Here is a 144179-nt window from a genome sequence, read left to right on the forward strand (position 1 = left end):
CAGCTGTCTTTAATGTAGGCACCAAGTTGATTTGGAGCGTGTAACTGGTCTGGAGGAGGCTGAACTCTTAATGGTTGGTAGGGGATCAAATACTTATTTCTCTGTGCACAATGCAAATAAATATATATAATTTTGACAATGTGATTTTCTTTTTTTTTTTTTTTATATAATCTATCTCTCACTGGTAAAATTAACATAGCCTAAAAATTCTAGACTGTTCATGTCTTTGACAGTGGGCAAACTTACAAAATCAGCAAGGGATCAAATACTTATTTCCTTCACTGTATATACATATACAGTTATTAAATCATACCACTATACCAGATGAAATATTATCTGAATACTGTTACTGCAACACAACTCACTATTATAAGACCTATATTACCAATAATAATACAATTTAAAGTGCACATAATACCGCCACACCATAAGCACATAATGAATAATATCCCCATACTGTTACTGAATAATACCTCCACTCCATGACCATATAGTGACTGAATAATACCCCCATACTGTTACTGAATAATACTGCCTCACCATAACCACATAGTGACTGAATAATTCCCTCATAATGTTACTGAATAATATCTCCACACATAACCACATAGTGACTGAATAATACCCTCCTACTGTTACTGAATAATACCGCCTCTCTATAACCACATAGTGACTGAATAATACCCTCCTACTGTTACTTAATAATACCGCCACACCATAACCACATAGTGACTGAATAATACCCTCCTACTGTTACTGAATAATACAGCCACACCATAACCACAGAGTGACTGAATAATATCCCAATACTGTCACTGAATAATACCACCACACCATAACCACATAGTGACTGAATAATATCCCCATACTGTTACTAAAAAAAAAAACACTATACAAAGACCAATATTACCAGCATATAGTGACTATATAGTGGTATATGCCAGCTCTGCAGACCATATAATATTACCACCATGTAGTGATAGATGCCAGTAAAACACTGGAGCTCTGTAGACCATATAAGCGATTACAGCACATTTATGTCCACTGACGTACAGTTGATGTTTTCTCTGATCGTTCACTTTACCTTTTTTTCTCCATCCGGCCAAGACCACTGTGACGACTTATAGCAGCCACGACTTATTTCTGCAGAATTTGACACACCGACATGTTGGTTTCTCGCTTCTCCAGCACCCTCCCCCCCTATACCCCATCCTCTAAACAATCTCCTAATCCACAGTGCCCCAGAAGGTAAGAATGATCCCTCGACACAATAATAGTGCCCCCTCAGTACCCGTGCCCCATTTGTACCCCCACACAGTAATAATGCCCCCTTTGCGTGACTGTATGACCTGTAGATAGCACCACACACACAGCCCCCTGTAGATAGCGCCAAACACAGCCCCCTGTAGATATCACCACACACAGCCCCCTGTAGATATCACCACACAAACAGCCCCCTGTAGATAGCGCCACACAGTGTCCCCCTGTTGTAGATAGTTTCACACAGCCCTCCCCCTGTGTAGTGCCACACAGCTCCCCCTTTAGTGGATAGTGCCACACAGCCACCCCTTGTAGATAGTGCCACAAGCACCCCCTAGTAGATAGTGCCAAAGAGCCCTCCCTCCCTGTATAGTGGCACATAGCCTCCCCTAGTAGATAGTGGCACACATACCTCCCCCTCTAGATAGTGCCACATAACCCTCCCCGTATAGTGCCACACAGCCCTCCCCTGAATAGTGGCATACCGCCCTTCCACTGTATAGTGCCACAGAGCCCTCCCCTGTATAGTGCCATATAGCCCTCCCTCCCCGTATAGTGTCACACAGCCTCCCCTAGTAGATAGTGCCACACAGTCTTCCCCCCTGTATAGTGCCACACAACCCCCATGTATATTGCCACACAGTCCTCCCCCTGTATAGTGCCAGTATAGTGCCACACAGCACTCCTTCCTGTATTGTGCCACACAGCCCCCCTTGTGGATAGTGCCACACAGCAACCCCCCCATATTAGATACACAGCCCCCCTTGTAGATAGGGCCACACAGCAATCCCCCTTCTGTTTTAGATACACAGCCCCACCCCCAAAAAAATAACCTCGACGGAGTTGGATCAACATGTAGCCCCCCCCCAGGTCCAGTTTAGAGAAGATCCTGGCTACTTGTATACGGTCAAATAATTTGGATATCAGTGATACCACGACCTGCAGCGTCTCTGGACTTGTCTCCCATCGAGTACATCTGGAACATCATTAGTCGTCCATTGCAAAGGGAGCTGCCTGCAGCTTGATAATTTGCGTCCCCAAGTGCATTCAGCGTGGCATAACATCCCTCAGACAACCATTAATAACCCCTTTGATAGCGTGCTAAGGCGTGTAAGTTTGTGTATTTCTGTGCGTGGCGCTCATACTCGATACTGAATAAACCAGAATGTTTGGAATATTTTGTTTCCATTTTTTTATCATTTCCATTTCATAACATGTCTATCGATCCTGTGATTTCCACAGTTCCAAATCTTTTCCTTCTTGGTGTTGCAATTTCAATTTTGAAGTGTGTATTTACCTATGTGTATGTGTGTACAGTTAGGTCCGGAATTATTTGGACAGTGACACAAGTTTTGGCATTTAAGCTGTTTACCAAATCATATTGAATATACAGCTATATAATCAATATGGACTTAAAGTGCAGACTCTCAGCTTTAATTTGAGGGTATTCACATCCTAATTTGAGGAAAGGTTTAGGAATTACAGCTCTTTAATATGTAGCTGCCTCTTTTTCAGGGGACCAAAGGTAATTGGACAATTATCTCAAAAGCTATTTACTGGGCTGCATGGGCTATTATCTCGTTAATCCATCATCAATTAAGCAGATAAAAGGATCTGGAGTTGATTCCAGGTGTGGCATTTGCATTTGGAAGTTGTTGCTGTAAACCCACAACATGAGGTCAAAGGAGCTCTCAATGCAAGTGAAACAGACCATCGTTGGGCTGAAAAAAAATTAAGAAATCCATCAGAGAGAGAGCCCAAATATTAGGAGTGGCCAAACAAACAGTTTCGTACATTCTTGAAAAAAAAGAGCGCACTGGTGATCTCGTGAACTCCAAAAGGCCTGGACATCCACGGAAGACTACAGTGATGGATGATCGCAGAATCCTTTCCATGGTGAAGAAAAACCCCTTCACAACATTTACCCAAGTAAAGAACACTCTCCTGGAAGTCGGTGTATCAGTATCTAAGTCTACCATAAAGAAAAGACTTCATGAGAACAAATACAGAGGGTTCACCACAAGGTGCAAACCATTAATCAGTCTCAAGAATAGAAAGGCCAGATTAGACTTTGCCAAACAACATCTAAAGAAGCCAGCCCAGTTCTGGAACAGCATTCTTTGGAAAGATGAAACTAAGATCAACCTGTACCAGAATGATGGGAGGAAGAAAGTATGGAGAAGGCTTGGAACGGCTCATGATCCAAAGCACACCACATCCTCTGTAAAACATGGTGGAGGCAGTGTGATGGCATGGGCATGCATGGCTACCAAAGGCACTGGGTCACTAGTGTTTATTGATGATGTGACTGAAGACAGAAGCAGCAGATGAATTCTGAAGTGTTAAGGAATATACTTTCTGCTCAGATTCAACCAGGTGCAGCAAGGTTGATTGGACGTCGTTTCACAGTACAGATGGACAATGACCCAAAACCTACTGCGAAAGCAACCCAGGAGTTTTTTTTAAGGCAAAGAAGTATAATATTCTGAAATGGCCAAGTCAATCACCAGATCTCAACCCGATCGAGCATGCATTTTACTTGCTTAAAGAGAACCTTTCACCTCCCCATACATGTGCAGCTGTGTGCAGCATGTAATGGGGAGGGCTGCACAAACCCTGGGGCACTTTACATTTTTTTTCTACCTCCCATCGTTATTTAGATATCGGTGCCATTATATTTGGCGCCCGATATTTAAATAACCCCCTGAACAGTCAACGGGGCGTGTACTGTGAAGGGAGCGTGTTACTATGGCTGTGACACTGTCCAAACAGATATGGACAGTGCCACAGCATGAGAGAGTGTGCGATTGCAGTCTTTTCATCCGAACAGGCAAGGGGGCGTGTTGGTGCTACGGACCGAGCTCATCTCTTCGGCTCTTGTGAGAGATCAGTCCTGTACTTTGTCTGATGAACTGGCAAGGGGGCGTGTCACTGCTACGGACAGTGTAAGCGCTCCCTAGCTCTTACACTGTCCGTAGCAGTGACACGCCCCCTTGGCTGTTCGGATGAAAAGACTGCAATCACACACTCTCTCATGCTGTGACACTACATATCTGATTGGACAGTGTCACAGCCATAGTAACACGCCCCCTTGACAGTACAACGAGGTTGACTGTTCAGGTGGTTATTTAAATATCGGGCGCCAAATATAACAGCACCGATATCTAAATAACGGTGGGAGGTAGAAAATATATGTAAAGTGCTCCAGGGTTTGTGCAGCCCTCCCCATTACATGCTGCACTCAGCTGCACATGTATGGGGAGTTGAAAGGTTCTCTTTAAGACAAAACTTAAGGCAGAAAGACCCACAAACAAGCAACAACTGAAGACAGCTGCAGTAAAGACCTGGCAAAGCATCACAAAGGACGAAACCCAGCGTTTGGTGATATCCATGGCTTCCAGACTTCAGGCAGTCATTGGCTGCAAAGAATTCTCTACAAAGTATTAAAAAAAACAATTTTATTTATAGTAATATTAATTTGTCCAATTACTTTTGAGCCCCTGAAATGAGGAAGCTGTGTAGAAAAATGGTTACATTTCCTAAACATTTCACAGGATACTTTTGTTAAACCCCTTGTCTTAAACCTGAAAGTCTACACTTCAATTGCGTCTCAGTTGTTTCATTTCAAATCCAATGTGGTGGCATGCAGAGTCCAAATCATGAAGATTGTGCCACTGTCCAAATAATTCTGGACCTATCTGTAGATATATTTGCCTGTATGTCTAAATATGTCTTTATGTATGTACAGTATATATGTTCCAGTACGTGTGTGTCTATATATGTGGTTCATTTTTTATTTGTAGAGGGCAGCAATAGAGCGTAAAAAATATACAAGAAAAATTGGTCTGCTCAGCACTCATTCGAAGTAAAGACGCCACATTCCATGATTATTCAGTGCACGGGCAAGAGAGCTACGTCGGGAGTAGGTAGAAATCTAAGGGAAATAGTTTTTTAGAGGTCCAGCACACGATATGATGTGAAAAAATGCAAAACTGTTTATTTAAGTCAAAATTAAAACAAGAAATTAAAAAATCCTGGGAGAGAACTCCTACGCGTTTCGAAATTTTCAGTTCTTAATCATAGCTATGATTAAGAACAGAGAATTTCAAAACGCGTAGGCGTTCTCACTAGGGATTTTTTAATTTCGAGCAATAGAGAGTCACACACAGGGCGCCATCCAACCTAAGGCTGGCCCTGAGTATAGGTAACCACACATGTAGCGGATATGTTGTGGATTTTCCACTGCGTTTGTGCAGGAAGATCCACATGTGTTACATTGAAAAGGTTGAAGTCTGCAGTAAATATCCAGAACTTAGTCAGCAAGAGCATTTTTAAAATCTCATCCACTTGCCTGTAACAGTCTTCGATTGTGGATTTTCCGCCCACAAATTCTGACGGAAAATCTGCAACAAATCCGCCTCGTGTGCAGGGGGTTTAATATGGATAACATCCTTGTGCACGATGCCTTTAAGGCCATCAAAAGTTACCCTAATAACCACAGGGGCTCTCTCTGTAACACCTTGGTCTAATTGGTTGATTTTTTGCTGTGAAATGCCCTGGTAAATAAACATGCTTTGACACAACTATATCTCATAATGTGTATCTCATGATTTTCTCTTTAGCACAGTATTGTGTAATATGTACTGTCTGGGTTGGATGATTATATTGTGTTTCCTGCATTGCAAGTCATGTGCTGCACCATTGTATTTACCTGGGAGTTTTCCATGGTCACACCTCTCTTTGTAAAACATCGGATTACAGTTAACATATTCCAGATCTGGTAGTATTAGTTTTCCTGGTGTAGAGGAGAGAATGTCGCCTCAGGTCACTTTAACTGACATTGAAACGTTTCTTATGCTGTGCAGAACATACTGAGCTCTCAGGCTGGCTGTGCACGTTACAATTTTGTAAAGATGCGATGTTTGATGCGATTTTTGTGTATAATAGAATCATATTTACATATAAGGGCCTGTTCATATCAGCGTCACCCTTCTGCTCATTGGTTCTGCTAGACCTTTCCATCGGAGGAACCCATGAACACTATGTCCTCATGCACACGTCCGTAGCCATGTGCACGGCCGTGATTTTTGGGTTGGCCGGCAGCGGAGTGTCACCCGCGAGCCGCCCGCAAATCGCAGGCTGTCCATTATTTCCTATGAGCCTGGACCACAGAACACGGCCGTAATAAGACATGCCCGTCCGGGCTCCTGGGCCATGCACAGACTGTGGAAACCACGGTCGTGTGCATGGCCCCATAGGAATGAATGGGGCCGCAATTCTCCCGTGGATTTTCGGGGGAATTTGCGGCCGCAAAAGCAAGTTCGTGTGCATGCGGCCTTAGGCAAACAGAAACCCTTTCTCTGCAAGGGCAGAAAAATTCAACATGACTTCCACTGACCATCAACTACCCTTCATGCCCTGCACTGTTCACATTTAAAGCAAATGCAGGGAATGCATTCTGCTTACTCTTAGGCTGAATTCAGACGAATGTACAGTACGTCGGTGTGACGGCCGTTAAAACAATGGCCGTCACACGGACACATGTATTTCAATGGGGCCACTCACACGGCCGTTGTTTCAACGAACCGTGTGAAGGGTCCGTTGAAAAATAGAACATGTACAATTTTCTTCCGTTTTCACGGACCCCTCCATAGACTCAAGACAACAATTTCCTATGCAGTATGCGCCGTATTCATAAACATGAATGTGGATGAATATGGTGCAGCTACTGAGCTGCGACAGGTTTCTGTACCTTACAGTTTTCTTGTAAATATGTCACACTGCACGCAACAATGAAGCCATTTGAATAGACCTTTAGCCAGTTTTTACACGACAGTAATATGGCTACATTTCAGTGTCCATGTTATGCCTGCAACATTTAGATCTATAGTGACCTAAGTCCAGTAGAACGGCAGCGTCCAGATCTTGTGGACATAATACAGATACTTAAATGTGGCTACATTGAAGACTGTGGAACTGGACTTATTGTAATTATTTTCATTGTTTTGTTTTTTTGTTTCAGTGTTTTATATAGCTATATATATATGCAGAGGCGTAGCTAGGTTCTCCTGCATCTGGGGCAAAGATTCAGATTGACGCCCCATCAACTTATTTCCCGACATCTCCTTCCCCCTCGCCATTTTTGCTTTCTCTACCAATCAATGAGGTGTCATTTTTTTTCACAATTTTTTTTTATGTAACCCGAGCATAAAAGCATTTCTACATTTTACAAGCGATATAGTCATATAACGTAGTTAACATAAAAATAAATTAAAAGAAAATAAATTAAAGAGACAACACACAGCCCCCTTGTAGTTAATGCCACACAGCCCCCCTGTTGTAGATAGCGCCACACAGCACGCCTTGTAGATAGTGCCACACACAGCCCCCCTTGTAGAGAGTGCCACACACAGCCCTCCTTGTAAATAGCGCCACACACAGCCCTCCATGTAGATAGCGCCACACACACTCCTCCTTGTAGATAGCGCCACACACAGCCCCCCTTGTAGATAGCGCCACACACAGCCCTCCTTGTAGATAGCACCACACACAGCCCCCTTGTAGATAGAGCCACACATAGCCCTCCTTGTAGATAGCACCACACACAGACCTCCTTGTAGATAGCACCACACACAGCTCTCGTTGTAGATAGTGCCACACACAGCCCTCCTTGTAGATAGCGCCACACACAGCCCTCCTTGTAGATAGCGCCACACACAGCCCTCATTGTAAATAGCGCCACACACAGCCCTCCTTGTAGATAGTGCCACACACAGCCCCCCTTGTAAATAGCACCACACAGGCCCCCTTGTAAATAGCACCACACAGCCCCTCCTTGTAAATAGCACCACACAGTCCTGCATGTAAACCGCTCCACACAGCCCCCCTTGTAAATAGCGCCACATACAGCCCCCTTGTAAATAGCGCCACACTCCATCCCTTGTAATTAGCGGCACACTGTCCCCCTTGTAAATAGCGCCACACTCCACCCCTTGTAAATAGCGGCACACTCCCCCCTTGTAGATAGTGTAACACACAGCCCAATGTCCCTTGTAAATAGCACCACAGACCACACATAGCCCGCTTCCTCTTGTATATAGCGCCACACTCCCCCCCTTGTAAATGGCGCCACATTCCCCCCTTTTAAATAGCACCACACTGTAAACAGAGCAGCGAGCCTACCGCTACTACTCTCCGCTCTGCCTGACGTGACTTACCGGAGAAGCCGAGGCAGTCATGCGGCGCAGGCAGCGGTGGAGTTCCTTCTGACTAGGGTCGGTGACAGCCAGGGAGTGGACCTGGGTCATCTGACCTCATGTCGCTGACGTGAGGTCAGGTGACAGGTCAGGTGACTGGACAGGTCCACTCCCTGGCCGTCACAGACCCCAGTCAGAACGCCGCTGCATTAACTCCTGGCTCTTCCTAAAGCTGATCGCTGCTGCAGGTGTCCGACATATCAGCAGTGATCAGCTGCTCTGCGGCGGCCCCTACTTCCCTACCACATAGTTGCGCCCTGGGCACATGCCCCACCTGACCCTCCCTAGCTACGCCCCTGATATATGTATTTCCTTTTAGTTTCTATATGGAACATTACATGATAGCAGTCATCCAGAGCAAAGAGTCATACATTGTACTGACTAATACCGTGGGTCCCGAGCATTGATGTGCGAATGGAAGAATCACTTATGGACTCATATGACCTCTACAGTTTTGAACAATTTTTAAAGTAAATTCACAGGTACTGTGGCAGCTTTATGCTCTAGGTGTAGCATTTTTAGGCCGGATTCACACGAGTGTGTGCGTTTTGCACGCACAAAAAACGCTGCGTTTTGCATGCGCAAAAGGCACTTGACAGCTCCGTGTGCCAGCCCCGTATGATGCGCGGCTGCGTGCTTTTCACGCAGCCGCCATCATTATGACACTCCATTAGGATGTTTGTAAACAGAAAAGCACGTGGTGCTTTTCTGTTTTCATTCATCCTTTTCACAGCTGTTGCGCAAATCAAGCTTGTCCCACGGAAGTGCTTCCGTGGGGCATGCGTGATTTTCACGCACCCATTGACTTCAATGGGTGCGTGATGCGCGAAATATGCCCAAAGAACGGACATGTCGTGACTTTTTCGCAGCGGAAAAATCACGCAACTGTCTGCACTGCCCCATAGACTAATATAGGACTGTGCGACGCGCGTGATTTTCACGCGCGTTGCACGGACGTATATCCCGTTCGTCTGAATAAGCCCTTAAGGCGTTTTCCACAAAGATCTTAAATTCAACAAAAAACTGCACTAGAGATGGCAACTGTTTTTGAAGCCGTTTTTATGTACGGTGTATGGCATTTTCTTTTTGTAACCATTTGTGATAATTCTAACAGTGTTATTTTTCTACATTTCAAAACGCCAGCGTTTTTTTGTTTTGCATTACCTGTTTTTCTATTGAGAAGCCAATTCAGGAAAACGCCTGAAAAACACTCCATACCTAGAGCATGCTGACCCCCAAAATGCTGAAAGAAGCCACAAACCAAAAATGCTGTGTATGCAGAAATTTCATATTTCACTATAGATTTTAAATAAAAATCTGGCCACAGCATTTTAGCTAAAAAAAAGTGCAAAAAAGAGAGTGAAAAGAAGCAAAATCTCGATGCGAAGCAACACACCATCCATAGGCTGGAGATACACGCAAACTTTAAGCTTCAATAGCAGGTTCCACCGAAACCTCAGACATATGTACATGTTGCCTATAGACCATCATTGCAATGAAAATGTATATTGCGTGGTATATTTTTTATGTGTTGCCTGACTGTATAGGAAAGCTGCGATTTTTTTCTCATATACAGGAAAACATAAACACTATATCAACGTATACCAGCCCGGAAGATTCCAAGAGGGCATCCCTCTGACCCATAGTGAGCCTTTGGAAATGGACAGCGCTTTTATTTTAGATCTCCTATTTAAGCATTTCCTGGCACATACACTGTGTGAATAAACTTTTGGACTGGATTCACAGACAGTAGCGGACTATCACATGGGCGGCTTGGGCATCCGCCCGGGACCCAAGGCTCCCAGGGGGCCCATGGCCGCCTGAACCGCACATAGTTTTAAAAATCACTTTAGAGTATCATGCAGCTATGCAGCGGCTTAGCGCCGATAATGGCCGCTGCTGATAGGGAGGGAGGACGGAATAGAGCCACCGGCGCTGTTGATGGGGAGGAGGGGGAAAAACAGCAATAGCAGGGATAGGATAGGACTAGCAGACGTGCGTCGTGGTAGAACACGCCCCTCTTTGACCCTGCATGTACTGCCAGTGAGGAACAGAAGTGCAGGGCGGTGGTCGAGCGATGAGGAAGGTTAGGCTGTTGTTTGCCCAAAGCAACAATTGACTGACGGTAGACGCTAAGGGCGATTAATTATAGAGCGGGGGGAGGGGGATTGGGCATCTAACTCACTGCAGAGGGCTCTGTGGGGGGATAATAATTTCTGTATAAATGCTGTATAATAAATACTGAGGGCTATATGGGGGATGAGGGTGATTATTCTCCCCTTCATAAAGTCCTCTGCAGTCACTTAGATAGTTAGACACCCCATTCAGTATAATCCCCCCCTTCTCATAGAGCCCTCAGTAGTTACTAATATATTTCAAGAGGAGGTCAAATTGTCTGACTGACTGCTGGGGGCTCTATAGGGGGGCTATCTCCCCCCCCCCAGAGACGTCAGAATCAGACACTCAGACCCCCCTATAGAGCCCCCAGCAATCAGTCAGACAACCTGACTTCCCCTTGCAATATAATCTCCCCCATACAGCCCTCAGTTTTCACATGGGAGAAATTTATAACATAGCCACAGGATCCACAGGATTTGTCATAAATGTCAGCTAGATGTAGGTTCCACCTCTGGGACCCACACCTATCTTTACAAAGTGGCCCCCTAATTCCCTTACTACCTGTTTCTGCTTTCGCTGCCTCCCGGCCCCATCCTGATTACATGGTCGGAACTCGGCAGGTACGGAAACAGAGTAGCTTGCTTCCGTAAGTCCCATAGAACTGAATGAAAGTTACGGAAAATCCATGAAGCCAGGAAGTGGCCGGGAGGCAGCAAGAGCAGAAAGAGGTAGAACAGGGTTTACGGGGCCCGGTTCTAGAGATAGGTGCGGGTCCCAGAGGTGGCACTCACATCTATCTGACAGGAATATTAGAGATGAGCGAACTTATGAAAAGTTCGGTTCGGCTGGTTCGCCGAATTTCATGAAAAAGTTAGATTCGGACAGAACCTGTAATACAAGAAAGCCCCTAAAAATCGTGTATAACACTGTTTAAAAGCCCTAGAAGCCCTGTATAACACTCTTAGGTCACCCATGAGTGTATGCAAGTACTTTTGAGCTGTCTTTAAGGCAAAGTTAGTGTCAAAGTTACGCCAACATGTATGGCTATAGGAAAACGGATGGGACACGGTGATAACAAACAGAAACCACTGCACTTGTGCATGTTGTATGCTTAATGCATTGTTAAAAAAGGTACAAAAATTAACTATTTTTGGCGGCAGATGCCTGCCAGGGTTCATACATATAAGGTGGTAAAAGAAGAAGCAATGGCTTTTGACAAGCCCTCAAAAAATGTACCCTTTATGGTGGCAGATGCCTGCCGGGGTTCATCCATACATGGATGTAAAAGAAACAAGCAATGGCTTTTGACAAGCCCTCAAATAATTTACCCTTTATGGTGGCAGATGCCTGCCGGGGTTCATCCATACATGGATGTAAAAGCAACAAGCAATGGCTTTTGACAAGCCCTCCAAAAATGTACCCTTTTTATTGGCAGATGCCTGCCGGGGTTCATCCATACATGGATGTAATGTAAAAGCAACAAGCAATGGCTTTTGACAAGCCCTCCAAAAATTTACCCTTTTTATTGGCAGATGCCTGCCGGGGTTCATCCATACATGGATGTAAAAGCAACAAGCAATGGCTTTTCACAAGCCCTCCAAAAATTTACCCTTTTAATTGGCAGATGCCTGCCGGGGTTCTTCCATACATGGATGTAAAAGCAACAAGCAATGGCTTTTCACAAGCCCTCCAAAAATTTACCCTGTTTATTGGCAGATGCGGCTTGCTCTCTGAGGAGAGAGGAGGTGTTTTGTTTTTGGTTGTGGTGCTTTTTGTGCATACCTTCCCGGGGACTCTGCCTTACTACCTGCCCAGGTTTATTACACCTGCCTGGGCTAGCAGAGTGCCCCGAGGGGGGCTCCATCTGGAGATGGAGTCCCGGTCCTCCACCCTCCGGAGCAGGCCGGTGGGGGGTGGAGGGACATCCCAGCCGGCTGGGAAAGCTCAGCCAGCCCCAGGGGAGAGGAGGACATTGCGGGGCTGCAGCAATGTGGCCTCATCCCCCCAAGCGGCTGGGGCATCGCAGCATGCCGCCAGGAGAGCAGAGGTAACGGAGCATGGAGAAGCAGGACCGGAACACCATGGCTGCAGGGACCTCGTGGAGTGGGGGTCACTGAGGCCGGGAGAGGAGGCCACTACTTTTGGCTCCCGCCTGGTGGCCCACCTCGAGGAATATAAAGACCTGGGGAGGTCCCTGCATCGGCTCCGAGGAGACCTAACGGTGGCCCGGCAGAGAGCGGCAAAATCCTCCGGCAGCAGGAGGGCCAAATACTCGGCACAGGTCCGTTCCCTGCTGCGGGAGGTAAAGGAGGTGGAGGAGAGGAGAGCCACAATCCTGGAAGGTGGAGGAGCCTTTTCCGAGAAATTAAGGAACGATGACCGGTTCCTGCAAATGTCTGGGTCAAGCCAAACAGAGGAAAAAAACGAAAAAAAAAAACTGACAGCAAGCAGAGGAAAAGACATGACAGCAAGCAGAGGTACTTCAGAGGAGGAAACGCCCGACATGTCAATGCCGGTCCCTGTACGAGATGGATCAGGTACAGAGGCGCCCAGCCAGTCGGGGGATGCCTCCATCAGCAGGATTGTGCCAAACGCTGTGCGGCTGCCAGATTCGGGGAACAGCTCCGGGTCCGAGGGGGATCACCCCCCTGGTCTGATGACCCAAATCTGCGACCAGGAGTCCCCCATGTCGCTGGAGGGGTTTAGCTTCGGATCGGAGCTGCCCCCGGAAGAGGAACAGAGGAGTGCGGCATCTGAGCGGAGATGGAAAAAAAAACTGAAACAGAAGCAGATGGAAGAGCGGAGAAAAGAGGTGAGGCTGGTATATGTGCACGAGTCTCCCCTGCACTCCGGGCCAGAAGAGATTCTGGTCTGACGTGCAGGACCCGCAAACCCCCCAGCCCCTGCTTCTGCAGTGGAGTCGGGGCGGGAAAGCGGGGAGATAGCATAGAGGGCGGGCAAGATGGCGCCGGACGCCGCTCACTGTGAAGTGGGCGGCGCTGGTTGTCAGAGCGCTGCAGGGGGCGTGGCCCCAGTACCGGCTGATGGCGAGCCCCGGAGACCGGTGTGCGGTGTGAGCCGCATATCGGTGGGGGGGGCGGACCGGAAGTCAGGGGCACCGCTGTCCCGCGGGTCGGGTGCCTGCAACGTGGCCGGTCCGGTCGTACCGGGACCGGCCAGCGTGATAGGTCAGCGGGCACCCGACGCCTCGGACAAGGGCGTAGCCAAAGCCTCGGCTGGAGGCGGAGCTGGACACTACAGTATGGAGGGCGGAGCCGGCCACTCCGATATGGAGGAGGGGAGTGGCCTGGCTGATGGATACATAGAGGGGCCGCTGCTAAGCAGCTCAGCAGGCATAGTGGAGATGGAAATAGCCTGCAACGTTTCAAATGAGGAAGTTAATAAAGATGTTAATAATAGCAAAGTAAATACAAAAGTAAACACAAAAGTTAATAATAATAAAGTTAATAATAATAAAGTGTATAAAAATTTAAATAAAGATGCAAACGAAAATGTGCCTTTCCCTGCCCTGGCAAGTGACATGGACACCAATGATGCGGAGGGTTGCGTGGAGGTGCCACTTATGTCATCTGGCGGCCCCTCCATAGTTGTGCCTGGTGATGCAGAGGCGGGGGTTGGGGTCAGGGCAGGGAAGGCAAAAGAAAAACGTAATAATGTGGAACCTGGCTTGGTCAAAAGGGTGTTAGGACCACGGGAGGATGTTTCAGCCGGAAATGTGGAGGGGCCTGGCGCTCCCCTTCCCAGTGCCCCGAGCAGGACTTATGCCGGGGTAGTGGGGGGGGGGACCGCCGGCCCACCAACCCTCGTCCTCGGGCCCTGGGGAGGGTAACTTGCAACAGCGCCCCCTGCAGGCCTTAAGGGAGGGGAAGCAGTCCCTAACCATAGAGGGTGTGCAGAGGGATCTATCCTTCTGGATAGATAGGTACGGGTTAGAGGCCTTCCGAGAGAAAAGAGGAGATCAGTGGTCACTCCCGACAACCGGGCAGGCTGTGGTCAGGAGGAATGTGGTCCGTCTCCGGTGGCGTGGAAATGAAATCTGTCCCCCCAGAAAAACGGTGGTGGAGCTGCTGCTGGGGATGGGCTTCAGGGCGCGTGACATCTTCGCCCTGATACATCCTCATGGCTCAGCTGAGTTCGACATCAGCTTTGTTCAACCGGGAGGCCTAGAGGTCTTCTGGGAGAATTATGAGCTGGTGAAGGACGAGCCCGGCTGGCGGGATTTTGCTGCACAAGCAATATCCCGTCAGAATGGTCTCAAGAAGGTGACCGTTCTCACCCGTAACGAGTCACTTTCTTGTGTTGACATCATGACCTGGCTAAGTCGGTATGGGGAAGTAGCGGAGATGCCCAAGAAGAACCTGGACGAGTTTGGCATCTGGTCAGGGGCCTGGACGTTTATGGTGAAACTTAAACGTCTGGGGCAAACTGTGTCCCACATCCCATCTTCTGCTTTCCTTGGGAGGGATCGTATCCTGGTCTTCTACCAGGGGCAACCGAGGCTGTGTCACCGGTGTGGCGACCCCTCGCATTTGAGTGCAGCCTGCACAGTGCAGAAGTGCGCTCATTGTGGGGGGATAGGTCATCTAGCCGCATTGTGTGACCAGATTAGGTGTCACCTGTGTGGTGACTTAGGTCACCCATTCAGTAGGTGTCCCCGCTCCGTGGTCAATGCCATCGCCGGGCCTGCAGGAGGAGAGAGTGGGGTGGCTCCTGTGGGCGAGGAGGCGTGCAGAGATAGCGGAGCAAAAGGGCAAGTGAAGACATCAAGGAAAGGGCTCCAGCCTTCCTACCATCGAAGGCTGGAGAAGAGGCAAAAGGAGAGGGAGCTGAGGGAAACCCAGACAACTGGGCGGACCTCTGGCCTGAACCCGGAGCCTGCCCTGGAGACGGATGCCCTTGGGGACGCTGAATTGGATGAGGAGGTCAGGAGGATCCAGAGGGAGCAAGCGGCTGAAGACTCTCAATCCTCCCAATATGAAAGTGTTGGTGAGGAAGAGAGGGTACAGCCTAAAAAAACACCTGGGACACAGGGCAAGATCTTGAGCGGGCCAAAGTCATCTGGCCATGCCCCGGCCATGGAAGGCAACATATGCACCCCTCTGGTGCTCTCCCCCAACCGCTACCAAGCCCTCATGGATTTTCCAGCTCTTCAGCAAAGTGAAGAGGAGGGTGAGATAGGGGTCTCAGAGGGCGCTGGACCCCCTCCCTCGAGAGGTACAAAGGCCTCTGGGGCAGGGGTCAACCTGGGGCAGGGGGACGAGGATGGGAGTGTGAGTGAGGGGGGGAGGTCCGCCAGGAGGGAATGGACTCCACCACCTCCAAAAAGCGTGCAAAAAAAGGAAGAGAGTCTGGGGGGTCCTCCTCAGACCATGACAGGGGTGGGAAGAAGACAGCCATCTAATTTTATCATCCAGGATGGCGGTACCCACACCGTTGACGCTGGCTTCCATTAATGTCGCCAGCATTAAGTCAGATATGGCTACATTTATGGCCTTTGATTTTCTCAGCCGAGTTGAAGCTGACATTTTGTTTTTGCAAGAGACCAGGCTGTCACTTTTGGCAGACGTCGTAAAAGCCAGGAGGGATTGGCGACGCGGGCCCTCCTACTGGTCTCTTGCGGCCGAGCCATATAGCGGTGTGGCGGTTCTTTTTACTGCACCGGTAAAATGCCGACGGATGATAGAATTAGAAATGGGGAGGTGCCTGATTTTAGATGTTCTCATAAAGGGACAAGAATTGCGATTAATCAACATCTATGGTCCCCATTATAAACAAATGTCTCACAGGGACGGATAGCTGGTTAGGTGCAGCCAACATCGGTATAAAGCACCCCCAAAATGTCACAGAATAGCAGACTCGCTGATTCATAGCAAAACTTGAGAAAAAAGAGTCCTTAACGCCATATGTAAAGTACAAAAGATAAATTTTATTACATATAATTTATATATCGAACACTTGATAAAAAACATGGCGAGGTTTCTAAAACAGAAGAAGAAGTTGCATGTGGGTCACTCACAAGTGATATATAATACCAAGTAATATTATATAACCATGGGGACATAAACATAAAAATGGATAGCACAGAAGGATACAGGTATGCAATATGACAATAAATAGTAGGTAATTGTAACAGCAGCTGCCAGCTACTCAGTTTAAATCTCACACTGCTATACCTGCATCCTTCCAGGGGGAGGAAGAGGATCCAAGTCAAAAAAGCCCCCTTACTCAAATATACATCCTACAGTTAAAGCAGCATCAAACAGATCAATAAAATGCTCAGGAGGAGAAGACATAAATTCTCAGTATTGTCTAACTGTACTGTACACAAGTCCCCAAGAGCAGAAAGGAGTACCATCCAGTATAACTGCGATACATAAGCAGGATGTGCAGAGCGTGCAAGGCTATTCATCTGGGATCACCAGATACAGCCAGGAAAGAGTCCACTCACCCATGGTTGAAAAAGTGAAGTTCGTGGTCCACGTACAAGCAAATTAACCACCCCAACGCGCGTTTCGCTGTATCAGCTTCCTCAGGGGGTATAATTTAGGCTCTATCCTGTCCACCTTTTTATATTGTCCCACGTCCCGGGTCGCAAAGAGGAAACGGAAATGAAAAACCGGATATCAGACCACATCAGTGGTCCATGGCGCATGCGCGAGATTGCGTCGGAAATCACGGAATCTCGGTCACCGGTCGTCACGCCCATACTGCGCTCGTGCGCCCCCAGAGACGCATCTCCATGGAGATCGCGCAGGCGCACAGCGGGCGTATAGACGAGAAGAGGCCGAGACCCGCGTCCGACATCTCTGCTCATGCGCAACCCCAAAGATGCGGTCTGTATGTCATCACAACATTTTATCTTTAATTGGATGGTGCTCCTCTCAGAGAGAACCCCCAGGTACTCCTAAACAGCACATTCAGAGGATAATTCCTATATACACACACTCTTATCTGTCTCAAATGTTACTCTTAAAGGTCCTAAACAAAAAATAAATAAGTACAAGTACATGTTCCCATAAATGTATGTGAGACATAATAATATGTGAAGAATATAATATATATATATATATAAAGTAGTGATAGGGTAATAAATTCGTTAGGACCGGGACCAAACATAAGAGTGAAAGGGGGGGTGAAGGGGGGGGGGGCTGGAGGGAATTGGGGAAAGGTACAAGGTGCACACCAATAGATGAAATTTACAGAAATAGTGATAATAATAAGTATGACAGTATAATAAAAATACTGATAAGTGCAATAAGAAAATTACATACAAAACACTATAAGAAAAAGTACGGAGTGTACACCACTAGATGAAATTAACATATTAATATACATTAACTAAAAATTATAATACTTAATATGACAGTATACTGAAAATACTGATGAGTGCAGTGAGAAAAATATATAAAAAACACTATAAAAAACATATGATTACAGGTATGAGTATAGGTATAGAGAGGCAGTTTTTCGGAGCCTCAACTACAGAGTAAGAAAGGGACATCATCCCACCATCTTATTTTATATCATAATGAGTAATGTAAGTATACACTATTCATATCACATTCGGGTGTCTGCTGTTAGTCAGTCGGATAATCATGTTGCCGTTTGTCCTTAGTACAGTCACGGTCGTCCAACACGGAACAATCCTCATACACAGAGTACGACCAGATCTAAACGTAGATGTGGGAACAAAAAATGAATGACATTTTACAGGTAGGACAGATGGGTATTAAAACATAATATAAAATCGCCTAAAAACCGCAAGAGATTATAGTGGAAGGATATAATCTATAGGAAGGGAGAAAAGCTCAAATTTTCATTTAGATCAAAAGGGGTCAGAGTACCAAGGGTGATAATCCATCGGCACTCTTTTTGTGCTAGAATTTTACTCGCATTGCCCCCTCTGGCACCACAATGTACCTTGTCTATGCCTCGCACTAAGAAAGTTTTAGGATCACATCTATGATGTAATTTGAAGTGCTTGGGTATCGTTTTTAATAATGACAAATCGTTAATTTTTTCTGCAGCCCGAATGTCCCTCACATGCTCGCGGACGCGGATCCTAAGTTGTCTGGAGGTAAGGCCAACATATACTTTTGAACATCCACATGTTGCGTAATACACAACATGAGTCGTACTGCATGATATGTAGTGTAAGATATTAAACTTACGTCCATTTTTTACAGAGGTAAAAAAGGTTGTCCTTATTATGTTGGCGCATGCCACACACTCACCGCAGGGGTAGCACCCCTGGATTGGACCTCGTGAAGAGAAAGGGTTGAGTTGTAGAGGTACATAATGGCTTTTAACTAGTATATCCTTCAAATTTTTATTTCTCCTGGCCGTCATCTGAGGATTAGTTTGTAGGGCCTTAGAAAAGACAGGATCTGTATGTAAGATCGGCCAATGTTTCTCTAAAATTGATCTCATTGTTTGCCACTGGTTGTTAAAAGTGGAAATAAATCTAATGTTGTTGTCCGTCTGATCTTTCTTTTTTCTACCTATCGGGTGTAAAAGGTTCTTTCGTTCTGTTTTTTTGGCCCGGTTGTATCCCTGTTTTATACTCCTTTGACTATATCCCCTGGCTTGGAATCTTTCTCTGAGGTCTTGTGATTGTTTCTCAAATTTTTCCTCAGAGGAGCAGATCCGCTTCATTCTCAAGAACTGACCAACTGGGACAGCCATTGTAGTAGAGTATGGATGCGCTGAAGTGGCGTGTAGGAGAGAGTTGACTGATGTCTCCTTCCTATATACATCTGTTTGCAAAGATCCCCCCATAGCTGTCTCAATGGTCACATCCAGAAAGTCTACCCTATTTCTATCCAGGGTATATGTTAATTTAATGTTGAATGTATTAACATTCAGTATTTGCATAAAGTTGGTCAATGCTTTCTCTGTCCCCTGCCAGATGATAAGTACATCATCTATGTAACGTAGCCAGCACTGCACATGGTCAGCGGCATGGGCGCCGCCACCCTGCAGAACCTGTCTCTCCCAGAATCCGAGGAACAGGTTCGCATATGACGGAGCGCATGCCGCGCCCATCGCAGTGCCTTGCTTTTGCACATAGAAGGCATCCTTAAAAACAAACAGATTGTGAGTAAGGATGTACTCCAACAATTCAATGATCAAATTTTGTGTCTCGCTGTCCCAGTTGCTCATCCTCAAGAAGAAGCGGATCGCATTCACCCCATCATGGTGTCTGATACTTGTGTATAATGACTCCACATCAGCCGTTACCAACAACATATCTGACTCCAGGGCAATCCCATCAATTCTCGTGAGCATATCAGTTGTATCTTTTATGTACGAGGGTAAAGTTTCAACCAGAGGTTTCAAGTAAAAGTCAATAAATTTACAGGTTGGGTCACATAGACCTCCAATCCCTGAGACAATGGGCCTCCCCGGTGGTTCCAATGGGTTTTTATGCACCTTTGGCAATAGGTAGAATGTCGGAATTTTAGGGTATTGAACCATAAGGCCATCAAATACTTTTTTGGGGATTATCCCCTTTTCCAAGGCTCTATCCAGAATGCTTCTCAGTTCACAGGAGAAAGTGGCGATAGGATTATATGTAAGTTTCTCATATGTCTTTCGGTCTTTTAGTTGGCGAAACGCCTCTCTTTCATAGAGGTTCGTGGGCCAAATAACAATGTTCCCCCCCTTGTCCGCTGGTTTATAAACCACGTCTTTATACGATTGTAATTGTTTAAGTGCGGATCTTTGAGTCGCAGTTAAATTGTCATATCGTTTATTGATCGATATTTGTTGGAAATCTTCCATCACTAATTTTGTGAAAATTTCCACTTGAGGACAAAGGGACATGGGGGGGAACTTCGTTGACCTAGGAACTATGGACGTTGGAAACCCACCTTGCTGCGGGGAAGTTTGTTCTTGTAATAATTCCTCAAGGGCTAGCAAGGTTTCCTTCTCCAACGTGGTGTTCAGACCCATATCTATATCTCCCCTGCTATGTAGTTTTCTTAGGACCAGCTTCCGCGAGAATAAGTGAAGGTCCTTCAGAGCTGTGAAATAATCAAACGAATTACTTGGTGAAAAAGATAGTCCTTTATTAAGGACATCACATTGTGTGTCAGAGAGGGTATACTTAGATAGATTAATTACCTCCAGGTACAGCCTAAAAAAACACCTGGGACACAGGGCAAGATCTTGAGCGGGCCAAAGTCATCTGGCCATGCCCCGGCCATGGAAGGCAACATCTGCACCCCTCTGGTGCTCTCCCCCAACCGCTACCAAGCCCTCATGGATTTTCCAGCTCTTCAGCAAAGTGAAGAGGAGGGTGAGATAGGGGTCTCAGAGGGCGCTGGACCCCCTCCCTCGAGAGGTACAAAGGCCTCTGGGGCAGGGGTCAACCTGGGGCAGGGGGACGAGGATGGGAGTGTGAGTGAGGGGGGGAGGTCCGCCAGGAGGGAATGGACTCCACCACCTCCAAAAAGCGTGCAAAAAAAGGAAGAGAGTCTGGGGGGTCCTCCTCAGACCATGACAGGGGTGGGAAGAAGACAGCCATCTAATTTTATCATCCAGGATGGCGGTACCCACACCGTTGACGCTGGCTTCCATTAATGTCGCCAGCATTAAGTCAGATATGGCTAAATTTATGGCCTTTGATTTTCTCAGCCGAGTTGAAGCTGACATTTTGTTTTTGCAAGAGACCAGGCTGTCACTTTTGGCAGACGTCGTAAAAGCCAGGAGGGATTGGCGACGCGGGCCCTCCTACTGGTCTCTTGCGGCCGAGCCATATAGCGGTGTGGCGGTTCTTTTTACCGCACCGGTAAAATGCCGACGGATGATAGAATTAGAAATGGGGAGGTGCCTGATTTTAGATGTTCTCATAAAGGGACAAGAATTGCGATTAATCAACATCTATGGTCCCCAAACTAAGTGGGACCGGAAAAGTCTCTTTATGAGGATTAAGCCTTTCCTTTTTTCTAGGCGACAGGTCATCTTTGGAGGGGATTTTAACACTGTCGTTAGACCCCGCGATAGAGGAGGTTCCATAGACAGACTGGCCTACGATAGTATAGCCTTAAATAGCATAGCTAGCGAGGCTCGCCTCGTGGATATCCACATCAGGCATACCCCAGGTCACCCCGGGTTCACCTATCAAAGAGGAAGCTGTAGGTCTAGGATAGATAGGTTTTTTTGAAGGAGGAAGCCATCTCTTCACCAGTGTCCGTTGTTGAGGTGGAATTCTCCGACCACTGTATAATTTTGTTTTCTCTGAACATTGCAGAATCCCTTCGGATGGGTCGAGGTATATGGAGGCTGAATTCTACTCTCCTGGAAGAAGCGGAAATAAGACAGGCCTTTGAAGATTTTCTCCAGGACCAGGTACCTTTGTTGGATCTAGGTGGCACTAAGTCTGAGTGGTGGGAGTTGTTTAAATATCGGGTGGCAGGATTTTTCCGCCGGCTTTCAGGCCTCAGGTCCATGAGCAGGTACCGCCTGTATCAGGAGCTGAGGAGGAAACTCGAACGTCTGGTCTCGGACGGAGGTAGCCAGGAGGAGATCTCCGGGGTGAAAGCGTTGCTCAAGAGGTGTCAGTATGATAGGCACGCATCTTTGGTTCTTGAGAGGGATTTCGGGAGGTACCGCTCGCCCGACCCCTACAGGAACTGTAAGATGTCAGTGAGTCGTAAAATAGTGACAGGACTAATAGACAGTACAGGGTCCCTGAGGAGATCCAAGTCAGGGATTCTGGAGGTCGTTAGATCCTTCTACTCTCACCTTTTGGGTAGGCAGGATCCAGACCGGGAGGAGATGTCGGCTTTCCTGGCTGAAACTATCCCTGAGCCGGGAGAGGACTCCTCCCTTAATGTTTTGATGGATCCAATCAAAGAAGAGGAAGTAATGCTGGCGATTGACGGACTAGGTCTGAAAAAATCGCCAGGGCCGGATGGCTTAACATCCGAGTTCTATAAGACCTTTAAAGGAACCCTAGTTCCTCTCTTGACAGCGGTATTTAATGAGTGTCTATCCTCGGGCACTCTGCCAAAGTCAATGAGGAGGTCAGCTTTGATTGTTCTATCAAAGGGTAAGGATTCGACCCGTATTGAGAATTGGCGTCCCATAGCGCTCCTCAATACGGACAGAAAGGTTCTCGTAAAGGTGCTGTTTAATCGGTTGGTGAAATTTGCACCCCGGCTTCTTTCGCCGGTCCAGCATTGTTCCGTTCCAGGCCGCAGCACTTTTAGTGCTGTCCTCAGTGTCAGAGAGGCAGTGGAGCGGGGAAATTCTGGCCAGTGGAAGGGGTACGTCCTGTCCTTGGACCAGGCCAAAGCGTTTGACCGAGTGAATCATGAGTATCTATGGTCGGTCCTTCTGAGGTATGGTCTGCCGGGAGGGTTTGTCAATTGGCTCCAGACCTTATACACTGGGGCAGAGACTTTCGCGCTGGTTAACGGTTGGGTTGGATGGACCCCCTTTGAGGTTGGGTCTGGTGTCCGCCAGGGCTGTCCTCTGAGTCCCCTGCTATATGTGTTTGCGATTGACCCTTTTTTAAGAAGGGTTGACCGTGGACTATTGGCGGGGGTCGGCTTGAAAGGGCCGGAAGCCACTCAGAGGATGGTTGCATACGCGGATGACGTCTCCATTTTCGTCTCCTCTCAAGGGGAGGCGGAGTGGGTGATGTCAGAAGTGGAATGTTACTCACGGGCATCTGGGTCCAAGGTTAACCGCGACAAGTGCGTGAGTCTCTGGCTGGGAGGAGGAGATCCTAGTTTTGGTCTCCTGGACACCCTTCCAGAGCCTCAGGGGTCTGCAAAGATCTTAGGAGTGGAATTTGGCCCGGGTGATTATCCCAAGAAAAACTGGGATGACAGGCTAAAGTTAGTTGCCCAGAAGGTCGGCCAATGGAAGGGTTGGTCCTTAACCCTTAGAGAAAGGGTTCACTTGGCCAAAGCTTACCTGGTGCCCATGTTGCTCTACCTCGGCAGTGTGTGCATCTTGCCAGAACCTCTCTGGGCTCGGGTCTATAGCCTGTTCTTCCAACTGTTATGGGGGAACAGGCTCAACCTAATTAAGAGAGAAGTTACGTATCTACCAAGGAAACTAGGAGGGTTAGGTATGGTTAACCCAGTGGTGTTCCTAGTGAACACCTTTGTTAAGATCAATATGGCAAACCTCTGGCAAGAGAGGGCTCCTTGGTGGATTCTCTCCTACAGGGAGTGGTTTCAGCCCTTCTTCCAGGAATGGGAGAGAGGAGGCCAAGTGAAAGACCTGTGTACACCCCATGGACATCTCCCAGCTTATGCCGCCCTGGTCTTGAAGATGGTACGCCGATGGGGTCTGGAGGTGTGGGAGATCAGGATCATGCCGAGGAAATTCCTCGACAGAAGGGTTCTGATGACCCACTTCCAGAAGCCCCTGGCTCTCAAAGACTGCCCAAGTAGTGACCTCAGGGAGGGATTAAAACTTTTAAATTCAGTGAGGATTCCCCAGAAGTTTTGGGATCTGGCTTGGTGCTGCTTCCACGGGAGACTGTACGTAAGGGGCAATTTGAAGTACAGAAACACTGATGACAGAGGATGTCCTCGGGAGGAGTGTAGCGATACACTAGAGAGTATGGAGCATTTCCTGCTTCATTGCTCCTTTAATGCAGAGGTGTACAAAAGGGTGGGTGCCTCCATCGGCTGGCTCGGCTTAGCCAACCTCTCCTACGCCGGGTGGGCTTATGGGATGTTCGGAGACCTAGGTGGTAGGGACCGTAACACTTCTTTTTTAGTTAGCATAGTGGTTAGGCACTTTACCTGGAACGCACGGTGTTTAGTATCTACGCAGAGCAAAATCCTTCTGGTGGAAGAAGTTGTAGGGAACATCATCGGTGGCCTGGTGAAGGTACGTTCTTTGGAGGTTGATAGACTGGGAGCATCCAAAGCCTCTCGCCTATGGAGGGGCTTTTCTTTTGGGGTGCCTTAGGGTATTGACCTTCAGGGGGAGGGGGGGCTCATCTGGCTCGTCTGGGGGGGTCCGCCCTCGCTTAGGCACTAAAAAATTAAGCGATAGGGAAAACAATAGGGAAAGGAGGGCGAGTTTAGGGCTAGATCAAACAAAGGGTAAGAGAAGGGACAGCTTTAGGGGAAAGCGATAGGGGAAGCGATAGGGAGGTGTCGGCGTGGGTGGATCCTATCCCCGAGGGGGTCGGGTGGGTCTCTTTCTCCTCTTTCTGGTGGTAGGCTGGGATTGTGCACGGCAGAGTTTTTTGTTTTCTGTACATAAAGGCAGTTTAAAGGCTTACAGGAACCGAACTTGGTGCTTTCGGGTTGTGTTTTTGTTGTTATGTATATGCGAGGGAGAGTGACAGGGGTTTAGATAGGTTGGGTGGGGGAATGGGGGGGTGTAGGGAGGATTATATTGTTTTCTTTTTTTCTCCCGCTCGGGCCCTGACTATGCAGAACATGAGAGGACATGGGGCGAGGGTCTGAGTGGGAGGTCTACGGTGTGGTGGCGGAGGCCAGCATCAGGACTAAGCAGACATGAGGGGACATGAGGCAGGGTGTTGGTCTGGTGTGGTGAAGGGTTAGGTTAGTTAGAGTTAGGGTTAGTATATATATTGAGGAACAAAAATAAATAATAATAATAAAAAAAAAAAAAAATAAAAAAAAAATTAAAAAAATGTATAATAATAAAAAATAATAATAAAAAAAAAAATAAAAAAAAAATATATATAGGTATATAGGTGGAGGTGTAAAAAAAGTATAGGTGTATATATATTCTTATGTATATGTGGGTGTAAAGATTAAAGTATGTTGTATATAAATATGGGTATGAACGTTGGGGGGTTTGACACATTCCGGCTGATTGTTTCAAATGAGTACGGAAGGGAGTGAGTGGGGGCAAATGGATACTGAGAGGTGGCGGGGGATACGATAAAAGTTGAATGTGGATGAGTGTAGCTGGTTGAGGAATTGGCCAAGTCCGGGAACATGGAGGAATACAGTGATGTATTTAAAAATATGTATATAATGTCTTATGTTTATGTTTGTATATGTTGTATTTTGGTTATGGTTTACATCGGCTGATGTTGTTGTTATGTTTTTTACTTTTATAATAAAAGAGTTCCATACATGGATGTAATGTAAAAGCAACAAGCGATGGCTTTTGACAAGCCCTCCAAAAATGTACCCTTTTTATTGGCAGATGCCTGCCGGGGTTCATCCATACATGGATGTAAAAGCAACAAGCAATGGCTTTTCACAAGCCCTCCAAGCCTGCTTGTAGCAGACGGCAGTGGAGGTGCATTGGTGGTAGTAGAGGTAGCCAACGGACAGCAAGGGTGGTAGTAGTAGTAGCAGCACATTAAAAGACACTGGACAGTCACAGACAAAGCCCTGTGGTGGGGCAGGCCTGCTTGTAGCAGACAGCAGTGGAGGTGTATTGGTGGTAGTAGAGGTAGCCAACGGACAGCAAGGGTGGTGGTAGTAGTAGTAGCAGCACATTAAAAGAGACTGGACAGTCACAGGACAAAGCCCTGTGGTGGGGCTGTGGTGGGGCTGGCCTCAGGCCTGCTTGTAGCAGACGGCAGTGGAGGTGTATTGGTGGTAGTAGAGGTAGCCAACGGACAGCAAGGGTGGTGGTAGTAGTAGTAGCAGCACATTAAAAGACACTGGACAGTCACAGGACAAAGCCCTGTGGTGGGGCAGGCCTGCTTGTAGCAGACGGCACTGGGGGTGGATTGGTGGTGGTTGACTGGTAGTAGTGGTGGTGGTGGACTACTGACAGCACGGGTGGTGGTGGTAGTAGTAGCTGCATCAACAGCACAGCAGTACATTAAAAAAGAGTGGACAGGACAAAGCCCTGTGGTTGTTTTTCTGAGACTTGTCAGAGGTACTGCGGATGGTGCTGTGCTGTGCTGTGTATGAGGACCAGCGTCGGTTACTAGGCAGACACAGACAACATGGAAGATCAAGCCAAGGCTTCTTTTGGAACAAAACATGTGGAAAATAAACTGTGGCAGAATTTTACAATCCCCAAGATAAAAAGAGGACATTAAAAAAAGACTGTGGTGGGGCAGGCCTGCTTGTAGCAGACGGCAGTGGAGGTGTATTGGTGGTAGTAGAGGTAGCCAACGGACAGCAAGGGTGGTAGTAGTATTAGTAGTAGCAGCACATTAAAACAGACTGGACAGTCACAGGACAAAGCCCTGTGGTGGGGCTGGCCTCAGGCCTGCTTGTAGCAGACGGCAGTGGATGTGTATTGGTGGTAGTAGAGGTAGCCAACGAACAGCAAGGGTGGTAGTAGTAGTAGCAGCACATTAAAAGACACTGGACAGTCACAGGACAAAGCCCTGTGGTGGGGCAGGCCTCAGGCCTGCTTGTAGCAGATGGCAGTGGAGGTGTATTGGTGGTAGTAGAGGTAGCCAACGGACAGCAAGGGTGGTGGTAGTAGTAGTAGTAGCAGCACATTAAAAGAGACTGGACAGTCACAGGACAAAGCCCTGTGGTGGGGCAGGCCTGCTTGTAGCAGACAGCACTGGGGGTGAATTGGTGGTAGAAGTAGTAGCAGCACCAACAGCGGCACATTAAAAAAAGAGTGGACAGGACAGAATCCCGTAGTAGCAGACGGCAGTAGCAGGCGGCAGCGTCAGCAGCACCAGCAATGTCAGATCTAATCAGTGGCATCAGGCACAGGGGTTTTAAAATCCTCACCGATCCACGCTTCATTCATTTTCAGAAACGTGAGATTTTCCAAGCTGTTGGCGGACAATCTTGTTCGCTTAGGGGTGACGAAGCCCCCTGCCGCGCTGAATACCCTCTCTGACGCTACACTGGAGGGTGGACAAGACAGTACACCCATGGCAAACTGGGCCAGTTCTTGCCAATGATCCAATCTGCTGACCCAGAAGTCCATGGGGTCTGGGATCAGGATTTCTGACGGAGAAAGGGCACAGTCCAGGTACGAGTGAACCTGGTTGTTTAGGTGCTGGACCTGGTGATGGTGAACATCCCTTTGGTGACTACGATGTGTGTCAGGTCGGGGTATTGGATGTCAAAATGTTGTCATCATATTTTCCAAACTGAATTGGCTGCTGCTGCTGCCGCTGCTGCCGCTGCTGCCGCCTTTTGCAAAGGTAGCTCTGCCAGAGGCGGTGGAACGATGAGACAATGGGAAGCGGAGAGTGGCCCCCCGGTCAGACATGCTTGCAGCAGGTGTTTGCCGTTTGAAAGCCGTGACAAGCTGGCTGCATAGATTCTCTCGATAATAAGCCAATTTTGCCTCCCTCTCGGAAGGCGCAATAAACTCCCCCATTCTGGCTTTATACCGAGGGTCAAAAAGTGTGGCTATCCAGTACTCATCTCTTTGCTTCATGCTAACAATACGACAGTCAGCGCGCAAGTAACGAAGCATACAGCTCGCCATCCTGGCCAGCGTTTCAGAGGGCCCGGTTGGTTCCATCTCCGTCCCATACTGCCATGGTTGTCCATCATCAAGGTCGTTGTCAGACTCGTCATCACCATCACTGTCATGTTGTGCGGCTGCCTCGTCCCCTATCCCTTCCTGTGATTCCATCTCCAAATCCAGCTCCTCTTCAGGTCCTGTTTCCTCATCCTCCTCCTCAACATCCATAGCCAGATGTGATCCTTCCTCCATCCTTTGCTGAATCATCGCTGTGAGCGTTTGCTCCATAATGAATATCAGCGGCATAACATCGTTCATTCCGCTAGCGTCACGGCTCACAAATCGTGTGGCCTCTACAAAGGGCCTCAAAACGCGACATGCGTCTCTAACCAGCTGCCAGTGCCTGAGCTCGAAAATTACACTGGCTCCAAACGCTGCCCGTCTGCTGCATCAGGAAATCATTCACGGCTTTCCGCTGTTCGTACAGACGGCCCAACATGGAATTCCAGCGTGTTGGAACGTCGCAAATCAGGCTGTGTTCTGGGAGATTGTTTTGACGCTGCAAGTCCAGGAGGGCGTGCTTAAATGCATACGAACGTCTAAAGCGAACGTAAACCCTCCTGGACATGGCCAGCACACCCTTCAAACCAACATATGACTTTAAGAAGCGTGTTATGACCAGATTGATCACATGTGCCATGCAAGGAGCGTGTGTCAGGTGACCTAGACGCAGTGCAGCCACAACGTTCTTCCCGTTATCAGAGACAACATTGCCCTGTGTGGCTTTTCTCGCCCAGGCTCAGCAGGTGTAAGACAGCGTTGTGGCGCTTCACCTTGCACCTATGAAAAGAGGAGGGAGGAGGAGTGGAAGATACGCTGTGTCCTGTCGGGGACGGGAAGACCTCCATTGAGGAGGGCAAGGAGGAGGAGGAGGAGTAGGAGGAGGAGGATGGTAGGTGCCTGGTGTCCAGAGTTGAACCAGAAAGATACAAGCATGGAGGTGGTAATGCCTGGCATTGCTGCGGTGGTGCATCGGACTGCAAAATATTGACCCAGTGGGCCGTGAAAGACATGTACTTTCCCTGCCCATAGTTGCTGCTCCACGTGTCGACGGTGGCATGTACCCTGCTGAACATGGATAATTGCAAGGACTGGCCGACCTTTTCCTCCACGTGCTTGTGCAAGGCAGGGACAGCTGTTTTGGAGAAGTAATGGCGGCTAGGTATTCGCCACCTAGGCTGAGCGCACGCCATCAATTGCTTGAAGCCGGTGGAGTCAACCAGGTGGTACGGCAGCGACTGCACCACCAACAACTTAGCCAGGTGTGAATTAAGTGGATGACTGGGTATATATTGTTGCTTATTGGACAATGATTCCGTAATAGATAACTGACGGGACGTAGGAGGAGCACTAGATGACAGTGATGATGATGATGACAACGACATGGTGGATAAGGCCTGGCTACTACTTAGATGACAGGGACTCGGAGCAGCAGCAGCAGCGGCAGAGGGGTCTTCATTAGATGTACATGATGGTGGGGCATTTCGATTGTCCCACATGGCCTTGTAATGCCGCTCCATGTGTTTACGTAGAGCGGTAGTTCCTACATTGCTGCCCTGCCCACGCCTTACTTTCTGCTTGCAGATACGGCACTGTGCCATGTTTTCGTCCTCCGGGAAGGTACAGAACAATTGCCACACGGCAGTGTACCGTAAAGAGGTAGTACCACGTCCACCACCACCACCACCACCCGAGCTTGCCCCTTGTCTGGCAGGCTTTTTTCGGGAGCCTACACCAGTAGCATCAGTGTCGCCGTCACCGGCTCCTGAGCTGACCCTATCTCTGCAACGTTTTGCAGATTGACTTCTGCCCCTACCTCGGCTTGGCTGTTTATCACTGCCAGTGCCGCCACTACTACCCTCCTCCTCTGACGCCGTCATCACCTCGTCACCTGGTTCCCACGTCCTGTCTAAAACAACATCATCATAGCCCTCCTCATCATCCCCGCCACTTCTGTCACTGTGTTGTGAATGTGATGTGACATCATCGTGGGCTCCATGCCCCCCCTCATTACTGCGTCTGCCGCCACGGCTACCACCAACACCCCCACTACCACAGCTATGCGTCTCGGACACAGCTTCCACCTCCACCACCGCCGCAACTTACTCCGTTGGCTGACCCGCGGAAAACAAATCATCATCACTATGTTGTTCAGTATCTTCCTTCGCACCCGAGGAGATGTCTCTTAGGACTCTCAGGAAAGATGGCTTCCCGCTAGGAAGGGGGAGTGAAGACATAGATGATGGAATGTAAACGCTAGAAATACCCATATTACTACTGTCACTGTGCCAAGGAACTGTAGAGGATCTGGAATCCAACGAAACCTGGCTTGAAGCCAGATCGTCAGAGTCTTCCTGCTGAGATGACCGCGAGCCAGCCAACCAGTCCACAATGGCCGTATTGTCTAAAGTAACCCGCCCACCGGAGGAGATGGACAAGTCTGGCTTGCTGATACTGCTACTACTACTACCGTGTTTCCCCGATAGTAAGACACCCCCGATTGTAAGACGTATCGGGGGTTTCAGGGGGGTCGGCTAATATAAGCCGTACCCCGAAAGTAAGACATATGTCTTACTTTCGGGGAAACACGGGGGTATTGCCGCCTCCTGCCCACTTCCACTTAACGCCGAAGGACGGATATATCCGTCCTCAGCAGCTGCTAGTTCGCGCCGGAGGACGGATATATCCGTCCTGTGATAGCGCGGGTACTGAGACTGTACCCACGCGATCAGCGGCAGGAGCACGGCTGTTATACACAGCCTGGCTCCTGCTGCAACTGCCGGAATCGAAGCGCGCGCCGATTCCGGCAGTTTAACCCATTAAATGCCGCTGTCAATAGTGACAGCGGCATTTAATGTGTTTGACAGAGGGGGGAGCTCCCTCTGTCACCCGATCGGCGCCCCCGCAAACAAATCGCGGGTCGCCGTCGGGTTTCCATGACAGCCGGGGGTCTAACAAAGACCCCCAGGTCTGCCTTCAGCATCTGCCTGTTAGGCGATGCCGGAGGCATGACCTAATAGGTTGCCTGTCAGTTTTACACTGACAGGCAATAATGCTTCGGTATACTAAGTATACCAAAGCATTATATATGCGATCGGCACATCGCATAGTGAAGTCCCCTGGTGGGACTAAAAAAAAAAATGTAAAACAGTTAAATAAAGTTTGTGAAAAAAAAAAATAAAAAAAATAAAAAATTTTTTGCCAATGTAAGACATACCCCGAAAGTAAGACATAGTGGGGCTTTTGGGGATAAAAAGAAAGTAAGACACTGTCTTACTTTCGGGGAAACACGGTAGCAGGCACATGGCTGCTGCTACTAGTAGAACTGGGCACATGTCTTGTGCCACAAATGCTGGTACTGGGTCTGGCACCAACAGATCCAACATTTGGACTGGAAGAGGACATGGCATGGGTGTTTTTTCCTCTACCCCGTCCTTTCACAACCTTTTTTTTACCAGACATTTCACTGCTGTGCTTGAGTGCAGCAAGTTGAATCAAAACCCCTTCCCCTACTAGAGGAATGAGGCCCTTATAAAATATTATTGGACTGGCTGCCTGTATTGCAAGTTGGATTGTTATGTTAACCCATGCAACGGGGATGAGCCCCTTCTAAAATCTTATTCACACACTGGCTTGGCAAATGGCAATGAATGAGAATTTCTATCAGCCACGCCGCTGTGCACTCAGGGAATGCTGGGCGTTGTAGTACTACAAAGGCTGCCTGTATTGCAAGTTGGATTGTTATGTTAACCCATGCAACGGGGATGAGCCCCTTCTAAAAGCTTATTCACACACTGGCTTGGCAAATGGCAATGAATGAGAATTTCTATCAGCCACGGTGCACTCAGGGAATGCTGGGCGTTGTAGTACTACAAAGGCTGCCTGTATTGCAAGTTGGATTGTTATGTTAACCCATACAACGGGGATGAGCCCCTTATAAAAGCTTATTCACACACTGGCTTGGCAAATGGCAATGAATGAGGATTTCTATCAGCCACGCCGCGGTGCACTCAGGGAATACTGGTCGTTGTAGTACTACAAAGGCTGCCTGTATTGCAAGTTGGATTGTTATGTTAACCCATGCAACGGGGATGAGCCCCTTCTAAAAGCTTATTCACACACTGGCTTGGCAAATGGCAATGAATGAGAATTTCTATCAGCCACGGTGCACTCAGGGAATGCTGGGCGTTGTAGTACTACAAAGGCTGCCTGTATTGCAAGTTGGATTGTTATGTTAACCCATGCAATGGGGATGAGCCCCTTATAAAAGCTTATTCACACACTGGCTTGGCAAATGGCAATGAATGAGAATTTCTATCAGCCACGCCGCTGTGCACTCAGGGAATACTGGGCATTGTAGTACTACAAAGGCTGCCTGTATTGCAAGTTGGAATTTTATGTTAACCCATGCAACGGGGATGAGCCCCTTCTAAAAGCTTATTCACACACTGGCTTGGCAAATGGCAATGAATGAGAATTTCTATCAGCCACGGTGCACTCAGGGAATGCTGGGCGTTGTAGTACTACAAAAGCTGCCTGTATTGCAAGTTGGATTGTTATGTTAACCCATGCAACGGGGATGAGCCCCTTCTAAAAGCTTATTCACACACTGGCTTGGCAAATGGCAATGAATGAGAATTTCTATCAGCCACTGTGCACTCAGGGAATGCTGGGCGTTGTAGTACTACAAAGGCTGCCTGTATTGCAAGTTGGATTGTTATGTTAACCCATGCAATGGGGATGAGCCCCTTATAAAAGCTTATTCACACACTGGCTTGGAAAATGGCAATGAATGAGAATTTCTATCAGCCACGCCGCGGTGCACTCAGGGAATACTGGGCGTTGTAGTACTACAAAGGCTGCCTGTATTGCAAGTTGGATTGTTATGTTAACCTATGCAACGGGGATGAGCCCCTTCTAAAAGCTTATTCACACACTGGCTTGGCAAATGGCAATGAATGAGAATTTCTATCAGCCACGGTGCACTCAGGGAATGTTGGGCGTTGTAGTACTACAAAGGCTGCCTGTATTGCAAGTTGGATTGTTATGTTAACCCATGCAACGGGGATGAGCCCCTTCTAAAAGCTTATTCACACACTGGCTTGGCAAATGGCAATGAATGAGAATTTCTACCAGCCACACCGCTGTGCACTCAGGGAATACTGGGCGTTGTAGTACTACAAAGGCTGCCTGTATTGCAAGTTGGATTGTTATGTTAACCCATGCAGCGGGGATGAGCCCCTTCTAAAAGCTTATTCACACACTGGCTTGGCAAATGGCAATGAATGAGAATTTCTATCAGCCACTGTGCACTCAGGGAATGCTGGGCGTTATAGTACTACAAAGGCTGCCTGTATTGCAAGTTGGATTGTTATGTTAACCCATGCAACGGGGATGAGCCCCTTATAAAAGCTTATTCACACACTGGCTTGGAAAATGGCAATGAATGAGAATTTCTATCAGCCACGCCGCGGTGCACTCAGTGAATACTGGGCGTTGTAGTACTACAAAGGCTGCCTGTATTGCAAGTTGGATTGTTATGTTAACCCATGCAACGGGGATGAGCCCCTTCTAAAAGCTTATTCACACACTGGCTTGGCAAATGGCAATGAATGAGAATTTCTATCAGCCACGGTGCACTCAGGGAATGCTGGGCGTTGTAGTACTACAAAGGCTGCCTGTATTGCAAGTTGGATTGTTATGTTAACGGGGATGAGCCCCTTCTAAAAGCTTATTCACACACTGGCTTGGCAAATGGCAATGAATGAGAATTTCTATCAGCCACTGTGCACTCAGGGAATGCTGGGCGTTGTAGTACTACAAAGGCTGCCTGTATTGCAAGTTGGATTGTTATGTTAACCCATGCAATGGGGATGAGCCCCTTATAAAAGCTTATTCACACACTGGATTAGCAAATGGAGAATTTGTATTGCAATTTGGATGTTGATTGTTGAGAGTAAAGTAGACTCCCGCTGTAGTGGATGAGCCCCTTCAATTGCTGCATTCCTGGCTTTTAGATTCCTAAAGCTTTCCCTAACTGCACAGAGATGCTATCCCTACAGCTCCTGTCTCTAAAAATGACCGCTGAGCTCCGTGCATAGACTTTTATTGCAGGCTTGAGCCCGCCCCTATGCTGCCTCCCGATTGGCTGGGAGAGCCGTTTGCAAGGAATTATGGGGTAGCCTGATGTCAGGTGATATTGTGAAATCCTCCATTTTACATCTAACATGTGGCATGCGCCAAAATGTAGCCGGGTTCGGCCGAACCCTGTGAAGTTCGGATTCGCTGCGAACCGAACTTTTCCCGATGTTCGGACCGAAACCGGGTTCGGTTGTCCCGGTTCGCTCATCTCTAGACAGGATCCACAGAACATGGGAAACCCCTTTAAAGTGTAACTAAACTTCTAAAAAACTTCTGTCATGTCATAGTAAAATTTCAGAAGTTTTGATCGGTGGGGGTCTGAGCACTGAGACCCCCATGGATCGCTAAAACAAGGTGGCAGAAGCGTTCAGATGACTGCTGTGCCGCTTCCTTTCTGATCTGCTTTTCTCGTAAAGCAGAGCAAGTGGTGTACGGACGTACACGACTCCGAATAATGCCGATCAGAAATGAAGCAGCGCAGCATTCAATCATGCGCTTCTGCCACTTCAATTTAGCGATCGGTGGGGATCTCAGTGCTCGGACCCCAACCGATTAAAACTTCTGACATATCAGTATGACATGTCAAAATTTTTTAAAAGTTTAGTTACACTTTAAAGAGAGGTGTTACAATTTTTTATTATTATTGTAATTATTTATTACTTTTTCTTTAATAAAACAGTGTATCAGTGTCTGGTGCAACTTTCTAAATACTTTTTATTAAAAATTATTTTTACTTTTTGAGACACAGCTGCTTTATATCCTGAATACAGAGCAGCTGTATCTAGTGCTAAAACCTGTATCCGTCAGGTCAGTGGCACTGAGGCTGGGTTCACACAACCTATTTTCAGACGTAAACGAGGCGTATTATGCCTCGTTTTACGTCTGAAAATAGGGCTACAATACGTCGGCAAACATCTGCCCATTCATTTGAATGGGTTTGCCGACGTACTGTGCAGACGACCTGTCATTTACGCATCGTCGTTTGACAGCTGTCAAACGACGAGGCGTAAAAATACAGCCACGTCAAAAGAAGTGCAGGACACTTCTTTCAGACGTAGTTTGAGACGTTCTTCATTGAACTCAATGAAGAGCAGCTCTAAATTTACGGCTGTCAGAGAAGCCTCGCAAAATGCGAGGAGGAGCATTTACGTCTGAAACGAGGCAGCTGTTTTCTCCTGAAAACAGTCTGTCTTTTCAGACGTAAATGCCTGCTACCGTGTGCACATACCCTGACGGTACAGTGTCAGCAGGTTGGGGGGGATTGGATTGCGTGTGAGGGTATGTTCACACGGCCTATTTACGGACGTAAATCGGGCGTTTTTGCCCCGAATTACGCCCGAAAATAGCGCCTCAATAGCGCTGACAAACATCTGCCCATTGAAAGCAATGGGCAGACGTTTGTCTGTTCACACGAGGCGTATATTTACGCGCCGCTGTCAAAAGACGGCGCGTAAATAGACGCCCGCGTCAAAGAAGTGACCTGTCACTTCTTTGGCCGTAATTGGAGCCGTTATTCATTGACTCCAATGAATAGCAGCGCTAATTACGGCCGTAATGGACGCGGCGTTCAAGCGCCTGCACATGCCGGTACGGCTGAAATTACGGGGATGTTTTCAGGCTGAAACATCCCCGTAATTTCAGCCGTTACGGACGCCCTCGTGTGAACATACCCTGAGGTGGAAGGAGGGGGCCCAAGTTGTGTCAACAGCACAGGGCCCATGGTACACTTAATCTGCCACTGTTCACACACATTCAATTTTTTTGCCATTTTTTTTTTAGCAAATACATAAGGAGGGAAAATTCTTAGGCCAGTATCACACACGCATATTTGATTCCGTTTTTGGCAGTTTTTTTTTTTTTGCCAAACACAGGAGTGGACACAAAAGAAAAAAGGATGCATCAGTCTTTTTTTTTTTTTTAATACCCTTCCTTCCTTTTGGATCCTCTTCTGGCTTTGGATCTAAAAACGTAGCCAAAAACTGCATCAAAACTGTGTGTGTGATCCTAGCCTAAAGGAAAGACAGCTCACGCATGCAGTTTTTGTGGCAGTTTGTATTGCAGTTTTTTTAACCAAACTCAGGGGTGGATCCAAAAAAAGGAAAAAAATAAAGCCTTGTTCAGACAGCAGAATTTTTACGAGGATTATCCCCATTAAATGAATTAGATAAAACTGCAAAACCGCGGCAGAAATCTGAATGTGCGACTGAACAAATCTCATCCACATGCGGAAGAACTTTCTCCGAACAGAAATAAGAGCGAATCTCACTCTTTTCATTGTAGATTGGTGAAATCCACGGTGAATCCGCAGCAAAATCCACATATAACACATTCAGATTTTGCTGCGGAGAAAATTCCCCAACAAATCAGCCACGTGTGTGGGTTCCCTAACACGGCAAATGGTGAAACATTCAAATTCCATATTAATCAGACAGATACAAAATCCATAAGGAGGTACAGTAGGGCTCCATATACGTTTATGGGTGCCATATTACAGCTCCGTGCAACTCGGAGCCTGTATGCCATAATACGGCCATGTGCGTGAGCGCTAAGTAAGTACTGGATCTTTTTCGATTAAATGGTTTGCAACTAATCTTACTTTTACACTCACTTCTTCCTCTACCTCTCTTTACACAATATCCTCCTATGAATGTTACTTATTAACCCTCTGTGTGCTTTGATCATTCCTGTAGTAAAGAATAAAGCATAGCAGCCTCTGAAAGCTGCTTGACAGCTTTCCTTGCATCCCAGTCTCTTGATGGAACAGCCACTCCCTATAGGCATGCGTAATGTGAGCCGGGAGGTGTCTAGCAGTGACTCATTGCCCCATCCTGTGTGCAGCACTTCAGGTCTGTTCTCTCTCCTTGTCCAGCCTGTGGGACAGGTGCTGCTAGTCCTGAGAGGTAAGAAAATGCCGCTACTTTAATTCTGCGCCTTTATTTTAAATCTGATGCCTTAACCTCTATGTGCATATGTAGTAGTAGTGTTTGCAGATGTATACATACTAGTCTCTGCGATCCATCTATGAGTGTATGTAATTGAGCAGTTTATGTTGTTTTTTTCCTGTGATTTTCGTAACTGGGACAAGTCAATAACCGCGCCAAACCGACTGGTGAAAATACACCTAAGCTATAGAACGTTGAAACTTTCAAAGAGACAACACCATGAATGTTTCTTTTGTTACTCCAAACTTGATTATACTGTATATATTGTAACTCGTGGACTGATACATAAGGACACGTATATGATATACTGTATATATTATAACTTGTGCACTGATACATAAGCACATGTATATAATATACTGTGTATATTGTAACTTGTGGACTGATATGTAAGCACATGTATATATTGTAACTTGTGGACTGATACAGAAGCACACGTGTGTGATATACTGTATATATTGTAAGTTGTGGACTGATACGGAAGCACACGTATGTGATATACTGTATATATTGTAAGTTGTGGACTGATACGGAAGCACACGTATGTGATATACTGTATATATTGTAAGTTGTGGACTGATACGGAAGCACACGTATGTGATATACTGTATATATTGTAAGTTGTGGACTGATACGGAAGCACACGTATGTGATCTACTGTATATATTGTAAGTTGTGGATTGATACGGAAGCACACGTATGTGATCTACTGTATATTTTGTAAGTTGTGGACTGATACGGAAGCACACGTATGTGATATACTGTATATATTGTAAGTTGTGGACTGATACGGAAGCACACGTATGTGATATACTGTATATATTGTAAGTTGTGGACTGATACGGAAGCACACGTATGTGATATACTGTATATATTGTAAGTTGTGGACTGATACGGAAGCACACGTATGTGATCTACTGTATATATTGTAAGTTGTGGATTGATACGGAAGCACACGTATGTGATCTACTGTATATATTGTAAGTTGTGGACTGATACGGAAGCACACGTATGTGATCTACTGTATATATTGTAAGTTGTGGACTGATACGGAAGCACACGTATATGATGTACTGTATATATTGTAACTTGTGGACTGATACGGAAGCACACATATGTGATATACTGTATATATTGTAAGTTGTGGACTGATACAGACGCACACGTATGTGATATACTGTATATATTGTAAGTTGTGGACTGATACGGAAGCACACGTATGTGATCTACTGTATATATTGTAAGTTGTGGACTGATACGGAAGCACACATATGTGATATACTGTATATATTGTAAGTTGTGGACTGATACGGAAGCACACGTATGTGATCTACTGTATATATTGTAAGTTGTGGACTGATACGGAAGCACACGTATGTGATCTACTGTATATATTGTAAGTTGTGGACTGATACGGAAGCACACGTATATCATGTACTTTATATATTGCAGATAGTTATTCTTTATTGTCTATCATTAATTTATCAGACGTGTTTTAAAACGTCCATAGTTTATCATGTGAACGCGACGTGTATTTGGGGGTCATTCACATTAAATCGCACATACTAAAGTGTGTTCCCAATCATTTGCATTGATTATCATTATGTTCTTGGGCTAGATAAGCCTTTCTTCTTTGACCTGTTCGGTCATTTTTAGACGATAGAGGCGAAATCTCCTATTTAGCTGTAGCTCAGACCTGTGGCAGTTGTGGCTCTTTCGTCGAGAGGACTGTCAGCCTCTACTGATATCAATGGACGTCCAACAGTACTTGACATATAATGCTGGATTTTGCTAGCGATGGGATTCCCTGGGATGAGCTTGTCTTGGGGGGATCCAAAGTTTGAAAAAGGGATTTTCGATGCTTGTCGACCCTATAATAAAAAGAAAAGAATCGGATGTGTTATATCTAAGGCTGGTTTTACATACAGCAGGTGGACGGGGAATGGTGACCATTCCATTAATTCTTCTCCCCCCGCATAATAATACGGAGTGTATTTTACTCATAATTTAGGTTGTGTGTTTTCATCTTTTGGGAATCCACCCAGAGACGAGTTGATCTGCTTTAGTAAAATGTTGAGAGCGAGATATTTTTTTTTCCTACCAATAGGTTTGAATTTTCTATGGAGTATGGTCCTATTTGAATAAGCTTTTTACTTGAAATTTTTTATTTGCTTATTCGGTCAAAGAATATCTTTACCGGTCAACCTGGCATTGTATAAACTGAGGCCGGTCTAGCATGGCCTGACAAACCGGAAAGCATTGCATGTTACTGTGTTTTTATGTGTTTGGTGTTTTTTATAAAAAAATTTTGGTCCTTTTGGGTCCCTCTTTCAGTTAATTAATCTTACATTTACTTGATCACAGTTAATTAATTTATCTTGTGAAGAATAAAGTAAGTCTGGGAGACATAGGCTTTTTTTAATAGTGAGCGATAAATCGCTGTCCATAGGAATCTCTTGACTGGAGCGATTGTGAAGAGATTTTCAAGCTACTCAATTAGCTTGAAAATCTCTTCACAATCGCTCCAGTCAAGAGATTTGCTAGCAATTGCTTTTTTAATCACTACATGCCAGAGTTTCGGAGCTACTCACTTGCCAGGAGCGGTTTTTGGAGAGATTTTCAAGCTAGTCAAAGCATTCCTATGGACAGCGATTTATCACAGCGATAGCAATGTTTGTTTTTTTTGTAGTGAGATCAATACTCTGTGTGAAGCCCTAGCCTAATGCATTCCTATGGATAGCGATTTATCAACTTTTTTTTATTTTTTTAAGTAAGTTAAATGGCCCTACCCTAATGCATTCCTTTTGGACAGAGATTAAATCACTCACTACAATAAAGAAAACTCTCTCTAGCCCCAGCCTTAGGCCTCATGCACACGACCGTAGCCATGTGCACGGCCGTGATTTTCGGGTCGGCCAGCTGCGGGCAGTCATCCGCAAGCCGCCCGCAAATCGCGGGCCATGCACATGGCCGCGGCCATTATTTTCAATGAGCCCGGAGCAGAACACGGCCGTAATAAGACAGGTCCGTTCTTTCTGCGGTGCGGGCTCCCGGGCCATGCACGGACCGTAAAAACTACGGTCGTGTGCATGGTCCCATAGAAATGAATGGGGCCGCAATTCTCCCCTGGATTTTCGGGGGAATTGCGGCCGCAAAAACACATTCGTGTGCATGGGGCCTAATGCCCTGTTCACACGACGGAATTGTTGCGGCAGGTTGCAACTTTTCTGCATTTTTATTTCCGCAGCGTGGGCATGAGATTTTCTAAATCACTTTGCTGCTACTGTAAATGCTGTGGAATGCTTACAGATTTCCATTGCGGAAATTCCATAGCATTTAAGGGCTTATTCAGACGAACGGGATATACGTCCGTGCAATGCGCGTGATTTTCACGCACGTCGCACAGACCTATATTAGTCTATGGGGCCGTGCAGACATGTGCGTGATTTTTACTCCGCGTGAGTACGCTGAAAAAAAGTCACGACATGTCCGTTCTTTGGGCGTTTTTCGCGCATCACGCACACATTGAAGTCAATGGGTGCGTGAAATCCACGCATGCCACATGGAAGCACTTCCGTGCGACCAGCGTGATTCGCGTAACAGCTGTGAAAAGGATGAATGAAAACAGAAAAGCACCACATGCTTTTCTGTTTACAAACATCCAAACGGAGTGTCATAATGATGGCGGCTGCGCGAAAAGCACGCAGCCGCGCATCATACGAGCCTGTCACACGGAGCTGTCAAGTGCCTTTTGTGCGCGCAAAACGCCGCGTGTTTTGCGCGTGCAAAACGCACACGCTCATGTGAACACGGCCTAACACTACGTGGGAACCTGGCTTAAGGCCGGGTTCACATGTTGCGTAAATACTGCAATTTTACTGCAACATTTTTTGTTGTGGAAAGTTTGCAGCATAATACAGTAGAAGCAAAGTGGATGAGATTGGAACAAATCTCATCCACACGCTATGTAAATGATGCGCTTTTTTAACTTGCAGCATGTCCATATTTGCATAATCGCTGCTTTTGTTTTGCAGGTTTTTTCCATTGAATTCAATGTAGAGGTAAAACCCGCGGAAAGCTGCAAGACTAAAATAAAATCTTATTCTTACCCAGAATTCTGTGCTTTGTCCAGGCCAGCCTCCTGGGATGACGTTTCTTCTCATGTGACCGCTGCAACCAATGTTTTTTGTTTGTTTTGTTTTCCACAGCGGACGTTCCGGCCGAAAAACTGCACAAATAGGAATTCCCTGTGGCCGCAAGGTTAGATACACTGTGTATCTTTTACGCAGAATATCTGCCCTGTGTGAAGGTAGCCTAAGGCCGGGTTCCCACGTAGCGTAAGCTCTACGGAATTCTGTGTGGAAATTATGCCGCATTTACAGTAGCAGCAAAGTGAATCAGATTTAGAAAATCTCATGCCCAAGCTGCGAAAAAGAAACCTCAGAAAAGTCATGCGGAAAACGTTCTGCAATGCGACTTTCAATTTCGCAGCATGTCAATTTATGCTGCCGGTACTGTGCAGAGATTCTACGTGTTTGGCCCATAGACTTCAATGTGGAGTCTAAATTCTGCAATAGATTTGCGTTTCCGCAGCAATATGAGCAAGAAAAACGCACTATTTGGTGCAGATTTTCGTGACCGATTTACCAATATTTTTCTTGAGATTCTGCTGCTGATTTTCGGTTTCAGAAAATCTGCAGCATATCCTGTGTGTGGAAACATACCCGGAAGGTGCTGCGGGTTCCAGGTCAGAAACGCTGCGTAAAACTCATGCAGCGTATCTGACCTGGAACCCGCAGCACCTCCTGTCTGAAAAATCGATGAAAAACGATGTGGTGCGGTTTTTGGACGGAATTTTGGCTGTGTAAAAAGCGCTCATACTTATCCCTCCATTCTTTGACGTCTGCTCTGGCCTCCAACGACGACGTTGCAGGCTATGTGATGCTGCAGCCTGCTGAGAAGTCATCCAAGGAGGCAGGACTCGGAGTTTCGATTTTTGCAGCGTAATCGTTGCAATTACGCCACAAAAAATGCAACACTTGGCTTTCTGTTGCGGGTTTTGCATCCCCATTGAATTCAATGAGGAAAACTTGCAACAGAAAATCAACAAAAACGCAGCATAGCGTGACATGCTGCGGAATTAAATTCCCATCGCTTGTCAATTTACTAACTTTTACACAGTTTTTTTTTTCCGCATGAGATTTACTAAATCTCATCCACCTTGCTGCTACTGTAAATGCTGTGGAATTCCCGCAGACAATTCAGCAGTATTTAGAACCCAGCCATAGGCCGGGTTCCCTCGGGCCAGATACGCTGCATGAGATACACACTGCGTATCCGACCCGGAACCCGCAGCGCATTCCGTCTGAAAAGCCAAACCGTTTTTTTCCGCCGGAATTTCTGCTGCGGTAAGCAGCGTAGAAATAATAATAAAAAAATGCCCGTACTTACCTAGGCCGTTGTCATGGTGATGTGTCCCTCCTTTGCCATCCGGTCCAGCCTCCTGGACGAAGTTGCAGCCCATGTGACGCTGCAGCGGTCACAAGGGAGGAAATGTCACCCCAGGAGGCCGGACTGGAGGAAGAAGCAGGGTGTTCTGGGTAAGTCTGAATTTATTTTTTCAGAGTTGCGGAAAAAAAACCTCTGTGTAAACGTTAATAAATTTACCTGTTGAGCGGAATTTAAAACCGCAGCTTGTCAATTTATGCTTTCTTTTCGTTGATTTTCCTTTGTGGTTGTTTCCATTGAATTGAATGGGGATGCAAAACCTGCAACAGAAAGCCATATGTTGCGACTTTTGCGGCAGAAAGACCGTGGTTACATCGCAAATTACGCGATTACAACATTTTATTCCATGTAACCGCTGCAGCCAATCGTCATCGTAGGAGGCCGGACTATGCGCAGTGAAGAGGGAGGGGGTAAGTATGGATGTTTTTTTTTTTTTATTGCACTGCTCTCCACAGCGCAAATGCCGTTTCGAAAAACCACACCAATGTGGTGCGGTTTTTCGGACTAAATGTACTGTGGGTTCCAGGTCGGATACAATGCGCGGTTTTTACCAACGCATCCGACATGTGGGAACCCATCCTTCGGGTATGTTCCCACAGGCAGAAGATGCTGCAAATATTCTACAAAAGAAAATCTACAGCAGAAAGAAAAAAAAAAAATGCAGGTTACATTGTCTCTAAAATCCGTTTTTTGCTGGGCATATTGTTGTAGAAAAACTGTGGATTTTCCGCAGTGGTTTTACCTGCAGATTTGTGTGAAGCATTGAATGTAGCAAATTTTATATACAACAGCAGGTTTCTTGCTGTTTTTACTGTGTTTCTGCAGTAAAATTATTATTTTCATTATAGTTGAGACTGCGGGATCTCAATGCATCCGGGCTAAACTTATGCCTTAAGGACACCCTTGTGACATATGTTTACCAACTCCATGGGAACATCAGGAGATTTTCTCTGCATATTTGCTAACAAAGCACCACTTGGTGAGAATTTAGCCAAAGTTCTGCCAATAGTGGAAAATATAAGGCTTTCTTCAAACCTGCGTCAGAGGCCTGTTCTGACGTTCCGCCGGAGCTTCCCGTCAGAACGGGACCCTGACTGAGAGAAACGGAAACCATAGGTTTCCGTTTGTCTCACTATTGATTTCAATGGTGACTGATCCGGTGCCAACGGTTTCCGTTTGTCTCCGTTGTGCAAGGCTTCCGTGCTTTTGACAGAATCATTACCGTAGTCGACTTCGCTATTCATTCCGTCAAAACTTCGAAACCCTTGCACAACGGAGACAAACCGAAATCATTGGCATCGGATCCGTCACCATTAAACCTATGGTTTCCGTTTGTCTCAGTCCGGGTCCTGTTCTGACGGGAAGCTCCGACCGAATGTCAGAAAGGAACCCTAATGCAGATGTGAACGAAGCCTAAGTCGGGTTAGTTTTTCTATAGAAATCAATGATGTATACTATTCACTTGCTTGGGTGACATACACATATGGAAACTAGAGGAGTTTTTTTTTTTTTATTATAAATGGCAGATCTGAACAAGCCTGAAATGAGTCGTATCTAGGAAATTGCTTCCTCCTGAGACTATTTCCCACTCCAGCTCCATATTGTAATGTCATTGGTTTCATTTCTGTAGCAGATGACAACACGATTATGGCTGTTGAGATAATATAATGCCTAGGGTATGTGCGCACTAGGCAAATTAGCTACGGATTTCTTTGCGGAAAATCCACAGCAAATTACAGTAGCCGCAAAGTGGATGAGATTTGAACAAATCTCATCCACACGCTGGGGAAAAATATCCACTAAGAAAACAATAATTGACCTGCAATGCGTTTTTTTGTGTAATCGTTGCATTCTTGTTGCGGTTTTCCCTTATTGAGTTCAATGGGAAACAAAAAAATTCAACAAATAGCACAAGTTGCATTTTTTTGCTGCAGAAAAGCACAAAACCACAGCTAAAATGTAAAATCTGAAAAAAAAAAATTATTTGAATTGATTAAAAAAAAGTCCATACTTACCCCCTGGCGTTATCATAGCAGCGACTCCTTGTTTCCTCGGCTGTTCCCCATGCATCTTGGCCTCCTGGGATGACGTTTCATCCCATTTGACTGCTGCAGCGTTCTCACAGGAGGCCTGGCTGCAGGGAGGTAAAACCCGCACCAAATGGCAAATTTTGTGATTTCTGCAGCGGAAAAGCTGCAATTCCATCGCAAACCAAAAGAAAAAAAAATCCCTTTCTTGTTTAAAATGAAAATAAAATTGTTGTCATACCGACGCATCCCCCCATTCTCCTTGTATCCTGGCCTCCTAAGAGGACGTTTCATCCCACGTGACTTCTGCAGCCGATCACAGGATGCAAAGGTCATGTGGGCTGCACCGTCATCACAGGGGGCCGGGCTGCACGGAGAACGGAGGGACACATCGCTATGACAATGCCCAGCGGGGTAAGCATTGGCTTTTTTTTTTCGAAAATCTGCACCACAATTTGGTGCGGTTTTATGGCCGGAATTTCCTGCGGGTTCTAGGACTGATACGCCGTGCACTTTTTGCAGAGTATCCACACTGTGTTAACATACTCTTAGATCAGGAGTGGGGAACCTTTTTTCTGCCAAGGACCATTTGGATATTTATAACATCATTCGCGGGCCATTCAAAATTATCAACTTAAAAATGTGCCTGCTATATCTGGTCAAACATTTAATTAACTCCCCTCTAATGTGATGTCTGGAACTGCTTCTCTTTGGTGAGGCGTGTGATGTTAGCCGGTATTGATGATGTTGCTGCGTCGGTCAGTCTAGAGCGCAGTGGACTCTTTGCAATGGTAAGTTTTGAAAAGAACTCTCAGCTGTAAGTTGTCCCTACTAACTTAAAGGGGTTTGCCCATCAGGGACATTTATGACATCCACTGGAAATGTTAGAAACTGTCAGATTGATGCGGGTCCCTGATGTGGGACCCGCACCTATCTTTAGAAGGGGGCCCCTAAACACCGTTCCACCTCTCTTTTTGTTCCGGCTGATTTCCGACCATGAAGAAGAAAACAGCCTATCTCACTGAGCTGCGCTGTTTCCGTAACTCCCATAGTAGGGAATGGCAGTTACGGAAGCAGCGTAGCATGCGAGTTACGCTGTTTCCATATCTACCATTCAGTTCTATGGGACTTAGAGAAACAACGTAGCTCAGCAAGCTACGCTGTTTTTTTGTCTTCATTGTCGGATATCACACGAGTCAGCCACAACACAAAGAGGTAGAACGGGGTTTAGGGGGCCCCGTTCTAGAGATAGATCTCGGACCCAGAGGTGGGACCCACATCTATCTGACGTTTATAAAGTATCCTGTGGTTATATCATAAAAGCCCTTGATGGACAAAAAAACAACCCTTTAAGTCATATGACCTCACTTTGAGTGAGTAGGGTGGGCGGAGCCAAGGAGGGAATGATGCGGCGGTCAGTGAGGTCGGGGCGTGCTGTGACTGGAGTGGATTTGTCCAGTCACCTGACCTCACATCACTGATGTGAGATCAGGTGACTGGACTGTGCCGGCCCGGGAGTGGACCAGTCGGTCACCTGACCTCACGTCACTGACTCTGGTCAGGTGACCGGACTGGTCCATCCTTGAGCCGGCATGCACCGACCTCAGACCGCCGCCGCCATACTTGGCTCCATCCGCCCTTCTGCTCCTAAATGCGAGTGAGTAGGACGGACAGAGCCAATCAGTGAATGTTGTTGCGGCAGCGCATTCTAAGTGATGTCAGGCTGGACCAAATGATCTCGCAGTACTTATACAGCCCACGGGCCGGACGTTGCCCACCCCTGTCTTAGATAAATCTAACTTATTTTCGTTCGCAGAAATTTTCTGCAACGAATGATCCCATGATGAATCCTCTCTTAGGCCTTGTTCACACAGTGCAGATTTGCTGCAGATTTTGCATGCATTTTTTTTGCCTAAACCAGAATTGGATCCAAGAGAGGAGATACTTTTAGGGTAAGTTCACACGTAGCGTAAGTACTACTGATTTTGTTGCGGAAAATCCGCGGCATGATACAGTAGCAGCAAAGTGGATGAGACGTGAACAAATCTCAGCCACACGCTGCGTAGAAAAAAACGCTCAAATTGACCTGCGGTGCTTTTTTTAAAATCCACAGTATCTCCATTCTATTTGCGTAATCGCTGCTTATTTGTTGTGGGTTTTCCTGAATTAATTCAATGGGGCGGTAAAACCTGCAACAAATAGATGTTGCAATTTTTAATTTTTTTATTTTCAGCGTAACAGCTTCGATTCCGCTGTGAAAATCGCAACTCAGATTTTTTTTTTTTATACTTACCCAGAGTTGTGTGCTTCTTCGTCCAGGCCGGCTTCCTGGGATAACGTTTCCCAGGAGACCGGACTGCAGGACGGCAGGGGAATTTTCTGCAGTGTACATTCCAGGTAAAAAACGGCATAATTTAATGCGTTTTTTTGGCCGAATTGCCTGCGGCCGCCAGGGCAGGTTCGCGGTGTACTTTTACGCAGCGTCCAGCCCGTGTGAACATAGCCTTAAGGCCTTGCTTTTTCTTCTTTTTAGGTCCCGTTCCTGGGTTTTGTTTAAAAAATACATGCAACACCTGCACTGTTTAAAATATGTATGCTGTGTACGTAGACTTTTTTTATTTTATTTCATTAAACTAACATCTAGCCACAGTGTTTTTTCAAAAAAAACAAAACGCAGCGAAAGGCGCTACGGAAGACCCACCAAAACGCTGTATGTGAAACCATTCTAAGGCCGGGTTCCCACAGGACGGATACGCTGCGTAAAAATCATGCAGCATGTCTGACACTGAACCCGCAGGACATTCCGTCCAAAAATTTGCATCACATTGTCGTGCGATTTCTCAGATGGAAATTCCGCTGCGGAAGGAAGCCATTCATACATACTTATCCCCTCTGAAATCTGCTTTTTTTTTTTTTTTTTGCAGCCTGGGTGAGATTTACTAAATCTCAACCACTCTGCTGCTACTGTAAACGCTGCGGAATTGCCGCACGCAATTCCGTTGCGGGAATTCCACAGTGCTTAAGCTATGTGGAATCCGGCCTAAGGCTTCTTACACACACGCTTTTTTCATGGTGTTTTTTCCAAATAATGTGTTTTACTATATGCATTTTTTTTATGTGTCGTTATTTTAACATTGCAAATCATTTAATCATGTGATGCAAATATTCCTCTTTGCAACACATGTTTTTTTTTTCTGAAAAATCAGCACAAAAACACCATAAGGCTGGCTTCACACGACCAATTTTCAGACATAAACAAGGCGTTTAATGCCTCGTTTTACGTCTGAAAATACGGATCCAATACGTCGGCAAACATCTGCCCATTCATTTGAATGGGTTTGCCGACGTACTGTGCTGACTATCTGTCATTTACGCGTCGTCGTTTGACAGCTGTCAAACGACGACGCGTAAAATGACTGCCTCGGCAAAGAAGTGCAGGACACTTCTTTGCAACGTAATTTGAGCCGTTCTTCATTGAAGTCAATGAAGAGCAGCTCAAGATTTACGGGCGTCAAAGACGCCTCGCATAATGCGAGGAGGAGCTTTTACGTCTGAAACGAGGCAGCTGTTTTCTCCTGAAAACAGTCTGTCTTTTCAGACGTAAAAGGCACTTCTCGTGTGCACATACCCTAAGGAAGGCAACACATTTTGACACCTGAGTTTTTTTGAAGAGGGAGAAAACGCCATTTACTGCCTGAAAAAATGCCAAATCAATGCTTGCTGCGATTGTAAAAAAACGGCAATAAGCAAAAAAAAACAACACATAAAAGCCTAAAAAAAGGCAATGTTTTGTAGTGCTTTAAATATTTCTGCATTGACGGATAATATCTGACAAGAAACGCCACAAAAAAATAAGATGCATGTGAAGCTACCCTAAAGGGGTTTTCTAGGTATACATATTGATGGCCACACTGAAAGCACTGTGCCCCCTTTTTTTCTGCTAGTATTCTGACTCCATGACCAGGCTGTAAGTTGTAGGGCCCTTGAGACAATCTCACTGTATATGTCTGTATTGAACCGGTACTCACACCAAGACACTGTCAGATAGCGTCAACTCAGCTGAAGAGGCACGTGGGAAGTTTCCAGAGAAGTTTATTTTCAGGCTGAAATACTTGTAATGTACACAAACCAGCAGGTGAAAAGATGATATTTTGCCAGAGTTGAGCAGGAGATGACTACACAGTATGGGAACCATGAGGAAAGACAACTAGGCACAGAAAGAAGGGAGGAGCTATTACCTCAGAGCCTAGCTACAGGGAGATAGCAGGGACAAACTAAATAAAGCAAAGCAACTTCAATAGGAGCATATAACATAACATGACAGTGAATAGAAACCTAAGTCGAGGGACATGACACTCCCCGTCTGAAATCTTTAGATTTCACAATAAAATCAAACTTGAAAGAATGTCCTTGAATAATGTCCAGTAGTGGATCCTGGAACCTGAAAGACAAAAAGAACATGCAAACAATGACAATAGTTATAGTCCAAGTCTGTTGCCGATAGTCCGCAACAGTAGGTATCCGCTTGTACAAGTTCCAAGTAAAAAACCCATCTTCGGATTGGGGAAGCCGCAACTTGCCAACACTTCCACCAACCCACTGTATATTCCAAATGGTAAGGTGTTCCAAATATAACACAGCTAGCAGCCAGCTGGGGACTGTGTCCTTTATGTGCCTTCTTTCTTTGGAAGAAGAAGCACTAGTTCAGTGATTGGGCGGAAGAAAACTCGCACTGAGCCTCCTTTGGTCACCTTGACCTCTACCTTTCGAGTCTTTCCATCATCACTAGGCATAACCTTGGTAACAAGACCCATTGGCCATTCATTGCGATGGGCTTCCTTATCTTTTAGAAGAACAAGGTCACCTTCCTGGAGGTTAGGTCTCGACGTCTGCCATTTGTGACGGCTTTGAAGTATGTGCAAATACTCTGTCTTCCAGCGGTGCCAGAACACGTTGGACAGGTATTGTACCTGTTTCCATTGGCGTCGGTAAATGTCGCTGTGGTCAAAGATTCCCGCAGGGATTGCAGCAGTCCCGATCTTCTGGGTAAGAAGCGTAGCTGGGGTAAGAATAACTGGGGAATCAGGGTCCGAGGATACTGGGACTAGTGGCCTTGCATTGATTATGGCGGACACCTCTGCAAGAAAGGTGACCAAGATCTCATGAGTAAGCAAAGACTTGTGATCCAGCAACATGGAGTCAAGGATTTTGCGTGCAATTCCAATCATGCGTTCCCATGATCCTCCCATGTGAGACGAATGTGGAGGGTTAAACACCCATGTGCACCCATTGTTAGACAAGAAATTGTCTAACTGCAGTTCTTTGCTGGCTCCCACGAAGTTAGTGCCGCAGTCAGACCTCAGTTGCTTGACGGGTCCTCGGATAGAGAAGAATCTTCGGAGGGCATTGATGAAGCAAGAAGAATCCATAGACTCAATCACTTCAATGTGTACTGCTCGGATGCTGAGACATGTAAACAGCACAGCCCACCGTTTGCTGTTTGCGACTCCACCACGGGTCCTTCGTGTAACAACTGACCATGGGCCAAAGACATCCACCCCAACATGAGTAAAGGGCGGTTCCGTACTTAGCCGGTCTGCTGGGAGATTTGCCATTTGTTGTTGATGGTGTCTTCCTCTTAACTTATGACACTTGACACATTTATGGAGCACGGAGGAGATGCATCTCTTCATCCCTACGATCCACAAGCCGGCTGACCTGATGGCACCTTCCGTAAACTGTCTGCCTTGGTGCTGCACTCTTTCATGATGGTGTCGGACCAATAGTGTAGCAATATGATGCCGACCTGGTATAATGACAGGATTTTGTTCCTTGCTACTTAGATCAGATCTCACTATACGGCCGCCCACTCTCAGCAATTTGTGATGATCAAGCACTGGATTCAGTTCAAAGAGTGCACTGCTCTTGGAAAGATTGATACCCTTTGTAATATTGTCAATCTCCTGACTGTATACTTCTTGTTGCACACAACGGGTAATGACTTCTTCAGCATGTTCGATGTCTGCGACAGTAGGGTGTTCTTTACAGATATGCCAGCCATGACACTCTGATGTGTCCTTAGCAAAGCAGTGAGCGATATGAATTAGGTGAGCAACAGCTCGCACAATAGATGACCAATTTGAGAAGCGTTCAAAGCGATGTGACTTCAGCTTCAATTTTGGAATTACAGAAGTGAAGAGCGTGGTATTTGTAGGCCTGATTTCCTTGTCAGACTCCGGATCCACCATCTCATAGGTGGTGTTGGTAGGAATTAAACAGGGATCCTCATACAAGAATCTTGGAGGTGACAACCACATGTCGCATAGGCCTGCTGCCGGTTCAGGTCTTGTTCCACGATCAGCTGGGTTAAGGTCAGTGGAGATGTACTGCCACTGCCCAGGAGTAGAAAAACTTCTAATGCGTTCTACTCTGTTGCTGACATATACATAGAATTGTTTTGTTTGGTTGTATATATAACCAAGCACAACTTTACTATCTGTGTAGAAAGCAAATGAATCAATTGCAATGTCCATTTCGTTTTTAATAACTTCAGCAATCTCTACTGCTAGCACAGCTGCACAAAGCTCAAGTCTTGGCACAGAGTGTGCGGGTTTTGGGGTTAGTTTGGCCTTACCCAGGACAAATCCACAGTGAGGCTTGTTGGTTCCTGGGATTCTCAGATAGGCTACTGCAGCTATGGCTTCGATAGACGCATCAGAGAAAATGTGTATTTCTCTTCTGCTGGCAGCTGAAAGAGAGCTGGGAACATAACAACGTGAGACTTGGAGTTGTTCTAATATTTTCAGAGACTCCTTCCATATCTTCCACCTTTGTTGTTTCTCAATAGGCAGAGAAGTATCCCAGCCTATGTTCTCAGTGGTAAACTGTCTCAGCAATTTCTTGCCTTGAATGGTGACGGGGGCTATGAAGCCAAGAGGATCATAGATGCTGTTCACAACAGATAAAACGCCTCGCTTGGTAAAAGGTTTGTCACTGGCTGACACTTGGAAGGTGAATGTGTCTTGCTTAATGTCCCACAGCAAACCTAGGCTTCGTTGTATAGGAGGAACATCAGAACCAAGATCGAGGTCTTTCAAGTTGGTTGCATGATCTTCAGAGGGGAACGCTTTCATTACCTTCTGGCTGTTAGAGATAATCTTGTGAAGTCTGAGATTTGCTACAGACAGCATTGCCTGCGTTCTGGTGAGGAGATCGATTGCCTCTTCACTTGTGGGTAAGGATTTAAGTCCATCGTCTACATAGAAGTTCTTCTCAACAAATTGACGAGCATCAGATCCATACCCCTTCTCACCTTCCTGGGCTGTCCTTCTCAATCCATAGATTGCTACAGCAGGAGAGGGGCTGTTGCCGAAGACATGTACCTTCATCCGGTAATCTGTGACCTTGTTGTTGACATCATTGTCTTTGTGCCATAGAAACCTGAGGTAGTTCCTGTTGTCTTCCTTGACAATGAAGCAGTGGAACATTTGCTGGATGTCAGCCATTACTGCAACAGGTTCTTGTCTGAAGCGGATGAGTACTCCTATGAGGTTGTTGTTTAGGTTAGGCCCAGTGAGGAGCAGGTTGTTTAGAGAAACGCCTTCATGCTGAGCGCTGGAATCAAACACCACTCTGATTTGATTAGGCTTGCGAGGGTGATACACGCCAAAGGATGGAAGGTACCAGCATTCTTCTCCTTCCTTTAGTGGTGGTGCAGGTTCTGCATGATCTCTATCAAATATATTTTGCATGAAGTCTACAAAATGTTTTTCCATCTCTGGTTTCCTCTTTAGGGTGCGTTTTAAAGAGGAAAATCTCGAAACTGCTTGCTGTAGATTGTTTGGTAATTTCGGTCTTGGGGAACGGAAAGGCAAAGGTGCTACCCAGCTGTTAGACTCATCCTGAGCAAATTCTTTGTCCATAACCTTGAGAAATTCTTTATCCTCTCTTGCAAGTGCCAACTTATTGTCTTCACTTGTAGAATTGAACACTGTTGCTCCAAGACTGTCATCCCAGGACAGGAATGTGTTCATATTATCTTGGTGGTCAAGCTGCCACTTACTGTTGTTCAGCTTCTCTTTCACCCAGTAATGGTGTGGGCATGGCTGAAAATAAGTGTTGCGACCATTTGGCAAAATGTGAGTTTTAAATGAGGAAATCTTGGTAGGCTTCTTCATCTTGTCTATACAGACGTTGCCTATGATAACCCAACCTAAATCAAGGCGTTGGGCAAACGGAGCATCATGTGGTCCGTTGATTTGCTGGCGTACCTTATGTACCCTGAGAATGTCTCTACCGAGCAGAAGTAGGATCTCTGCACTCTTGTCAAGGGCTGGTATTTCTTTCGCTATAGCCCTTAGATGAGTGTGATGAAGAGCAGCCTCTGACGTAGGAATCTCATCTTTGTTGGATGGTATCTGGTTGCACTCAACAAGTGTGGGTAAGGGTATCTCCTGATTGTTGAGAGAAGCCACTATAAGTCCACTGGCTCTTCTTCCGGAGACCTCTGTAATGCCACTACAAGTACCCAAGGTGTAAGGGTAAGCATCTCCTTTTAAGTTGAACAGGTCAAAGAGTTCTGATCTTGCGAGTGAACGGTTGCTCTGATCGTCCAGGATGGTATACACCTTTACGGCCCTTTCCGGTTGACCCTTGGGGTATACGTTGACTAGACATATCTTTGCGCAGGACTTGTCGCAAAGGTCGTCTCCGCAGACTTCTGTGCATGAAGAAGATACAGTAGTAAGATTTGCTGCTTGCTCTGCATTCTCCCCGCCATGATTTATCGCAGGAGTGGAATGTGCAGGTGGTGCAGGACTGAATTGAGATGGATGGAGCGCTTGCACATGGTCCTCACAGCCGCACTCTATGCATTTAATAGTAGTTTTACAGTCTTTAGCGAAATGTTCAGTAGACGCACAACATCTGTAACATACCCTAAATTTCTTTAGAAGCTCTTTGCGTTCCTGGAGCGGTTTCTTTCTGAAGCCAATGCATTTCTTGAGAGGATGTGGCTTCTTATGAATAGGACATAGGCGATTAGGATTTTCAATCTTTTCACCTTGGTTGTACTTGTCTGGAGCTGATGAGGGTGTGGGAAGGACATCGGTCTTTTTCACTGACACTGGACCTCTGTGGTTTCTATAGTTAGAACGTGGGCTGTCGTACTTAGGATGGGGTGAACCAGGACCACTGGACTCACTGGAGGTAAAGCTTGGGTCATTCTTGGATTCTGCAATGTTCCTGATAAATTCACAGAAGTAAGAAAATGGAGGAAAGGAGACTTGCTTTTCTTTTTTGTATCTCGACCCAAGTGTAGTCCACCTTTCTTGAATATTGTACGGCAGCTTGGAAACTATTGGGTTTACCCCACGAGCTGTGTCAAGGTAACTGAGGCCAGGTAGGTGTGGGTCTGCCTTGGCCAGCTGGAGCTCTAAGAGTAGGTCGCTGAGCTCTTGGAATTTTTCATTGTCTTTGCCAGATATTTTTGGAAAACCTTGCAGCCGTTTAAACAGAGCATTCTCTATGGCTTCAGGACTGCCAAAGCTTTGTTCCAGTCTCTCCCAAGCAGCGATGAGGCCTGCAGTTGGATTCTCGATGTGGACAGATCTCAATCTCTTGACACGTTCTGTAGACTGTGGACCGAGCCACCTGATCAGCAGATCTAGTTCTTCAGCAGCAGTAATGCCAATGTCACTAATAACGGTTCTGAAGGCACATTTCCAGCCCCTGTAGTTCTCAGGCTGGTCGTCAAACCTTGTGAGGCCGGTTTTAGTAAGTTCGCGGCGAACCATGTATCTTGCAAACTCTGTCATGTCAGTTCTCTCTGACTTTGGGCAGAGTATTGCTGGCTGAGTAGTGCTGATCATATTATTTGCGGTGTTCTGGCTAAGAGACATAGGGAAATACGGGTCTGCACGGGCGTTCAATCCAGGAGATAGTTTAAAGTCCATAGGTTTAGCTACACATGGAACTGGAACTATGTGGTTGCCAGGAGTCTGGTGACTTGCTAGCATATTGGATTGCACCTGGGCGTCTGTGTAATGAGCTTGCTGAGGTGCAGGGTTCTGGTGCAATGTGGTACGTGGAGAAAGGTAAGGATGACAAATTGGTAATGCATTGTACTGACCTTGGATGCAGAATGCTGCAGAAGAATCTGTGCCCCGTTGCTCTGGAGAAATATTTGCGCTGTCAGGATCATTCGCAGCAATCACAGGTTCACTGTTTTGGCTTAGTACATAGTCTCTTGTGCGCTTAAGAGGATCTTCTACCTCCACTTCACATACACTGATGCTGTCTCTTTCACTTCCCCTGGCAGCTTCTTCTAAAACCTTTAACCTTGCCATAGCTGTGGCATGCTCGCATTGTTTGTTTAAAGTTTCTATTTCCGCCTTTTGGCGCGCTGCATCGGCTTCCATATCTGCCTTTTGGCGCGCTGAATCGGCTTCCATATCTGCCTTTTGGCGCGCTGCATCGGCTTCCATATCTGCCTTCTGGCGCGCTGCATCGGCTTCCATATCTGCCTTCTGGCGCGCTGCATCGGCTTCCATATCTGCCTTCTGGCGCGCTGCATCGGCTTCCATATCTGCCTTCTTTTGCGCAAAGACGGCCTGTATTTTAGTAGCCTCTGCTTCTGCCCGCGCTCTTATGAGCTGTTCGCTGAGCGTGGAATATTTTGAAGATCTTGACTTAGAAGATAGTTTTGAACGACTGGTAGACTTAGAAATGCGAGACGACGTTTCCTGTAATTGCGCGATTCTTGCCTCTGTGTTAGACTTAATTTTGCATACTAGGCTGTCTCGTTCCAAATTAAGTTTCTGGAAGCTTTCAAATTCTTCTAAAGAATCCTTTGTATTAAGTTTCTTCAAAATGCCAACATATTCCTGGCTTTTCAGTGAATAATGTTCATATGCTGTACAAAGCTGTTCTAGAGCTCCCTCTAGTGGTGAAACATTGTGAGCAGGCTGTGAGATGGTGGAGATGTGACTCAGCAATCTTTGCCAGAAGTTTGAGACAGCAGAAGAAAGTTCATGTTTTGCACCTTCTAGATTCTCTGTAACCTTCCATGTAGGCTTAGCAGAGCGTTTAGCTCTCTCACTGTACTGCAGACTAGGATCCATACTTTCTTCTGACTGTAGGTACTGTTCACCTTGAGAAGACTGTGCAATGTTCTCTTCAGACATGACACCTCACAGACAGGATGTGGATAATACAGAGGTGGGGGTGCTAGCTTGCTAGAAGGGTCTATGCTGTGGGGTCACACACACTGATGATTTCTTCTGCAGGCAGTTGCCTGTCTGTGACTATCTCTGCAGGAGCTGCACACTGACTATACAGCTGGATCTGGCAGATATATAATCATGTTTTCACTATTCTGACTCCATGACCAGGCTGTAAGTTGTAGGGCCCTTGAGACAATCTCACTGTATATGTCTGTATTGAACCGGTACTCACACGAAGACACTGTCAGATAGCGTCAACTCAGCTGAAGAGGCACGTGGGAAGTTTCCAGAGAAGTTTATTTTCAGGCTGAAATACTTGTAATGTACACAAACCAGCAGGTGAAAAGATGATATTTTGCCAGAGTTGAGCAGGAGATGACTACACAGTAAGGGAACCATGAGGAAAGACAACTAGGCACAGAAAGAAGGGAGGAGCGATTACCTCAGAGCCTAGCTACAGGGAGATAGCAGGGACAAACTAAATAAAGCAAAGCAACTGCAATAGGAGCATATAACATAACATGACAGTGAATAGAAACCTAAGTCGAGGGACATGACAGCTAGCATCCAGGGGTCAGATAGAATAGGAATGTCCATCAATGTGTATTCCCAGGAACCCCTTTAATATCACTGTCAATACATTTTAGTAAAAATATTTAGTAACTTTAGTGATTTTATACAACTTTGTAATGAAGTTCTAGACTCTGTTTCTTTTTTCCTGTATTCCCAGTTTGGATAAATATATAGCATCCTGCAACACAATGCTGCCACTAGGGGAATAAAACGGAGGATGCATATTTTACCGTCTCATTGTGGGAGATTTACTTACACTGGCCTTTTTATGCGCCAGTCTCAGCGCAACATGGGTTGGAGTAAGATGCGCCTAATTTATGAAGAGGCGCATTCCTTTTTTTAATAAATTAGGTGCATCTCCATCGGTACATCAGAAAGTGAAGTCTACACCAGCTACGAGCTGGCATAGATTACCACTATAATTTTCTCCAGTTTCTGGTGTAAATTTATCCTGCACTGAAGGTCTTAACTGCTTTTACGAAGCCCTGCCCAATTTCAGCACAGTGGCGTGAGTGCCGTAATAGCCCTAAAAGTCAAATTTTATTGCGCAAAGTTAGGCTTTTGGGTCATTTGCACTTTTTCTATGCCAGTTCCCCCCCATTGAGTTAAAATCTTGCTGCATTAATCTGCTTTCAGTTTGCCCTACCCCCCGCCTTACATACATATATATATATATGTAACAAATTTATGGATTTGTATCAGGGAATCCTATTAATTTGTATAGTAAGACCGCTCCAAGTGTATCCTGGTTGCCACTACAATATCAGTACCCCCTTTAAATACAATATGTCGCTGCCTGTCCTGTCTGACTTTTCAGAATGTAATAATTTGGATATTTCAAGTTTTATTACTTTACGTCTAAGTGAGATCAGTTGTTCCTAGTGCATTAGTAGGATACAACTTATTACACATTCATAAGCTTTGCCTATGTATTCAGACTTCTTTGTTGGCCTTACTACTCACAACATAAAGTGGGTAATGTGCTGGTTACTAAGGAGTGATTAGTCTGGCCATGTGTATAATCATTCTGCCACGTGTATGACCCATGTGTGTAATCATGCTGCCATGTATATGACCATGTTTATGATCATGCTGCCATGTGTATGACCATGTTTATGATCGTGCTGCCATGTGTATGACCAGATGTATGATCATGCTATATAAGCATCATGTGTATGACCAGTAAGTGTATGACCAGGCTGCCATGTGTATATGTGTGTATGTATGTGTGTGTGTGTGTGTGTATATATATATATATATATTATATTCTATATTCTTTTTTTAAATGACTCTATCAGTGATGTCAAGGGCTTTCCCAGGGCCGGAGTCCACGGTCAGAGCGCTTGCAATGCTCTGGACAGTAACGTCCGTACATACCGCGGGGCATGGTTCTTCAAAAAAGTCCAATGTATACCTCCGACAGAAGGCAAAACATTATGTGCACACAGCGGAAGGCCTCCTACACACGGACGTAGCCGTAATCTCGGTCTGTGATTACGGGCACGGCCAGCCGTGGACAGCCACACCCGCATTGGCGGGCTGTGCTCCCATTATAATATACTCCGCAAAAAATTCAAAAAGTAGTGTAGTAGGTATACGTTTTAATATATTGATAAATATTTTACTGCCTGTCTAAACGTTTAAAAATCATTTTATTAATGGTATTTTAAAAGAGAAGGGCACTAATGCCAAAGGATCGGAGTACAGGCATTGGCAGCACAGATCATAGGTCCTTTGTGCAGTGCCTGACATTTGATTGTTCACAGTTCACTGAACTCAAATGCTGATACAACACTGCACAGGAGTAGTAAACCAAACTACTGGTCTGTTTGCCAGAGTGATACACGAATACAAAGTCTTATTTAGGATGTCTCAGATACACTGGTAACAGCATGTATCGCTAGAACACTCCCAAACAAAAAAACCTTCACACTTATAACATTGGTCTGTTTGCCAAAATCACCTTGCACGTAGCTCTAAGGAACTCAAGGAAGGGGTTGACCAAGTCAAGAAATTTAGGTAGTGCGGACTTTGAGAAAAAAGAAAATTTTACAGCACATATTAAGGAATGGAAGCGTTTCCAGTTTGTGCGTGACACTACTGACTTCAAAGAGGGTAGGGTGTTTGTCTTTGGTCCTAAGCCTAGTGGATACCAGGAGGCCGACACTGAATTGTCCTCATCCTTTAAGGACTGCTCGAAGTAATAGGCCTCAGGGTAGAATTCAGTCACGTCCAGTACAAAGGGTTAGGAATAGAGGACGAGCACCCACTATAGAATGTTTTTTTTTAGGCAGGAATCATCCCCTCTCGCATTATCTCCTAAGGGACCAAAGGGAATTCTAACCATCTGTCCCCCTAACTTTGATGATGATATGCAGATTATTAATCTGTCTGCTAGAAACCTCACGATTGATGAAAATAGGTTACTCAGAAAGGGGTTATCTTTTGTTCCAACCACTAAGTTTAACCTTTTTTCATGGGTCAAAGACCTTAACCTGTTCATCAGGAAATTGAAATGGAAGAAGTTTTTTAAGACGCACGACAAGCGGCATTGTGCTGAATTGAGGATTTTGGAGGAAGATCTTCCTCATGTCAGGGTACTTGAGGAGTTATGGGATGAGGGCCAAAGAGACTTGGGCGAGGGGCCCTTTACTGACTTGAGAATGCCCTCAACCAAGAACCCACCCCTCAATGATAACTCCTTGTTGGATGTGTTTTTGGAAATAGTGACTGACCAACTGAGTAGATTGGAGGCTGATAACTACATGAGTCATAACCTATCGTGGGAGGAATTGTTGGCCCTTCAGAGCCCTGAGAATGATTCTGAAATCATAATTAAACCCTCTGACAAGGGGGGGAAACTTGGCTATTATGGACCGCAGTCAATACATAAAAATGTGCATGAACATACTAAAGGACAAAGTTTGCTATCATGTCCTGGCTGAGAATCCAACGCATAATTTTCTGGACGAGCTTAAGGAAATTGTGTTTGAGGCTAAGCGTAAGAAGATAATTGATGGTCGTGAACTGGCTTTTTTGGTGGGGAAATGTCCTCAGGTGGCTACCTTTTTTTTATAGTCTCCCTAAGGTCCACAAGGGACTTCGTCCCCTCAAAGGGAGACCGATTGTCTCGGGCATTGGGAGTGTATCCCAGAATGCCAGCATCTATGTTGATAAGATCCTGAGATCCTTTGTGACGGCACTTCCATCGTATGTCAGAGATACGATGGAGGTGCTGAGGAAACTAGAGGGTATTAGATGTGACCCCAATGTTCTTCTTGCTAGTCTCGATGTGAAGGCACTTTATAGCTCCATCCCCCATTCCTTGGGATGTAGAGCCATTGAATATTTCCTCCAGGATGAGGAACCCACCTTCATGCACATAACCAATTTGTACTTAAGTTACTTAGGTTTGTTTTGGAACACAATTTTTTTCTCTTTGATCAAAAGATCTTACACCAGCTCAGGGGGGTTGCAATGGGGAGTCCATGTGCCCCCACCTATGCTAACCTCTATCTGGGCTGGTGGGAGAGGGAATTTGTGTTCTGTGATAAAATGGATAAATATACCTCCTCCATTATTATGTGGCTTAGGTTTATTGATGGTGTTCATCTTGTGGTCACGAACATCTGATGAGTTTAAGGAGTTTGTATCCGTTCTGAATATCAATAACCTTGGTCTCCTCTTTTGTTACATCTGAGATTCAGGAAAGGAACTTTACATTCCTTGATATCAAGATAGGGAAGACTGATCTTGGTTATATACAGACAGAAATGTTCAGAAAAAGCACCACAACTAATAATAATAATTTGCTCAGGTGGGATAGCAGGCACCCTTTACCCCTTAAAAGAGGTATACCTAAGGGGCAGTATATGAGGGCCAGACAAAACTGTACAACAATATCGGATTTCAAGAATTCAGCAGGAGGCTTGAAAAATAGGTTTGAACAGAAAGGCTATCCTAGTGGTGTACTTAAAACGGCTTACTAACATGCCCTAGGGGCAAATACAGAATCCCTCCTCAATCCCAAAATTCCCCCAGTGAAGGATGAAATTATCAGAGTCATAGGGACTTATGACTCTGCTCATCAGGATGTCAGGAGAATACTTATTTCCTATTGGGATATCCTGAAAGCAGATCCAGATGTGGGCAGTCTTGTTGGTGAGAGGCCCCAGATCACTTTTAAAAGCAGTCGAAACATCAAAGATAGACTAGTACACAGTCATCTTGACATGGGTAAAACTACAACCTGGCTATCATCAAACCTGAAGGGAACTTTTAGTTGTGGCCGATGTAAAGCCTGTAGCTCTATTTGGAACACCAAAACCTTTACGAGCAAAAGCACAGGGGAAACGTTTGATACAAGAACTTTTATAAACTGCTTGACGAAGGGGGTGGTATACCTAGTAACCTGTATATGTGGAACACAATATGTTGGAAAGACCAAGAGTGAATTCAGGCGAAGGGTGAGGGACCATGTCTGTGACATTGCTAGGAAAGAAGATACATCAGTATCTCGACACGTGTGGGAACATCATTCAGGAGATCACACTGTCCACAAATTCCAGGGGATGGAACATGTTCGACCATCCACAAGAGGTGGGGACGGGGATAGGAGGATTCTGCAGAAAGAGGCCCAGTGGATCTTCATTATGCAAACCATCAAACCGCTGGGGCTCAATGAACAGATATCCTTCCTCCCATTTATCTAATTTGGACATCAGTCTATGACTACAAAATGATATAGATACCACTGTTCCCCCTATGTAGCATATCTCATTGATTTATTATATATCATTTATCCTGTATCATCGTCCTCCCTTGCCTATCATTTAGGTCTTTTTCCACCTATTTATTTAGCGTTATTGTCAGGTTTTGGAGCATGTACAAAATTAGTAGCCTTATTCTGTATTGCTGACTTATCCATTTGAGTCAGCTGTAAATCGCACATATGTGTACTAATACGTGCTGTGTGGTGTTACCCTATTTAGTCCATCATCTTGCTCTCACACTTTTATTGGCTCCTTTTGTTTTATGCATCCCTTTCTATTCTATATTTGTGCAGCCGTCTATGATGTAGCTCTCCTGGTTACTACCTGATGCTTTATGCATCCATCTCATTGGACGCGATGTTACTAAGGGGGCTGCTCCAGCTGGTGGGCGTCAGTGTGACGTCTCACACACCGGTTGGTCGAGGTTCCGATGACGCGTATCATGTAGGTGGGGCAAAGCCTTTATAAGGCTCGTGAGTTTCCCCGGCGTGCACTAGACCAGCCATCAGTGTGTAGTGTATGCCGGATAATACAAAAAACAAACAGCATAATATGTGCTGACTAGCAGTGAGAATATACTCCTAGCAATTTATACCCCCTGGCGACGCTCCCCTGTATCACGGGGGCGCAGAAACGTGTAGGAAAATAAGATTTGCACCTTTTTGGCAAACAGACCATTGTTATAAGTGTGAAGGTTTTTTGTTTGGGAGTGTTCTAGCGATACATGCTGTTACCAGTGTATCTGAGACATCCTAAATAAGACCTTGTATTCGTGTATCGCTCTGGCAAACAGACCAGTAGTTTGGTTTACTACTCCTGTGCAGTGTTGTATCGGCATTTGAGTTCAGTGAACTGTGAACAATCATATGTCAGGCACTCCACAAAGGACCTATGATCTGTGCTGCCAATGCCTGTACTCCGATCCTTTGGCATTAGTGCCCTTCTCTTTTAAAATACCATTAATAAAATTATTTTTAAACGTTTAGACAGGCAGTAAAATATTAAACATACTCTACAAAATAAAAAAATAGGACGTCCTATTTTTTGCAGAGCATTTCTACGGCTTGGACACCTTCCCGTAAATATACGGGAAGGTGTGCGTGGGCAATAGAAATGAATTGGTCCGTACTTTGATCTGCAATTACGGTCTGTGTGCATGGGGCCTAACATATAATTTATTTGGTTTAAATTAGGTTTATATAAGGTTGATCAATTTTATTTTTATTTTTTTTTCAAATTCTTCATATAATTCTAATTAAAAAGGAATCTATAAGGTTCCATCATCGTATTTTATGTACCTTCTAATCATACACACAAAAAAAACACATGTAGAATAAAGTCTATTTTCATGTAGGTCACTTAGAAATAATATTTTTTTTTTAGTAGAATGCACAAATAAGAATTGTAGTATAGCAAAAATGTATGAATATGTAGTTGATAGAATCTCTGAAAGAGTATGTTCACACATAGCGTAAACCCTGTGAACTTCCAACCGTATATTTTCTGTTCTGAAATTCCACAGCGTTTTCGCAAGAGAAATGGACATGCTACAGATTTACTGTCGTGTGCATGGGGCCTAAGAAAGCACAATTTTCACATGTCTTTTAGAAAATCCTGTTGAAAATTCTCGCAGTGAATACTGCATGTGAACATCCCCAAAGACTTCCTTGTATTAGTAAAAAAAAATCGGAGGATGTAATGGAATGGGAATCAATGGGAATCTATCTTGAAACACACTGAAAGTATATCACTTAAAGTAAAAATTCTGGTCAGCCATTAAATTTTGTTTTATATGTGTTCCTTACTTTTACATTGTAAAAACTTTAGACTGCAAGGACCCATTATCCACTTTACCTGCCCAGGACCTTAACCATCCTTCTTTGAATTAACACACCAACACCTTCTTTATGCAAATGTGGAAGTGGCCACAGCTTTATTATTATTTACAACCATCGGCATGAAGACATATATATATTTATTTATTTCCTCTCCTCCTGAAATGCCGATGCTCCCTGTCTCCATCAGGCATGTAGGGTGCTACCTCCGTCTTCATCTGCCGTACTTTCCGCCAAGAAGGGGGAACTGAGAAACCTACTCAGTCCCCCGACCACCCCCACCAAGCAACGCCAGCCCTCTCTCGGCACCATCCAAGAGATCCAATAAAAAGATATCGAGCCCGATATCATTCAGATGCACTCCATCCGGTGCCAGCAGATCTGCATTATCCCCCTCCAGGGATTGGTGTCGCAACCCGATCCCCCCTATAGAGCGAATGAACCGCGACACCCGCACATTAATTAACCTGCGCACTCTCTCCAAAGCTGCCATATTCCTCGCTCCTCGCCACACCGTGCGCGCCACTATTTCGGACCAAACTATCACGCAACGGGCGAACAGATCCCGAAAACGCGCCAAATCAGTTCGTATAATTGACAATAACTCAGCCATTTTCACTTGGCCGATATCATTTCCACCCGCATGGATGATTAGGACAACAGGTCCGTACGTGTGCCTTGTAACTGCCACTACTTCTGGCAGTAACTGCACCCACCGTAATCCCCGGACACCTCTCCAATGGACGTCGGCCTGTGCGAGGCCCAAATTCGGACCTAATGGCCTTCGACCCGCTCGAACCGCTGCCCAATGCACATACGAATGCCCCAAGATCCACACTTGGGGGCGCCGCAACCCTAACAAAGAAATTAAGCTACATTCCGGTCAAATGAAAATTACAGGCAGGGTTAACATAACACTCCATATAACAGGAAGGAAAAACAGGGGGGGGAAGGGGAGGAGGGGAGGGGGGGGGGAAGGGGAGGGGGCGACCTTTCTTATGAAAACTTCCAGCTTACACCATCTTTAAAACCAGATCAGGTCGCACATATGACTTATAGCTATTAGAGCGCCATCTACCCAGACTCATGATAGCCGCTGAATCCAAGCCCAAGGCATCCGCCTCAGTTGCCGCACCTATCCTAAATGAATGTGTACCAAACTCGCCCGGCGGCAAACCTAGATACTTCAAGCCGGCCTTAAAAATCGCCTCAAATTGAAAACGCGACATCACGGATCCATCCTGATGGATCAAGAATTGCGTCCCGGGCACTCGGACCAACACGAATTCCTGGACCCATTTTACCGGGCAATACTGCCCCCCAATCCTCCCAATCGACAGCCAAGCCCCCTTTCCTACCACATCAGTCTTTGACCTCCGCACACAGACCCTGAGAGAATCTCCCAACGTTACTACATCCGATCCGAGAAGACCACCGCTCGCACTTACTCTGTGCGGAACCAGCTCACTAACCCGCAAAGCGGCAAAGAAAGCCAACGAAAACGCCGCGCCGAACAAGGACACTTCATATTCATCCCGACACACAAAACATAAAACGGCTAGAAGCCGACCCAAAAGTGAAAAAGATACTGGCCGCCTCGTGTCCCTTGAACACGCCTCTTTTTTCCACCCTTTTAAAGACTGCCGAACTACAAATTCTTTTGTAACATCTCTGCATCCCCACAATTTTAACATAAAGGCCACTCCTGCTAAAAACTTGCTCACCGTGGCCGCACTACCCCCTTCCTGACGTATTTGTACCAAACTTGCTAACGTGACGTCCAGGTGACACCCCTCCTGTGATGGGAAGTCATTCCCCGCAATCTCCAACCACCGATCCCACGCTCTGCAATGACTCTTCCAAGTCGCCGGTACCACCGAACCCCTCAACAGTCTCATAAGTTGTCCTCGACCAGGGCCCATAAGTGAAGGGGGGGGGACACCCCTTCTGCCAAAGCTGCCGGGTGCAATTCCCGAAACCGGGACATCTGTGAACGAGACAAAGCATCAGCCATCACATTACTGACACCCGGAACATGTTTTGCACGAAACCACACATTCAAACGCAAACACTTCAAAACCAACCGTCTTAATAAAGCTAATACCGGCAACGAACTAGACGACAACCCGTTCACCGCATGCACCACCGCCATGTTGTCTGTCCAAAATACAATCCTCTTATTCACCATCACGCTACCCCATAACTCTATTGCAACTATAATAGGAAACAATTCCAATAGCGTTAAATTACGTAAGACTCCCAAATCACTCCAATGCAAGGGCCAAGGGGATCTACACCAACTTCGGCCCAAAATTGCTCCAAAACCATCACTTCCGGCTGCATCCGTAAATAATTCCAAATCTACATTAGACAACTCAGCGTCCTGACACACCGACCTCCCGTTAAACGAACTCAAAAAAGAATGCCAGACAAACAAATTCTTCCTCATACCAGAGGTTACCCTGATAAAATGATTTGGCTTCGAGATACCTCTAGTGGCTAAAGACAAACGCCTAGAAAAACACGACCCATTGGAATTATACGACAAGCAAACACCAGCAATCCCATTAACGACTGTAACTGTTTTAACGTCACTTTTTTCGAACCCATGACCTGGTCAACCTGCGTCACTAGCCTTGCCAATTTATCATCTGGCAACCGAAAAATCATCCGCTCGCTATCTATTTCGATACCCAAAAATGACAAAACCGTTACAGGACCTTCCGTCTTATCCTCGGAAATAGGTACCCCGAAACGCGACATCACCTGTCGAAACACTCTCAGCAACGTGCTGCACAACCCAGAGCCCCCCGGGCCCACAAAAAGAAAATCATCCAGATAATGAATGACCGAGTCACAACCAGACTCCAAACGAACTACCCACTCTAAAAATGACGCAAACATCTCAAAGTAACTGCATGATATTGAACAACCCATAGGAAGGCACATATCCACGTAAAACCCTTTGTCTAAACAACAACCCAGCAGGTGAAAACACTCCGGATGAACCGGCAGCAAACGAAAGGCCGCTTCAATATCAGATTTGGCTAACAACGCCCCTTGTCCAGCCGCCTGTACCAACCTTACTGCAACATCAAAAGACGTATACGAAACCGCCGCCTCCACCCTAGAAATACCGTCATTAACAGAACCACCGCGAGGAAAAGAAAGGTGATGAATCAGCCTAAACTTTCCTCGTTCCTTCTTTGGAACTAAACCAAGGGGGGAAACTCGCAGATTCGTATACGGCGGCTCGCTGAATGGACCTGCCATTCTTCCTAATTCCACTTCTTTAGCTAATTTTAGCCGCGCAATGCCCACATTCTCATTGATCGACTTCAAATTGTCAGCCAATGACAATGTCGCAGAATATTCAAAAGGAATCTCAAAACCAAACGAAAACCCGTTAGTGAGCACCTCTGCTTCCCGCCTCCTGTGGTACCGCTCTAACCATGGGCCCATCTCGAGCACGTTCACCGGCGTTCTCCGCTGCGCCGGAAGGAGGTGCCTTGACCGGCTGCTTACCTCTCCGGAAACACCGGAGCGCCGAATGAGCGCCCCCACAGATGGAGCATTCATGTCGAAATTTGCACGTGGCAAAGAAACGACAGTGGCCCTCATTGTAGAGCCAACAGGCACCTGTGGGCCTAGCGGCCGCAACTCCAGGGGCGGGGCCCGGTGCTGCGGCCGCACTGGGAAAGGGGCGTTGTTGCCTACTCCCTTGCGCTAAAATAAGCTGCAACCACACGTCCGTTGCCTTCGTCGCCCAACTAATATCAGGCGACAAAGCCAAACGTCGCCGAAATTCTTCATCATATCGCCACCAGGCCGCACCACCGTGCAGCCTGTGGGCGCTGAAAATTGTGTCAAAATAGACAAACAACTCGGCCCCTTTCCCAGGATAGCGTTGGCAAATAACATGAGCCAGTGTAGCGTAACACTGTACCCAGTTGCCAAATGTTTTCGCTACTTTTGCTTTCCTATCCGAACCTCTCTCAAAGCCCCGCTCCTTGTCGACAGTCACCTGCTCCACCGAGACCAAGGACCAAATATCCACAAATTCATTCCTCCAAATCTTGTCCTTGACCTCAGCTGACAAATGAGTCCCGAGAGGAGCGACTCCACAAAACAATGAATCTCTAAACGTCAAACTAGCTAAAGCATTCTCTTTTTCAGACGGGGGCATAGCTCCCTCTGGTGGCACAGAGGGACACGACGTTCCCTCATTCACTTTCAACCCAGCCACCACGGCTTTTAAAACAGAAATCAAATCCGCACCCGCTGCATTAGGTTTATTAAGCCATGCGTCACCGCAGGCCGACTCACCGCTCCCAGAGGTCCCACCGACTCCAGAGGGTCCTTCAGCCACTTGCCGCGGCACTGGAACCACGGCCTGCACCTCCTCCACCGGCCCGGCGGGAGGTACAACCTGGGACAGCTGCTCCTGATCCACCGACAAGCGCTGCACCTCCCGGCGTCGACTGCGTCTCTGCGGCCGTGAGGATCTCCTCGACGACCTCCTCCATGATCCGGATGATGCGGACGTCGTCGCAGACGAGGAGGAGAAACCATCGCTGGAAGACGAGGAATACCGTCGACCACGCCTCTTCCCGTCACCTGACCTGCGACGTCCATGATGGCCGTGCCGGCGATGTCCACCAGCCCGGCGTTTCCTCCCTCGCCTGGAACGCTCCCTTCTTGGACCTGCAGGAGAGAAAGATGACAAGGCAGGAGAAGGGCAAATAGCATCCAAAACACCCTCACTCCTATCTTTCCTAGCACACTCCCCCCCTGCCCCTGATCCGTGCTGACAGGGGCCCGGGGGGGACCGGGGTGGAGAAGCGACAGGCACCGCAGAAGCCCCCGCCCCCTGGCTGGGCTGCTTGCTCACCGTCCGCCTCCCCGCACCCGCCGCCATCTTCTTTTTTCGTGCGCCGCCATCTTGTGTCCTGGCTGCACTGCGCCTGCCAGGACGTCCCGCCCCTGTTCCCCCCGCCGCCAATTCTGGCTGCGTAGAGAACAGCACGGGGAAAGATGGCGCCGACCCCGGCTGCACACAGGCCCCAGAAGCAAGTCCCAGCTCCTGTGAACATGCCGCATGGTAAGCGACCATGTCGGACCAGTCGCCTGAGTCCGCCATATTCACCCCACTGTCACGATAGTCGGCCGCTGCCTCCGCGCCCGCATCAGCAGCTCGAGGCGGGTTGTACCGTGCCCGTGCCGGTTTAACAGCCGCCCTCTTACCGCCATGGGGAAGGACGCCAGCGCGACGAGTGGACGGGGGGGAGGGGGGCACTATGTCGACCGACGAAGCACCCGTCGACATAGGCCTAGGGGACCTGCTGGGACCACCGCATGACTGTGCAGCAGTCACAGCACCCCTCATAGCAACAGGGCTAGGGCTTAGTCTAACCGGAGGGCGTGTAACGCGCTGCGGCCTACCTCGGGTAGCCGCTCCCGACTGTTCCATGCCCCGCTCAGCTCCTCGCCTCTCTCCTTCCTCCAACAGGGATTCCAGCCAGGCAGGCCCCTCTGCCGCTACCCGCTGTGCCACCTTCCGCAACAGTTCTTCTGCCATCTTCTTAACGACCACGCTCTGAATCTCCACAGCAGCAGCAAAGGTGTTTCTTCCACTGCAGCTTGAAGGTAAGAGGGCTTCCTGCTCCAAACCTCTGCCTTATATCTTCTTAACCACGCCCCTCTTACCCCTTGTTGACCAATCCTGATCCTGGGCATTATTTTAAACCGTTCCATCCTTTCTTAACCCCTTGCAGTCCCTGACACTCTCCCTAGGCGCTTCAGTGTCTACAAGGCATCCTGTATTTTGATGTTACTACACATTGCAGCATCTAGTGGCTGCTTTCTTCATGACTCAATTTTTTTCAGGAAAGTAATTGCGTCAGCCATATTTTAACTTTCTTTCCGTGAATAGATATCAATGGGCAGGTGCACATAACTAAGCCCTTTCCAGGCAGGGAAAATGTAAAACTGGCGGAAACGATGCATCACGGATGATGGGAAAATTAGGTATTTATGCATCTTAACATTATCCAAGCCCCATCATCACTGGTGTTCGATTAGTGTCCTGCAGGGGAGTAGTCCTTAATATAATACCATATGATCCCATATAGTTTCTATACTGACTCCCAAGCGGCTCAGGGCAGCACTGCTCTGTTGTTATGGCCAGCACAGGCTTCAGCTACGGCCTAGTAGGGGTCACCAGGATGTCTGTAATGGCACCATTCAGGTAAATTAACATTTGGGGGCTTGTAGAGCTCCATGACTCGGTAACTCTTTGATAAGTCTCACAGGTTGATAAAATTTTTCATTATTAATTTATTTCAATATTATCAGGTAGATCATTAAAAGTAGATAAAAAGAGGCTCAAACTGCCCTCGGTGTGGGGAGCAAGAAGCCAAATAATCCGAAATAATCAGAAGCATTAGAAGTATATGCAGTCTGTGTATACAACTTAATCCAATCACTTGTGTACTGGGCGAGTTTAATTCTTGGAAAGGTCATAATGATAGTAAATTAGCAATATTAATGGCAAATACAAATTTATGGATTTCTTCATCACCCCTAGCTTCCAATTTATTAGATGGGTTTATAAAAAAAGGCAAAAAAAGATGAAAAAATGTTTGGTTTAAAAATAGAGGAGTAAGGCTACATTCACACGAGCATATCAGATTCACGCGCGTGAATCTGGTACGTGTGTTGCGTTATTGCATGCGTGCTTTGCGAGTGGCATGCGTTATTCACGCACTCGCAAAGCACATCTTTTTTTTTTATTTATTATTTTCAATTGAATTGATAAGTAAATCACTCACGGAACACCGATGTGCATCCGTGTGCTGTGTGTGATTTTCACGCACCCATTGAATTCAATGGCCGATAGGTGTGTGAAAAATGCACGGATATAGGACATGCAGTGAGTTTTACGCAACGGACACGCTGTGTGAAAACTCCTGCATGTGTGAACGGCCTCACTGAAATCAATGGGTCCGTGTGCTGCGCGTGATTTCCCTGCACAGCACACGTTCGTCTGAATGAGTCCGAAGAAGGTGGAAATCTTTTTATTTTTTTTTCCCCACATGTAGTTTTCTATTTTAGCCCTTTTTTTTCCTCTCCTTCTCTTTTCCTGTGGTGTGGAAGAGATAAGGTTATTGAATATGGATTTTGTTTTTCCCCATTGGTACTGTAGATGGACATTCTTTCTTCAGTGTAGACTCTTTCACACTTTAATAAAGCAATTGGAAAAGAAAAGGACCTTACTGTTAATAGTGGAGTCAGCATATGACCAGATCAAAGTAGTTGTCTGCTTTGAACAATGCTATTTTGTAGGGTACCACAACATTAAGTTAATCACAAGTTGTCTTTGTTGAAGTCCCCAAGTGATCAGCTGTAATCTTTGGGGGAACCTGGTAGTAAGTGTTGAATTCCCAGGCAGCGCCACCACAGGGTAAATTTAGTATTACACAGTTCTCGTTGACATCAATGGTCTGTCCAGGTGATGCATGGTCATGCTACAGTAATTCCTCCAGTGGAAGAGACACTCTTTTTGTAGTCTCTCACTGCTCAAGTTTATATGAGGATCTTTGTGAACCCCTCTATTTGGATATGGGATTGGCAAACCAGACAATCCCTTTGTGTCAGTGGAGGCAATATAAGTATAATCATGGTAAAAATTTTGTAATGATAGTTGTATAAAGTGAATCACTTTGGAGTTCATGTAGTCTTTATAAAAGCAATTATAATATCCATATCTTATTAGTCTATAGCTTTTTCCAGATATGTATAGTAACATAGTTACTACTAGTGTTAGATACTTTATAGTGAGAGTATTTGCAAACCACAACTACTGTTCAAACCATTGTTTATGTGACAGGAGATTGTAGCCTGAAAATGTCCGTGCAGCCAAATCCTGCTCAACTGGATCAACCAGTTCTCTACATATGTGTGGTATTGTTGGCTAACATTGTCGCCCTGCCTCGTTTTACCTGTCGCACGTTTTTTTTTTTTTTATATCTGATCATATTACTTTAGTTTGTAAAGCAAAATGCTTAAAAAATGCTTTTTTGAAACCAAAAATCTATATATGGGTGATGATAGGGTTAGGTGGTGAAAAAACTAGAGATCCCAAAGAAACGCTGCGTTTAACAAATATTACATTTAATTTTTAAGACCTGTATAGCCAACCACATTTGCAGGGACAAAGCTATGAGGGTATGTTCACACTGCTTATTTTCGGACATTTTTCGGGGTTAAAACGGCCGAAAGATCGGAAGCAGAATCCCTCCAAGCATCTGCCCATTGAAATTCAATGGGAAAAACAGAAATCTGTTAGTACAGGCAATTTTTTTACACGGTCGCATAAAAAAAACCCCTAAAAAAAAAAGTGCATGTCCCTTCTTGAGCTGTTTCTGGAGAAGTTTTTCATTGACTCTATATAAAAATAGCTCCAAAAACAGTCATAAAAAACAACTGAAAATCAGGAGCTGTTGTCCTTGAAAACAGGTCTGTATTTTCAGAAATTTTTGGTTAAGCGTGTGAACATACCCTAAGGGTGCATAGGTAGCAGTCACACTCGGGCCCTGGTACCTGAGGCGGCCCAAATGCCCCTTTGTCAAATAAGACACCAGTATTATAAATGGCACATGGTTATGAAAGGCCATGTTACAGATTTTGCATTGGGGCTAGAAACTTTAAGTAACGACTCGTCACAAAGCAAGGTGACCCATATGTAAAAACATTCACTGAAATATTCGATCTGAACTAACATTGCTGCATGTTATTCATTTTTCTTTTTACACACATAGTAGACTGCACGAATACATAAAATAGTCCAGGTAGAAGAAGTATTAAAAATACTTTAATTCAAAAACATTTCCCTTTAACCAGTTCAGGACCGGGCTGTTTTGACCCTTCAGGACCAGACACAGTTTAGCCCTTTTTAGCACATGTTCGTTAAATGGCTATAACTTTTTTATTTGTTGGGGTAACTACGTGATTTTTGCGAAATTTTTTCCGTAGACAACGCAGGTTTCTTTTTTTATTGTTTTTATACACACCTTTTTTGCTATTTTAGAATTTTTATTCATAAAATTTGAAAATAATAGTAAAAAAATAAGCTTTTTTTAAGTTTCAGCTATTTTTTTTTGGTAACCTAGTTTTACCCTAAAATAGACCTTTTATTTGTGATCATCATTGTCTACCGTCAATTTTAATATATTACATGTCTATATTAGGGTAATTGGGTCAGCGCTAGCGTTACAAAAGTGATTGGTGGTGGGGGGGGGGAACGGTTTTTTTGGGGTGCGTATTTTATGTGTATTTATTATTAAAAAAAAATTGCGCTTGACTTTACTATTTTTTTATTACTATGGTCTGTTCCTCAAAAGGTCAAAAAAGACCTTTGGGGAACTTTAAAGATTTTTTTTCTTTCTTTCACACCAGGCTTTTCCCCTGTAACTGGGGCTGCACAGCAGCCCCAGTTACAGGGGAAATCAGCCCTCTCATAGTGACGATTGTCACTAATAGGGCTGTGCTGGGTCTTGTAAGACCCAGCAGCAGTCAGTAACGGCACCCGGCGATCATGTGACCAGTCACATGATCACCGGGAGGAATAGAGACAGCGCCGCTGCTGCTGTCTCTATTCCTATACACCGCGTTCATCGAGCGCTGTGTAAAAAGACATCGGAGAAGACAGAAACAACGAAAGCTGCTTCTCTCCTATCCTCAGGGTCCCCGGCAGTCACTGACAGCCGGAGACCCGACATTCAGCTGCCCGATCGTGCGGGCTGCAAGTTAAAACCAGAGCCGTAAAAAGTCTGTGGCTCGGGTTTTAAGGACACTGACCGCTGGCCGTAAAAACACAGGAACCAGTTAAAATAAAAAATAACCAACAGTCGCCAATATGTCCTTGGTTTGTCCTCATCTGGCAAGCTTTTATGCCCCATGCTCACGACCTTATTTTTTCCCTCCCGTAAATACGGGTCCTTTGTCACACGTTTTGAACCCGTATTTGTTGTGTAGAACTGCAATGGCAGGTCTGTATAGGAATTGATAGGTCATCTATGTGTGATTTGTGGGTGACCACCCCCGATTGACAAAATAAGGGAACCATGGTGCTCCAGTGCGTGGTGCTGCCCCCTTTCAAGTAAACTGGTACTGCAGCCCCATTCTGGTGATCATAGAGGTCCTGAATGTCGGAACCCCAACGATCATTCACTAACCATAAATGTGTTCCTGGAAAATAATTATTTCTTTACATTTTTTTTTTTAAATTTACTGTAAAATGCTTTGTCAAGATTCAAGTATTAATCTTTCTAGTGTCATGTAGTAACTTTGTGTTTAGTAAGCATGTATAACCTTATACCAAGGGGAAGGAATGTGGTGGAATGTAAACTATTTACTTGTGGGAAGATTCCAATATAAAGAATGTGGAGAATATTTCTAGTTCTGGTTTTACAGTAGGGTGTGCTATAAATGAAATGTTTATGGCCTAACTATAAAGGGTCGCAGGGGTTGCGGCACCTTTTTTTTGGATACATTTCTGGCTTTGGCTAAAAAAAACTATGATATTTAAAACGTATTTATAAGCAAGTGATGCCTGAAGGAAGGCAGACAAATTTATATGAATATATAAGGCTTAGCGATTTACGCAATACCTTTTTGTCTTTCAGTACCACCACAGTTCACAGTTGTACTCACTTACGCGTTTGACTATTAGCCCATTTTAAATATTACTCAATAAAATTAGAATTTCTTTATTCTTAATTGTTCTTTCAGGTAGATTTATATTATATAAAATTGAACGTATACTGTTTATCATCAATAAGTGGAATTACTCACTTACGTGTTTCCATGTACAGCTGCCATGTGACAAATAATGGCAGCTTGAAGTCTTAACAGACTGGACCTTAAATGCGGTTTAACTCTTTCCGCACCAGACTAATTTTCATTTTTATGCTTTTTGATTTTTCCTCTCCACCTTCAAAAAGTCAACTTTTTTATTTTTTGTTGACACAGCCATATGAGGGCTTAATTTTTATGAGACAAATTGTACTTCCTAATGGCATTATTTAATATTATGTGTGATGTACTGGGAAGCTGGAAAAAAAAATCTGAATGGGGTGGAATTAGAAAAAAAACAGCAGTTCTGCCATTTTCTCATGGGTTTCGTTTTTACATTGTTCACTGTACGGTGAGAATGACACGTTATCATTTATTCAGCGGGTTAGTACTACCATGGTGATGCAAAATTTATATTGATTTTATGTTTTAGTACCTTTTCAAAAAAATTAAAAGTTTGAAAAATAAACAAATCTTTTGCATCGACATATTGTGACCCCCCCCCCCACCCATAACTTTTTTTTTTTTATATTTCTGTGTACCTTGTAAGACTTCTTTTTGTACAAGGAAAGATGTAGTTTTTATTTATGCCATTTTGGGGAATGACTATTAGTTCGATCATTTTTTTTATTACATTTTTTTGGGGGGTTAGTGGCAAAAATACTGTGATTTGGCCGTTTTTATTTTTTTTTTCGCTCAAACGTTGTCCGTATTGGATAAATATTTTTATAATTTGGGCATTTTTGGACACGGGGATACATATTGTGTTTGTTTGTTTTTTGTTTTTATATGTGATCTAGGGAAAGGGGGGGGGTGAATGAATTTTCTTTTTTTTTTTTTTTATATATCTATTTTTTTTATTACTTTATTTTTTCAGCCTCCTAGGGAGATTGAACCTATGATCATTAAATCGCTTTTTGCCATAGACTGCAATATTACAGTATCGCAGTCTATGGCATAATCAGTGCATTGCTATTGAGACTTGCCACAGGCAGATCTCAATAGCAATATTCCTAGATCAGGCCTGGGAGCATTCCGGCTGCCATAGAAACACACCGGCTCCTGCGTTCTCACCGTGCGGGAGCCAGTGAACGGCCCCAAATAGAAAATAAAAGTAAAAAACCCCTCAGATGCCGGTGGTCACAGCTGACCATGGCATCTGAGGGGTTAAATGCTTGCGATTAGAAGTGTCTCCGATCGCAAGCATTGCCGCTGGGTCCCTGCTGTGTAACACAACAGAGACCCGGCGGCTATGGCGACCGCTCGGCTTCTGCGCAGGCGGCATTTTTAAATAATCCTCTCACAACGTAAATAGCCAGTACATCAACGGGAGGGGGTTAACAGGGTAATACGTTTTGTCAGTGGCTCTTCTTAATTCTATTTTGAGAAGACTAAACTGGCCTTCTCTTCTACTACTCCACCCAACTATTAATTTTGTATGATAAAGAAAACCAAAACAAATTTGATCATCTTCTAATACAGTTGTAAAGGATTTGCCAGACACAGCTTCTGTGTCGACGCCCATGGTTAATCAGTCTGCACCTGCTCCTAAGTCTGATAGAGTGACTCGATCATCTACCACTCGGGCTGGGAGGCTGAGAAGTAGGAGAGCCTATCACAGCCTGGCCAGACGGAGCTAGCTCCCGCCCTCTGTCTATTTATACCTTCATTTCCTGCTCCTCCTTTGCTTGTGATTCTGCCTGTTTCCTGGCTCTGCTACTGCTGCTTGTACTATTGACCTCTGCTTCATATTGACCCTGGCTTTACTGACTACTCTCCTGCTCTGCGTTTGGTACCTCGTACACTCCTGGTTTGACTCGGCTTGTTCACTACTCTTGTTGCTCACGGTGTTGCCGTGGGCAACTGCCCCATTTCCCTTAGCTTCTGTGTACCCTTGTCTGTTTGTCGGTCGTGCACTTACTGAGCGTAGGGACCGTCGCCCAGTTGTACGCCGTCGCCTAGGACGGGCCGTGCAAGTAGGCAGGGACTGAGTGGCGGGTAGATTAGGGCTCACCTGTCTGTCTCCCTACCCCGTCATTACAACAGTAGATTATTTAATGGGATTTGGTGTGTAGTAATGATGGTACCCTATCGTGTATGCCACCCTTTACTCTTTGTATAAACAAGTACAGTTAAGGGGTTGTCTGAGATCTGGACATTTTTCAAAAAGTTGAACCTTAAAGTGAACCGGTCATGTTGTTCTTTTACTGGACAGCAAGGTCTGCTCCAACATCACATGGTCCTATTAATGTGCTCTTTTATTATCCATGTTTTTCCTCCAAAGGAAATGATCAGACGTACCTCCGGTTGATGTCCTGTTTTGAAGGAATTGTCACGTAAAAAAAAGTACCTTGAAGGGCAGTGGCTTATGTAAATGTACCCAAAGTAGGCGTTTATTGGAGGATTTCGTCTCTGATCCAGTGTGTTTTATAAGCTTGCAGCAAAACTGTGTATATAATTTTCCTGCCAATCCGGCAAAGATTTGTCAGATAGACATGTCATGGCTGCTAGTCGAACCCAAAAATTGACCTGCAACTTAGGCAACATGGTTTTTATGACCAGTTCAGAATCTGCTATCTGTCTTGATTTGTTTGTAAGTCTATATTTGTCTAACAGTCTAAGTCAACATACATTATTTGGTTATTTTACAGAACACAAATTAACATGGCCTTCAAGGACTTAACATCAAGAGCAGTGCTGCTTTATGACGAGTGGATTAAAGATGCTGGTGAGTAAATAAATTCCATCTATTACTTGTTCCCATTGCTGAAATTTGTTGACTGTGGGAAATTAATTTATGATGGGGTTTATCTGCTGTAAATAAGTCCCTGAAGCCATGGAACATGAAAGTAGAAGATTATGTGACTTTTCAGGCACATAGGTCTTTGCAGGAAGCCTACTAATGAGAACATCTACTCTACGGTGAAGTTAAATTATTGACTCTCTGGATTACAGTGCTGTGCACCAAGTTATGATTCTACAGTATTAGTTATTTCTCTCAGGAAACTGATTATCAGTATGATATGTGAAAGTACAGAAAATATCCCACTCCTACAACTTCGGAACATCTCTATTTATGTACACCGATCAGCCACAGTGACAGGTGAAGTGAATAACATTGATGATCTCCTAACAGATAGGTATAGATCAGCAGCACAGGATACATTTTTCATGAGGGTGCACGTCTCCTGGGTCACAGTCCGAAGTGACCCCTCAGTCTAGACAAAAAAGAAATGGAGACAGCACTACCGAATTTTCAAAGTGAAGATCCTTTTATTCCACGGTGCAACGTTTCAGCTCAATACGAGCCTTTCTCAAGCATGAGAAAGGCTCGTATTGAGCTGAAACGTTGCACCGTGGAATAAAAGGATCTTCACTTTGATGATCTCCTAACAATGGCACCTGTCAAGGGGTGGGATATATTAGGCAGAAAGTGAACAGTCCGTTCTTGAAATTGATGTGTTGGAAGCCGAAAAATGGGCATGTGTAAGGATCTGAGCGATTTTGACGAGCCAAATTCTGATGGCTAGACGACTGGGTCAGAGTGACTCCAAAATGATAGGTCTTGTGGGATGTTTGAGGTATACAGTGGTTAGTACCTACCAAATGTGGTCCAAGGAAGGACAACCGGTGAATTGGCGACAGGGTCATGGACACCCAAGGCTCATTAATGTCTGATGAAGAGCTACTGTAGAACAAATTGCTGAAAAAGTTAATGCTGGCTATTAAAGGTGTTAGAACACACCGTGCATCATAACTTGCTGGGTAGCTGCAGACTGGTCAGAGAGCTTATGCTGACCGATGTCCACCAATAAGGTGCCTAGAATTAGCCCATGGGCATCTGAACTGGACCATGTAGCAAAGGCAGAAGATAGAATGGTATGATAAATCACGTGCTCTTTTACAATATGTGGACGGCCAGGTGCGTGTGCGTTTCTTACCTGAGGAAAAGATGGCAGCAGGATGCATTAAGGGAAGACGGCAAGCTGGCGGAAGCAGTTTGATGCTCTGGGCAATGTTCTGCTGGGAAACCTTGCTTTCCACACTTCAAAAATTGCTCAGGAATGGTTTGATGAATATGACTACAGGCCCTTTTACACCTGCCAATTATCGGGCAAACGATCATTTACAGAATGCTCGGGCCTGATTGCCCTGTGTGAACAGGGCAACGATCAGCCAATGAACAAGCAAATGCCGGTTCATCAGCTGATTGCATCGTTTTAATTGCCAAAACTATTATCGTTGTCAGCAGCACATCTCCCTGTGTAAACAAGGAGACGTGCTGCTGACATGATAGAAATGTATGGGGACGAGCGATAGGAGTAACGATCGTTTGTCCCCATACTAGCTCCTTGTAAAAGGGGTGCCGATAGACGTCTCGTTGATTTGGCGCTCGTTTACACGGCCCATGTCAGGCTGTGTAATACCACCTAAAGAGTTCAAGGTCATAACTTGGCCTTTAAATTCCAGAGATCTTAATCCGATTGAGCATCTGTGGTATTATCTGGAAAAAGTCTGTTCCATTTAGGCCCCTCCGTGTAAACTTGCAGGACTTAAACGATCTGCTGTTAATGTCTTCATGCCAGATACCACAGAACACAATGAGTGGTCTTGTGGAGTCCATACCGACGGGTGAGAGCTATTTTGGGTAGAGGGATCTACACAATATGAGGAAGGTGATTTTAATGTTATGGTTAATTTATGTACAACAACAAGTTTTTGGTACCCAACATATTCTTTTAGTAGATTCCAGTGTTTAGTACGGTGAAGCAACTCATTATGACTTGCTCACATCTCTTAAAAACATACACTAAATATTTTAGGCTGCGAAAAGGCTGTTTTAGACCACTTTCTGATGACTGTCGCTGCCTTTTAGTGGCACGAATGAGCATTTGCCAAATAAAGGCATATAGCTGCCCCCACACAGTATCATTCCCCCCCATATCTGCCCCCCACACAGTATAATGCTCCCTATAGCTGCCCCACACAGTTTAATGCCCCCTATAGCTGCCCCACATAGTTTAATGCCCCCATAGCTAGCCCACAGTATAATGCCCCTATAGCTGCCCCATACAGTATAATGCCACATACAGTATAATGCCCTCATAGCTGCCCCATACAGTATAATTCCCCCCATACAGTATAATGCCCCCCATACACAATACCCCCCATAGCTGCCCCATACACAATAATGCCCCATACAGTATAACGCCCCCCATAGCTGCCCCATACAGTATAATGCCCCACGCAGTATAATGCCCCCATAGCTGCCCCATACACTATAATGCCCCATACAGTATAATGCCCCCATAGCTGCCCCATACAGTATAATGCCCCCCATAGCTGCCCCATACACTATAATGCCCCCATAGCTGCCCCATACACTATAATGCCCCATGCAGTATAATGCCCCCATAGCTGCCCCATAATATATAATGCCCCCATAGCTGCCCATACAATATAATGACCCCATACAGTATAATGCCCCCATAGCTGCCCCATACAGTATAATGCCCCCATAGCTGCCACATGCACTATAATGCCCCCATACAGTATAATGCCCCCCATAGCTGTCCCATGCACTATAATGCCCCATACAGTATAATGCTCCCCATAGCTGTCCCATGCACTATAATGCCCCCATAAAGTATAATGCCCCCCTTAGCTGTCCCATACCCAGTGTAATGCCCCCATACAGTATAATGCCCCCCCCCCAGCAGCTACCATATGAGCTCCCATACCCAGTATAATGCCCCCATTTGTCTGTACCTGTAAAGGATCTGCCAGGCACAGCTTCGGGGTTAACTCCCATAGGTAATCAGTCTGCACCTGAATCTGCGTCTCTGAGACTGACTCCATCTTCCACCACTCAGGATGGCAGGCTTAGGAGTGGGAGAGCCTATCGCAGCCTGGCCAGACGGAGCTAGCTCCCGCCCTCTGTCTATTTATACCTGCCTTTCCTGTTCCTCCTTTGCTTGTGATTCTTTTCGTGTGGTTTCCTGGCCCAGCTACAGCTCCTAACTATTTGATCCTGCTCCATACTGACCCTGACTTACTGACTACTCTCCTGCTCTGCGTTTGGAACCTCGTGCTCTCCTGGTTTGACTTGGCTCGTTCACCACTCTGGTTGCTCACGGTGTTGCCGTGGGCAACTGCCCCTTTCCCTTTGCTTTGTGTTCCCTTGTCTGTTTGTCTCGTGCACTTACTGAGCGTAGGGACCGCCGCCAAGTTGTACCCCGTCGCCTAGGGTGGGTCGTTGCAAGTAGGCAGGGACAGAGTGGCGGGTAGATTAGGGCTCACTTGTCCGTTTCCCTACCCCGTTCATTACATAATCACAAGCCCATATACCTAGTCTACCCTGGTCCCTGACACCACTATGGACCCCCTTGAGACCCTGGCTCAGCAAATGCAGGGTCTCTCCCTACAGGTCCAGGCCCTGGCTCAGAGGGTCAACCAGCCTGATGCTACCTTGGTAGTTCCCCTCACCTCACCTTCTGAACCCCACCTCAAGTTGCCCGACCGGTTCTCGGGACCGGAGGGCTTTTCTCTCCTTTCGGGAGAGTTGTAGGCTTTACTTTCGCTTAAAGCCTCATTCCTCAGGTTCTGAGAACCAGCGGGTGGGTATAATGTCCCGGCTCCAGGAAGGGCCCCAAGAGTGGGCCTTCTCCTTGGCTTCTGACGCCCCTGAACTTTCCTCCGTTGATCGTTTCTTTTCTGCTCTCGGACTCATTTATGACGAGACTGACAGGACTGCCTTTGCCGAGAGTCAGCTGGTGACCTTACGTCAGGGTAAGAGACCTGTTGAGGAGTATTGTTCTGACTTTAGGAAGTGGTGCGTAGCTTCTCGGTGGAATGACCCTGCCTTAAGGTGCCAGTTTAGATTGGGTCTGTCGAATGCCATGAAAGACCTGCTAGTTAGCTATCCCTCTTCTGACTCCCTAAACCAGGTTATGGCTTTAGCGGTACGACTTGACCGACGTCTCAGGGAACGACAACGTGAACGTTTGTGTTTTCTCCTCCGACTCCTCCATGATGCCTCCCGAGGTTCCGTTGCTTCCTTCCTCCCCGGAAGACTCAGAGGTACCTATGCAACTCGGGGCCTCCGTGTCCCCCCAACAACGTAGAGATTTCCGCAGGAAGAATGGTCTCTGCTTCTACTGTGGGGATGACAAGCATCAAGTGAACAACTGTCCTAAGCATAAGAATGCAGCCGAAGAACTTCCGCGCCTAAGTGATCATCAGGGAGGTCACTTGGGCGCACAGGTATTTCCCGTAAATATGAAATGTAATGAAGGGGGTAGGGAAACGGACAAGTGAGCCCTAATCTACCCGCCACTCTGTCCCTGCCTACTTGCAACGACCCGCCCTAGGCGATGGGGTACAACTTGGCGGCGGTCCCTACGCTCAGTAAGTGCACGAGACAAACAGACAAGGGAACACAAAGCAAAGGGAAAGGGGCAGTTGCCCACGGCAACACCGTGAGCAACCAGAGTGGTGAACGAGCCAAGTCAAACCAGGAGAGCACGAGGTACCAAACACAGAGCAGGAGAGTTGTCAGTAAGCCAGGGTCAGTATGGAGCAGGATCAAATAGTTAGGAGCTGTAGCTGGGCCAGGAAACCACACGAAAAGAATCACAAGCAAAGGAGCAACAGGAAAGGCAGGTATAAATAGACAGAGGGCGGGAGCTAGCTCCGCCTGGCCAGGCTGCGATAGGCTCTCCCACTCCTAAGCCTGCCATCCTGAGTGGTGGAAGATGGAGTCAGTCTCAGAGACGCAGATTCAGGTGAAGACTGATTACCTATGGGACTTAACGCCGAAGCTGTGCCTGGCAGATCCTTTACAGTACCTAATAGAAAAATAACATAATTACTTACCTATCCCCGTTCCCACGATGGGTGGAGGAGATCCTTCACCTCCTCTCCTCTGCACTGTGAGTGACTGTGCTGCGGGCCCCCAAGGTTTCGGGCCCGGTCACAGTTGCGACCCCTATAGCTACTCCACTGGGCGATGTTTCATCTTAGGCCTTATGCGCACGAACGTATTTTTTTCCTCCCGTAAATATGGGTCCTTTGTCACTCGTATTTGACCCGTATTCCACCAGTATTTATGGACCCGTGCCCCTAAATACGGGTCCGGTGTCACCAGTATTCCACCCGTATTTACGGACCCGTTTTCTCTGCACTAATTGGCAGCCCCTTCTCTATCAGTGCTGGGGACAGAGAGAAGGGGCAGCCCTTTAGGGCAGAGTTTCCGCATCGATTGAAAGTTCATACGTACTGTTGTCTTGGTGACGCGTCCCTTTTTTTACATCCAGTCCGACATCCCTGGATGACGCGGCAGTCCATGTGACCACTGCAGCCTGTGATTGGCTGCAGCGGTCACATGGGATGAAACGTCATCCCAGGATGCCAGACTGGAGGAAGAAGCAGGTAAGTTAACTTTTAATACTATTAACTCCAGCGGTAGTCACTGTCCCGGGTGCTGAAAGATTTACTGCCGATCAGTTAACTCTCTCAGCACCCTGGACAGTGACTATCCCCTGATGTTGCCTAGCAACGCTCCCATAATTACGGGTGCGCACACGTAGCCAGCCGTAATTACGGGAGCCCCATAGACTTAATACAGGCCTTCCCGTGCCGTTATTACGGCCTGAAATAGGATATATTCCATATTTTTCAACGGCACGGGCACCTACCCGTAAGCATACGGGAAGGTACCTGTGGCCAATAGAAGTCTATGGGCCCATACTTATGGGACGTAATTACGGGCGTTTTTACGTTCGTGTGCATGAGGCCTTAGCTTGCTAAAAATAATAACCTTCACAGACCAACTGTGAACGACAAGTCATTCAGAAAACCGCCTTCTGTAATCGCTAGTCTATGGCTAGATTTATCCATAAGACAAAAAGTGTCTCCTGCTTCTTTGATATCGATTAGTATTTGCTTAGTTTAACCCCTTCCCGACATTTGACGTATAGTTACGTTATATCTGTGTGGGGGCGGAGTATGGAGTGGACTCCGGCCGGCCTTAGGATAAATGGCGCCCGGTGCGAGATTTTCTTTCGGCGCCCAAGCCCATGATGAAAAAAATGCCCCCCACAGTGTAATGCCCTTTTTAGTGCCCTACACCGTATAATGTATAATGTATATCATGCCCCTTTAATGCCCCACGGCATATAATGCCCCTTTAGTGCCCCATACTGTATAATGCCCTATAGCTGCACCAGATAGTATAATAATATATTCTAACCCCTTTAAGGACACCGCATTTTGTCCTCTAAGTGTGCCCGCACAGTAAAATGCCCCCTACATGTCACACACCGTATAATGCCCCCTACATGCCACACACAGTATAATGCCCCCTACATGCCACACTGTATATTGCCCCCTTAGTAGCCCCCACACAGCATAATGTCCCCTAAATGCCCCCACGCAGTATAATGCCTCCTTTAGTGCCCCCACAGTATAATCCCCCTTTTAGTGCCCCCACACAATATAATGTCCCCCAAGTGCCTCCACACAGTATGTCCGCCTTTAGTGCTCCAACATCGCATAATGCCTTTATGTCCCCCACACCGTGTAATGCCCCCTTGTGACCCACACAAAGTATAAATAATGCCCCCTTATGCCTTATGCCACTCCCTCCCCTCACCTGGGTGCCACAAACAGACCCCCTTGTAGATAGCGCCCACTGTAGATTCTGCCATATAGCCCCTCTGTAGATAGTGTCATACAGCCCCCCACCTCCCCCCTTGTAGACTGTGCCCCCCAAACTAGTAAAACAAAAAAATTATACTCCCCTAGGCCCTGTTCCCACGACAAACGGGGCTGCTCCACAATGCCAACTGGATCCTTGTGTTGGCCGGCGTGATCCAATGACGTCATTACGCTGGCCTGCGCAGGGATCCTGTCCCAGCGCCTGAAATGCTGCAGTCCGAAAGGCCTGTAGCCTAGTAAATGGCAGAGCAGGGATATACTGCCATAGTGTTAAATAGTTTCTGCATCCAAAGGACGCAGATACTATTGAATGTAGCGACGTTGTGCTAACAGCACCACCGGGCATGGGCACGGCACCCCTCATGCCGCGGGCTCCGTATGTCGGTAGTTATGCCGAGAGTAGAAAATGAGCGCCCGGGTGATGGCAGAGCACAAAGGCCAGCCCTGGGCGGACTCCTGGCCTAAGCCCGCTCCATACTACGCGTGTGTTGTATGTATGATACAGCCGACACTTCACTGTAATGAGCAGGATCCCGCACAATTGATCCCTTAGATGCCGTGGTCAAAAGCGACTGCAGGATCTAAGCCTTTAGAAAGAGGGGAGTGGCCCCCTCAGACAGCCCATTGGACCCCCGTGACACGATTGTGGGGTGCTGATGTTGTCTACATCTTTGGACTCCTATTAAGCCCTAAGCCTGTCAGAATCACAATATACTGCAATTGTTTAGTACTGCAGTAGATCATTCAAGCGATCCAACGATTGCTGTTCGAGTCCCCTAGGGGGGACTAATAAAAAATGTAAAGAGAAAAACTAAGGTTTTTTTTAATTTTAATTTTTTTTTGTACTTACAAATATTAAAAGTTTAAAAATACCACCCTTTTTCCCATTTTCCCATCTTCTAAAGCATTGTAAAAAAAAAAAATGCACGGTGAACGCAGTAAAAACATTTTCACAATTATTATTTTCCTTTCAAAAGTAAAAACCACAAGCTATATAAATTTGGTATTGCTGTAATCTGATTGACCCGCAGAACACAGATAACACTTGATTGCTATAAAAGCGAAACCCAAAAAACAAGAGGAATTGCTGATTTTGGAATAAAGCAGCCATGTTTTGTGTCTGGTATTGCAGTCTAGTGCTATTGAAGTGAATCGAACTGATCTGCAATACCGCACACAACCTGTGGACAGTTGTGGCACTGTTTCTGGAAGTAAGCAGCCATGTTTTTCCAATCCTGTACAACCCCTTGTCTACATAAGTTCATGGTTGTCTTTCCCTATTGGATTAAGGGCTCAAACAATATAGTAGCATTGTCCTAAAAAAGCTTGAGACAAAGGACATAGTTTAGGTAGTATGTCCCACCATCGCTCCTAAAATCTCTCCATCCAGGAAAACTGATAAGGTGTAATGCAAGATGAGCGGACTTAGTTATATATGTTAGCAGTTTGTATTCCTCACATGGTTTAAGAACCTAATAAACTTATGGAATATCGAATGTCTAAGTAAAAGGAGATGAAAGTCATGCTGGGCTGGATAATGCGCTCACAAGGAGTGGACTGCTATTTATGAATAACAGAGTGGATTAATAATTATAGCTTATGTCTATATCATGCTGGCTGGAGTCCATGAGCAATGTCAAAACAAATGTCCTTCAAAGAATATGCATTTACAAAAAAATCATACAGGCCATTATATTCCTATTTGTCTGGGGAATATCTATTATTTATGTGGCCACTTATAGGGTGTTTTCCCATTCACCACAGTTGCTTTGATGCTGACTTATTGGGGTACTCAAGGGCAAAACCTTGTCCCTCTTTCTACTATGCCTGGCAAATCTCCACATTGCGTGAATACAACATTTATGAAACGTAAGAGTGGTTACAGCTTGCAATATTGCACTAAGAAGTACAAGTCACTTCTGTCCTTCTCCTGTCATCTCCTTCTCTATAAGGGGGGTGTATTATAGTGCTAAATATGTCTCTTTCAGTCAATGGATACAGTACACTTCTGTACTAAGAATATGAAAGAATGTGTCCATATGTTATGAGATTCTAAACACCTACAATGTTTGGAATTTTAAGCTGGGGCATAATGGGCGATATTTATATAAGAGGGTCTGATATTGTAATATTTGTTGCACTGTAGGAAATAGACTGACACCTACTACAGATGTTGTAGAGCGCAGTCTGGCATTTGGCACAACTCTTCATGATATGAGGTGTTCCCTATTGTTATACGTAGGGCTGCAAGTAACCTTATTGAAAACTTACTTTAAAGTGTACCTGCAACTACAAAGATCATTTTATTTATAGGACTACTTTCCTTTACACAGCTATAGTTAAATGATAAAGGTGAAGCTTAATGCATACAGATTTATACAGCCCTTATTAAACTCAATAATAAATATGTCTACATAATGATCCCCCTAGTGGTGTCTGCAGGCAGACAGAATTTTATCATTTAAAGGGACTCTGTCAACCGGTATATGCTGCCCTATCTGAAGACAGCATAGAGTACTGTGGGAGACCCTGATTCCAACACTGTATCACTTGTCAGTGCTCAGTAGTTTTTATAAAAATCACTTTTTCATGATCTAAGCTTAGCCCCTCCCACTCTCCTCTGATTGGCAGCTTTCACCCTATGAATAATATGTGGAGAAAGCTGCCAATCGGTGGGCCAGGCTGAGAAAGCATTGTATGCCAAACGGCTGTTGCCTGACACTGTATTCGCCCCCCCACACCTTTTTTATAAGCATTAAATTATTTTCTACGTCAAACCGGGTGAGTGCGGCTTTTTTCTCTCTACTTGCATTAGGCTACATATGGTCTTACCTACGAAGTCTAGCACCTCCCTAGATTTATAGCGCAGCCCCTGTTGCGCCTCCGTGGGACTACTGGTCACAACAGTGCCGACTGATTTTCTTGTACCTGAGTATATTTGTGTATATGTGTGTGTGTATGTATATATGTATGTGTGTGTGTGTGTATATATATATATATATATATATATGTGTGTGATTTATAAGAACTGCTAGTGATTGTAATTGGGGTCTCCCACACTACTTTATTCTGCCCTCAAGTAGGGTAGCATAAACCTTGACAGATTCACTTTGACTATATGGCTGTGTCAGAGGAAGCAGGCGATTTATTGAGCTCTGTAGCAGCAGTAGGAAATGGAGCTCCAACCCTATAAAGATATTTATTTTTGTAGAATTAATCGGCACAGAATTGTTGACCTAAAAAATGAAATAATGATCATAGTTGGAAGTTTAGTTCTCCAAAGGGGTTAAATCGCAAATCCTGCTCTGCTTCATCTATATTAAGTGTAGAAAATAATAGTGAATATATTTGCATTGATGTTAAAATGAATCATGACATTTCTCTATTTGTGCTTTGTCTTGATAGATCCACGTGTGGAGGACTGGCCACTTATGTCCTCTCCGATACTTCAAACGCTCATCATTGGGGCATATATTTATTTTGTCACGTCGTTTGGGCCTCGGCTGATGGAGAACAGGAAACCATTAGATCTAAAGGGCATAATGGCCGCTTATAACTTATCCATGGTTTTATTCTCTTTGTACATGTGCTATGAAGTAAGTTCTTTCTAATCTTTTATTGGTAAATATCTGTTTCGTGGTGTCTCTGAACTTTTAAACTGTGAAATGGATTGACTGTCTATCTGTCTGTATCCTTAGTGGGGTTTGCAATGTCATTTTCCTGCTTCCAGACATGTAAAAACACTAGGGTATTGTATAGTAAGTCCGATGTCCTGTCAGCTTGTTTTTAGATTAAAGTGACTCGATCTAGTAGCTGCATCCCCCTCCTGAGATATACGTACGATGCCCAAAGCCACTTCAGCAGAGCTCTCCGGGCATCCTACAGTTGTGTTGTCAAGCAGACCTCACTTTCTGGTACTGCATTTACTGCCACCAATTGCAAATTTTCATGGTAGATATGGCAACTAGCTTGTGACATGTCAGAAGTTTTCATCGGTGTGGGTCCGAGCACTGAGACCCCCACCGATCACTAAAATGAAGCTGCAGAAGCGTTTGGGTGAGCGCTCAGGCGCTTAGTTTCTGGTCCGCTTTTTGCGGAAAGTCGATGTAACTGTGTACGGGCCTATAGTCTTTGTATTGAGTCCGCAAACCTTACATCGGCCGATCGGTCCGTACACCGTTACATCGGCTTTGCAAGAAAAGACGTTGATGCCGCTCAACGCTCACCAGCTCATGGCTGTTTTAGCGATCAGTGGGGGTTTCTGTGCTCGAACACCCCCGCCCCCCCCCCCCATCAAAACTTATGACATGTCAGAAGTTTTCTGAAAGTTTAGTTACCCTTTAAGTGGTTCTCTCACAAAGACCACACCTTTTCAGAATGAAGCTTGATGACTGATCCACTGCTCTGGCTTTGCAGATCCACTGTTCTCACCATATATCTACCCTGCAGGGGAAATGTAGTATTACATGCCAGCCATTCAGATGAGTGGCCAACCATCTAACGGATGGGCCAGACTGCTCTTGTCTAATATAAGGAGCAATTCTAGCGTGGGATGTCTATAAGCTGCAATAGAGTATTTGTAAGGTTTTTTTTCGTGGTGAGATACCCTCTTGAAGAGGCTCTGTCATCCGTTTAATACTTCTCGATCTCCTACCTGATCTAATAAACGCTTTGGTGTAGATAACTACTGTTTTTTTGTTTTTTTTACGTTTTAAACATTTGTTAGTGGCAAAGTTCTGATCCTTTTTACATTTATGCTAATTTTTTCTAAATGCTCAACTGGGCGTTTTTTTTAGTTTCACCAAGTAGGCGTTGTAAAGAAAAGTATATGACGCTGACCAATCCGCGTCATACACTTCTCTTCATTCATGTCCCGTTTTATTCACAGCACAGCGTGACGTCACTTACTCCTGACGTTCCTTCACCGGAGTGACGGAAGACTGAACAGACATCTCCTCCAGCCATGCCAGGACTGCTGCTGAGGAGGATAATAATCCTAGCACAGCTGGAGGCGATGTCTGGTCATTCACCCTTTGCTTCGGTGAAGGAACTGCGAGAGTAAGTGACGTCACAGCGTGATCTTGCGAGATCACGCTGTGCTGTGAATAAAGCTGGACATGAATGAAGAGAAGTGTATGACGCTGATTGGTCAGCGTCATACACTTTTCTTTACAACGCCTACTTTAGTAAAACTTTTAAAAACGCCCAGTTGGGCATTTAGAAAAAGTTTGCATAAATTTAAAAACGATCAGAACTTTGTCACTAATAAACGTTTTTCAATAAAAGCAAAACGGTTATCTACAACACAGCACCTGTTAGATTAGGTCGGATATAGGGAAGTATTAAACTGGGGGCAGAGACTCTTTAAACAGAATGATATGCTCCTGATGAATATTCTTGGTCTAACACTATCATTTGCTCTTTTGTCTTAGTTCCTTATGTCAGGCTGGGCTACAGGTTACTCCTTTCAATGTGACATTGTGGATTACTCTAGGTCACCACAGGCAGTAAGGGTAAGTAATTGATTTATGATAACGGGTGCTGTGATCATTCAGGTACTTTACTGTCTGACTTGGTTACTTTGCAGTTATGACTGAAAGAGTTAATTATTTGGTACATAAAATCCTGATTTAGATTTAAGGACCTTTTACATGGGCCGGAGAATGGGCGCTCGTTCTCGATCACTGTCTTGTGTTTTTGGAGCAGCATTCCCTACAAACAGCAAAGATTATTTCCACTGTCACCTTATTAAAATAAGGTCTGGTCATGAAGGCCACATAACCAGCCATTTTTTAATGAATGGATGAAAGATAAAAATTTAGTGCACATATGCAGAACTACATGCATGGAGCTGGTATGGCGCTACACGCAGTTAAATTGTGCCTTGTATGTATTATGGGCATTATGAAGTTTAATATGGCGCCTGATGGAACATATAAAGGTTTTGGGTTTTTTCTGTCTATGTATCTGTGAAAAAAAGCCTTTGTGAAACTGGAGGCATATGTAGGTACATATTATGCCTCCATAAAACTCAGAGGCAATTTATAAGAATATTTTTGAGAATGGCTGCTTTGAGAAAAAATAAGTGATATAATTAGGTATTTACCGCCATGTATTACTTTCTACAGTAGCTCTTCCCCTTTTGACATTCTAGTTGAGAGGGAAACAATTAGTGGGTACTGCTTTGTCTTCAAGATTTCCACAAGCTGCTTTATTTCTGGAGATTGGGGAAAGTCTTCCAGGCCGATAAATAAGTCATTTTTTTTCTATAAGAATTTCTAGATGTGGAGTCCCACACTACTTTTAGGGGTCGTGCCATGACAGATATTTATGGCACATCCATAGGGTATGCCATAAATGTCCTATAGATGCGGATCCCACCACTGGGACTTGAACCTATCTCGCAAACAGGCGTCACCCAAATTAAGGAAACCGTGCAGCTCGCTTTGCTACTCTGATTCTGTAACACCCATTCACTTCTATGGAAGAATGAAAACAGATTAGCTCAGTGAGCTGGCTGTTTTTGGAAACCTATCCTGCTGTGCACAGATTCCCTGCCTGGATGCCACGGCGGCCTTGCCTGGTGGGACGAGGCTGGAGAAACCCTTGTTCCGGACACAGATGCAGGTCCATGCGTCCATGCGTTAGTCGGCAGGATAAGGCGTTGTATGACTGATATATGTAACCAGTACTTAATGTACATTGTCAGCTGCCATGCAAATAAAGCATTGTCCTCTCTCCGCCTGTGTAATGAAATATGTTTTGTATCACTGACCTATTGCAGTTTCTTGATTGTGGAAAGAACAATGGTGTGTGCGACATTACATGTAACCAACCGCGAATGGGAGATAAATGAAAGGAGAAGTGCAACATTTTAGCTGGTCTTCTCTTTTTTTTCCTTCTGCAGATGGCCTGGACTTGCTGGTTGTACTATTTTTCAAAGTTTATAGAGTTACTTGACACTGTAAGTATGTTTATATCTATGTACATATAAATCTTACACTCCGCAAACATTTTATCCTCCATTCTATCTTCATTAAAGGCTGTCCATTGATTTTCTATGATTTTTTTTTTTTTACTCTGTATTTTAAACAGCCACACACAACATAAAATTGGAAATTTGTTTGTAAATCAAATCATGAAGTTTGGTATATATTGGCATCTTTTTTTGTTTTTATAATGGCGGCCATCTTTGCAAAGCAACTACGGGAAGTGCAGCCTTACTGGTTACCACTTTTGAATTAAATAAGTGAATTCAATAGTGACAACCTATATGGCTGCTCTCCCTGTTGTGGTTTTTGTAGAAGTGGCTACCAAAACTGAATAGACAAATGGCAATATATTTGTTAGTTAAATAAACACACAATCAAATTTTGTCTTCTACTCTAACTTCTAATATATGGACACTTTGATATTCCTTCAGACATCAAATGTAGGGCAGGGGCAAATGCAGGGTTCTTAAAGGGAGATTTCAAACCTTTCCTTTCAAACCTACTTATTTTCGCCAGGCTCCTGCTAACCTCTGGTTTTTACGCTACGGGTATTGGTCTGCATTTATCAACCAGACTAGCTCTTCCTATAGAGTAAAAACCAGGGTAGATAGTGCCCACACTGCCCCCTGTAAATAGTGCTCCCTTTGCATAGTGCCGCATGCTTAAACAAGCACTCACCTGTCCCGATTCCCACGCTGTCCTCTTCTCCTGCGATGCAGGACTGGTCTCTTCTGACCAGGCCTGCTCAAGCAGGGCCATGCAGGCAGCGCTAACGCTGCCTGCGTTACAAGAGAGGCAACGAATAGCTGGGAGGGAAAACCTATTGTTCCCTTACCTCTGCAGCGCTATCCGCTATCAGTTGTATCCTAGGGACACAGATACAATTGAATGCAGTGGTATGGTAGCGTGTGCCACTGAAGGGGAGGATGATGGAAAGACAGATTAGGAGGAAAACAGAAGAGCCAGTACTGTACAGCTATCTGCTTCTAGATCCTTATTTCTACTATTTTGTACATATGCACCTAATTCTAAAATAGCAGCCGACCTTTCATAATTTATAGTTGTGCCATTTACTGTAGGATTCTTTAGGGCTCCCTATTTAGAGATAATAAAGTGTCCCTCTTAGTAATCATCTATTTAATCATGCTCCTATAGGCAGTAAACTGCACATGCTACAGCTGCCCCAGAGATGTAATTTGAAGTTCCTGGGCCCCAATGCAAAATCTGTAACAGGGTCCCCACCCACAATGTGCCATTTATAATGTCCTCCTATGTGGCAGAGAAGTTGTTGGGCCCTATTAGGCGCAGGGGCCCTGAGCTGTACAGTGAAGGCACATTTATTACACATCCACATCTTACTTTGTTGATCCTGAAGAGTAGTGTAAGGCCCCATGTACACAAACGTGCTTTTGCAGCCGCAATTCCCCCGAAAATCCACTGGAGAATTGCGGCCCTATTCATTTCTATGGGCCCATGCGCACGACCTTGATTTCCACAGTCCGTGCATGGCCTGGTCCAGGCTCATAGAAAAAAATGGACGCGGACATGTGCACGGCCTGCGACTTGCGGGCGGCTCGCGGGTGACACTCCGCGGCCAGCCGACCCGAAAATCGAGGCCTAAGGGTATGTTCACACGCAGTGTTTTCAGACGTAATTCGGGCGTTTTACGCCTCGAATTACGCCTGAATAAACGCCCCTAATACGCCTACAAACAACTGCCCATTGCTTTCAATGGGTTTTACGGTTTTCTGTTCCCACGAGGTGTTATTTTACACGTCACTGTCAAAATACGGCGCGTAAAATGACGGCTCGTCAAAAGAACTGCATGTCCCTTCTTGGGCCGTTTTTGGAGGCGTTTATCATTGATTCCATTAAAAAACGGCTCCAAAAACGGCCGTAAAATACGCAGCAAAAAACGCGAGTTGCTACAAAAAAACGTCTGAAAATCGGGAGCTGTTTTCTCCTGAAAACAGCTCCGTATTTTTCAGACGTTTTTGGTCACTGCGTGCGAACATGCCCTTACACAGAAATTCTGCTTGGCCCAAGTTATACTGGTGCCCATTATGTTTAAAACTGCCTTGTCCTATGGCTCCATTAAATAACATTTCTTGCTTAGAAAGGACCTGTCGCCTCTCCGAACATATCTATTGTGGTAAATACTTGAAATAACAATTCTAGAGCATCTTTTCATAAAACTCTAGATTGATCCACACAGCCCCCCTGTAGATTGATCCACACAGCCCCCCTGTAGATTGATCCACACAGCCCCCCTGTAGATTGATCCACACAGCCCCCCTGTAGATTGATCCACACAGCCCCCCTGTAGATTGATCCACACAGCCCCCCTGTAGATTGATCCACACAGCCCCCCTGTAGATTGATCCACACAGCCCCCCTGTAGATTGATCCACACAGCCCCCCTGTAGATTGATCCACACAGCCCCCCCTGTAGATTGATCCACACAGCCCCCCTGTAGATTGATCCACACAGCCCCCCTGTAGATTGATCCACACAGCCCCCCTGTAGATTGATCCACACAGCCCCCCTGTAGATTGATCCACACAGCCCCCCTGTAGATTGATCCACACAGCCCCCCTGTAGATTGATCCACACAGCCCCCCTGTAGATTGATCCACACAGCCCCCCTGTAGATTGATCCACACAGCCCCCCTGTAGATTGATCCACACAGCCCCCCCTGTAGATTGATCCACACAGCCCCCCCTGTAGATTGATCCACACAGCCCCCCCTGTAGATTGATCCACACAGATTTTAAAGTCTGCAGCATGTCAATTTGTCTTGCGTTCAAGTATCTAAAACATGTGTCTGTACATAACAATGATGCTAGGAGCCCGGCTCCCTGCAGTGTGTTCGGTCCAGGACTTGCGGCCGAAATATGTTCCGTCCATTACGGACGTAACATGCTCGTGTGAACCCAGCCTTATAGATTGAAGAGTAAAAGAAAAGTACTGAATAAATAACTAAATATTAAAAAAATTTGCAAAAGTTATGCTTGGTGCATCACGAGATGTGACATAATTTAGACTATATTCGCACGCGCCAGATGTGTTGCAATAATTTCTGCGACTAAAAATCAAATCCACACATGTAAATGTGGTTGTATCGGAAGCTTATGCATGGATTTCTGCATATTCCATTCAGATGAATTGGACAGTCGCAGAAATTTCTGCCGCATGTGAATTCACCCTTAGGCCACATGCACAAGTTGCGTATTACGTGCGGATTTGCTACGTTAATTTTGCAGCGTAATACAGTACCAACAAAGTAAATGAGATTTCAAGTAATCTGATCTACACGTTGCAGAATTTTTACACACATAAATGGACCTGCGGCGCAGATTTTAAAGTCTGCGGCATGTCAATTTGTCTTGCGTTGAAGTATCAGAATTGTATCTGATAATGTTTAGAAAAATGCACCAAATTCCGCAGCATAAAACGTGTGCCTGTTTCCGCATGAAAATGTAAAAAACGCAATGTTATCTTGGATTTTAGCTGCATTTTATCTGCGGTTTTGATGCAGATTTTTCGCATCTAGTGCCTCAACATGTGCATGCAGTCTTAGGTAGAAAGTGGGTGGTGCAGTAGTGGCGACAATGAAGGTTCCTACTGAATGATCGCAAGCAGAGAACTTGAAAACGGTGATGATTTGAAACTGTATAACTTTTCATTATATAAAAAAATAACATTAATTATCTGAAACCAGAATAACCCTTTAATAAATATTGAACTTGCTTCTAATTACCTAACAACTGATTTATAAATAAACTATAAAATATTTATTTTCCAGATCTTTTTTGTTTTGCGTAAGAAGAACAGTCAAATCACATTCCTCCATGTGTATCACCACTCCATCATGCCGTGGACCTGGTGGTTTGGAGTGAAATTCGCTGCTGGTAAGTTAATATAGGCTGGGTTCACATCGTACATTTTGTTAGAGTTTTGAAACGCTACCACAAAAGCGCATCTGAAGAAAATGCATACGTTTTTGTAAAAACTCGCTCACTGTTTTTACAAAATGTTTCAGCTGTACGACTATGACCATTAAATTCAAAACCAGATTGCAGCTAAACATAAAGTCTCTCTCTCTATCTCGACCAGTGCAGCGGCACTCTGAGTTATGATTGCTGAGCCAGGAGCTGTGAGGATGACCACGTTATCTATTGAATTTGATTTGCATGATGCAAATGAAATCTCATAGACCACTGGCTAAAAAAATATTTAGGTAGGGCGTCTCGATGGACCAGTGTCTTTTTATTTTTTCCAAACCTATTTAACTATGAAACCCCTACCACACATTGGACATGCACAAGGGAAGAGAGGCTGCCAGCATCGCGCGACATCATTGGAGCAGAACGAGCAGGAGAGGAGCGTTTCAGGTACCACCAAAGGTCATAGAAGGAGGGAAGAAGTGTCAAGGCTAGTATGCTAAGAAGAACGGCCGCATAGGGACAGTTCTTCGAGTTTGACGGATATAAACCATCACAATCCACGTAATCTGCAAACCCGACATGGATATTTCCCCTGCTATCATACTGCCAAAGTCACCAGGAAAGTTTTGAGGGGTATATCACCAATCCCAGACTAAGAATAATATTGTGGCCTACCAAATTGTAGAAGCTGCTACTTAAGTTTTTGGCCACGGTATGGCGCCAGCACCACCGACTCGCTCCTCCTACCAGCTCCAAAAATTCTTTGAGGGACTCAATCCAACAGCCAAACATCTCTAAAGCACTTAGCGCTACATATCAAACACAGCGGTTCAAGATTACTGCCACGGCCTACTAAGCAGCCGGAGCCCCAGCATAATATTGTGTCCGACACCTGGATTAAGTGGTGGGTGCTGAGGAGAACAAGACCCACGTTGATAATTCGTGTCCCCAGCATGCAGAAATGGTATGGTCTTTAGCTGGTCATGTGATGCTGTGATGTAGCATCATGGGATTGATGGCAAAGCAGAGAGTAAGGCCCCATGAACACGACCGTAAAAACGCCCGTAATTACGGGCCCATAGACGTCTATTGGCCACGGGTACCTTCCCGTTTGCGTACGGGAAGGTGCCTGGGCCGTTGAAAAATATAGAACATGTCCTATTTCAGGCTGTAATTACGGCACAAGCAGGCCCTTAAAAGTTTATGGTGCTCCCGTAATTACGGGTAGCTACGTGTGTGCACCTGTAATTACGGGAGCGTTGGTAGGCAACGTCAGGGAATTTAAATTTTTGACTAAAGAGAAGCAGACCAAATGATGTCTGAGCAATAATGTGACCTCACTTCCAGCCCCCTTTTTTTACGGGTCTGTAAATACGGGTGGAATAAGAGTTAAAAACATGTGACAAAGGAACCGTATTTACGGGAGGGAAAAAATACGGTCGTGTACATAGGGTCTAAGAGAAATCTAAAAATCAGGATTGAGGCTTTTTTTTAAAGCACAGACAAGGCAGCAGTTTAAAAAGTAGTACAGTATACATAAAAACTGTAGAGTGTTGTATACAGTCAGGTGGGGAATGCAGACATGGAAAATTGTTTCTACTAGAGGTCTTCTTTAACGTTTTACATTGTGCATTTATGTTACAAGATTATGTACAGGGCTGGTCAATACTTCCCAGATGTACGGACTTGAGGTAGAGTTCATAAGACAGTATTGTTTGCTATATAAATATTCTCATTAAACACTTGATAAAATACATGACTTTGGACTCCATTAGACACTGTAAACTGCATTCTGAAGGACCATCCTCATGAAGTCACTTTTCTGTGAGAATTTTGGTGGTCGGCACATAAGAGGTTTTACTGTATATACAATACGCAACTTTTTTTTTTTTTGAGAGTCCTCCTTTTCTTGTAGTAAAATCTTGTACTGTATTCCACCCTCTTACTGTTTCAACAATGTAAAGTAGTATGTGAGTTGTCCAATGAGTTACCAATGCATGAGGTGCATTTTATGTAGTACAACAACTGTGCACAACTAGTAAAGAACATAGAAAACTTGTAAATGTTCATGCCTTTACTGATTTCCATATAATAAGCATAAATAAAAAATAAAAATAAAATATCTGTTCGATCCCCACGGGAGCTGGACTGTGAATGATAACCGGGCTCCCGCTGCAATGGCTAGGATTGGAGAGACCTTCAATCCCGGCCGTTTATCCCCTTAAATGGCGCAGTCAATAGCGACTGCAGCATTTAATTGATTTGACAGTGGGAGGGGGCTACCTCTGTCACTGATCGGCGGCCCTCGATCACCGGTCGCTGACAAGTTGCCATGGGAGCCAGGGGCCTAACAAAAGAACCCCAGGCCGGCCGTGGCCAGAGGGATAGCTTAATATATTGCCTGCCAGTTTTACACTGACAGGCAATAATACTTTGGTATACAAAGTACACCAAAGCATTATATCTGCTATCAGAAGATTGCATTGTAAAGTCCTCTAGTGGGACTAAAAAAAATAAAATGTAAAACCGTTTAAAAAAGAGAAAAAAATTACCATAAAAATGAAAGTAAAACCACTTTTTCCCATAAAAAGTGGTTTTATTTACTAGTGTGTATTTATTTATTTTTTTTACACTTCATCTGGTATCACCGCGATCGTATCAATCAGAGCAATAACGTTAACACATTAAGTAAACCGCTGGGTGAATGCCGTACAAAAAAAAAACACACAAAAACAATGGTGAAAATGCATTTTTTTTCCATTCCCCCCACCAAAAAATAAAATAAAAGTTAATCAATATGTCCCATGTACTCAAAAATAGTACCAATGAAAACTATGTTTCGTCCTGCAAAACCACAAGCCCACATATGGCTACATCGATGGAAAAATAAAAAAGTTACAGCTCTTGGAAAGCGACAAATATTTACTGTACTGAACCATAGAATAAATTTAATGTTATTTACACCGCACAGTGAACGGCATCAATTTGGAAACGTGAAAAACCATGCTGGAATAGCTGTTTGTTTTTGTTTTTTCAATTCCTTCCCAAAAAATAATTGATAAGTTAATAAATATAATATATACACCCAAAAATGCAATTGAAAACAACAACTTGTCCCGCAAAAAACAAGCCCTCATATGGCTATGTCCACATAAAAAAAAAAAAGTTATGACTCTTGGAATGCGGGGAGGAAAAAATTCAAAATAATTCTTGGTCATGAAAGGGGTTTTCCGAGTTAACACTTTTATGTGTCAGTGCTTTTAACCTCGGAATGTGATTACATTTGTAATGCTCTTACTTTATCAACTTTAGCCCCGTTTCCTGATGCTGCCAATGGGCACATGACTGGTGACAACACTCTTTGCCCCCTCTGACCACGTGATCGGTATACAGCTCGTAAACAAACTGTTAAAGTATCTGCCTAGTAGACGACCCGTCACTATTGACGTGCCATGTATGGGCTGTTCTGTTATACAGCCAGAAACGCGCATGCGCTGTCCCTGCTGTTCTCTCGCTTGTCAAAAGAACTGACAAATTAAAGTGTTAACTCGGAAAACCCCTTTTAAGCCAAAATAGGCCTGGTCCTTAAGGGGTTAAAAAAAATAACTTCTAAAAACAAAACAAAGGTCATACAAGTGTGAACTTTACTTGTTCAGGGTTTTTTTTGCCCTCCGCAACCATATCTATAGCCATTTACTCACTCACTGGCAATTTGTTCGTTTTTGTACATGCTATGATAACCTTGAGAATAGACCTATAGTTACAATATGTAATTGTTTTTCATATCTCTTCCCGTTCAGGTGGTTTGGGCACATTCCATGCGCTGGTGAACTCTGTAGTGCATGTAATCATGTACAGCTACTATGGACTCTCCGCATTAGGGCCTGCCTTCCAGAAGTACCTATGGTGGAAAAAGTACATGACTACTATACAACTGGTGCGTATCACCCTGTACACATATTGTTGCCTTAATGCCACAGATGAAAAAAAACATTGAACGTGCTTTAACATTTACTTAAAGGGGTAGTCACATGAAGACTACCACTTTTCAAAAAGAAGCCGGCTTATAAGCAATGGATCTGCCCTCGGTTATTGCAGGGGGAAGCCTCAGCCAACCACATATATGGCAGTAGATGCCAGCCATTCACACTAATGGCTGCCCATGTAATGCAAAGACGCGCCAGATTGGGCACCACCTTCTGACGTCCATTTCCTCTAATGGAGCATATGGACAGTGGTTGTCTTGAACGTCCCTTTAACAGTTGGCTGAGAATTTCCCATATGGGGCAATACCATTCCGGTAATGAAGAATATATAGGAATTTTATAGGGAGGAATTTATTATGAACAGCTTAGAGGTGTGGCATGACAACTAGGTTGCATTCATATCCTCCGCGTTAATTGCCTGAGGATAAAAGGATCCTTACACTGGCTGTTTTATGGAGCTCTTATTTGTAACCTAAGGTTGCAATCACATCAGTGGGTCTCCATACTGAGAATAAGAGGGTCAGTGTCCCCATTGTTGGCAGAGAGGTGGCCACACATGCAGTCGGTCCAACACGGCCCCCCCTACGATAATACTTCTATATACTTCATATCTAATTAATATGCCTAAAAAGTATGTAACCGGAAAGCACCTTTTAAGAATCGGTTAATATGTTTGTGAACAGAGGACAGTTGTTTTGCTTTGTTGAATGTCCTTACTATATAGAGACTATAGATTCGGTCAGAAGCTCAAAATAGGACCTGTCATTCCTCTGCGCATACTGTAATAAGATAACAGACTATCGGCATAAGGCTGGGGGTCATCAAGTGATAAATAAGCAGAGCATCATTCTTGCAAAGTTCACACCCATCAATTGGCTCAAATTAGCCAATTCAGGTGGGGATCCAGAACCTGAATATAAGAGGGACAGTAATGGGTATCAAATTTTTCTATGACCTCACAAAGACCATGCCACCTAAATTTGTAAACCAGACAATATATAATAGAACGAGCCATAGTGCATCATAATAATAGCCTTACAGTCTATAGCTGTGATCCAATTTTCCATAGCTCCAATGAAATATTTTCAGGCATTTAGCTACCTTCTCCAACTCCTAATTGTGGACATTAAAGAGCACTCCCTTAATCTAGAAAAAAAAACTAAAAAACACACGCTCAAATATAGGTCAGATTTAGAATTAAATAGTCTGGGAAAGCCAAGAAACTTCCTGTGGAAGGAACGTTCATGGCAGTCAACCAGACCAGACAGGACCAGATTGTGGGGAGGGGAAAAAAGGGGCAATTTCTCAGGGGTGTCCACCTCCAAATTGTCTAACGTTCTTCCCAAATACTCCCGATAGTAAGATATATATAAGACATTGGGAAACAATAGGACTGCCGCATACTCTTTAGATTTTCAGTGGATCTGCATTATGACTGTCGCTGCGTAGGGACCTCCAAATTTTTGCCCAGAGGCCTCCATCGTCTTTGCTCTAGCCTTGAGCAGAGATCACTAAGAAATTAATTGAAAGAGTATAACATTTATTGACTTATATTTTATTTTAGTCAAGACAAGTCATGTTTTTTGTAGAATACATACTCTAAATGCTGATTTTATGTTAATATTGAAATGATATATACTGTACTAGACGCAACATACACTCGTCAACAATGAAATTGCAACACCAAGAAGGGCAAGCCGTAAGGTTATGCAAATCGAGGAAGTAGCAGGTGTCTCTAAGATCTGCAAATGATAACATTTTCAAGCACCTAGCTCCAATCTGTGGCATGTGGAGGGGCATAAAAGCCAGATTGAAAGAAAAGCTTTTTTTAGCCCAATGAAACCTCAAAAATGATTGTGCGATGCCTTCTGTTCATCAACGTGCCAGTTATCGCCACTTGTCGCAAACTGAGAGACCTTGGTTTATCATTCTGGCAGATGGCTACACACCTAGGACGAGATGTAGTCACTGTTAAATGTTGTGTGTCCTGGAGGTTGGGAGAACGACGAACGGGAATGACAGCAAGAGGTACACGGAGGCGAACCTCTGCAAGGACCGATCGTCTGATTGGAAGAATGGTGCATAGTGATCAGTTCTGTACTGCAAGTGAAATTGGACGTCACATTCCAAGCCTAGGGCAGCAACCAGTGTCGACACAAACCATCAGAAAGTATTTGCACGACATTGGGTTTTGAGCCAGACTTCCAGCTACAGGTGTTCCATTGACCACACGCCACTGCTATCATGGTGCACAGCAAGGCGGCATCAGAGGCTGGAATAGAGGTCTATCCTTTTCAGCGAAGAGTTCCTCTTTTGTCTCGGACGCAGCAATAATAGCCGAAGATTGGTCTGTAGACCCCATAGGCAATGCTATGAAGAGGCCTTCACAAGGGAATGTCACACTGGTCCTACTCCCGGGATTATGGTGTGGGGTTGCATAATGTACAGTAGCCGGCCCCCTCTAGTCTTTATTTCAGGTACATTAACAGCTTGGCGTTTCGTTGATTTGGTCGTGGAACCAGTGGTACGGCCATTTCTCCAAAGTGTCCCAGAAGCCGTTTTTCAACAGGACAACACAAGGTCGCATGTTGCTTGTGCTACTGTGAGCAGCCTGCGTGGCCTAAACGTGCTACCCTGGCCTGTAGCGTCTCCGAACTTGTCTCAGTTCGAGCACATCTGGGACGTCATTGGTCGACAATTGCAAAGGGAGCTTCCAGCAGCCAATCTTAATGATTTGCGTGCCTAAGTCTTTTCAGCGTGGCATAACGTTCCTCAGACAACTATTAATAACCTCATTGATAGGATGCCAAGGCGTGTAAGTGCGTTTATTTCTGTGAGTGGTGCTCATACTCGATACTGAATAAATCAAGATGTTTGGAATGTTTTGTTTCCTTTTTTTTTTTCATTTGCATATCATACCATGTCTCTCGATCCTGTGATTTCCACAATTTTCTTTCTTGGTGTTACAATTTCAATGTTGAGTGTATGTGACAGGTCCACCAATTATCGGGAGATGTTTTGGATCTATAACAACAATGATACTGATTATATGTACTATTTTATTTTCCTCCTTTTCTTTCCCTTAGACACAGTTTATCATGGTCACTTTGCATATTGGGCAATTCTTCTTCATGAAAGATTGTTCGTACCAGTTCCCGGTCTTCTTATATGTTATTTGTCTGTATGGAATCGTCTTCTTAATCCTGTTCCTCAACTTTTGGTTTCATGCCTACGTTAAGGGGCAAAGGCTTCCAAGTGCACTTCAGAATGGGAAAGCACTTCAGAATGGGAAAGCACTTCAGAATGGGCACGTAAAAGACAAACACCATTGACCACACAGAAAACGATCTAGCTGTACCAGGCCGTGGTTATGTGACTTACTTGACAATCAAGCATACACTTGGCTACCAATACACACAATATTTTTGCACTTTTGTTTTTCTCCCAACATGTCATACCTGCATTTTTACTGTAACTTATTTGGAATAGTATGCTGAGGACAAAATGGTGTACGGTCTTTTTTTGTTTTTTTTTGTTTAATCAAATGTACATATATTTATCCGACAGTTGCTTATGAAGCTGAATGCTTGTCCTTTTGTACACATGGATAAATATGATAAGTACTTTTTACTTTGAAAATCCCCATGAGCCACAATTCAATGCTATGTGAATGTCTGAGGCATCTACCTTGAATGAATGATCCTGGATCTGACCATGAATGAATGTCCCATTCCCGAGACATGACACCGGTTGCAATAAATGCATCAAAAGCTGCAAGACCGCACCAAGTGTCCAATTTTTTACAAATTGTGCCAAAATAAAAATATATATGTATAGATCTGTGTGGAGTCTTGTGTGTAATCATGTATGGTATATTACACAATCTTGTATGTAAGCCAGGATGGTATCTTGTAGGTAGTCCTGTAATAGAATGGAACAAGGAAAATCCGTCCAGTTCATTTTTTTTTATCTCGCCGACATCAGATGTCGGATAAAGGTCTGGTAGCCACATAGGCATTACACTATTGCTAGATGAGCCTCCATAGATTCTGTGTTTATGATCAGTTTAAAGGGGTTTTATGTGAACAAAGCTTAAATGGGTTGTCCAGGTTTGGGGGCTGTTTTTTATACTGACGTCCTATCCACTGGATAGGTCATCGGTATATGATCGGTGGTGGTCCGACACCCAAACCCCCACACTGATCAGCTGTTCCTGCTTCCTTCGGACGCTGGAAGTTATGCAGGGTCGGTGCTGGAAACAGATTGCTCCGGTCACAGTATAGCGACCATGCGGCAGCTCTGCTCCTATTCAAGTGAATAGGATCAGAGCTGCAGTAATCCAGCATGGCGGCTATACAGTGACTGGAGACATCTGCTTCCGGCACCAAGCCTGCATAGCTTGCGGCTGCCTTCGGGCGATGGAACAGCTGATCGGTATGGGGTGTCAGACCCCCACCGATCAAATACCGATGACCTAGCCTGTGGATAGCTCATCAGCATAAAAACAGCCCCCAGCCTGTACAACCCCTTTAAAGGCAATGTAAACCTTTTCACACTTTTATTTTATTTGTATTTTTTTTTAAATAGAACAACGTATTCTGTTATTTAAAACTACTTTTTGCAGGATCCACCTGTTATTGATCACACCTAAGTTTATGAACTTAGATGTGATCGATAACGGATGGATCCTGCGTGTCAGAGACATGCAGGTCCAGCAGTCACCGTAGCAGTCAGTCCCGCTGACGAGACGGATTCAGCGCAAGATAAAGCTTCTATGGATCCTGGATACATAGAAGCTGTATCTCAAAAAGTAAAAAAAAGTTTTTTTTAAAAATAAAGAAATTTAAATTTGATTTTAAAATACCATAAAACTTTGTTTTTATTTAAAAAAATAAATGTGCAAAGGTTTACATAGCCTTTAATTATTGTATAATGCAACATTAAGCTTCCGAATATACTTTGGGGCAAATTTATTAACCCTAGTGCAATCTGATTAGTTGCTATGGGCAACTTCTCCACTTTTTCTGTGCATCAGTTTTGATAAATTTTCCCCTTTTTGTGAATTGCTGTCTGCTTGCTGTTAGTGAATGGGAACATGTTCAAACCCAGAAGCTGGAAAAGACTGAATTACTACTCACATCTGAGAGAAATAAGATATTCCAGTGATATAGCATATAACATTTCCAAATAGGGAATTTTTTTTAATGAGGGGAAAAAAGAAAAGAAAATGAACAATGCAAATCTAAACCGTATCAAAACACGAGTTAGGCTTGAATCAGATGAACGTGTCAGTTTTGCGTTCCGCAAAAAACAAACCATTTCATGCATTTTAGTGCCGTGTGGTGTCAGTGGTCCTTTTTTCTTATTTCTTTAGCAACTGGTGCGTGAAAAACAGACACCACACAGATGTTGTCCATGTGCTGTCCGTGTTTTTCATGTACCCATTGACTTTAATGGGTGACGTGGTCCGCAAAAATGGACCAAAATAGGACGTGCAGTGAGTTTCACGCAACGGACATGCTGCGTGAATAATCACGCATGTGTGAATAGCCCCATTTATTTGCATAGGTCCGTGTGCTGTCCGTTATTTCGAAGTTAGTCTGATTAAGGCCTTTAGAATGAATTTACAAGTCACGGTGAAAATGCTTTTTTTTTTTACAAAAAAACACGCAATTTTGACCTGCCTTTCACAAAATCGTGCCAAAGTGGCACAAACATTTTACCTTCATTCCTTTCCTAGGGTCAGTGTTTGCAGCGCTAAAGGGTTCTTTGACTTTGCAATTGGCACAGTTTAGGTCTGTAGCTTGCTCCATTAAATATACAAATGGCAGATATTTGGATATTAGGACATGGGGTTCATCTATGAAGAGTAGGACCATAGCAGGATAACAAGAGCAAAATCCCAGTGCCACCCTCCAATGAGCCCTTACATCGATTTTGCTGGTCTTAAAACCGTGTTATTCATCAAATGCGTAGGACAAATATCTATGATCCAGGATGCACCGTTGATACAAACGAGGAACAACAGTTGTACCATCTCTGGCTAAGTATAGCAGCGCGTTGGCATTGTTTTTCCGTATTTCCTATATTGGTTAAAGGCATAATGTATAGCTTTTACTTCCCCCTTCTCCTGGTCTCAGCACTGCGTTTGTCACCACTTCGGTGGTATCCTTTAGTTAGCTTGAAAAAAATCTGAAATTATTACAGACTAGGAGAAATGTTTCGTCATTACCTCTCCAACTACACAGTGGTTGCCATTTTTCATCCTCTCTGTCTGGCTGAGCAAATGCCAAAGGACACCAACTCATGATGATTCATGGCAAGCAAAAAGTATAGATTTTAAAGAGGACCTGTCACCTCTCCTGATCTGTCCTGTTTTTCAGTAAATAATTGTATTCCCATTAAAATTTCTGGTGCATCTTTATATGTTGTGCTGTTTCTCTGTTGTTCCTCCTAGAATTTTATGTTTATAACTGGGTTTTACCAGTTAGAATGTGTCCTTACAAAGATTAACAATGACCAATCAGTGCTGACATTGTAAGACTACACAATTTCCCTTATCAAAGGGGTGTGTTCATATACAGTCTCACTCTGTCAGCACTGATTGGACTTGTCTGTCTGTGTAGGGACACACCCCCAACTTTTAACGCCCAGTTGTCAATTTATTCATACATTTCTAGAAAGAATAACCGGAACGGCACAACGCAGGGTGCTGAGAAAAGTAACTCGAATTGTTTTATGAGGCATAACAGTAATGACTAAAACAGACATATCGGGGGTGATAACGGATCCCCTTTAACCTTTTCACGCACCTGGACGTAACTGCATGTCCTGGGGCATGGGGGGGACTTATGGAGCGAACTCACGCCCATATTCTGCGGGTGTCGGCTGTATTTTACAGCTGACACCCTGTATTAACTGCCAGGAACATTGTGCTGTGCCTGGTGGTTAACGACTTAAATGCCGCAGTCATTATCGACCACGACATCTAAACCATTAGAAAAAGAGGGACGTGCCCTCCGACAGCCTATTGGCCCCCCTGGGACGTGATTTCGGGGTGCCGTTGGTTGTCATTGCAGTCCGGGGGACTGACTATCCCCCTAAGGAGGACTAATAAAAATTGTAACGTTTTTCAGTAGTGTACAAAATATTAAAAGTTAAACTCCCCTTTTCCAATTTTTCCTTTAAAGTAATGTAAAAAAAAAATTGGTATCTCTGCGTCTGTAAAATTCCTAACTATTACAATATAACGTCAAACGACGTAAAAAAAAAACCGTGTTTTTTGGTCACCTTAGCGCTATTTTTTTATTAAAAGTGATCAAAAAGTTGTATAGGCCAAAAAATGGTACCAATAAAAACTACTGCTTGTATCGCAAAAATTAACCCCTAGGTGCACTACGACGCAATTGTACGTCCTGGTGGACAGTGTCTTAGTGCACGAGGACATACAGTTACTGCGCGGTTCCTGGTGCACACTGTCCCCGACAGCTGACACTCCACTGTTGCCGATCAGCGGCTCATTTCCGCAATTAACCCCTTAAATGCAACGATTGATTGCTATCGCCGCATTTTAGGTGTCTCCGTACCTCCCAACCGTCCCGGATCCGCTGGGACAGTCGCGGTTTCTGACCAGGGTCCTGCCATCCCAGGCAGTCTGCAAAATGTCCCGCTGGGCGCTGCAGCTGTATCAAAACAGCTGATCGTTGCTGACAGGCGCCCTGCATGCCAGACGACTGAAGCAGCGAAGAAGGCAGGAGTCTTGCAGCGGTGTTCTCACTGGGATCGATGCCGGCATGGGAGTGGACCAGTCCAGTTACATGACCTGTCATCTGACCTCACCGGTCAGGTGACTGGACTGGTCCACTCCCGGGCCGGCATCGACACCAGTGAGAACGCCGCTGCAAGACTCCTGCCTTCTGAAGGTGAGCGACGTCAAAGCAGAGCGGAGAGTGGCAGCAGTAGGCTACCGCTACCGCTCTCCGCTCTCCGCTCTGGCGGCATTGTGGCATAAAGTATAAGGGGGTTGTGTTGCGCTACCTACAGGGGGGCTGTGTGTGGCGCTATCGACAGGTGGGGCTGTGTGTGTGGAGCTATCTACAGGGGGGGGGCTGTATGTGTGTGGAGCAAACTACAGGGGGGGGCTATGTGTGGAGCTATCTACAGGAGGGCTCTGGCGGATGATTTTTCCATTGACCGGTAGCAGAGTTAATCAACTGGAAAAAAAAAATCCCCATCATGTAACTCTGCTACCTGTCAATTGAAAAGTCATCAACCACAGGGTCTCCCTCTTGACTTTCATTGTTCTCAGCCTTTTGGTTTGTCCTGCAGCTGCTGCCATGATGAGCAAATGTTATACCCAAGTTAGGAAAAGTAACATAAAGACGACATCCATAATATCTATGATATCCAGACAGTCTAGAGATCCGCAGTGAGAATGTGCGCTTGTTGTTTGCAGAAGGATCTGCCCGTGATTTGATGTGTTTATGTGGTATATTGGGCGTTGGTAAGGGTCGTGGCTTAAAAATGTCCCTCTTTTCCGAATTCAAAAGTTGGGAGGTATGGTGTCTCTAGCACATCGGCAGACCTCACAATGAAATCGTGTGGTTTGCCAATGGCTAGCATGGCAATGGCTAGAATGGCAAACAATGGCCTCTGTGTCTGCCATGTATGGAAGCCTATCAGGATCAGCCTCCTGATAGGCTTCCTGGCAGAGTGACAGGAAGAGTGACAGGAAGTCACTGTCATTCCTGATGCGCACTGTCTGTGACAGTGTCCACAACAGCTGACGTTCCACTGTTGCAGATCAGCGACTCATCGCCGCTGATTTTGGCAATTAACCCCTTAAATGCAGCGCGTTAGGGTGTTTGTAGCACATCAACAGCCCCATGCAAGAGTGGGGGTTGCTGATGCTTGTGATAGCATCCGGAGGCCAGACAACGGTCTCCGGGTCTGCCATGTATGGAAGCCTATGAGGACCAGCTTAGTTCTTGAGAATTGGAGGCTATTTTCTTGCTTTGCTTTTTTTGGTTGAAGAAATAAAGGAGCACCGTGTAGGTTTAAGGCAGGGTGTATAAATGTTAAAAATCCCCCTTTCTTAGGGTCAGTGCCAACATCTATGATACTGTGTCTCATTCTATTGTGGTGGTGGGGACTGCAGCTTATTCCATCAAATGTATATCGGGCAAATATCTAGGATCCAATGTGGTATTGGTTAAGCCGAGAAACAGTCTGACATACTCTGAATGGGTAAAAAAAAAAAAAAAGCAGGGAGCCAACCTCATGGGGCCCTGCAATGGTTCAGGTGCACCACAGTCCTCTCCATTACCCCTACCATCTGTGTGTGTCGTTACACTTGCAATGCTTAATCCTAGAGCCAAGCATAAGTTAATGGGCTGACCAGAATCAAAGGATCAAAAAAATGGTGTCCACCCTCATGATTGCTTTCTTGAGATGTGTTTAGTCATGTGTGTGTGTGTAGTGTCCTGACAATACCATAGAGGAGTATTGGTTACATTGTAATGCATTGAACATAATGTTATATGTTGTGTTATGCTGCCACCTAGTGATGCAGAATTGTCATTACAATCTATTTTTCCAGCCTGTAAAGGGTGTGGCTGGAGAGGAGGGTCTGAGGCAGTTCCCCTGAGGCTTTGCAGCAGAAAGTTGTAGAGGAGTCGGTTCCAGGAGAGGAACGAGGGAAGACAGCCTGTGAGGAGAGCTGAAATAATACTGGGCCTCACAGCATATTTAGTTCAGAAAGCTTCTGGCCTGAACTAGAAATTAATACAGGGAAACAAACCTGCTTAAAGAGAAGGAAAGCAAGAGAGAAGAAAGTTAATTTTGCTGCTTGCAGATAGGAAACTGTCTCAGCCTGACTCATCCCGCCTGCCCTAGCTGGATAATAACTTCTATGTGGAACCAAGCTGCAGCCTGCAATCTTCCAGTAAAGAAACTGTGAGTTATTATTATACCAAGTTACATCACCGTCTCCTGCGTGTTAATCTGCACTGCACCCACTAACAACAAGGGCACCCCATATCCCATCCACCAGGAGACAGCACCACAGGGTGTGCCCCAGGGGGAATCAACAACTACCACCCATACATATGCAGATCCCCCTCCTTCACTGTGCCAGCTCCGCAGGAGTGTGAGAGGACTACAGCCACCGTGAGTACTACAAATCCCAACATTTGGTCTCTGCACTTTCCCTCATCCCCATCGGGCTGTTGCACATAAATTGGCGTCACGAACAGGATTAATACACCTCTGTGCCTGCTAAAGAGACTTTATTGTGGCAAGAAATTCTCACCAGCACATGTGGGGTTAAGCAGCCATCTTGGAAAGACTGTGTGTTACTTATGGAACTTGTGATAGAAATTGCTGTACTGACAGTGAATGTGATTAGAGACTTTTACATTGAATTGATCATTGTTTTAGCAGAAGAAAAGTGACATTAGAGACTGTTTGCATTGAATTGTTTGCTGCATCACAACTGCTCTTGGTTCCACCCCCGCTCACTTGAAGGCGGGAAAGCAGAGAATCTGCCCAGCAACAGCAAGGAACCTCATGTTACAGACCACTACAGTGGAACCAAAGTTCCTACCTACTGTTGCAGTGGGAAAGGAGGAACCACCGGAAGTAGATGGGCGCCGCCATCTTGAAAAGTACAGAATCTGAGTCACAGCGGCCGCTTATTTTCCAAAAAGACAGAGAAAGAGGTTCCAGCTCCAAAACAGTGAGTACCGCTGAAAGTTTTTACAATTCAGCCCAAGTAAAGATGAACTTGTCGCATCAGTGAGCACAAATAAGAGACTTACTACACATTCTGCTACTGAGCATCTCGTTGCTAGGGGCAACGCTAGGAATTTATATTAGAAATGTCTGACGACAGCGATAACGGCTCCCCCAGCCGAGGTGGATCACCCACAACCAGGCATATGATGCCGCTGACCATGCCGTATTATTTTGGAGCACCCTGGCTCCCCCGCTACAAAGGTGAATCACATACCCTGAGAGAATTTAAAGGGAAAATGCTTGCTATGTTCCGGTTATATCCAGTGTCAACAGAACAGAAGGTGGAAATTCTTATTGGCCAGCTAGGGGGCGCTGCATTGAGAGAGGTAAAGTCATGGCCTCATTCAGAAAGAAAGACAGTAGAACAGATTCTTGAAAGACTACTGGTCACCTTTGAAACCAGGACGGTATCAGAATTGAAAATGCGCTTCTTTAGCAAGAAACAACAGCCCGGTGAGTCCCTTAGAAACTATGCTTTATCCCTACAGGAGGCACTGAGGGCCGTTATAGAAGTGGACCCACGTGAAGCACAGAATGCAGATAACACACTGCGGGAGCAGTTTATTGAAGGAGCTGAAACAAAGTCTCTGAAAAGTCAACTAAAGATGCTGTCTGCTCAACATCCTGAAAGTACGTTCCTGGATTTTAAAGAATTGTCCATCAGAATCCTGGGGGTAGAACTCAACCAAGAATCAACCAAATTTGCTGTGTGTTCTGCTGACAGTTATGGAGATGCTAAGCTCATGTGTCCTGTGTCTCCAGGAAATACTCTCCTTGCTGCCCAGGGTGCACAAGTACAGATTCCAGATGCAGTGGCTGGAATCGGAATCGGAAACGGATAGAACAGGAACACACTTATTCTTGTGCAACACAATGCATGCAATTACCTTTGGCTACTACATACACCAACAGCATTACATACGTTTCTACCGGTACCTGTATGCTAAACGATCCACCAACGTCAAGGTCCCAAGTGATGGGAGTGAAACATGTAAAAATTGGTGTCAACAGAAAATTTTTTGAAAGAAATGCAGAAACAAACACCCGACAGAGGACATTGGCAACGAGAGCCACCAACACACCTTTCAAAAGCAAAAGAGATGCGACCACTCAATCACACATCTGGATACAGGATGCCAGTTTCCAGAGGAAGAACTTTCTTTTGAAAACCAATTAACAATGAAGTTGGATCATTTTTACCCATCAACGTTTTCAACCCCCCGCTTACAAAGACAAACATCAAGCAAAGTCATATTGGAGGATCCAGAGGAAAGCTTTGTTTCTTCTACTGTCAGAAATGATCCAAGAGATCTGGACTACGAACCACCAGATTCTAGTCTGTCATTTGACAACGTGACAACCAATTTGTTTTCAGAACGAGCAGATGAAGACCTAGTAAAAGAGCGGAAATTTTTGGTTTTTGAATCGGCTTTAGATGTACTGGTTGCTCAGTGCGCGTGTTTCTGTGGCCACAAAATAGAAAACCCAGTCAAATTCCAGCAAGGTACCTATCTTTCACTACAAGGCAAATGTTCCAATGGACATGATTATTTTTGGGAAAGTCAACCCAAGTGTAATCGTATCCCGGTTGGGAATGTTCTGATTGCAGCTTCAATTTTATTTAATGGTGGCAACTATGCCAAGATGTCCGACATTTGTAAATCTATTGGGATGCAATTTATTTCACATTCAACTTACTTTCGTCACCAAAGAAAATTGTTCTTTCCAGTGGTGGACATTCACTGGAAACAAGAAAAAATGGAACTTCATAAAGAAATCAAACAAACACCATTGTGTCTCCTTGGTGACGGACAATGTGATAGCCCTGGGCATAATGCAAAATATTGTGTGTACACATTGATGGATTATAAGAGCGACAAGATTGTTGACTTTGAAATCGTTCAGGTTACACAAACCACATCTTCTGTGGCTATGGAAAGTTTGGCCTTTCAAACCTGTCTTAACCGTGTTATTCAAGATGGGCTCAATGTGTATGTTCTTGCAACAGACCGTCATGTCTCCATACGTAAAAAAATACGTGAACAATACCCAGAGATTGGACATCAATTTGATATATGGCATTATGCAAAGTCCATTCGGAAGAAACTGAAGGCTGCAAGTAAAAAAAGAAGCTGTTCCCAAATTGTTGATTGGATCACGTCAATAACCAATCATTTTTGGTACTGCTGTTGTACTGCTTGCGGTAATGTGGATGTGCTGCGGGAAAAATGGCTCTCTGTACTTCAACATATTCGTAATGTACATGAATTCCCGGGGGACATTGTCACACAATGTGATCACAGATGTTTAGACATTGATGATGATCGCAAACACAATTGGATGTCAACAACATCAACAGCCTATGAGGAGCTTGAAAAGATCGTAAAAGATAAACAATTATTGAAAGACTTGCACCACTTGTCATCTTTCTGTCATACAGGAAAAATCGAGGTATTCCACAGCTTTATTCTAAAATACCGACCAAAAAGAATACATTTTGCTTTAGACGGAATGGAAGCACGGACAAAACTCGCTGTTTTGGCCCATAATCATAATACAAAACAGGAACAATCGAGAGTCCACCGACAGACCACAAAGTCGGATCTGCTTGGTAGCATGAGGTATAATGTTGTTTTCTCCAAACTAAGCAAAAAATGGAATGCAAAGAAAGAGTACGTACCAATGTCTTTCTCACACCTCTTTCCTATGTTTGTGTATGTGATCAAATTGACAAAACAAGAAATTGAACATAGTTGGCAAACACGGACATTGACCCTACCACCAAACATAGCCACAGAACCACGGCCGGATAAAGCAGCAGCTGTTATAGCTCACAAATCCCGTTTTTAATGTACTGAACTATGTTGTGTTTGCCCTTCTCCAAAAATGCTTACAACTATTTCCCACTATTTATATTGCCTGTCACTGGAAGAATTTGTAAGCTAACTATCTGTGGATATTGGATGTTGATTCTGGGATTTATTCTGATTGCCATATTTGGAGTCGGGAAGGAATTTCCCCCACACACAACTAATGAAGAACAAAACGAAAATAACCTGGGGTTTTTTGCCTTCCTCTGAATCAACACTAGCACTTTATATCCTGTATATTATTTTCTGTTATGTACAATACTTATCCTGTGTTAATATATTATAATAAATAAACATCTAAAGTTTTGATTTTCATAATTTTTTATTGAAAAATATAACATAGTAAAGTAATCAAACACATTTCAAAAATCTGCCATTTCCGAAGCATTATTGTCAGTGGCTAGCTTGAAACCAACATATACTTGATTTTCTTCTGGAAACATTGCTCTGACTTTCTGAACTGCACACGCTGGAATAGTACGCCTGTTTTTTCGTCCAAGGTAACCGTGAACCCACACGGTGAACATTCGGTATGCAACCTTCCGTAAGGACCTATACAGGATAAAAAAACTATTGTTAGCCAATCATATTTGCACACTATACCGACCACAATCTTATACTGTCACCCCTGACATGGTAATATTATTTACAATAATACATAACAGCTCACAAACGCTGGAGCGACACACATTGTTTGATTGCTGCGTGGAACAAGATCAAAATTTACTTCTAGTGTTACAGGGACCACATAAGATTTTGGGCAGACACATATTAGATACATGCATGCTGCTGAAAGTAAACATAATAATATTTATTTGAGGAATAAGGTTAGGATCACAATAGCATCATTCAAACTTGACTGGAACCCAAAATAATTTCCTTACCTGTTATTTAGTGGTGCTGGACGTGTTGGACCAAAACATCTATACCTTTCACATAGGGTAAGTTGGTCCTTGTCCAGACATGTGGCCATAAAAGTATGATGCTCTGTAATGCACGTCATCGGCTCATCTTCCTCCATTAGGTTTAGCACATTACGTATATCTTTGCAACAGACGCATTCCTCTTCAGTCGGCAAATTCATGCAGTTCCCACACTGACACCACGATTCCACCGGTTTTACGGACGCTGAAGGACTTTGTCTCGCACTTTGTTCTTCCCGTTTTCTCATTGGCTGTTGTACAAGAATTCGATTTGGATCTTGATATTTTTGACACCTTGCTCGTAGTTCCTGCTCTAATATCGCTCTCTAAAAAAAAATTAAGAAATTGGCACTATAAAATGGAATGTAAGTTAACATTATGCCGATTGTGACAACAGTACAGAAATCAACAGCGGGATATTGCATTATTTATCATTGATTTTTGTAGTGGACATGTACATCTAGTAATTACATTTTTCATTATAAAAATGTGTAACCAAAAATAGGTATATTCCACAGTGTGCGCTCCACTTACGTCAATGGTGAAGGTGAGTGAAAAGACAACAAAAATATAGGAACCAATATTATGAATGGAATGGAGGACCAAAAGAGGTCACAGAAAAATTACACTTTCGTACCGGTTTGGTTTATATTCAAACAAGTATATGGTGGTGTGCTTGGCCCCCACAAATGCAAGAGTCAGCGTGCTATCCCACAGCACAGTGAAGCATTTCACGTACATCAACTGCACAAAGTCTTACCTCCTGGGCTCTTTTTTCTTTCTCCTCTGGGGTAAATGTTGGTGGTATTCGTTTTGCTATTGGTTGATTGTCATCAATGGATTTCAGACTTCTCTTGGGCGCCATAACTGACAATTACAAACAACAGTTGATACATATCTCTCCCAAGACTTCAAATAAAAAACAGTATACGCTGCCACATGCCTCCCTGCATATGCTGCCACACAACCTCCTTTGATCTGATGCCACACAATATCCCTGTATATGATGCCACACAAGCTCATTTGATCTGATGACACACAATATCCCTGTAAATGCTGCCACAACGGATACGCTGCCACAACGGATACGCTGCCACAACGGATACGCTGCCACACTGTAAATGCTGCCACACTGTAAATGCTGCCACAGGCCTCCCTTGGTATGATGCCACAGGCCTCCGCTGGTATGATGACACAGGCCTCCGCTGGTATGATGACACAGGCCTCCGCTGGTATGATGACACAGGCCTCCAATGGTATGATGCCACACCGTATATGCTGCCACACTGTAAATGCTGCCACACTGTAAATGCTGCCACACTGTAAATGCTGCCACACCGGATACGCTGCCACACCGGATACGCTGCCACAACCGATACGCTGCCACACTGTAAATGCTGCCACACTGTAAATGCTGCCACACTGTAAATGCTGGCACAGGCCTCGCTTGGTATGATGCCACAGGCCTACGCTGGTATGATGACACAGGCCTCCAATGGTATGATGCCACACCGTATATGCTGCCACACCGTATATGCTGCCACACTGTAAATGCTGCCACACTGTAAATGCTGCCACACCGGATACGCTGCCACAACGGATACGCTGCCACACTGTAAATGCTGCCACACTGTAAATGCTGGCACAGGCCTCGCTTGGTATGATGCCACAGGCCTACGCTGGTATGATGACACAGGCCTCCGCTGGTATGATGACACAGGCCTCCAATGGTATGCTGCCACACTGTATATGCTGCCACACTGTAAATGCTGCCACACTGTAAATGCTGCCACAGGCCTCGCTTGGTATGATGCCACAGGCCTACGCTGGTATGATGACACAGGCCTCCGCTGGTATGATGACACAGGCCTCCAATGGTATGATGCCACACCGTATATGCTGCGACACTGTAAATGCTGCGACACTGTAAATGCTGCGACACTGTAAATGCTGCCACACCGGATACGCTGCCACACCGGATACGCTGCCACAACGGATACGCTGCCACAACGGATACGCTGCCACAACGGATACGCTGCCACACTGTAAATGCTGCCACACTGTAAATGCTGCCATACCGGATACGCTGCCCCGACGGATATGTTGCCACACTGTAAATGCTGCCACAACGGATACGCTGCCACAACGGATACGCTGCCACAACGGATACGCTGCCACAACGGATACGCTGCCACAACGGATACGCTGCGACACTGTAAATGCTGCCACACTGTAAATGCTGCCACACTGTAAATGCTGCCACACTGTAAATGCTGCCACAGGCCTCCCTTGGTATGATGCCACAGGCCTCCGCTGTTATGATGCCACAGGCCTCCCTGTTATGATGCCACAGGCCACCCTGGTATGATGCCACAGGCTTCCCTGGTATGATGCCACAGGCCTCCCTGGTATGATGCCAAAGGCTGCTCACACGAACGCACATGAACAGAACTTACCTGCTCCTGACGCGACCTCCGCTCTGTCAAACTTCTTCCTGACTGTTCTTCTTGCGCCTTCGCCTCGCTGCACTGAACACATGACCGGAAGCCGCGGCCGGAAGTCGTCATCTCACAGTCCGGCCGCGGCTTCCGGTCGACATGAACATGGCGCCGGATTTCGCTCTAGCAAAGACCTGACTTTTGGTCTGTGTGCGAGCGGCGCATGCGCCGCTCACACATAGACCGCGTACGCTAAAGTGAATGGGACGGCTCCCGTTCGCATTCTCTATGGGGATGTGTGTGCCGTATTCCATCACTGTATGTGTCGTTAATCGACACACACAGTAATGGAGACAAAAATGGCAGCCCCCATAGAGAAGTAAATGAAGTAAAAACGTAAAAAGTACAACACAACAACATACATTAATAAAATTTATTGATCTATCACACTAAAACACATAACATATTAAAAAAAAGTTGGTCGTGACACTGTTCCTTTAAAGGACCAAGTCGCAATCCTGACTAAGAGCTTGGAGAAGGTGTGTCATAAGCTTGAACAGTTAGAGATGCGTCCTCAGCCAGAGTGTGAGTCCCCACAGCATAGGAGTCGTCCTACTGACAGTGCGAGCAAGGGATACTACAGGAGATCTGGAAGATTGCCTACAGACAGGTTTGATACGCATGGAAGGCCCATCTGCAGACACTGCCACAAAAGTGGTCATGTGGAGAGAGAGTGCTGGCGGTCAAAAGAACATCCCTCGGGTGGAAGAACACTAGGTCCAGAAGATCCAAATTGGCTGACCAGGTATGTCGGGCCCCATCCATTAGTCACCATCCACATTAATGGGGTATCCTTTACAGCTCTGCTGGACACTGGTTCGCAAGTCACCACCATACAGAAAGCCATGTTTGAGAAATACTGGAGCAGCGACCTATTGATGCAGCCACCAGAAGTTTGGCTGAATGTTATTGCAAGCAATGGTCAGACAGTACCCCTGCAAGGTTACTGGGAACCCACCGTTCAAGTGGGAGAGACTAACCTAACACAGCAAGGTGTGATCGTAGTAAAGGTCCATGATGAAGACATGCCTCCAGTGGTGCTCGGAATGAACATCCTAAGGAATTGTTATGGGGAAATGCTAGATGCCCTACACGATCCCTGCCAACAGCTTCACAGCGCAGAAAGTAATCCAACAGACTATTCGTGTGCTGTGCGCTCAGCAGAAGTTTGCCAACGTCAGAGGAGAGATCTGCCGTGCCCGCATTAGAGATGTCCGTCCAGTGATCCTGAAACCCGGTACCGAAACCCTGCTGTGGTGCCATGCTCGCCCAGGGATCCAAGGCCAAGACTACCAAGCCTTAGTAGAACCCCTCCATCTTGAAGAACATCCTATGGTGCTTGCTGCAAGAAGTCTAGTGACCGTTTCCCACGGAAAGGTACCCATCCGCCTCTTGAATCTGAGTGACATCCCTGTGGAATTAAAGAAATACTACTCTGTTGCCCAGTTATTACAGGTCACATTCCAAGACATTGTGGAAGTTTCAACAGTTGCTGCCCAACAGTTCACTCAAATACAGAGTACACAAGACGAGAATTCCTCTACACCATGGTGGTCAGAAATTAATGTTGGGGAAATTGCCACGCCTTCTGAACAAATTGAAGGAGTATTGGAAGTCTCAAGAGAATACCATCAGGCCTTCAGTAAACATCCCGTGGACTTCGGGAAGACCAGCATAATGAAGCACAATATCCCAACTGGCTCTCATCCTCCAATTAAAGAGAGATACCGGCCCATACCACCCACTATGTACCAACCTGTCAAGAAGATGATAAAAGAAATGAAGGATGCCAAGGTGATTCGGGACAGTCACAGCCCTTGGGCTGCACCTATTGTCTTAGTCAAAAAGAAAGATGGCAAGATGCGATTCTGCGTAGACTACCGGAAAATTAACAATATAACCCACAAAGATGCCTATCCTCTACCACGCATAGAAGAGTCCTTGACTGCTTTGGGAAAAGCTGCTTATTTCTCCACCCTGGATTTGACAAGTGGGTACTGGCAGGTACCTATGGCCCCAGAAGACATTGAGAAGACAGCATTTACCACTCCCATGGGCCTATTTGAATTCAATTGCATGCCCTTTGGACTCTGTAACGCACCTGGAACTTTTCAGAGGTTGATGGAGCGCTGTCTGGGCCACAAGAACTTTGAGACTGTTCTGCTGTATTTGGATGACGTGATCATCTACTCTAAGTCCTATGAAGACCACCTACAACATCTGGCTGAGGTCTTCCAGGTTCTCATTAAGCATGGTCTCAAGGTGAAACCCTCCAAGTGCCATCTGCTGAAGCCACAAGTCAACTACTTGGGACACGTTGTTAGCTCTGAGGGTGTGATGCCTGACCCAGAAAAGATTGCTGTTGTGAAGGATTGGCCTACTCCCACCACAGTAAAAGAGGTGAGAAGTTTCCTGGGATTCGCAGGTTATTACAGGCGCTTTATACCCTATTTCGCCCAGATTGCAGAGCCTCTACAAGAGCTTCTTAGAGGACACTCAAAGGAACATCTGAAAAGACCAATTCCTATTGAATGGACTGAGGATCAAGAGATTGCCTTCCAGCTGCTGAAACAGAAGCTGATTGAGCCACCCATCCTTGGTTATCCAGACTACAGTCAACCTTTCTGCCTCTACACGGATGCCAGCAAGAAAGGTCTTAGAGCCATCCTGACCCAAATGCAAGAGGGAAGAGAACGGGTAATAGCCTTTGGCAGCCGAGGGCTTAAAGGGACTGAACAAAATGACCAAAATTACAGCTCGTTCAAATTGGAGTTCCTCGCGTTAGTGTAGGCTGTAACCGAGAAGTACAAAGACTACCTCGCGGCAACACCATTCGTAGTCTACACAGACAACAACCCCCTTGCACATCTGAACACAGCCAGGCTGGGAGCCCTAGAGCAAAGGTGGGCATCTCGTCTTGCAAACTACGACTTCGTGGTCAAGTACAGAACCGGCAAATCCAATGAGAATGCGGACGCATTATCCCGCCTGCCAACCGATGAAGTACCTGCTCAGAATGAAGAAGACTGGGAAGAAGTAGAAATGCCATCCTTCTACACCCGCTTCACCCAGCAGAACACAATCACCATCATGGAGAAAGGACTTTGCTCCCAGCAACAGAGTTCAGAATCACTCCAAGAGAAGGAGCAATGGATTAAACTTCAAGCAGAGAGTCGGGTGATGGGAGAGCTGCAAGATTTTCTCGTTAGTAGAAGAGTACCTGAGAGACTTCGTCGTGGCAATGTAGACCCTGAATTAATCCGTCTCTGGAGACAGAGGAGACGACTCTTCATAAAAAAAGGTCTGATGCTACGCAGCACTCTGGATCCCATCACTGGTGACCGTCTACATCAAGTAGTAGTACCCCGTCGAGATGCAATAACAGTACTAGAAGCCTACCATGACAGATCGTGACACTTCGGTGTACAAAAAACAGAAGCCACAGTCCGCAGACGCTTCTATTGGGTAGGAATGCGTGAAGATATTGAGAATTGGTGTAGAGAGTGTCAAGCTTGTGCTCTAAGCAGAGGTGAAAAACATCAGAAGGCTCCATTACATCCCATCGTAAGTCACCGACCTTTGGAGATCGTGGCCATAGATCATGTCAAATTTGAGCCTAGCAGATCTGGATACACATATGCAATGACCATCATCGATCACTACACCAAGTTTGTGGTTGCAGTACCTGTCCGAGACTTGACAGCCAAAACCACTGCCGCTGTTTTCTGGAAAAACTTCATGCTACCCTATGGATGTCCTGAGAAGATCCTGACTGACAGAGGGTCAGCATTTGAATCTCAGCTATTCCAAGAACTGTGTTCTCTCTACAGTTGTCAGAAGCTCCGTACAACAGCTTACCACCCACAAGGCAATGGCCTCTGTGAAAAGATGAACAAGACGCTTATAGAGATGCTGAGGACTGTGCCATCTCACAGGAGGACTAATTGGCCAACCCTGCTACCAGAGTTAGTTTACATGTACAACAACACTGTACACTGTTCCACTGGGTACACTCCCTACTACCTCATGTTTGGTCGTCAGGGCAAATTACCAGCTGACTTAGACCTGGATGTGTCAGTGCCTGATGCCATCAACCCGTTGCCACGAACCGATTGGGTGAGTGACCACCAGAGACGTCTGGCTGATGCCAACAAAATTGTTGAAAGTCGAATGGAGGAAGGCCGCAAGAAGCAACAAATGGACTTTGACTTGCATGCTAGAGCCGAGCCTTTTAAGATTGGTGATCATGTTTGGCTCAAGAATAATCACAGAACGAGCAAATTGGACACCAAGTGGGAAACAGAACCGTACACCATCAAAGCCATCCCATATCCTGATACAGCCGTGTACGAAATAGTGAAAGAAGGCCGAGCACCTCAAGTAGTCCATCGTAACAGACTTAAATTGTGTCAAAAAGAGTTTGTTCCTGCAGAGGCTGAAATCGTTGAGAAACCTCCTGTTGTTGAGAAACTTTTACCGTCACCAGAGACACAGATGCCTGATTTTTCTCCTTTGGATTGGTTCTTTGGGCCTTTAATTTCCTTCATTGTCCCTGACAAAAGTGTTCCGGATCAAGTTGAGACTCCGATAACATCACAGCCAGGGTCTTCAGCCAGCCCAGAGCAACAGATGAACCCAGAACCAGCTTTCTTCGAGGAAGAACCTATTAGAAGACCAGAGAGGAGCACCAGGGGTAAATTACCCACCAGGTATCTCAACTAACTGTTTCATCATAGAATTGAACATTTTCTCTACCTCATACTTTTTACTTGAACATTGAATGACTTTGCTATATTTACCCAAGTTATTCCGTGCCGAACTTTTGGACACTGTCCCGGTTGGGTTAAGAACTCTTGTACCCCACAAGTTTATATGAGGAATCCACATCCCTGTTCCCCAACAGTTGACACAGGAACTTTACATTGAACAAGAGTCGTCGCCCATATTCTAGTGCCTTAAAGGACTGATGAGACTCTTCGTGAAAGTAATATATTGAACTGTTTTAATATATGCTTGATATGTGCCTGACTTTTCCATTCCTAGGGTTGCAGTTCCTCCATCGTTGCAGACGCCGAGGACGGCTTTTGTTAAAGCAGGGGTGTATGTAGTGTCCTGACAATACCATAGAGGAGTATTGGTTACATTGTAATGCATTGAACATAATGTTATATGTTGTGTTATGCTGCCACCTAGTGATGCAGAATTGTCATTACAATCTATTTTTCCAGCCTGTAAAGGGTGTGGCTGGAGAGGAGGGTCTGAGGCAGTTCCCATGAGGCTTTGCAGCAGAAAGTTGTAGAGGAGTCGGTTCCAGGAGAGGAACGAGGGAAGACAGCCTGTGAGGAGAGCTGAAATAATACTGGGCCTCACAGCATATTTAGTTCAGAAAGCTTCTGGCCTGAACTAGAAATTAATACAGGGAAACAAACCTGCTTAAAGAGAAGGAAAGCAAGAGAGAAGAAAGTTAATTTTGCTGCTTGCAGATAGGAAACTGTCCCAGCCTGACTCATCCCGCCTGCCCTAGCTGGATAATAACTTCTATGTGGAACCAAGCTGCAGCCTGCAATCTTCCAGTAAAGAAACTGTGAGTTATTATTATACCAAGTTACATCACCGTCTCCTGCGTGTTAATCTGCACTGCACCCACTAACAACAAGGGCACCCCATATCCCATCCACCAGGAGACAGCACCACAGGGTGTGCCCCAGGGGGAATCAACAACTACCACCCATACATATGCAGATCCCCCTCCTTCACTGTGCCAGCTCCGCAGGAGTGTGAGAGGACTACAGCCACCGTGAGTACTACAACTCCCAACATTGGTCTCTGCACTTTCCCTCATCCCCATCGGGCTGTTGCATGTGTTTTACCTGTCCTAAGTTTATCTCTGAGGTATGCTGTTGCTATGTGTAAATGCAGAAGCAGCACGAGGACAGCTGTGGAGCATCTGTGATTGGCTAGCAGCATTTAGGCTGGAAGATTTCCTTTATAATCCTGGATTCTCTGTAGAATTGTTGTCTTGGTCACCTGGAGCACAGCAGGAGCAACGCTTTGGAGATGGAAAAGAGAGATGGCACATACAGCATGCCGTTACAAGTGTTTGCATATGCACTAAAAGTTTTTGGAATATTGCATAATACTGTATATTGGTCCCACGACTGTCATTCACAGATAGGGATACCACCTTTTGATTGTCAGATTCCCTGACATTTTTTACCTCACTTATAATTATATAAAAGAGGTTTTATGACATCAGATTTGTGGACAAACCCCTCCCTCTCACTTATCCATAAGTAAAGTACCTGTATCCTCCAAAAAATGCTTACCATGTGTGTCACATGACAAAATTACGTTACATCACTTTAAAGTGCTCCCTTCCAGGGATGGATGAAGTATCAATATAACACACAGTATGTAAATAGTGCCCCCTGTAGATATTGTCTCACACACAGTGCCCCCTTTAGATAGTGCCCCACACACATTACCTCTGTAAATAGTGCCCCCTGTAGATAATGCCCCACACAGAATACCGCTGTAAATTGTGCCCCTCGTGCAGTGCCACCTGTAGATAGTGCACCCCACACACAGTGCCCCCTGTAGATAGTGCCATACACAGTTCTCCCTGTAGATGGTTCAATATACGCAGTTCCTCTTGTAGATTGCACCCCCGTAGATAGTGTCCCACACACACACTGTCCTTCCTGTAGATAGTGTTCCACACATGCACACACAGTACTCCCCGTAGATAGTGCCCCAATCTGTGTCCTTAAGCGACACACACAGTGCCTCCTCAAACAAATAAACATACATACTCAACTTTTCCTGTTCCCACGGTGTTCTGTCATCCAGCGATACAGGCCAGGCCTCTTTTAGCAAGGCCTGCTCCAGCCGATTAACGCAGGCAGTGTGATGATGTCATTGCGCCGCCTGCATCACAAAAAAGTGCCGAAGAGCGAGGCAGGGATCCTTATGGTTTTCATTCTCCCACCAGTGCAATTTTGGTCTTTTTTAATCGTATCTTTGTCCTACAGATGCAGATACAAATAGAGTGCAGGACTCTGTCACCACTGCAACCTCTAGTTAGTTTGTCGTGCGACAGGTGAGCGCATGCTTCCTGCTTGCATTTATCCCCCAGTCAAGCATGGAGGAGGTTCCATTATGGTCTGGGCATGTCCTTCGGGGTGGTGTAGTTGGTGATTTACTTTAAATCAAAGGAGTCATGGACTCCAAGTTCTATGACAACATCCTGGTGCGCCATGCCATCCTTATCGGCAGATGTCTTATTAGTTGTGGTTTCACACTACAAGATGATAACCTAAAACATACCTCCTGTCTTTGCAAGAAATATGTTCGGTCAAAAGAATAACAGGTGCTGCAGAACATGGTTTGACTAACTCAGAGTCCCAAATGCAATTCAATTAAACTCCTTGGGGATCGCCTGGACAGGCGTAAGACCTGCAAGTTACAAGCCAAAATCACCTTTGGGAGTTTCTACAAAACAAGTGGCTGCAATGAGCTGCCCCACATTTGCACTGCTGTGATCGCTGCTAAGGGTGGATACTTTGATGGCAGAGAAAAATTTAAGGAAGTCGAGGTTTAATTAATTTGTTAACAATATTCATGAGCACAAAACATCTTTATTTGCCTGAATACAAAAAAAATCTATATTCATCAGAAAATCAGCTTTTGTTTATGTCCCAAAAATCTATGATTTTGGGTGGTGTATTGAAATGAATGTGCAGTGGTACACTGTATGGGGGCACTACATGGGAATTATACTGTGTTGGGGAGAATTATGCTGTGTAGGGAAGCACTATAGGGACATGATACTGTGTGTGGAGGCACTATGGGGGAATTTTACTATGTGGAGAGGCACTATGGTAGCCGTATACTATAACAGAGCACAATGGGGGCATTGTAATGTTTGAGGGCAATACAGTGTGGGGGCTCTATTGGGGCATGATACTGTGTGCATACCTCTCAATTGTCCCGGATTCAGCGGGACAGTCCCAGATTCCGGGCGGCAGGGGGGGGGGGGGTACATCCCGCTGTCAACTGTATCTGCATCCTCAGGACGCAGGTTCAGTTGAACCCAATTCTGAAGCAGGGAACCATCAGCTCCCTGCTTCAGAATTAGTTTAGAGTGGAGGAGAAGAGGGAGCTCCGCTCGCCGAGGACTCCTGGGCACAGCGTTCCATTAAGAGCTGTGATCGGTGAAGCCCTTGACGTCGCTGTCCGTCTATGGACAGTGACATCAGTGGCTACTCTTGAGTGGAAGGGGATGTGCGTTGCCAATGGCCTGATGTCACTGTCGATATATGGACAGAGATATCAGCGGCTACTCTATGAGCGGAATCCCCGTTGCGGACTTTGGCCGGGGATTCCGCTCCCAGAGGAAACCCCTGAGGTCGCTGTCCATATACGGACATTGACATCAGGGGCTCCTCCTGGAGCTGAATCCCCGGCCAGAGTCTGCAACGGGGATTCCGCTCATAGAGTAGCCGCTGACATCTCTGTCCATATATGGACAGTGACATCAGGGCTTCCCTCTAGGAGCGGAATCCCCAGCCTATGCCCTGGCTGGGGATTCTGCTCCTAGAGGGAGTCCCAATGGCGCTATCTACATGGACACTGTAGCACTATATAGGGGGACTATCTACGACTCTGGTGCTATCCACATGGGTACTGTCACAGTCTACAAGGGCACTGGCACTAGGGGCAGCTAGGGGGCATTATACTGTATGGGGCAGATTTGGGGGCATTAAGCTGTTTGTGGGCAACTATAGGGCATTATACTGTATGGGGCAGCTATGGGGACATTATGCTGTATGGGGCATCTTTGTGGGCATTATACTGTATGGGGCATCTTTGTTGGCATTATACTGTATGAGGGGCATTATACTGTATGGGGCAGCTTTGGATGATTATTCTGCATGGGGGAGCTATGGGGCATTGTGCTGTATGGGGGAATCTGGGCATTATACTGTATGGGTGCATCTGTGTTGGCTTGATACTGTTTGGGTGCATCTATGGGGCAGTATACTATATGGTGGCAGCTATGGGGGCATTATACTGTATGGTGGCAGCTATGGGGGCACTATACTGTGTGGGGGCAGCTATGTGGTGTTCTGTGTGGGAGGCACTTTGGGAGCATGATACTATGTGGGCTGAATCGGGTGTGTATAGGTGGGGATTGGGAGGGATTAGAGGCGTGGCTTAAGAGTAAAAAAATTGCCATGCTGTGTGTAGGAGCACTGTGGAAGCATTCTGTGGGGGGGGGGCACTATGGGGTCATTATACTGTGTGGAGAGGAGCTATGGGGACATATTACTGTGTGGAAAGGCACTATGGGGCATTATACTGTGTGGGGACACTATAGAGGCATTATACAGTATGTGTGTGGGGGGCACTATGCAGGAATTATATTATGTAGGGGCACTATACTGCGTGGGGGCACTATAGGGGTATGATACTGTGTGGGGACACAATGGGAGCATGATATTGTGTGTGGGCAGGGGCACTATGGGGGCATGATATTGTTTGGGGCACTATAGGGGCATGATCTTGTGTGGTGATACTATGAATGCATGATACTGTTTTGTGCAGTGGCATAGCAATAGGAGTCGCAATTGCGACCTGCCCTGAAGCCGCGGGCCCCTGTTACTATAGTAACTGACAGTACTTACCTTCCTGGTTCCGGAGCGCAGCGGAGGTCCTTGCGTCACAGCGCTGTGCGCAGCGCATGACATCACAACGCTATGCGCCGCGCACAACATCGTGATCCTGGATAGAGTCAGGACAGAACTTCCACCGCGGCAGAAGAGGAGGGTAAGATTAATATCCCTGTCTGCTGGAGCTGATTGGCGGGGTCCGACTCCCAGGAGCCGGCCAATCAGCTGTTTTGAGAGCTGCTTCCCCTTCATTCCGGTCACTCGCTCACACTGTGAATCCGTGTCGGCGATTTCACAGTGTGAGCGAGTAAGGGAAATGAAGGGGAAGCCACTCTCGTACGAGTGCTGAGGCCCCTTCAAAACAGCTGATTGGCGGGCTCCCGGGAGTCGGACCCCGACACATCAGCTATTGATGGCCTATCCTGAGGATAAGCCATCAATGTTTAGGGACTGGACAAACCCTTTAAGCCTACGATGTAGCAGGCTTAGAGGGCCCATGAGATAGGATCACAGATTGTGTGATGCTGTCTGCTGGGCCCTGTATCTAAGCCAATCACATGGTAGGCTTAGATACATGGCCCATGTTTGATCCTGTCTGATGGGCCCTGTATTTAAGCCTACCACACGGTAGGTTTAGATACAGGGCCCCAGCACACAGTAATCTTATACTGTATAAGATTACTGTCTGCTGGACCCTGTATCTAAGCCTACCTTGTGATAGGCTTAGATACAGGGTCCCACAGACAGTATCACACATGGGCCCTGTATCTAAGCCTAACACATGTGTTACTAATAGTTTTGTGTGTGTTTTCTTACAGGTTCGGTCTTTGGACTACGTCGGATTCCAGGACTACTTCGATGACGGCTTTTTTTAATTATCAATAAAATGGTTAATGAGGGTTGTGTGTGTTTTTTTTTTTATTTCAATAAAATATTTTTTCTATGTCTTTGTGGTTTTTTTTTTTAAACTATATTACTACCCCCTTAGTAATGGCCGCCGGCTGATTGACAGCATCCATTGCTAAGGCGGGGCTTAGTGTTAGGCGGTGCAGAGGCTAACACTAACCCCGTTTATTACCACGGTACCCACCACCACCAGGGGTGCTGGGAAGAGCCGGGTACCATCCAGTACTTGATCATCTGTAGTGATGGTCGGGCAATGGGGCGGCTGCAGGCTGGTATTATCAGGCTGGGAAAGGCCAGAAACAGTGACCCTTCCCACCCTGGTAATGCTAGGCTGCTGTTGCTGCTTTATTGTATCTGGCTGGTTATTAAAAATGGTTAAACGTCCTTTAAAAAAAAATAATAATAATTGGAAAAAACGATGTGGGGTCCCCCCCAATTTTCATAGCCAGTCAGATACAACACAGCAGGCAGCATTACCAGGGTGGGAAGGGCCACTGGTTTTGGCCTATCCCAGCCTAATGCTACCAGCCTGTGACCGCACCGGTGCCTGACAGTCACTACAGATGGTCGGGTACTGGTTTGTACCCGGCTCTTCCCAGTACCCCTGGTGGCGGTGCGTACCAGGGTAATAATGGGGCTTAGTGTTAGCCTCTGCACCTGCTAATATTAAGCCCCGCCCTAGTAATGGAGGTTGTCAATCAGCCAGCGGCCATTACTAAGGCGGTAATAATAAAGTTTAAACAAAATATAAGCACATAGAAAAAATAATTTATTGAAATAAAAAAACACAACCCCCATTAACCATTTTATTGAGATTAGAAAAACGCTGTCATTGAAGTAGTCCTCGAATCCGAAGTAGTCCAACAACCAAACTTGTAAAAAAACACAAACACACAAAAATAATTAGTAACGCATAAAAAAGCAAAACAATTATTATTCTTACCTTTCCTGGGTCCAGCGCTGGAGCCGCAATGTCAGCGTGCTGGGCCATGTATCTAATCCAATCATGTGTGATACGGTCTGCTGAGTCACTGTATCTAATCCTATCATGTGTGATACTGTCTGCTGAGCTACTGTATCTAATCCCATCATGTGTGATACTGTCTGCTGAGCTGTGTATCTAATCCCATCATGTGTAATACTGTCTGATGGGCCCTATCTCTAATCCTATCATGTGTAATACTGACTGCTGAGCCACTGTATCTAATCCTATAATGTGTAATACTGTCTGCTGGGCCACTGTATCTAATCCTATCATGTGTGATACTGTCTGCTGGGCCACTGTATCTAATCCTAACATGTGTGATACTGTCTGCTGGGCCACTGTATCTAATCCTATCATGTGTGATACTGTCTGTTGAGTCAATGTATCTAAGGCTGGGTTCACACGCCTATTTACAGACGTAAACAAGGCGTATTATGCCTCGTTTTACGTCTGACAATAGGGCTACAATCGTCGGCAAACATCTGCTCATTCATTTGAGTGGGTTTGCCGACGTACTGTGCAGACAACCTGTCATTTACGCGTCGTCGTTTGACAGCTGTCAAACGACGACGCGTAAAAATACAGCCTCGTCAAAAGAAGTGCAGGACACTTCTTTCAGACGTAATTTGAGCTGTTCTTCATTGAACTCAATGAAGCACAGCTCAAAATTTACGGCTGTCAGAGAAGCCTCGCAAAATGCGAGGAGGAGCATTTACGTCTGAAACGAGGCAGCTGTTTTCTCCTGAAAACAGTCTGTCTTTTCAGACGTAAAAGCCTGCTACCGTGTGCACATACCCTACTCCTAACCATAGTTTATAGGGTCGTAGTGCTATAGATATGCTGTGCTGACACACTCACACTCACACTCACTCACACACACACACACACTTTTTTTTGGCGGACACATATGTATTGGGGCTATTTCCCCTGACATTTTAAGTCCTTAGTGACGCCCCTGGCTGCTAGCGCTGCATTGTTGGGTCACTTAGGGGACCCAGCGATGCAATTGAAAGCTGCGGACCGTCGCCCCCAATAAGAACATTTGCATCGGGGCCCATGAGCCTTTAGCTACGCCCCTGGTTTGGTGGACTATAACGGCAGGATATTGTGTGGTGGGCGATATGGTTGCATGATACTGTGTAGGGGCATTACTGTGGCATGATACTGTGTGTGTGTGTGTGTGTGTGGGGGGGGGGGACAAAGTGTGTGTGTATATACAGGGACCGGGCAGGGTTAGTCGTGCGGCTAAATGTTAAAAAAATTGCTGTGGCGCACTGTAGATGCAATTACAGACAGTGACCACAAGAGGTCACATGAAACCTCCGGACAGAAAGAAGCCAATATATGACAGTCATAACTATCATAAAACTATCACGAATTCACGATGCATGCTTTATGATCTTTTACATTTGGGAGGCACCCGATTCATAGAAGGGCCTCAGAATTGTAGGGGGATTATCACAACAATTTTAAATCTAGAAGATCTCCTTTTGCACAGATTAATTTACATTAGCCCCTACATATGTAACCTATGAAGTCCCTTGATGCAGTTATGGCTGTCATATAGTGGCTTCTTTCTGTCCGTAGGTTTAATGTGACCTCTTGTGGTCAATGTCTGTAACTGCATCTACATTTTCTAGCAAATTATCATACTGTAAATTTCCTATTTTTTTTTTTACATTCTACTGCTAACATTTTAGCTGCCACTGTAAACCACTCTAGCTGTTACTTATTTTGTTAAAATGCCAAAACCTGCAATCTGTGTGGAATAAATCGACATAAATGTTCAAATATCATTGATAAAGAGAAATAATGCCTATATAGAAACATGACAAAATAAATATTATATTTACTATGCTTATATAATACCACCATACAGGCCCTCATAATACTAATTGTCAATGCAATGCCAAGTGATACCCTCACACAGTCCCCAAATAATAGTCATACAGTGCTAAAACACAATAGAATGCTCACCAGGGATGTGTTCCTTAAAAAGAAAAATGGCAGGGCTATAATATCTGAAGCAGTGGAGCTTTGCAGGTGCCAGTGGCGTAGCAATAGGGGTTGTGGCTGGGCCCCAAAGCCAGGGGGGCCCGAGGGCCCGTTCGCACCACTTATGTAAAACAATCATAATTAATAAGGCTTCTGCACAAGAGACTGGAGGCCACGGAACACGAAAGAAATCAGCTGCTTCCACCTAGGAGAGAAGTCTCCTGAGACATTACTGGTTACCTGCACTGCAGTCCGATCTTCAGCAGGCCTCAGTGATTCTCCTTCCCCTTAGAGACTGCAGAAGGCAGTGACCATCGCTACAGGGCCCCTACAGTAAGTTGAGTTATGTATATAATTGCGACCGAGCCCGAATAAAGGGGGGCCTGCGGCCCCACGCACCACATCTATTGAAAGTTACTATACTAACTGGGGCCCATGTAATAAACTACACTGGCCCCTGTTACTATAGTGACTGACAGTATACTTACCCTCCTCGTTCTGGAGAGCAGCGGAGATCCTGACGTGTCTTCACGTCATGACGCTGCGCACCACGTATGTCAAAACCGATAAAAACAAGGGGACATATACAAAAATACCGAAAAAGGCCATACTTACAAATGGACACAGCCAGGTCAGAAACGCTGATGAAGGAGAGAGAGCAGGTGCTTTAAATAATAATAGCCACTCCCACTAGTCTTGAGGGGAGTGGTGTGTGTGGTGCATGGGATGTGTAGTAAGAAATAATAAATTAATAGTGTGTGTGCAAGTGTAATAATACACGTATGTCGTTGCGACGCTGGATGGGTCAAAACCTCAGCTGTGGCCGAAGAGGTGGGTAAGTATAATATTACTGTCTTCTGGGTGCCTGGTGCCCTGTATCTAAGCCTACCATGTGATAGGCTTAGATACGTGGCCCATATGTGATACTGTCTGAAGAGCCACTGTATCTAAGCCCAACCATAGATATAGGGTCTTAGTGCTATAGATATGCCGTCTCCTATATATATATATATATATATATATATATATATACACACACACATACACACAAATTTTTTGGGGGCACATACTTATTGTGGCTATTGTGGCTATTGCTTCAGACCTCAGTGACGACCCTGGCTGCTAGTGCTGCATCGTTGGGTCACTTAGGAGAGCCAGCGATGAAGCTGAAAGCTGCGGGCCGTCGGCCTTGAGAAGTTGTTTTGGTGGGCCCCCCAAAATGGACTTTTGCATCGGGGCCCATAAGCCTTTAGCTATGCCCGTGCCAGGTGCACAATATTTGTGGGCGTGGTCATGAAAAAAATGGGCATGGTTATCCAGACGGACTGTGGTAAGGTATTACATGATTTATATGCTGGGTGTTCATGCATAAAATAAGTTGCAGAAATTTGGCGCAATTATAAGCAGAGAAGGATGATTGATCAGTGACATTCAGTGATCGAATAATTCGTAATACATTTTTGTGACTTTTATAGATTTTTTGTAAAAAAAAATTATTTTTCTTTTATCTTTCTCTCCTCCTGACTCTTCCCTCCACTATCAATTTTCTTCTATCTCTCCAATTTTCCTTCAGCCTCCTTACTTCTTCTACTGAAAGTTGTGCTCTCCAGTCCTGTGACTGTCTCAATCTGTTATTTAAAATTACAATTAGGCTTGCTGCGCTTGTTAAAGATTCATGATTTTGTATAAGAAAAAAATTGAGTGAAGATAAATAATATGTGGGGCACAGTGGGAAAGCAAGATGGCTGCAGGCGCGTATTATACAGTGGACTGAGTAGGGGCGGCAATGGTACAGCAACTTCTTGGCCGATGCGCGTTGTGCAGGACCTGTCTGGGTCACCTGACTGCGACTCTGGTATGTCGCTACTGTCATGGTCATGTGACGCTGACGATTGCTGTCATGACAACTGGTTTGTCGGCAACCGTTGCCCTCTTCTGCAGCACAAACATCTATATGCCCTACATAAGTTATAACATGGGGCAAAAAAAAGTTGGCCATGGCTGCAGAGGACAACCGCGGGTGCCGACATGCCAGTTAAAAACCACATCCAGGGAGCAGGGGGCCTCTTTTTAGGGTGCCCAACTGTGCCCTGACAGCCACAAAAAGTGCTCTGGCACACCCTCGCACCATAACACCCCGATAGTCAAAATTGTCAACTATAATTTATTATGATGATAATAATAATACACATACACAGGGCTAATAACAACAATGTCCCTTGTGTCAACCAGCCATCCCTGATTATGAAACTCTTGTCAAATTGCATTTTAGTTTAAAGATTTATTCCTATATAAGACATTTATGGCATAACCACAGGATATGCCATAAATGTCTGGTAGATATTGGTACCACCTATGTCAAGAATGGGGGAACCCCCATATTGTCCTGCTTGGTGAGTGGCCGCCACATCTAGGCAGAGAATGAATGGAGAGGTTGATTCTGTAACTCCCATAGAATAGAATGGAGAGAGCTGCATTCATTCTCTGCCTGGATGCGGCAGCCATCTGTTCCTTCATAAGGAATACAGCACCACCAATGGCGGATTAAGTAGACCATGGGCCCTGGGCTGTTACACAAACTTTGGCCCCCCTTCCGCACCGCCGCCCTGCCGCACCGTAACTATTTTTAAAACTACCCTTTTGGGCAAGCATTAACAAATGGGTGTTACGATTTTTGCGACGTTTTTTCCGTAGACAATGCAGGTTTCTTTTTTTATCGTTTTTATACACACCTTTTTTGCTATTTTAGAATTTTTATTCATAAAGTTTGAAAATAATAGTAGAAAAATAAGCTTTTTTTACGTTTCAGCAATTTTTTTTTTGGTAATAACATAGTTTTACCTTAAAATAGACCTTTTAGTTGTAATCGTCATTGTTTACCGTAAATTTTAATATATTACATGTCTATATTAGGGTAATTGGGTCAGCGCTAGCGTTACAACAATGATTGGCGTGGGGGAACGTTTTTTTTTGGGGTGGGTATTTTATGTGTATTTTATTATTTAATTTTTTTTGCACTTTACTTTACTATTTTTTTATTACTATGGTCTGTCCCTCAAAGGTCAAAAAAGACCTTTGGGGAACTTTATATATATTTTTTCTTTCTTTTACAACATGTTTTTCCACTCTAACTGGGGCTGCACAGCAGCCCCAGTTACAGGGGAAATCAGCCCTCTCATAGTGACAATTGTCACTAATAGGGCTGTGCTGGGTCTAGTAAGACCCAGCAGCAGTCTGTCAGTAACGGCACCCGGCGATCATGTGACCAGTCACATGATCACCGGGAGGAATAGAGACAGCGCCGCTGCTGCTGTCTCTATTCCTATACACAGCGCTCATTGAGCGCTGTGTAAAAAGACATTGGAGAAGACAGAAGCAGCGAAAGCTGCTTCTATCCTCTCCTCAAGAGTCCCCGGCAGTCGCTGACAGCCGGAGACCCGACATTCAGCTGCCCGATCGCGCGGACAGCAAGTTAAAACCCGAGCCGTAAAAAGTCTATGGCTCGGGTTTCAAGAACTCTGACCGCTGGCCGTAAAAATACAGCCAGCGGTCGGGAACCAGTTAATGTTAGTTGGGCAGGAGGATAAACCGGCAGCCAGTACTAACCTCAGCGATGGTGACCGCCCGCCCGGCTCTTCTCTTCCAGCTTCTCTTCCAGCTTTGGAGTAACCGTCCGTCGCTGTTCTGTTACTCAATGGCGGCGCCCGCAGTGTTAGAGAGGCGTGTCCTAAGCACTTGCAGACGTGCTTAACGCCTGATACCTACCCCTATCCCGGCCAATTCCCTGCTCCTTCTCCCCATCTCCGTAGCGGCAGTTAGCAGCGCTAGTGCGCTGAATAGTTTTATAAGACTATGTTCGGTTCGGGCTGCCATGGGCCCCCTGGGAGCCTCGGGCCCCGGGTGGCCGCCCGAAATGCCCATATGATAATCCGCCACTGAGCACCACTTGCATATTGTAGCTATATTTACTATCAATAAGTGGGCCTAAGTGTGCAGGACTTATCCAAGAAAGCAGGCAAATGTATAAAATCTCTTTAAACTTCAATGTTTTACGGCAGACCCAGATAATTGTTTCTATGGCATAGTTGCCAACAGACCCAAATTTGCCGGGACTGTCCCGAATTTGCAGACAATCCAAAGCACACCACATCCTCTGTAAAACATGCTGGAGGCAGTGTGATGGCATGGGCATGCATGGCTGCCAAAGGCACTGGGTCACTCGTGTTTATTGATGATGTGACTGAAGACAGAAGCAGCCGGATGAATACTGAAGTGTTCAGGGATATACTTTCTGCTCAGATTCAACCACATGCAGGAAGGTTGATTGGACGTCGCTTCACAGTACAGATGGACAATGACCCAAAACATACTGAGAAAGCAAGCCAGGAGAGTTTTAGGGCAAAGAAAAGGAATATTCTGCAATGGCCAAGTCAATCACCAGATCTCAACCCAATCGAGCTGCATTTCACTTGCTTAAGACAAAACTTAAGGCAGAAAGACCAACAAACAAGCAACAACTGAAGACGGCTGCAGTAAAGGCCTGACAAAGCATCACAGAGGAAACCCAGCGTTTGGTGATATCCATGGGTTCCAGACTTCATTCAGTCATTGCCTGCAAAGGATTCTCTACAAAGTATTAAAAAAAAACATTTTATTTATGGTAATGTTAATTTGTCCAATTACATTTGAGCCCCTGAAATGAGGAGGCTGCGTAGAAAAATGGCTGCAATTCCTAAACATTTCACAGGATATTTTTGTTCAACCCCTTGAATTAAACCTGAAAGTCTACACTTCAATTGCATCTCAGTTGTTTCATTTCAAATCCAATGTGGTGGCATGCAGAGTCCAAATCATGAAGACTGTGTCACTGTCCGAATAATTCTGGACCTAACTGTAGTTTCATTAGCCTCAGTTATACATTATGTTTTAGTCAGGCACACTGACCTCTTGAATTTATTGATATGTTAACTACCTTCTAGAACTATATTGATTGTAAAATGTACAAATGGTTTTATGCTCAAGTTACGTACATAAAAAAAGTGAAAAAAAAATTACACCTCATTGATTGGTAGAGAAAGCAAACATGGCGAGAGGCAAGGAGATGTCAGGAAAGAGCTTGCAGGTGTGTGTGTGGGGGGGGGGGGGAGGTGGGATGCCAAACTGAATCTTTGCCCCAGGTACAAGAGAACCTAGCTACGCCGCTGGGGTTATAATTACTAGTTTGTTCCCCTTGCTTAAAGAGGCTCTATCACCACATTATAAGTGCCCTATCTCCTACATAAGGAGATCGGCGCTATAATGTAGGTGACAGTAATGCTTTTTATTTTAAAAAACGATCTGTTTTCACCACTTTATTAGCGTTTTTAGATTTATGCTAACGAGTTGCTTAATGCCCAAGTGGGCGTTGTACAGGGGAGTGTATGACGCTGACCAATCAGCATCATGCACTCCTCTCCATTCATTTACACAGCACATAGGGATCCTGTTAGATCCTTATGTGCTGTCTTATACTAACACATTAAGGCTGGGTTCACACGACCTATTTTCAGGCGTAAACGAGGCGTTTTAAGCCTCGAATTACGCCTGAAAACCCGGCTCAAATATGTCGGCAAACATCTGCCCATTCATTTCAATGGGTTTACCGATGTACTGTGCCGACGACCTGTAATTTTACGCGTCGCTGTCAAAAGACGGCGCGTAAAATAACAGCCTCGTCAAAGAAGTGCAGGACACTTCTTGGGACGTAATTGGAGCCGTTTTTCATTTAATCCAATGAAGAACAGCTCCAAATTATGTCCGTAATGGACGCCCCGCAAAACGCGAGTACGAGCAATTGCGTCTGAAATTCAGGAGCTGTTTTCTCCTGAAAACAGCTCCGTAATTTCAGACGTCAATGCAGTTATCGTGTACACATACCCTTACAATACTGAAGTGTTTAGACAGTGAATAGACATTCCACGCGATGTCTAATCACAATCTCTGCACTTCGTTACTCTGTGGTAGTTATAGCAGAGGACGCGTAATCTCGCGAGATTACGCGGTAAATTACAGGTTACAACGAGATCACGCTTCCTCGGCTGTAACTACCATAGAAACAGTAACGAAGTGCAGAGATTGTGAATAGACATCCCGTGGAATGTCTATTCACTGTCTAAACATTTCAGTATTGTTAATGTGTTAGTATAAGACAGCACATAAGGATCTAACAGGATCCCTATGTGCCGTGTAAATGAATGGAGAGGAGTGCATGATGCTGATTGGTCAGCGTCATACACTCCCCTGTACAACGCCCACTTGGTCTAAAGTAAAAATACGCCCAGTTGGGCATTAAGCAACTCATTAGCATAAATCTAAAAACGCTAATAAAGTGGTAAAAATAGAAAGTTTATTTAAATAAAAAGCACTGCTGTCACCTACATTATAGCGCCGATCTCCTTATGTAGGAGATAGGGCACTTATAATGTGGTGACAGAGCCTCTTTAAAAAAAAAAAAAGTAACCAGCTGTCGCTAGGTTCACTCTACATGTTTTGCTCTATGTCAAGTATTTATATCTGTATACAAAACATAATAGTATCCAGACATATGCTATATATATATATATATATATATATATATATATATATTTATTTTTTTATATGCTATATATGTGTATATATATATATATATATATATATATATATTTTTTACTATAATGGAATCAGTGGTAGACATATACAGACGTACATAGATATAGATGCAAACGTTTGCATCCCTTTTGACTGTATATGTTTTTTTTCATGGTGTGAACCCAGTCCAACCTAAGATTGGGGAAGTGCTTAGATCATTCAGTGGCCTGCCTTTCCCTTTGTCACTGTTCTTTCTTATACCAATTATTAAGCAGTAAATTACTCAGAAAGGGATGATATAGACTGGAAGTTACATACAAACTTACAAGGTATTGTGTAATGTACATTTTAACGCTTTGAGGCAGCACTTCTTAAAAGTGGACAGGCAGCCTGCAGAACAACTCATTAAAGGCTATGTACACCTTTGAAAAAAAAAAATAAAACTGTGTATTGTGAGTTCGGTGCAACTTTGTTATTATCGTACTTATTATTAAAAATTATTTTTAACTTTTTCAGATACAGCTGCTTTGTATCCTGGATACACAGCTACTGTATATTGTGCTGAGACCTGAATTAGTCAGGTGAGCGAGACTGACCGGTTCAGTGACAGCGGGTCCTGCGTGGGGAAAAGGGTAGGGCCTGCTGAGCGTACTGAGAGAAAGTGGACACTGATGTGACTACTGGGAGAAAGGAATGGGAGGCACTGCTGTGACAACTACAGTGTTAGGGTTAGAGAAGTTAGAGGTAGATGACAGAGGAACACCGCTCAACCAAAGCATTCTTTTATTATCCAAACTGTTATAAGAACCACTAGTTAGGAACAATGTTCCCTCTAAGTCTTAGCAGCTCTTGAGCGGGGCAGTTAGGGAGCAGGGCAAGTCTCCATCAATGTTGGGCGATCTGATGACCAAAAGTAATACCCCCAGTAAATGCTAATATAGCGACTAAATAAGAGAATAAGAAAACTTATTTTAAATTAGTTTTAATTACTTTTTAAAATACTATAATATTACAAGTCCACCAGTAAAATAGATGAGTTATAAACACCAATTATAGGCATCAACGAAAGAATCCCTCATTACACCACTGTCCCTATAGATAGCGCCACACAGACCCCCTGTAGATAGTGTCACACAGACCCCCTGTAGATAGTGCCACACAGACCCCCTGTAGATCGTGCCACACAGACCCCCCTGTAGATTCTGCCACCCAGACCCCCATGTAGATCCTGCCACACAGACCCCCTGTAGATCCTGCCACACAGACCCCCCTGTAGATCCTGCCCCACAGACCCCCCTGTAGATCCTGCCCCACAGACCCCCCTGTAGATCCTGCCCCACAGACCCCCCTGTAGATTGTGCCACACAGACCCCTCTGTAGATAGCGCCACACACAGCCCCCTGTAGATAGCACCACACAGACCCCTGTAGATAGCGCCACACACAGACCCCCTGTAGATAGCGTCACACACAGCCCCCGTAGATAGGGCCACACAGACCCCCTGTAGATATCGCCACACAGACCCCCTGTAGCTAGCACCACACACAGCACCCATAGATAGCGCCACACAGACCCCCTGTAGATATCGCCACACAGACCCCCTGTAGCTAGCGCCACACACAGCCCCCTGTAGATAGCGCCACACACAGCCCCCTGTAAATAGCGCCACACAGACCTCCTGTAGATAGCGCCACAAAGCCTCTGTAGATAGCGTCACACACATCCCCCTGTAGATATCATCTTCCCCTGTAGACAGCGCCACACACAGCCACCCCCTTTAGATATCATCACACATCCCCCTGTAGAAAGCGTCACATGCAGACCCCTGTAGATCGTGCAACATGCAGTCCCCTTGTAGATAGCACCACACAAACCCCCTGTAAATAATGCCAAACAGCCCCCTGTAGATACTGCCACACAGCCCCCTGTAGATACTGCCACACATCCCGCTGTAGATAGCATCAGCCCCCCTGTAAATAGGGCCACACATCCCACTGTAGATAGCATCAGCCCCCCTGTAAATAGGGCCACACATCCCCCTGTAGATAGCGTCACCCCCAGTAGATAGCATCACACATCCCCCTGTAGATAGCACCACACAGACCCCTGTAGATAGCGCCACACAGACCCCCTGTAGATAGCACCACACAGACCCCCCTGTAAATAGCGCCACACACACCCCCTGTAGATAGCGCCACACAGACCCCCCTGTAGATAGTGCCACACAGACCCCTCGTAGATAGGGCCACACAGACCCCCCATAGATAGCTCCACACAGACCCCTCTGTAGACAGCGCCACACAGACCCCGCTGTAGATAGTGCCACACAGCCCCCCTCTCCCCTTGTATATAGTGCTACATAGCCCCCTCCTCCCCTTGTGTATATAGCACTGCACAACCCCCCTCCCCTTGTATATATTGTATATAGCGCTACACAGCCCCCACTCCCCTTGTATACAGCGTTACACAGCAATTCCCTCCTGTGTAAAGTGCTACACAGCCCCCTCTCTCTTTGTATATAGTGCTACACAGCCCCCTCCTCCCCTTGTGTATATAGTGTTACACAGCCCACCCTCCCATTGTATATAGTGCTATACAGCCCCCTCCTCCCCTTGTGTATATAGTGCTACACAGCCATTCCCCCGTATATAGTGCTACACAGCCCCCTCCCCCACAACTACTTAAAAAAAAGATTGTATTTACCTTGCCCCGTTCCCATGACAGACGGAGAGCTACACTGCCTCTCTGGCGGGATACATACGCAGACCGGCGTGATGTGGCCTGCAGCCTATAGTATTAATTTGTATGTGCTTCCTGAGGATGCACATACAAGTGAATGTGGCTGTCGCTAGTGTGAAGGATGGTTTATTTGTTATATTCTCTATATGAAATTACATTATGAATTATCAAGCAGGATGCCGAATTACTAAGATATGTATTATGTGAAAGTGATTAAAATAATGTTTAAATGATTTAACCCCTTCCCGCACCTTGCCGTTAATGCACGTTAATGTGTGCAGTTCGTTCGCGCATCTTGACGTGCAGTTACGTCTGCACTTTATAAGTTAACCGCCGCGCGGCGCAACACCGCAGCGGCAGTTAAATTTACAGTCTGTCTGCCCTGATGTCTGGGCAGACTACAAGGGACCAATGAAAGCGGTCCCTTGCTGGAGATCGCTCTGATTGGTTAGTCTGTTCAGACTTTCCAATCGGCGCTTAGTACCTTAGAAGAACGACGTCACAGGCTCTGATTTCATGTTGGAGTCAGGAAGTTAAGGAGATCGGAGCCTGTGGACGTCGAGAGAAGAAGCAGTGAAAAAAACAATCCCCAAAAACACCCATTAACCCCTTCATTACAGCCTTTAACTGTGGTCACCCCCTCCCTTCCTCTCCCAGTCTATAAGGGAGATTTTTTTCTGTTCTTTTTTTTTTTTTTTTTAAATCATAAAACTCTAAAAAAAAGTTTCGTGAGTGTTAGTCAGCGTCAATTTAGTCAGTGTAAGACCGTCTGTTGGTCAGCGTTGGACCGTCTGTTAGTGTCAGACCGTCTGTTAGTCAGCGTCGGACCGTCTGTTAGTTGTATAAAGCACTTTAGTATGCAAGTCCACATATACAGTTAGTAAAAATAATAAAAATGGCCCCCAACTCCTTTACTGCAGAGGAGGCGTATGAGATGCTCACATTGGACACAGATACTGCGAATGATGCTGGGTCCGCTTTTGTTCTGTCCTCCTCCTCAAGCGACACCGAAGAACCTCCTCGCAGTCGCAGGAGGGTTAGTGTTCAGGTTACACCTGCACCTGAACCCAATTGGTTGCCCCCAACCTCCTACACCCCCCAAGTACCGGACTTTACTGCTGCTGCAGGGGTCCATGTTCAGACAGCAGGTCTGTCCTAAATTTAATTTTTCAAGCTCTTTTTTTCGGACAGCCTTGTGGACAAAATTGTTGAGCAAACAAACCTTTGCGCTCAACAATTTATTGCTGTCAACCCCGAAAGTTTTTATGCCAGGCCATACAGGTAGCATTCCACCGACAAAGCAGAAATGCTGCAGTACTGGGGATTGGTCCTAAATATGGGACTAACGAAGAAGCCATTGGTGGGGGCCTATTGGTCCACGGATATTTTGTACCACTGCACCTTATACCGCACCACAATGCCCAGGGCTCTTTTTTAAGGCAATCCAAATATTCTTACATTTCAATGATAATTCCCAGTGCCCCCCCCCACCCCGAATGACCCAAATTTCGATCGACTCTATAAAATTAGACCCCTTATTTCCAATTTGGCCCAAACATTTTCATTGTCCTATACCCCAGGAAGAGAAATTGCCATTGACGAGTCCCTGGTGCATTTCAAGGGAAGGGTGAAGTTCAGGCAGTATTTGCCCAAGAAACGTGCCAGGTATGGCATCAAGATCTATAAGTTGTGTGAGTCGGAGTCGCGCTACACACATACTTTTAGAATATATGAGGGAAGGGACAGTCAGATTGAGCCCCCAAACTGTCCACCTGTCCTGACCACAACTGGGAAGATTGTCTGGGACCTCCTGCACCCACTGTTTAATCAGGGGTACCACTTGTATATAGACAACTGGTACACAAGTGTACCCCTGTTCAAATGCCTGGCGGAGCAAAAAATAGTGGCGTGTGGGACGGTCCGCAAAAACCAGAGACAGCTCCCAAAAACACTTCTAGGCCAACCACTGCAGCATGGGGAGAGCAGGGCGCTCCATAGCGAAGGGGTCCTTTATTTAAAATTGAGGGACAAGAAGGATGTCCTAATGCTGACATCCATTCATGACGCCACCTGCTCCCTTGTCCCTGTGCGTGGTGCAACACCCACCACCACGTCACGGCCTGTCTGCATCCAGGCCTATAACAAATACATGGGGGGAGTGGACCTTTCTGACCGGATGCTCAAGCCGTACAATGCCATGCAGAAATCAAAAATGTGGTACAAAAAATTGGCGGTGTACTTTGTCCAAATGGCATTGTACAACTCCTTTATAATATACAGTAGCACTGGTCAGGAGGGGACATACCTGGAATACCAGGAGAAGGTAATCAAATCCCTTCTCTTTGGGAATGTGGCAGAGGTAGGGGAAAGAACTACCTCTGCAAGTAGTGATGTCCCCAGGATAGTTCCAGGGCAGCACTTTCCCGGTTAAGTGCCGTCCACAGGAAAAAAAAAAGCGCCCCCAGAAAAGGTGTGGTGTCTGTGCCAAAAGAGGCATAAGAAGAGACACGACATACCAGTGTAACACCTGTCCCACCCACCCTGGACTATGTATAAAGGAGTGCTTCCAAATATATCACACCTCTCTGGAGTTCTAAATTAAATTTGTATCTGCCCCTTTCAATTATAATTATCGTCCCTTTCATTTACAATTACATTCCCTTACCATAACCATTTCACCATTTAAAAATTGAACAACCCCTCCATAACAAAACTAAAAATACCCATTATACCCCTAGATGAATACCTAGGATTTTTAATACCGTGTAGTATCTGCACAATTTTTTAGGCCTATGCAAACATGACATGTGCCCAAAAATCATCCAAGTAAAATAAGGCCTCAAAATCCTTGTGGTGTTCCAATACATTCTGGCCCTTCCATATGTCCAGCAACAGCAGATTAGGGCCAAGTTTGGGGTATTTCTAAACTCAGAAGAAATAGCCTGATAAATATTGAGGTGCTTTTCTTCACTTGCATGCTCTGTGTCTGAAAAATCTGTCCTATAAATGAAGCATTTGTGAAAAATTTTTAATTTATTTTGTTCACCCCAGATTTCCACAAGACTGTAAAAAAAAAACTGTGTGGTCAAAAAAGTGATGGCACCCCTAGATAAATTCCTTGAGGGGTGTAGTATTCGAAATGGGGTAATTTTTGGGTGTTTTCCATCATTATGGGGGCTCAGAGTCTCTTCTAAGATCAAATGGGGCCGTTGAAACAATCATGCAAAACTTGGGCCCTGAAAATCTAAGGCTGCTCCTTCAATTCCAGGCACTGCCATGTGCCCACACAACATATTTGGACCACTTTGGGGGTATCTCTGAACTTGGTACAAATGGGCCAAAAAATGTTGAGGTGCTTTTCTTCACTTGCATGCTCTGTATCTGAAAAATCTGTCCTATAAATGAAGCATTTGTGAAAAAAAATTGAAAATGTTCTTTTTCACGCCACATTTCCACAAGATTCTGTAAAAAAAACTGTGCGGTCAAAAAAGTGATGACACCCCTAGATAAATTCCTTGAGGGGTGTAGTTTTCGAAATGGGGTAATTTCTGGGTGTTTTCCATCATTATGGGGGCTCAGAGTCTCCTCAAAGATCAAATGGGGCCGTTGAACCAATCATGCATAACTTGGGCCTTGAAAATCTAAGGCTGCTCCTTCAATTCCAGGCACTGCCATGTGCCCACACAACATATTTGGACCACTTTGGGGGTATCTCTGAACTCAGTACAAATGTGCCAATAAATGTTGAGGTGTTTTTCTTCACTTGCATGTTCTGAACAATCTGTCCTATAAATGAAACATTGGTGAAAAAATTTAAAATAGTTTTTTTCACGCCAGATTTCGACAAGATTCTGCAAAAAAAAAGTATGGTCAAAAATGTGATCACACACCGAGAAAAATTCTTAGAGGGGTGTAGTTATCAAAATGGGGCCATTTCTGGGGGTTTCCCATCATTATGGGGGCTCAGAGTCTCATGCAAAACTTGAGTCCTGAAAACCTAAGGCTTCTCCTTCACTTCCGTGCACTGCCATGTGTCCACACAACATATTTGGACCACTTTGGGGGTATCTCTGAACTCGGTACAAATGGGCCAATAAATGTTAAGGTGCTTTTCTTCACTTGCATGCTCTGTGTCTGAAAAATCTGTCATATAAATGAAGCAGTTGTGAAAAAATTTTAAATGTTCTTTTTCACGCCAGATATCCACAAGATTCTGCAAAAAAATTATGGGGTTAAAAAAGTGATCACACCCCTAGAAAAAATTCCTTGAGGCATGCAGTTTCCAAAATCGGGTCACTTTTCCACTGTTTTGGTCCCTCCAGGGCATTGCAAACGCGATATAGCACTGAAAACTATTCCAGCAAAATCCGTGCTCCAAAATCCAAATGACGCTCCTTCTCTTTTGAGCCCTGCTCTGGGTCCAAACAGCAGTGTATTACCACATATGTGGTATTGGCGTAATCGGGAGAAATTGCTTTACAAATATAGTGGTGCTTTTTCTGCTTTATTCCTTGTAAAAATTTAAAATTTCTACGTTTTTTTTCAGAAAAAAAGTAGATTTTCATATTCACACACTAATTCAAATAAATTTCACAAAACAACTGTGGGGTCAAAAGGCTAACTATACCCCTAGAAAGATTCTTTGAGGAGTCCAGTTTCAAAAATGGGGTCACTTTTTCTCTGTTTCTACTGTATCGACAGCACAAGAACTCTTCAAACCTGACATGTTGCCTAAAATATATTCTAAAAAAAGGAGGCCCCAAAATCCCCTAGGTAATCCTTTGCTTCTGAGGCCCGTGCTTCAGTCCGTTAGCTCACTACGGCCACATGTGGGATATTTCTAAAAAGTGCAGAATCTGGACAATAAATATTCAGTTGCATTTCTTGGGAAAAACCTTCTGTGTTAAAGAAAAAAATTAATTACATATGAATTTTGGCAAAAAAAATGAAATTTGTAAATTTCCCCTGTAGTTTGCTTTAATTCTTCTGAAATGCCTAAAGGGTTAAAACCCTTTCTGAATGCTGTTTTGAATACTCTGAGGGGTGCAGTTTTCAAAATGGGTTGATTTATGGGGACTTTCTAATATATAAGGCCCCCAAATTAACTTCAGAACGGAACTGGTCCCTGAAAAAATAGCCTTTTGAAATTTTCTTGAAAATATGAGAAATTGCTGCTAAAGTTCTAAGCCTTGTAACGTCCTAGAAAAATAAAAGAATGTTCCAAAAATGATGCAAATATAAAGTCGACATATGGGAAATATAAACTAGTAAGTATTTTGTGTGGTAATACTATCTGTCTTCCAAGCAGATAGATTTAAGTTTAGAAAAATTTTAATTTTTGCAAATTTTCTCTAAATTTTGATGTTTTTCACAAATAAATATTGAATTTATTGACCAAATTTTTTCACTAACATAAAGTACAATATGTCACGAGAAAACAATCTCAGATTCGCTTGGATAGGTATAAGCATTCCAGAGTTATTACCACATAAAGTGACACATAAACACCGAAAAAGGCCATACTTACAAATGGACACAGCCAGGTCAGAAATGCTGATGAAAGGGCGAGCAGGTGCTTTAAATAATAATAGCCACTCCCAC

The 144179-nt window shown here is 45.1% G+C and overlaps 1 protein-coding gene across 1 annotated transcript; it reads left to right on the plus strand.

Annotated features, from left to right (window-relative positions):
* The first annotated feature begins 37084 nt into the window (after window positions 1–37084).
* Window positions 37085–102399, plus strand: ELOVL7 (ELOVL fatty acid elongase 7). The gene is made up of 8 exons (XM_075854899.1): window positions 37085–37114; window positions 76599–76675; window positions 87070–87260; window positions 89097–89177; window positions 90572–90628; window positions 94464–94569; window positions 98406–98542; window positions 101678–102399. The coding sequence occupies exons 2-8, from the start codon at window positions 76612–76614 to the stop codon at window positions 101921–101923; spliced, it is 882 nt and encodes a 293-aa protein (XP_075711014.1). The 5' UTR covers window positions 37085–37114; window positions 76599–76611; the 3' UTR covers window positions 101924–102399.
* Window positions 102400–144179: the final 41780 nt, after the last annotated feature.

Source organism: Rhinoderma darwinii, chromosome 1, assembly GCF_050947455.1.
Source record: "Rhinoderma darwinii isolate aRhiDar2 chromosome 1, aRhiDar2.hap1, whole genome shotgun sequence".
Lineage (NCBI taxonomy): Eukaryota > Metazoa > Chordata > Amphibia > Anura > Rhinodermatidae > Rhinoderma > Rhinoderma darwinii.

Coding starts and splice junctions, on each gene's coding strand:
- ELOVL7 (XM_075854899.1), top strand. CDS start 76,612: ATGGCCTTCAAGGACTTAACATCAAGAGCAGTGCTGCTTTATGACGAG. Junction 76,676..87,069: donor CGAGTGGATTAAAGATGCTG/GTGAGTAAATAA, acceptor TTGTCTTGATAG/ATCCACGTGTGGAGGACTGG. Junction 87,261..89,096: donor CTTTGTACATGTGCTATGAA/GTAAGTTCTTTC, acceptor CTTTTGTCTTAG/TTCCTTATGTCAGGCTGGGC.